The 144,179-nt window shown below is 44.8% G+C and overlaps 2 protein-coding genes and 1 long non-coding RNA gene across 7 annotated transcripts; 2 read left to right on the top strand and 1 right to left on the bottom strand.

The window, feature by feature from the left end:
• Positions 1 to 2,507: 2,507 nt before the first annotated feature.
• LOC140723418 (uncharacterized) lies at positions 2,508 to 18,822 on the bottom strand. Of its 2 annotated transcripts, none has more exons than XR_012097893.1 (3): positions 18,638 to 18,822; positions 15,917 to 16,084; positions 2,508 to 3,474 (listed from the first exon to the last, which is right to left on the bottom strand). It is a non-coding gene; the product is annotated as an uncharacterized lncRNA (long non-coding RNA). The 2 variants fall into 2 exon arrangements; XR_012097891.1 differs by lacking the exon at positions 2,508 to 3,474 and adding an exon at positions 6,725 to 7,318 and having other exon boundaries at positions 18,638 to 18,817.
• A 6,009-nt stretch (positions 18,823 to 24,831) lies between these two features.
• Positions 24,832 to 93,971, top strand: LOC140723441 (NACHT, LRR and PYD domains-containing protein 3-like). Of its 4 annotated transcripts, none has more exons than XM_073038016.1 (12): positions 24,832 to 24,977; positions 49,297 to 49,590; positions 68,112 to 68,204; positions 68,982 to 69,148; positions 70,072 to 70,243; positions 70,343 to 70,393; positions 89,050 to 90,787; positions 92,026 to 92,112; positions 92,268 to 92,438; positions 92,594 to 92,764; positions 92,920 to 93,087; positions 93,252 to 93,971. In XM_073038016.1, exons 3-12 carry the CDS (start codon positions 68,144 to 68,146, stop codon positions 93,337 to 93,339), a joined length of 2,874 nt encoding a protein of 957 aa, XP_072894117.1. In that variant the 5' UTR covers positions 24,832 to 24,977; positions 49,297 to 49,590; positions 68,112 to 68,143; the 3' UTR covers positions 93,340 to 93,971. The 4 variants fall into 4 exon arrangements, with proteins under 4 accessions (XP_072894117.1, XP_072894114.1, XP_072894116.1 ...); XM_073038013.1 differs by having other exon boundaries at positions 92,011 to 92,112; XM_073038014.1 differs by lacking the exon at positions 24,832 to 24,977 and adding an exon at positions 40,757 to 40,930 and having other exon boundaries at positions 92,011 to 92,112.
• Positions 93,972 to 141,710: 47,739 nt separating this feature from the next.
• LOC140723424 (N-acetyllactosaminide beta-1,3-N-acetylglucosaminyltransferase 3-like) lies at positions 141,711 to 142,868 on the top strand. The gene is made up of 2 exons (XM_073037991.1): positions 141,711 to 142,103; positions 142,311 to 142,868. The coding sequence occupies exons 1-2, from the start codon at positions 141,711 to 141,713 to the stop codon at positions 142,866 to 142,868; spliced, it is 951 nt and encodes a 316-aa protein (XP_072894092.1).
• The last annotated feature ends 1,311 nt before the right edge of the window (positions 142,869 to 144,179 follow it).

Genomic DNA, 144,179 nt, shown 5'->3' with positions numbered 1-144,179 from the left:
AGGCAAGGGGTTATAAATCTTACAAATTTGTCCCATAGCCTGAACCTCGGACAGGGCCCACGGCCGGATTACCGCGACGGGGCTATTCTTTTGTTTTGGATATTGTGAAACAGGATCTATTCTGATTCGCTTCCCGTTTCCTGGTTAAATACGCAAATTATTTCATGTCCCGTTTGATTTTTAGTCCCATCCGCCAGTGGACAAGCGACCCTGAAAATGGGCTCATCTATCCTTGGATAGTTCTTTGTCTTGCGGTTTATCCCCCTTCTGCTCGTCGGCTTCGGTTGCCTGGGCGTTATAAGGCGGGTCGGGGTGTTTGATTCTGTCGTACAGCTTCTGCGAACATTAAAACTTCGATCAGATCTGAATCCGGGGCGGGCTCGGGCTCTCTCAGACTCTCTAGGTGAGGATATAAGCCTTGAGACACTTCCCGGTTCTTCTGTTCGGACGTCTTCTGCAGAGTCGGTCTATTTATTGGTTTCGGAGACTGATGTCGCTGAGCTACCTCCAGCCTTTTCTCAAGTCAAGTCAAGATTATTGTCATTTAACGAAACAACGTTTCGTTTCCCCGACCCAGGGCACACACAACCCACAGATACTTAGGAAAACAAAGACAACATACTCCGTTGACCAGGCTCAAAATAACAAAGTAAATTGCATAAATCAAAACACTTTATTAAATCCCGCGTAGAGTCTCCGTCTCCTCTACCAGTATCTTGTTTAAAATATTTAATTTTCTTTATCTCAAAAGACTCCCATAGCGCAACCGTCCTTGTGTCCAACCACACAAGTCACTGGTAAAAGAAATCACATGTCTAGTATATCCACTTTCCAACTAGCCATCATCAGCAGTGGAGATTGGCGGCACCAGCGGCTCTCCCCGGGATTTCGTTACTCGTTCAATCTGCCGGCGCAACTTTCTCATTTTTTTTCTTTACCTTTACAGAGAAAACTCACCCCGCATTTCTGTCAGCAATCTTTACTATCATTACTTACCATCTTCCTTCAATATACTTACCTGGTTTTCATCATTATCTTTACAGGAAACTCTCTCCCCCGCATTCCTGATCAACTTTACTGTCACTGCTTCCCATCCGCCTTCAATCTACTTACCTGGTTTGCATCTTTGTCTTTACAGGAAACTCTCTCCCCCGCATTCCTGATCAACTTTACTGTCACTGCTTCCTATCCGCCTTCAATCTACTTACCTGCTCCTGCAAAGGAAAGACAATCAGTCGCAAGCACAAGCGTGAACGACATTTCGTTCCGTTCGCCTCTTGCAGACTTATTTATTGTTTACTAATCGGAAAACATCTTGGGTGGGACTAGGATCCGGATCCTCACGTCCTTACTTCCAACAATATTTCACATAATACTGCGGTCTTTCCTACTTGATCTTGCCGATGCCGTCCTTTCTACCCGGTCATGGGCCAGGAGGCTCAAAGCGGATCACCCAACGGGTAGCTAACTCGAAGTTGCCATTCCCACCCACAGTTACTCCATCGTTCGAAACCATTTTGTTGGCATCCTGCTTAACTAAGGCAAATTGTCAGAGATGTTAAAGAATCAAGTTCAGTTGGCAAATCTTTTATTTAACATGCTATCACGGAGAGTCCACATGCGTGGAACTCTAAGGTACAAGTATAATGCTTCTCTTTATATCTAGTAGCAGAGAGGTGTGTGAAATCTCAGCAGAACAATGGAGTTAGTTCACAATGTTTATTTTCATGATTTATTGTTAAACTCATCTCATTTGCGCAGCTGTATTATGGTTCTGAGGAACAGTAGTGACAGGCACGATATTATTTCGTGGAAAACGCAGAAGTCCACAATCTCACAAAGCTTAAGCAACATACAGCCCTGTAAACCTTATATTCGGAAATTTCATCCATAGGGATGGCGGTTGGATGTCAGAGAGACAGAGCGAGGGTGATGGTGGCGAATAATGTTCGGAGGGAGGGAGAGCTTGAATGCCTGTTAGAAGGAGTGGCGTCAAGGAAAGGAGCCACAAAGACGGGAAAACTTTGTCCAGACCCGATTCCTGCCTGGGCACAGGCTGTCTAGGTGAGGATATAGACTCTGACATTCCTCACCTTTCTTTGGTTTGGACATGGTTTGGACAGTCAGTCTATGTTTTTCTCGGAGGGTGGTGTGGCCTAGCTACCTCCAGTCGAGTTTGCTGTCATTTAATAACACACATGCACACCAACAAACTAGACAAGGTTTCTCCGAGCCGGGTTGTAAATAACAGCAGCACAAACAACACACAGAACACACAACTACTTATGAAAGAAAGGACAGCATCCTCCGATGAGCCACGCACAGATAAACAAAGTAAATCAAAACACGTTATTATATTCAGATTCAGTTTATTTGTCATTTAGAAACCACAAATGCAATGCAGTTAAAAAAAAATGAGACAACGTTCCTCCAGAATGATATCACAAAAGCACATGACAAAACAGACTACACCAGAAAATCCACATAACGTTTGGCAATCCCCAATTCAGTGTCCGGAGAGAATGCTGCGTATTAATATCGCGCTACTGTCTTAGCACGTTACCCAGAAAGGAGCTCCAAACCTACCAGACAAAACAAGACCAAAAACTAAAGCTACAAAACCTGCACGAAACCACGTAGTTACAACAGTGCAAACAATAGCATAATTCATTAAAAAAAACAGACCATGGGCACAGTAAAAATAGTCCAAAGATGTTAAAAGACTATAAGTTCAAAAGAAACCACCACACAGTTTCCACAAGTCCTCAGGGTCCCGATAGACTCGTCATCCCACGCAGGCAGCAGAAGGGAATACTCCCGCTATGGACTTCCACGGCGCCGCCCGACTCAGCCTCGCAGACACAACACACAGTGAAAGCGACCTGACCGCAGCGGACTCCATGTCCGGCGAACCTCCGCGCCTCCGACCATCCCCTCCGGCACAGCTTCTCCGAGCACCATCCTCTGCCGAGCGTATTAAGACGGCCCCGCCAACGCGACCCAGAGGAATGGGGGCCTGTTCTTCCCAGCTGAGTCCCGGATCTCACAGCAGCAGCAGTAACGAAGAAGGTCTTCCTGGAGATTTCCTGATGTTCCTCCGTGCTCCCACGTCCGTTTTTCATCCGATTCTGATTGCGCACGGCACCCCGCTTCACAAATAACAGATAATCAGCTCCGGAATGGCCGCTGCAAGCTCCGTCGCGCCGCCATCTTGGATTACAGTTGAATTTGAACACGATTCAGCACTCCATATGTGTACATGCAATTGTGAAAAGAAATACAGACCAGAAAACTTAAATGAGATGCTACCTCAGAAAAACAAATCATCACTGTGGAAGAAAACATTAACCAGTGGAATGAGAATGACCTTCCATGGGAGACATCCCAATGATCTGAGCAGAATAGATGTTGACAAGGAAGCACCGAGCACCTGGACTGAGAGTTGGAGACCTCTTCCCAGAAACAGAGGGGTTCCTTGCAGAAATACAGGACAAGGTGGTTAGCAAAAGGGGAAGAAAATCACAAATACATACAATACAAACAAGGCAATCAATGCAGAAAATGCTAAGAGATACCAGACACAATCCAACACATTCCAGGATCCTGCGGCAGTTGAACTCAATCTGATTGATTATGCAGCTGCAATCAAGTGGCAAATATCATTCACCAAAATCTTGCTTTAAAATACAAACGGATGAATGACCATGTTAACCTAATTAAGGTACAATAAATTCCAGCCTGATCCACTTAGTCAAAATCTCACAATTTATATGATAATTGATACATTATTACAGATAGGACAATCCATAATAACCATCCGGATATAATATTACAGGATAAACAAGCAAATCCCTCGATAGATATAACAATTCTGAACACACACGTTCCCTGACCAGTGGAGCACCTCACCACAGGTATTGTTTGTGTCATTAGTCAGTCAAACAAATGATTTTCTCTGTAAATCAGCTTCCAAATGTTGCTACTCTGTCATTCATTGCCACACCCCGCTGCTGATTTCCTTCTCCTCATCATACGTTCTTACCTCGACCGTCGTCCAGAGCCCCAAACTCTGCCCTGTGCAGACTCACCTCTGGTTTCTGACCCTGCTCCTTTGAACATCCAACCAATGTTTTCGCATTCTGCTTTCAGTCTTTAGAGGACAGTGGTGTTTTCTAACAACCCTTTAGAAGCAGGGAAAATGACCCATAATGTGGAAATGAGCCATGAATAAGGAGAGTAAATCCAAATGTCATTCTTCCTCAGCTCAGAGATTTCAGGGGCAAAGAACATCTCAGACAGAACTGCAGTCAGCACAACTTCTTCAGTCTGGAGAAAATTCAAGGGGAACCTTTTCACCCACAGAGTGGTGACTGTTTGGAACCCGTCCCACAGGGGGAACAAGAGGTGAACAACAGGGGAGGATTTAAAAGGACTGTCGTGGGACAGAATCACTGGCAGGGTCCAGCAGGCCTGAGTTGACTCTCTATTCAGTTTAAGATAGTACTTAGGGCCAATATGTCTAAAGATAAATTGGCGCATATATTTCCTAATATAAGCACTATTTGTGACAGATATAACGTAGAAGTAGCTGTTCTAAGAGATGTGTTTAGAATATTATCTAAAGTTATAGATGTGGATGTTCAACCCAATTTCTCTTACGGCAATTTTTGGGATTATTCCAGAGGAAATAGGGAGAGTATCTGCTTCTGCTCAACATGAAAAGGCAAATTCTGCCTTTTCAACTTTACTGACTAGGAGTACTATCTTGTTATATTGGAAAGAATCTAATCCTCTACTGTTTTCTATTGGCTCACCTCCATTATGTCATATCTAAGCTTGGAGAAAATTAGAAGCTGGACGTTTGATACATCTTTTAATTTTGAGCAAGTCTGGTGACCCTTTATTCAATATTTTCATATGATTTAATTTATTTGTTCTTTATTCTCTTTAGGAAAAATCCTTATCTGTGAAGGTTTGGAGGTGACTGGAAGGGTGCCTTTTCTCTTTGTTTTTCTTCTAATTTTATCCTCAATTGGATTGCCCAATCTCTTTTCTTATTCAGTTTAGTGTTTTTTTCCTGTATATAAATAAAATTTTCCAATCTTTTTTTAACGATTTATTAAGAGTTGTATTTTTTTGATTACACTGTATATATAACAGCATAACATTAAACCTATCTGATTTTGACAATATATACTTTTCTTCATTGCTGTTTATGTCTTTTGTATTATCTGTTTGCTAAACCTCTCCACTGATATGTATATTTTTCTTTACTGGAAATCAATAAAAACATTGAAAAAATGAAAATGACTGTCCTGGAACAGAATCACTGGCAGGGTCCAGCCGGCCTGAGTTGACTCTCTACTGTACGCTAGGTGTGTTATAAATTCACCAAGTACTGGAGACAGAGTTTAAAATAGAACTGACTTATTTCTCTGATCCAGAATATTAAACTCCAGTCCCATTAAAGATGAATGTGCAGCAGAAGAAACTCCTCCCATGCCCAGTGACCAGGGTGCAGAACTGGGTGTGGTGATCAGCAGCAATAATTTACAAGTCACTCTTCAAATTGCATTCAGCAATGGTGATGAACAAATATCCAGCATGCAGCTTATTTAAAGGTTCTCCCCAGTGTGAATCCAGTAGTGTGTCACAAGGTTAGATGACTGAGTGAATCCTTCCCCACATTCACAGCAGGTGAACGGCCTCTCCCCAGTGTGAACTCAATGATGCACATAAAGTTGAGATGACTGAGAGAATCTCCTCCCAGTGTCTAAGTAGGTGATCAGCCTCTCCCCAGTGTGAACTCGCTGATGTACCTTCAGATGGGATGACTGAGTGAATCCCTGCCCACATTCTGAGCAGGTGAATGGCCTCTCCCCAGTGTGAACTCGCTGATGTACCTTCAGATGGGATGACCGAGTGAATCCCTGCCCACATTCTGAGCAGGTGAATGGCCTCTCCCCAGTGTGAACTCGCTGATGCACCAGTAGGGCAGATGACCGAGTGAATCCATTCCCACATTCTGAACAGGTGAACGGCTTCTCCCCAGTGTGAACTCGCTGATGTACCAGTAGGTCAGATGACCGAGTAAATCCCTTCCCACATTCTGAGCAGGTGAATGGCCTCTCCCCAGTGTGAACTAACTGATGTACCTTCAGTTTAGATGACTGGGTGAATCCCTTCCCACAGTCTGAGCAGGTGAACGGCCTCTCCCCAGTATGAACTCGCTGATGTACCATCAGTTGAGATGACCAAGTGAATCCCTTCCCACAGTCTGAGCAGGTAAATGGCCTCTCCCCAGTGTGAACTCTCTGATGTTCCTTCAATTTAAACGACTGTGTGAATCCCTTCCCACATTCTGAGCAGATGAATGGACTCTCCCCAGTGTTAACTCGCTGATGTAACTTCAGTTTACATGACCGAGTGAATCCCTTCCCACAGTCTGAGCAGGTGAACTGCTTCTCCCCAGTGTGAACTCGCTGATGTACCTTCAGATGGGATGACCGAGTGAATCCCTTCCCACAGTCTGAGCAGGTGAATGGCCTCTCCCCAGTGTGAACTCGCTGATGTAATTTCAGTTTAGATGAGTAAGTGAATCCCTTCCCACAGTCCGAGCAGGTGAATGGCCTCTCCCCAGTGTGAACTAACTGATGTTCCTTCAGAGTGGATGACCGAGTGAATCCCTTCCCAGTTTGAGCAGGTGAATGGCCTCTCCCCAGTGTGAACTAACTGATGTACCTTCAGATGGGATGACCGAGTGAATCCCTTCCCACATTCTGAGCAGGTGAATGGCCTCTCTCCAGTGTGAACTCGCTGATGTACCAGTAGGGTGGATGAATGAGTGAATCCCTTCCCACAGTCTGAGCAGGTGAACGGCCGCTCCCCAGTGTGAACTCGCTGGTGAGCCATTAGATCAGATGACTGAGTGAATACTTTCCCACAAATTCAGCAGATGAGCAACCTTTGCCCAGTGTGATCTGACTGCTGTGTCCACAGGTGGGATGACCGACTGAACCCCTTCTCACACACAGAACAGGTGAGTGGCCTTGCCCAGTGTGAACTTGCTGATATACCTTCAGATGAGATGACCGAGTGAATGCACTCCCACTGTCTGAGCAGGTGAATGGCCTCTCCCCTGTGTAAAATGATCGGCGTGCCAGTTGGTCAGATGACCAAGTGAATCCCTCTCCACAGTCTGAGCAGGAAGGATGATCGAGTGAATCCCTTGCTCCACTTCTTAAATATCTAGACCGAGACAGCAAAACTGGTATGCTGTGTCTGAATTTCCATAGACAAATTCCTTGTCATTTTTAACCTGTAAAGAAGGACAACATTTCAGATGAGCTCACTTGAGTTGCCAAAGTGTGATCTGATATCACACTGTTACAGTGTAGTTCAACCTAAGTTGGAGAGAGTAATCACCTTCTAACTGGGCAAAGTGTTAGTATCTGGAATGACCATCAAACTCTGTGATGGTCGAGAAGTATGGGGCATTTCTGCCATCTCCAGTCTGTTACTTGGCTCAGTTTGACTCTCTCCATTGGCAATATTCCCCGTTCCCCCTGAGCTGCATGGGTGCCTGGCCCCACAGTAACTGAAACACTCTCACGCAAGTAGCTTTTGTTGACATACAGCTGGGATTTTCTTTTATGTACTATTAATTTAAAGTGCCATAGACTTAATGCCATGTTTAGTTCCACATTGGAGATAAATGGTTTGTAATTCTGAGAATTAGTTAAAATCCGAGCAGAAGGATATAAATAAAGTAATTTAAACCATTGAATAAAATCAGGCCCAAAATTAAATTTTCTGATGTTTTCAACCCAATCAAAGGCCTTCTCAGCATCTAAGGATGTCACACATTCCAATGTCTCTTTGGAAGGAGAATAAATGACATTTAATAAATGACGAATAGTGAAATGAGAATATTTATCTTTAATAAATCCAGTCTGGTCATTTGAGGTTGTCCTTTGAGTCCTTTGCTCTTTGATCTGGCCTTAGAACACTTAGCTATTGCCTTTAGAGAATCTCACTGTATCGCTGGGATATTAAGGAGAGGTATTATTCACAAAGTTTTGTTCTATGCCGATGACCTACTACTTTATATTTCTAATGTCGAAACTTCTGTGCTTTCTTTACTTTCTTGTTTCAGCCAATTTTCAGGATATAATCTAAATTTACATAAGACTGAACATCTTCCTTTGAATAATTTGGTACCCATTCATACTAACCTTCCTTTTAAAACTGTAAGAAATCAATTAACCTATTTTGGTGTAATAATTACTAAGATTTATAAGCTATTATTTAAAGGAAGTTTTTTCACTCTATTGGGTTACGTTAAAAGGACACTTTCAAAATGGTTGCCTCTTTCATTATCGTTGATTGGCCGAATCAATTCTATTAAAATGAATCTTACCTAAATTTAAATAGCTTTTTTAGGCCTTACCCGTCTTTATTCCGCAATCCTTTTTTGATTTTCTTGACTCTACCCTATCTTCCTATATATGGAAACATAAACTTTCTCGACTAAATAAATTTCATTTTCAAAAAGCAAGAAAGAATGGAGGTTTAGCATGACCAAATTTTATGTTTTATTACTGGGCAGGCAATATATGGAACCTCACATTTTGGTCATACTATATTAACCATGAGGACTGTCCTGTTTGGGTTTCTATGGAAGCTAATTCTGTTCATAAATTCTCTATTATTTCTCTTCTTGGATCTTCACTTCCTTTATTTTTAAGTAAACTAACTGACAGTTTCGTAGTTAAACATACTTTGAGGATTTGGATACAATTTAGAAAATATTTTGTTTTAATGAGACATTCTCTATCAAGTCCTATTTGTTCTAGCTATTTTTTAAACCTTTTTTGATCGATGTAGTTTTTAAAGAATGGGATAGACTGGGTATTAAATGCTTCCAGGATTTGTTAGTTGGAGGAAGTCTTTTCGCTTGAGCAATTGTCAGCTAAATATAGCTTACCAAAAACCTTTTTTTTATATCTGCAATTTAGGGAATTTCTGCAGTCTCAATTGCATACATTTCCAAAAAGTCCAGGTAAGAATTTATTAGATGTAATTTTTAATCTGAAAACTTTTCAGAATGGTTCAATATCCAATATTTATGGCATGCTGTTGAGAATGACAAATGTTCCTTTAGACAAAATTAAAAATCTCTGGGAACAAGATTTGCAGACTTCAATCTCTGAGGAACCTGGAATGAAATTTATAAATTGGTTAATACTTCATCGTTATATGCCTGCCATCCCTTCCTACAATTTAAAGTAGTCCGTAGGGCCCATATGACTAAGGATAAGCTCTCTCATTTTTATTTGGATATGTCTCCCTATTGTGACAGGTGCAACTATGGAGTAGCTTCATTGATTCTTATGTTTCGGATATGGCCGAGGCTTGAAAAATACTGAAAGGAAGTATTTCAAACCTTTTCTGCACTTTTTAAAGTTAATTTTAAGCCTAATCCTTTGACTGCCTTAGTTGGTATTGTTGGAGGGCAAGATATGATTTTGGAAATACCTGATCAGTGGCTACGTGATGTTACGTCATGCTTAAATTTAGAAAAGATTCGGTGTTCAATTTCAGAATCAAAAACTTTAAAACATAATGGGGACCATTTTTGAATTATTTTCAAAGCATTTGATTTGTTGTTACGTACGGATGTTGGCTCATATTATCATCTAGTTCTTTATAATGATAAGGACGTTTTTCATTTTTTTTCTTTTTTTTACCAAGCAGCTTTTTGTTGGTAGCGGATTAGATTTTTTTTGTATAATGATAAAATTAGAAGATTTCAATATTATGATTTAAGTCAATTTACATGAATATATTCATTAGGCTTTACAATTCAACCGCCAGGACTTAAGAACTTTTTAAAAGCTATTATTAATGCTTTTTGAGTAAGTGATTTAGATGCATATCATTTTTTTTTTACTGAGTTAAGTATTGTATGTAATTAGTTTTGCTACAACAAGTGTATGGGACATTGGAAAAAAGGTTGAATTTCCCCATGGGGATGAATAAAGTATCTATCTATCTATCTATGATTATAAGTGTGTTTCTAATATACAGTATTTGGTACCATTTTATCATTTTTTATAGTTTATTAAATATATATATATATATATATATATATATATATATATATATATATATATACACACACAATCAATAAAAATATTGAAAAAAATCTCCGGATCTGGCTGGTGGCACAGTGGCAACAGTGCCGGACTTCAGAATGAACCTGAATTTGAATCCAGCCGGCTCCCCTGCACACTTTCCATCCATGCCGGGTTACGGGCTGCTGATTTCTTTGGAACCACTGCTGTAACTTGCCTCGTACGCGGTTGCCCACGACGCCAGAGAGGCATGGAGGGAAATCGTCCGCTAACCGAAGAAACTCAGGTTGCAGCGTACGTTTCCTTAAATATCTCCCAAAACCATTGCCTCATTCAATTTACTATCTCATCTTGAATGCTAAGTGACTGAACCTTCTTGACCAACCTCCCATTTGTGACTTTGTCAAGTGCCCATGTAGAAAACATCAGCTGCCTTGCCTTCATCCACTTTCCTGATAGCTTTCTCCAGAGACTCTATAAGATTGGTTAGACATGACCTACCATGCACAAAACCATGCTGTCTATCCTTAATCAGTCCACATCGATCCAAATACTTACCGTAGATGTCGGATTATAAGCCACTACTTTTTTCCCACGCTTTGAACAGCTTTGACACTGCGGCCTTTACTACAGTGCGGCTAATGCATGGTTTTATTTCATGCCGCCAAAAACATTTTGCCTCGTAACAGTAGACCAATAAAATTGATGAGTAGTTCACAGAGGTCCAATGAAATTGTACGATAAATCAAGCGCACTTTCACAATTAAATTATTGTAAATCAGTCATTTGTACTCACCCTCATCAACATGGAAAACACTCGAAGAAAAGCATTGTGCTGCCTTTATGGCAGTTATTTAGTTTATAATATTTTCGCTTAGTTATTCATTTGTTAGTATTTTCTAGTTAAAGTTAAAAGTGTTAAGTATATTTGTTTTCTGTACATCCCGGGATACTATGACATCACATCCGGTTTCGCCGCGTCTTGTGGGAAATACCGGTTTGCGATAAATGGGAAGGTGGGTGCGAGCACATTAGCCTAGCGCATTAGACCCGAGCGCATTAGACCCGAACGAAAACGCTGCTTTTAAGTTAAAGGCGATCAATAACTTTTCCTGGTAGGCTGCAGTATATATTTTTTTACCAGTCGTTAGGAGATATTGGAATGTTGTTCGTGCACTGTTCAGTAAAAAAGTATACGCAACGTAATTTGTGTGTTACCGATACGTATGTATATTTAAAAGTAGCCGTGTTAGAGGCACGGTTCGAAAAAAAGCATTTGCAATATGTATTTGTTTATGTTACCATACGGATTTAATTAAAAGTTAAAAAATCCTCACGTGTAATATCTTTCTGTGTAAATATCTCATATTACAACGTGGGACACCTGCGGCCTAAAATCCGGTGCGGCTTGTACAAGTACAAAATTGATTTTCTTTCTAAAATTAGAGCCAGCGGCTTTTAATCAGGTGCGCTCTGTAGTGCGAAATCTACGGTATATATCCGGTTCCTGCTCATATGTTCTAATAACTTTCCCACTACTGATGTCAAGCTCACTAACATAAAGTTTTCTCATTTATCCTTAGAGCCTTTCTTGAACAGCGGATCAACCTTGGCTGTCCTCCAATCCTCCAGTACCTCACCTGTCACTAAGGATGATTTAAATATCTCTGCTTGGACCCCCACAATTTCTGCACTTGTCTTCCACAGGGTCCTAGGGAACAACTTGTCAGGCCCTGGGGATTTATCCATGCTAATTTGCCTTAAGACAGCAAACACCTCCACCTCTGTAATCTGCACAAGGTCCATGAAGTTGATGCTGCTTTGGCTCACTTCTATCGACTCTGTGTCCATCTCCTGAGCAAATACAGATGCAAAACTACTATTTAAAACCTCCCCCATCTATTTTGTCTCCTGTATAGGTCACCATTCTGTTCGTCCAGAGTGGGCATGTTTCTGTTCTGACCTTCTCCACGTTTCTGTGACAGAGAAGCTGGCCAAACTTATTTGGAAGGGAAAAGGTAGGAGTGACAACAGAGCAGCAATGGCTGGAGTTTCTGGGAGCAACTCGGGAGCTGAGTAATCAATACATCCCAAAGACATGGAAACATTGGAAAGGCAGGAGGACTCAACCGTGGCTGAAATGAGAACCCAAAACCAACATAAAAGCCAAAGCGAGGGCAAATAAGCTTTTAGAAACCAAGAGAAGACAACTAAAGAAAGTCAGATGAGCTCAGGGTGTGGGAGTATTATATTGTAGTCATTAATGTGTCTTGGTAGCACCCAACAGCCTGAGGAATTTAGAGGAACAAAATATCCGGGGCCTCGATATCAGTTGAAAACAAAGGTTCCCTGCACCAGTTAACTTTCAACTTTTATTTTGGCAGGCACATACAAACTCTACACCCTCAAAAATTCACTTCTGAAGAATCCCCACTTACCAAGTACTCCTTTGCCAGAAAACAGCCTGTTCCAATCCACACTTGTCAAATCCTTGCAAATACCATAAAAATTGATCTTTCTCCAATCTAGAATCTCAAGAGAGGTCCAGGCCTCTGGTTTTCGGTACTTACTTGGAATCTCATGGCATTATGATCACTATGCACAAAGTGTTCCCATACACTAATTTCTGTCACCAGCCCTGGATCGTTTCCCAACAGCTTATTGCACACTTCTACGCCGGATGTTTTACGTACTGATTAAGGCTCATTTGACAAACTCTACCCCATCTAGTCCTCTTACAGTATGGGAGTCCCAGTCAATATATGGAAAGTTAAAATCACTTACTATCTCAACTATTGCTTCTTGGTGTAGTCTGTGAACTCTCTACAAATTTGTTCCTCTACATCCCTCAGACTGTTGGGTGCAACCAATTCCCAGTAATGCCTACGATATCACAATTCCATGCCCTGGGCTCATCTGGCTTTCCTACGATGCTTCTTGCATTGTGATATACACAGCTCAACACATTCATCGCACCATGCTCAAGCATTTGATTGCTGACTCTATCTGAGCTCTGAACAACATCTGTCTGGTGTGAAGAAAACAACCTCTCCCTCAATGTCAGAAAAACCTCTGACGCTGAGTTTTGTGGTGAGGACGCAGGAAAGGTTTTCTTCTGATGACTCTTCCATGAAGGTCATGTTTGTGCAGGTGTTGCTGCACAGTAGAACAGTGCACCACCACTCCAGAGGCTGCTAAATATTCCTGAATGTTTTTTTACAGTCAAATGGGGGTTTCGATTTGCCTTTCTAGGAATCCTACGAGTAGTTCTCTCAGAAAGTTTTCTTGGTCTTCCAGACATCAACTTGACCTCCACTGTTCCTGTTAACTGCCATTTCTTAATTACATTGTGAACTGAGGAAACGGCTACCTGAAAACGCTTTGCTATCTTCTTATAGCCTTCTCCTGCTATTTGAGCATCATTTATTTTAACTTTTAGAGTGCTAGGCAGCTGCTTAGAGGAGCCCATGGCTGCTGATTGTTGGGACAAGGTTTGAAGAGTCAGGGTATTTATAAAGCTTTGCGATTTGCATAACCTGGCCTGTCCTAATGATGACTGTGAACAAGCCATTGTCCTAACAAGCTAATTCAGGTCTGAGACCGTGGTAAAATTTAACTGAGAGCTCAAATCTCTTGGGGTGCCCAAACTTTTCCATGGTGCTCCTTTCCTTTTTTTCCCCCCCCACTCTAAAATTGTACAAAACAGAAATAATACACTAAACTCCTCATGAAGGGTTTCAGCCTGAAACGTCGTCACTACCTCCTCCCATAGATGCTGTCTGGCCTGCTGTGCTCTGCCAGCATTTTGTGTTTTTAATAACACACTAATCTTACTTAAAATGTTGAAAGGAATGTTTTGTGTTTAACTTTATGACTTTTGGAGATCAGTTCACCTTCTACTCACTAAATTATTCACAGTAACAGAATGTTTGACCAGTGGTGCCCAGCTGTTTGCATACCACTGTATTCAATGAGGTGGTGAGCACGGGGTGTGATGGGGGGGGTGAGGAGGAGGACTGACAGGGAGCGAAGAGGGAGAACGTGTGGGGTGAGTGGTAGATTTAGAGAGTGATAAAGAGGGGAAGACAATGATGGATACGGGAGCCAGCAGGGAGAGTGTTTGAGAGAGGGGGGAGGGTGGGAGGTAGGGAGAGAGATAGAGAGGGTGAGAGCTGGAAATGGAGGTTACAGAGTGGTGGAGGTGACTGAGTGAGAGAGACAATTTTGATTGAAGTGAGAGGGTGCATGAGACAGGGGGAGATGGAGAGGGGAAGGCAGAAGGTGAAAGAGAGTGGGAGAATGGTCAAGTAGCAGTGTCACTGAGGCGGATAGAGAAGAGGGAAGGGGAGGGTAGAGGTGGGGAGGAAGCAAGAATGATTGAGAGGGGTGATGATATGGAAGGGGTGAGGGAGAGGTGAGATGGCGAGGGAGAGACTGAATAAAAAGGGAGGTCTGGAGTAGAGGGCAGGAGGATGAAGAGGGACTGAGGAGGGAGTGGTGAGGGAAACGGGGTATGTAGACAGGGATGAGGGAGAAATGTGAGAAGATGGTGTGTCTGATTAGAATTGTTAGACTAACTATTTATTCAGTCCCCAGTTGCAGGGTCGTTAATCACATATGTTCACAAGTCACCGAACAAATCCACCGTGGGATTACGGTTCCATGCCTTGAGATTTACTGTGTATGATTCTGGTCAACATATCCAACAGTGGGGAGCTCTAACACGTACGGTTCTGGTCAACATATCTGACAGTGGGGAGTTTCACAGCATACGGGGACCTGCTGCAAATCGCAGTGCAATGCCAACCCCAGCGGATGCTGGTGTTTCTCCTGTTCAGTTAGCGGTGAGGAAAGAGTTAATCTCGGGTTTGTGTAAATCGAGGGCCGGTTGCAGTGGGAATGGGCTGGGATCGATCCAGACAGCTGGAGGCACCGGGTTCTCCAGTCTTTTAGATTTGCGCCCGAGTCGGGATTGCGGGATCAGTTTGTTGTGTTTCCCCTCCAGCTTGGGAGGGTGGATGTAGGTGAAGGGGGCCTGTCTATGTGTCGGTGTGGGGTGAATGGTCAGAAGGGTGTGGGGCCACTGGTGGGACGGAGGGGGGTTTGGGTACTGTGGGTGATCGGATGTAACATGACCTGAGTGGATGTGCAAGGGGTAAATTACGTTGTCAACGAGGGTGGATCTGGTCCATTGAATCAGACAGCTCAGCTCACGTGTCCTGTCAGGAGCCACAATTCTCTCATCATCTTAATCACTGACTAATCTTTCTGTTAACATTGAGTTTGTTACAGAGCCCCAGGGTCTGCAAACAGATGATTGGTAAGAGGCAGAGTGTTATGGTGACTGCCTGTTTCTTGGACTCGAGTCCCGTGCTTAGTGACTTTCCCAGGGGTTACGCCCATTGCTATGTCAATAATTTAGTTGAGAAAGTACAGGGTATGGGGAGAGAGTTTGCAGCAAGTTCAAACAATTAATCTTTTTGAAAGACAGTCAGCATAAACACTCCCCTCTCTTTCCCTCCCCCACTCAGAACTGACCAAAAGCTACATCAGAGGATGCAAGATCTTGAACTGAGTAACCACTGTGAGGGAATGGGAGTGGTTTCAAAGGGCTGGGCTGCTGGAAGCACATTACCAGACCTGGAGTCATTGCAACTGGGTCTGACAGAGGCATAACTGGTTCTTCTGGACACATTCAGTCTCACTCCAACTATTTCCTACCTTCCTTTGTACAGGTATGTAATGTCTAAAGGACCAGTGTTTGAGTAAATGAGACCTACCAAACTTTCTCCTGACTGAATCACTGGAATCTCCGAGTCAGATGGGTTCTCTCCAGTTGATGCTCTCAATCCTCGGGCTGGTTCACTTGTTGCTGTTCCCTCGTCTTCAGTCGTGGTTTGCCTCCAGTTGGGGTTTTTCTTCAAATAAATCTCTCACCACAGGTCTAACTTTAACCAGAGAGACAATGAAGCACATTAATAATGAAAAGGAGAACCAAACATTTCTGCGTAATGTTACTAAGAACAAAACTCTCTGAAATTTAAACACTGAAGGCAGATTTAATGATCTCAGTGAACAATCTTTTATTGTCCCTCACATGTCACAGACGATATGGGATAAGAAGGAGCATTCATTCAGTCATGGTAAGACATAATACACAGGAACAGAATTAGGTGATTCAATCCATCTGGTCTGCCCACCATTCAACCACGGCTGATTATCATTCCAACACCATATTCCTGTCTTCCTCCTGTAACCCTGAAGCTACTCAGCAATCATGAATATATTAATCTCTGTCATAAATATACCCAAATGGCAGCCTCAATCAACTTCTGCGGCAACAAATTCCACAGATCAGACATCTTTTAGCCAAAAAATTCTTCTCATCTCAGTTTTAAAGGGAAGCATCTTTATTCTGAAACTGTGCTGTAAGATCACAGACTCTGCGTCTATTGGAAACATCCTCACCATGTCCACTGTATCTAGGCTTTTCAGCATTCAGTAGGTTTACTTAACCATACATCTCCCACCACCCCCACCGTCCCTCTGAACTCCATTGAGCACAGGTTCAGAACCATCAGAGACTTGCAGAGACTCCAACGGAGGCCTACAAACTATCACAGCCATTTTCATTTCCAGGTTAAAACAGGTCCAGTTCATGAAATGTAAACCAAGAAATAAAAAGAAACTGGAATTACCAGAAACACTCAGCAGGTAAGGGACAGCTTACAATACAACTCAATTAATAACATTTCATCAGAATGACTTCAAACATTTTTAGTTTTTAGTGTAGATCTCCAGCACAGCTACCTGATTTCCACTGTGTGACAGTGAGGGGGGGGGGTGGATTTCCAAACACAGTTTGAACACCAAACTCAGGGTCTATTTCTACTGTTTAAACATGGAACAGCCCATTTACTCACAGCCGAGACAAAGCACATTTCCAAACCTCCCAAATGGTTGCTCTCCTCCCGTTAACATTTATCACTTCCAAAATACAATATTTTCTATTCGTATAGATGTGATAATAATTTATGTAAAGATTCAAGCTTCTTTAAATTTTTATATATTTAAAGACTAAACAGGATCTGTAAAGGTCTAACCATGTAACACCCGACGTGTGAGGATATTGTGAGTATCGACACTCACAGGTACACTTCCTGGCCAACCATTTCTCCGAGAGAAACGGTACAAGGCAGAGTTGCCAACCTACAGCTTTTGAGACTAATATTCACCAATATTCATGGCTTTAGCAATAGTTCATCAGACGTTCTTTTTTCATACTTGATTACTTGGTTCCAATTTAGGGGCTAAAAGTGTAAAAAAATGAATTGTTTTATTTCTGTTATTTTTATACCTCTGAGTAACACTGCTAAGGTTACTGTCGATGCAATGCTCCTCAGACAGGATGAAGAGGTCAATACTCCCCAATGCCATTAGACTTTGCAATTCAACTGCCAGGACTTAAGAACTTCTTTAAAGCTATTATTAATGTTTTTTTTTGAGTTAGTGATTTAGATGCATATCATATTATTACTGAGTTAAGGATTGTATGTAATGAGTTTCTGCTACAACAAGTGTATGGGACATTGGAAAAAATGTTGAGTTTCCCCATGGGGATGAATAAAGTATCTATCTATCTATCTATCTATCTATCTAAGCGCTGCGGGCCCTGCCGTCTGCTCCGACTCAGTCGTATTAGTAAGGCTACATCTGTGGTGGTCCGTGGATTACTCGCTAAGACTAAAGTACATTTTTCTCACTAACAACCCTTTGACTTCTAAGCAAACAAAGTTATTTTACTTGCTTGATAATTATATTCTATGATAATCAGTTAAGTGCAACTGTGTAATACTTTGTCATATTATTAAATTAAGTATTCTATGTTTAATTGTACCAGTTATACACTGAAATGTAGTGAGAGGCTATAACCTTGTTAATGTCTTAGCTATCACTATATTTCTGTGGAGCTCTGGAATTCATATATTTCTTTCATCTTGGTTTACTGCTTGACATTATAAGAAGCCCTATATATGTCACACACAATTTGTGTACCTGCTCATTAAATGAATGGGGCAAGAAAGTTGCCCAGTACATGAAATGAGCATGTACACAATTTGGGTCTCACAAACTTGGGGTGATTAATAAGTTCGTGGCCTAAGGTGGAAGGATTGAATTTTACAAAACCTAGCAATTTTCAATTATCTGAAACAGAAATACCACAAAAGTTATTAACTTCAAACTTTCTGCATAATCACTCAAAGAGTTGAACTGCACGTGCAGGTACCGAGAGCTGTATAACTTCAAGCCTTCTAACTTAGGCCACGACCTTATCAATCATCGCCACCCGCCCGCCGCCACAACCCCCCCCCCATACAGCTCAGGCAAAAAAAAATTGCCACTGCACCCCTGCTCCAGCTGTCCGGCAGAGCTCGGGCCCGGCCCTTTCCCAATGCAACCGGCCCCCAAGTTACACAACACCGGGATCATTCCCTACTCACCCCTGCTCGAATCGGAGAATCGCCAACAGCGGCAGTCGGCACCACGCATGCGTTCAGCAGCGTTTCTCTACAGCGCCACCGGTGGCCGGAGGTCTGCACATCGTTGCCGATGGCTGGAGATCCATACAGCGCCACAAGTGGCCGGAGGCGGGAGGGACAACGGAGAGGTAAATCACAAACACGACAAAGTCTGCAGATCCTGGAAATCCAAAGCAACACAAACAAAATGCTGGCCAAACACAGCAGGCCGGGTAGCAACGGGAATGGAAACCGGAATGAAAATGTTTGGACACCGGGAAGTCCCGCTCGGAGCGGATAGTTCAAAGGTTAGTTTATTATTAAAGCAGGTATCCATAAATAACGATGTTTTTTTTTCTCTCCAGAGAACCACGAAACAAAGAAAGAGCATGAAAGTCGTTCACAGAGAAAAATCAAACTTCTACCCCACCCCCCGGATCAAGAAGAACGGGATCCCAATCATCAAACCCCAAAACCCATCCCTCCGCACAAAAGGGAACAATAATATCGACCCCCGATAAAAAAAAACACTCCTACCCCGCACAACTGCGGAGGAGCCGGTGTCACCAGTGTAGAGGCGGACGCATCGGGAGCAGCGGACAGAACGGGCGACCCCGGAAGATTCACAGGTGAAATGTCGCCTCACCTGAAAGGATGTTTGGACAACGGAGAGGGTTCGACCGTCTGGCCCTTTCACTGTGACACCCCGAACTCCACATCAAATCCGTCCAAACGAATCTGGGTGAACTTTAATGACCAATAAATATAATTCCTCTCAGCGATCAGCTGTCTGAATGATTCCCTGACTCTGAGAGGAAGGGGTATCTATGGTCCACACTGTCAGGGTGTTGAGTTTACCAGGAGACAAAGACTGCAGGGACAGGAGGAGGAGTATAGGAAACTGATACAGGACTTTGTGATATGGTGTAACTCAAACTACCTGCGTCTCAATATCACCAAGACCAAGGAGATGGTGGTGGACTTTAGGAGATCTAGGCCTCATATGGAGCCAGTGATCATTAATGGAGAATGTGTGGAGCAGGTTAAGACCTACATGTATCTGGGAGTACAGTTAGACGAGAAGCTAGACTGGACTGCCAACACAGATGCCTTGTGCAGGAAGGCACAGAGTCGACTGTACTTCCTTAGAAGGTTGGCGTCATTCAATGTCTGCAGTGAGATGCTGAAGATGTTCTATAGGTCAGTTGTTGAGAGCGCCCTCTTCTTTGTGGTGGCGTGTTGGGGAGGAAGCATTAAGAAGAAGGACGCCTCACGTCTTAATAAGCTGGTAAGGAAGGCGGGCTCTGTCGTGGGCAAAGTACTGGAGAGTTTAACATCGGTAGCTGAGCGAAGGGCGCTGAGTAGGCTACGGTCAATTATGGAAAACCCTGAACATCCTCTACATAGCACCATCCAGAGACAGAGAAGCAGCTTCAGCGACAGGTTACTATCGATGCAATGCTCCTCAGACAGGATGAAGAGGTCAATACTCCCCAATGCCATTAGACTTTACAATTCAACTGCCAGGACTTAAGAACTTTTTTTTTAAAGCTATTATTAATGCTTTTTTTGAGTTAGTGATTTAGATGCATAACATATTATTACTGAGTTAAGTATTGTATGTAATTAGTTTTTGCTACTACAAGTGTATGGGACATTGGAAAAAATGTTGAATTTCCCCATGGGGATGAATAAAGTATGTATCTATCTATCTATCTATCTATCTATCTATCTATCTATCTATCTATCTATCTATCTATCTATCTTTCTGTTGACTAATACACTGTGTGTGGACCCCACTGGCAATTCTGGTGTTGTGACCCGAATAGAGACAAACACCACGCTGCCCACTCCACCAACAACACGGCACAGCCGGACACATAACAGGGGACTTTACATCCCACAACACTGGATTCAGTGATGAAACCCGTGATTAATGTTGTTGTCCCACTGAAAAGTCCATTAAGGTGCTTTTAAATGCCAGCGCTCTCCCACAGGTGACGTCACACATGGGCTCCCCCACCGGGATCTGCCCTCACGTGCGCGTGGGTTTCGTCACCCACGCGCTGCTGTGCTCGAGCTTTATCGGTTGAACGGCTGGGCTACTAATCACGTGACCAGCCCCTTCCCCACCGCTGTCAACAGAGGATTCAGAAGCTGCGCTATTCTCATTGGTGCGAAGCGATGTCAATCACTGGTTACAACCAGTCGCGGAGGCGGACAGGCCGAGTGGACGTTACTCCGCTGAGTTCGTCTCCCGCTCAAGCGTCGACCGCCTCCTCAGAGCGGAGAAAACCTCAAAGTAAATTTTCGCTTTCTGATTTATTTCCATTTCCGTCCGAGTGAAGTTGGGGGCTTTTGTGAAGCGTCTCCTGTGGCCGGAGTCTGATGTATCGCTGAGAGGTAGGAGGAGACCGCTCGGCCCGTCGGTTTGATGCCGGTTCCCCGGGGAGGGAGGGAGAGGGGGGATTTTATTGAAAGGATGAAGATGTTGAGAGAGGGGGCGGACAGGATGTTTGTCCCGGTGGGGACAGGAGGGGCTCATCTGTGGAAATGTCTGAGCCCACTGTGGCGTCGAGCAGAGGGATTCTCCACATTAGGGGGCAAACACCGGCAGACTGTTGCCCTGCAAGCGGGGCCAATGGTCCGGGCAAAGTGACAATTATTTGTGCTTTGTTGAGATTGTACCTGGAATATGGTGTAAAATCCCGCTCCCCATATTAATACGGGTTATACAGACCAAAGAACAAACTGCCGGAGCAACTCAGTGGGTCGGACAGCATCTGTGGAGGGAAATGGACCGTCAACATTTCGGGCTGAGACCCTCCCTCTGGACTGAGAGTGGACGGGAAATAGTCAGAGAAAAGAGGTGAGGGGTGGGGATGGGGCAAAAGCTGGGGAGTGAGAGGTGGATCCAGGTGAGGGTGAGGTGGGAAGGTGGAAAAAGTGACAGGGGTGGGAGGTGAGTAGTTGGGGCAACACTGGGCTGCAGAAGATGGAAATTAATTCCATAGAGGATGAACAAAGAGGTTAGAGAGTATTTGTTACAGAGAGTGCAATGAAGATTCACCAGACTGATCCCTGGGGTGGTGGGGTCATCATATGAAGAAAGATCAAATGTGATAACCTTTCATTTAGAGAATCGAGGACTGAGTGGTGAACACATTGAAATGCACAACATCATTACCGGTTCAACCAGGGATCCCAGTCTCTGAAAAAGGGGTGGACTGTCCGGGACTCAGATGAGGGGAGATGTCTCCACTCCAAGGGTGGTGAATGTCTGTAAATGTCTGTAAAACGGCAGATGTGTGGAGACCGAAGGGATCAAGGAAATGAGGATCGGACTGAAACATGTGGCTGAGATGGGAGAGCAGCCGCCATCTTGTTGATAGTTAGAGGGGCCGAATGGCCACCTCCTGCAGTTTCTCTCTTGATGTTTCAGTGTTGCTGTCCAGTGAGGCCGGAGGAATGTGAATAGAAATTAGTGTTTATAAACATAGACTGATTTACATCAAACCTGCACAATTCTGGTTTGGATCTAAAATGTTTGTCGGACTGGCATGGGATTCGAACCCATAACCCCAACCCAGGGAGGTGGAGGGATGGGACGGGAATATATGGAGGGAAAATGTTAAAATTGTACCCGGTGTAAATATGGAATAATATGGGAAATGCGGTGGGGAGGTCGGGTAGAGTGTGAGGGGCGAGGAGCGGAGTCACCAGGTCACGTGGAAGACCCTCCAGTCGTCACGTGATCCCGTTTTACCGCGGATCTGCAGCATCTGCAGCACACACAAAATGCTGGTGGAACACAGTAGGCCAGGCAGCATCTATAGGGAGAAGCGCTGTCGACGTTTCAGGCCGAGACCCTTCGTCAGGACTAACTGAAAGGAAAGATAGTAAGAGATTTGAAAGTACGAGGGGAAAGGGAAAATGCGAAATGATAGAAGAAGACCGGAGGGGGTGGGGAGAAGCCAAGAGCTGGAAAGGTGATTGGTGAAAGTGATACAGAGCTGGAGAAGGGAAAGTATCATGGGGCGGGAGGCCTGGGGAGAAAGAAAGAGGGAGGGGGGCACCAGAGGGAGATGGAGAACAGGCAGAGTGACGGGCAGAAAGAGAGAAAAAAAGGAGGGTGGAAAAAAACTAAATATATCAGGGATGGGGTAAGAAGGGGAGGAGGGGCATTAACGGAAGTTAGAGAAGTGAATGATCATGCCATCAGGTTGGAGGCTACCCAGTCGGTAGATGTTATTGTTCCTCCAACCTGAGTGTGGATTCATCTTGACAGTAGAGGAGGCCATGGATAGACATATCAGAATGGGAATGGGACGTGGAATTAAAATGCGTGGCCACTGGGGAATCCTGCTTTCCTTGGCAGACAGAGCGTAGGTGTTCAGCGAAACGGTCTCCCAGTCTGCGTCGGGTCTCACCAATATATAAAAGGCCACACCGGGAGCACCGGACGCAGTATACCACACCAGCCGACTCACAGGTGAAGTGTCGCCTCACCTGGAAGGACTGTCTGGGGCCCTGAATGGTGGTGAGGGAGGAAGTGTAAGGGCAGGTGTAGCAGTTGTTCTGCTTACAAGGATAAGTGCCAGGAGGGAGATCGGTGGGGAGGGATGGGGGGACAAGGGAGTTGGATAGGGAGCGATCCCTGCGGAAAGCAGAAAGGGAATGTGGAGGGAAAGATGTGCTTCATCGTGGGATCCCATCGGAGGTGGTGGAAGTTACTGAGAATTATACGTTGGACCCAGAGGCTAGTGGGGTGGTAGGTGAGGACAAGGGGAACCCTATCCCGAGTCGGGTGGTGGGCAGATGGGGTGAGGGCAGATGTGCGGGAAATGGGAGAGATGCGTTTCAGAGCAGAAGTAATGACAGACAGACAGGTAGACATACTTTATTGATCCCGAGGGAAATTGGGTTTCGCTACAGACGCACCACCAAGAATAGTGAAGAAATATAGCAATATAAAACTATAAATAATTAAATAATAATAAGTTAATCATGCCAAGTGGAAATAAGTCCAGGACCAGCCTATTGTCTCAGGGTGTCTGACACTCCGGGGGAGGAGTTGTAAAGTTTGATGGCCACAGGCAGGAATGACGTCCTATGACGCTCAGTGTTGCATCTCGGTGGAATGGGTCTCTGGCTGAATGTACTTCTGTGCCTAACCAGTACATTATGGAGTGGATGGGAGTCATTGTCAAAGATGGCATGCAACTTGGACAGCATCCGCTTTTCATACACCACCGTCAGAGCCCCTTTGTTTAAAAAAGGAAGACATTTCCTTCGTCCTGGAATGAAAAGCCTCATCCTGAGAGCAGATGCGGCAGAGACGGAGGTATTGCGAGAAGGGGATAGCATTTTTGCAAGAGACAGGGTGGGAAGAGGAATAGTCCAGGTAGCTGTGAGAGTCTGTAGGCTTGTAGTAGATATCAGTAGATAGGCCGTCTCCAGAGATGGAGACAGAAAGATCAAGAAAGGGGAGGGAGGTGTCGGAAATAGACCAGGTAAATTTGAGGGCAGGGTGAAAGTTGGAGGCAAAGTTAATGAAGTCAACGAGCTCAGCATGCGTGCAGAAGGCAACGCCAATGCAGTCGTCGATGTAGCGAAGGAAAAGAGGGGGACGGATACCCGTATAGACTTGGAACATGGACTGTTCCACAAAGCCAACAAAAAGGCAGGCATAACTGGGACCCATGCGGGTGCCCATGGCTACACCCTTGGTTTGGAGGAAGTGGCAGGAGCCAAAAGAGAAATTATTGAGAGTAAGAACTAATTCCGCTGGACGGAGGAGAGTGGTGGTAGAGGGGAATTGTTTAGGTCTGGAATCCAAAAAGAAGCGGAGAGCTTTGAGACCGTCCAGGTGGGGGATGGAGGTATAGAGGGACTGGACGTCCATGGATAAAATAAGGCGGTGGAGGCGAGGGAACTTAAAATCATTGAAAAAATTCAAAGCGTGAGAAGTGTCACGAACATTGGTGGGAAGGGATTGAACAAGGGGGGATAAGACAGCGTCAAGGTATGCAGAAATGAGTTCGGTGTGGCAGGAGCAATCTGAGACAATGGGTCTACCTGGACAGGCGGGTTTGTGGATCTGCAGCTGCGTTCCGAGGCCCCGCCCACTTACCTGGTGACGGGCGGGCGACATCGCGCATGCTCAGTACGGGAAGGGCGGCGGTGTTTTTCGTTCTTTGTTGAAGCGGGTCGGCCGTGGGATCGAGATCGGGATCGGGAGGGGGTCCTCACCCTCGCCCCCTGGGCTGGGGAGCCGGGGACGGATTATTCTCTGCGGGGCGACGACAACAGTTTCATTTCGGTGAGTATTGAAGCAGGTCCGGAGCGGGGAGGTCCCGAATTCAAACAAGAGAACTGGAGAATAAAAGGTGGGGGTGGGGAAGGGAGAGAGAAACACAAGGTGATCGGTGAAACCTGAAGGGGGAGGGAATGAACTTTCCCGAACTGGCGGCCTCGCCTCGCTTCCTTCACAGAATCTGCCGGGGTCGGTCCGGGTTGTGAGACCTTCACACCGAACCGTCTGAGATGAGCCGCCGCTCAGCCCCTGGTCCTATTAGCAGGATGAAGTAAAACATATTTCGATATTGTTACTGACGGAGAATCGTATAACTTGTGTTCCGTGTGTTATCTGAATGTACTTGCCTGTGATGCTGCCACAAGTCAGTGTTTCTCTGTACCTGTACCTTCCCGTACTTGTGCACTTGGCAATAAATTCAACAGGACCTGAGAAATCTCAGTGAGATTTGATTAGTGATGATCACCTTGGCAGCTCGGTAGGTCGAATGTATGAGACAGTACACTGTTAAATGCAAAACCCTGAACAGTGTTGATGATCAGAGGGATCTTAGACTCCAAGTTCATCGCTCCCTGAAAGAGACTGCTCAGATTGATCGGGTGGTTAAGAAGGCAAATGGCATGGTTGTCTTTATTAGTTGAAGCATTGAGTTCAAAAGTCGGGAAGTTGTGCTGCAGCTTTATAAAACTAGTTAGACCACATCTGGAATGTTTCATACAGATCTGGTCGCCCCCATTCTCGGAAGGATGTCGGGGCTTTGGAGAGGGCGCAGAAGAGGTTTACCAGGACACTGCCTGGATTAGAGGGCATGAGCTATAACGAGAGGCTGGACAAACTTGTGTTGTTTTCTCCAGAGCGGCGCAGGCTGGGGTGAGACTGGATGGACATTTATATGATTATGAGAGGGATAGAGTGGATAGACGATATATTTTTCCCCAGGGTTGAAATTTCTAAGATAAGAGGCCAGCCATTTGAGGTGAGGGGGGTAGGTTAATGAAGATATGAGGGGCGTGTATGTTGTTCCTCACTGAGTCTGCTGGGTCGGTCACTGGAATTTGCTCCCTGGGGTGACCCTCCGCTCTGACGCAGTAATCACCCTGTGCATGCTGACAGTCGCCGCCCCCCCCCGTCCCCCGGATCGATGGTGGTTTTTCTCCCCGTTCGTTGTTGAAACGATATATATATACCTTCGGGCCGGGAGCCGGGGGAAAAATCAGATTCCCGTCGGTGAGTACTGAGGCCAGTGTCGAGTCGGCAGTGAGTCCCGGTAACTTCCCGAACTGTCGGCCATTTACTCATTTTCCAACTATCTGGTCGTGGAGTGGGGCTGAGGAGGGGGAAAAGGGTCACCCTGATTGAACGCCGGAGCAGAGTCGATGGGCCAAACGGCCTAATTCTGCTCCTATGTCCTGTGGAGCCGGTTTATTGTCGGGGAGACACGGCCACCGATCACGGTATCCTGTTTTCCGCTCTTATTCTGCCGCAGATCTGCAGCCTGCGGGTTTTTCCCGAGGCCCCCCCCCCCCCCCCCCCGGTCGATGTGAAAATCGCATTGCGCATACTCACAGTCGGCGGAATGCAGTGATTTTTTGCCGGCGGAGTGCAGTCACCGTTTTGTGCTGACGTGGATTTGTTGGAGAAATCTAATATTGGCCAATGAGTCCCGTTAACTTCCCGAACTGTCGACTTCGCCTCGCTTCCTGGAACTTCTCAAAACTTTTTTCACTTCAGATAAACCGCTTTTAAGCCTGGGGATATGTATCTTCTCCCTAATGGGGGTGGGTGAGAAAAGGGAATGCCCAGGTTCTGGGGATCTTTGATTTTACTGAGGGAGTGGGAAGTCCAGAAGGAGTTCACGTAGGGGAGACTAGTTTCTGTGATGAGCTGATCTGTGTCCGTAACTCTGCAGTTCCTTGCAGCCATGGGCAAAGCAGTCACCATACCAATGTGACTTCTGGTTTGTTCCAGCTTTGTTATTTTCAGATCTTTTATACAGTAGTATTGTGGTGAGCATTTGGTCCATAATGACAGATGAGGCAGTTCATTGAACTCAATAACAGTTTTATCGTGATAAACACAAAATAGACCAGCAGGCACGACCCCAAGAGTGAACCCAACCAGTCTCATACAGACAGGGGAGGCGACCATCACACACCCTGGTTACAGTTAGTGTGACCCAGAAATACACAAGCAAGTAACTGTATAATCCAAGCTAAATGGTAACAATAAATGAACTGGAACATCCCATCATAATCCCACAAAAGCATTTTAATACAAGAACAATAAACAGTGCTGTTCATTAGAAATGTAGGGGCGGGCTGTTGACCAACCCCTCCTCCTGAAGACCATCAGTGATCATCCTTGATCCCTTCTCCCAGCTGATCCCATCTGCTCATTCCCCGCCCATCCTGTTCAACCTCTGTCCAGTCTGTATCCCATCACCTCAATGATATATATCAATAATCTTGTTCAACCTCTGTCCAGTCTGTATCCCACCACCTCAATGATATATATCAACCATCTTGTTCAACCTCTGTCCAGTCTGTATCCCACCACCTCAATGATATATATCAACCATCTTGTTCAATCTCTGTCCAGTCTGTATCCCTCCAACTCAATGATATATATCAACCATCTTGTTCAACCTCTGTCCAGCCCCTATCCCACCAACTCAAATATATATATCAACCATCTTGTTCAACCTCTGTCCAGTCTGTATCCCACCACCACAATGATATATATCAACGATCTTGTTCAACCTGTCCAGTCTGTATCCCTCCACCTCAATGATATATATCAACCATCTTGTTCAATCTCTGTCCAGTCTGTGTCCCTCCACCTCAATGATATATATCAACCATCTTGTTCAAACTCTGTCCAGTCTGTATCCCACCACCTCAATGATATATATCAACCATCTTGTTCAACCTCTGTCCATTCTGTATTCCACCACCTCAATGATATATATCAACCATCTTGTTCAACCTCGGTCCAGCCTGTATCCCACCACCTCAATGATATATATCAACCATCTTGTTCAACCTCTGTCCATTCTGTATCCCACCACCTCAAATTTATATATCAACCATCTTGTTCAACCTCTGTCCAGTCTGTATGCCACCACCTCAATGATATATATCAACCATCTTGTTCAACCTCTGTCCAGCCTGTATCCCACCACCTCAATGATATATATCAACCATCATGTTCAACCTCTGTCCAGTCTGTATCCCTCCACATCAATGATATATATCCACCATCTTGTTCAACCTCTGTCCAGCCCCTATCCCACCACCTCAAATTTATATATCAACCATCTTGTTCAACCTCTGTCCAGTCTGTATTCCATCACCTCAATGATATAGATCAACCATCTTGTTCAACCTCTGTCCAGTCTGTATCCCTCCACCTCAATGATATATATCAAACATCTTGTTCAACCTCTGTCCAGTCTGTATCCCTCCACCTCAATGATATATATCAACCATCTTGTTCAACCTCTGTCCAGTCTGTATCCCTCGACCTCAATGATATATATCAAACATCTTGTTCAACCTCTGTCCAGTCTGTATCCCATCACCTCAATGATATATATCAACCATCTTGTTCAACCTCTGTCCATTCTGTATTCCACCACCTCAATGATATATATCAACCATCTTGTTCAACCTCTGTCCAGCCTGTATCCCACCACCTCAATGATATATATCAACCATCTTGTTCAACCTCTGTCCATTCTGTATCCCACCACCTCAAATTTATATATCAACCATCTTGTTCAACCTCTGTCCAGTCTGTATGCCACCACCTCCATGATATATATCAACCATCTTGTTCAACATCTGTCCAGCCTGTATCCCACCACCTCAATGATACATATCAACGATCTTGTTCAACCTCTGTCCAGTCTGTATCCCTCCACCTCAATGATATATATCAACCATCTTGTTCAATCTCTGTCCAGTCTGTATCCCTCCAACTCAATGATATATATCAACCATTTTGTTCAACCTCTGTCCAGCCCCTATCCCACCACCTCAAATATATATATCAACCATCTTGTTCAACCTCTGTCCAGTCTGTATCCCACCACCACAATGATATATATCAACCATCTTGTTCAACCTCTGTCCAGCCCCTATCCCACCACCTCAAATATATATATCAACCATCTTGTTCAACCTCTGTCCAGTCTGTATGCCACCACCTCAATGATATATATCAACCATCTTGTTCAACCTCTGTCCAGTCTGTATCCCACCACCTCAATGATATATATCAACCATCATGTTCAACGTCTGTCCAGTCTGTATCCCTCCACCTCAATGATATATATCAACCATCTTGTTCAACCTCTGTCCAGTCTGTATCCCATCACCTCAATGATATATATCAAACATCTTGTTCAATCTCTGTCCAGTCTGTATCCCTCCACCTCAATGATATATATCAACCATCTTGTTCAACCTCTGTCCAACCCCTATCCCACCACCTCAAATATATATATTAACCATCTTGTTCAACCTCTGTCCAGTCTGTATCCCACCACCTCAATGATATATATCAACCATCTTGTTCAACCTGTCCAGTCTGTATCCCTCCACCTCAATGATATATATCAACCATCTTGTTCAATCTCTGTTCAGTCTGTGTCCCTCCACCTCAATGATATATATCAACCATCTTGTTCAACCTCTGTCTATTCTGTATTCCACCACCTCAATGATATATATCAACCATCTTGTTCAACCTCTGTCCAGCCTGTATCTCACCACCTCAATGATATATATCAACCATCTTGTTCAACCTCTGTCCATTCTGTATCCCACCACCTCAAATTGATATATCAACCATCTTGTTCAACCTCTGTCCAGTCTGTATGCCACCACCTCCATGATATATATCAACCATCTTGTTCAACATCTCTCCAGCCTGTATCCCACCACCTCAATGATATATATCAACCATCTTGTTCAACGTCTGTCCAGTCTGTATCCCTCCACCTCAATGATATATATCAACCATCTTGTTCAATCTCTGTCCAGTCTGTATCCCTCCAACTCAATGATATATATCAACCATCTTGTTCAACCTCTGTCCAGCCCCTATCCCACCACCTCAAATATATATATCAACCATCTTGTTCAACCTCTGTCCAGTCTGTATCCCACCACCACAATGATATATATCAACCATCTTGTTCAACCTCTGTCCAGCCCCTATCCCACCACCTCAAATATATATATCAACCATCTTGTTCAACCTCTGTCCAGTCTGTATGCCACCACCTCAATGATATATATTAACCATCTTGTTCGACCTCTGTCCAGTTTGTATCCCTCCACCTCAATGATATATATCAACCTTCTTGTTCAACCTCTGTCCAGTCTGTATCCTATCATCTCAATGATGTATATCAACCATCTTGTTCAACCTCCATCCAGTCTCTGCTGCCTGGGGTGATGGTAGTGGCAGATACATTGGGACTTTTAACAGATATTTAGATCAGCACATGAATGTGAGGAAACTGGAAGGATATGGACATTGTTCTGGCAGATGGGGTTAGTTTAGTTGGCCACTTCATTAATTGAATAGACTGAGCACTGTGCTGTACTGTTCTGTGTCTCTTGTTGAGATGTTTTGTGGTAATGGAGGGAAAGGAGTGAGTGGGAACAACAGGTCACTGGAGCCCAGTGTGGGAAATGGCAAATCACCCACTTCTGTAGCAGAAACTGAAATCCTGAGTATGTTAAAATGGAGAGTTTGTGCAGTGGGTAGAGAGGGAGGTGAAAGGTATATTGTATTTATTGTAAGAGTTATTGGGTGTAAGAGTGAAATGACATTAACAATTACTTGCGTTTTGTTGAGATTGTACCTGGAATATGGTGTAAAATCCCGCTCCCCATACTAACATGGGTTATATGTTGAAGACACATGCTGTTGAAGAAAGGCTTAAAAAAATAAACCAGCAAACTATAGACCAGTGCTTCTGACATCACTATTAGAAGCACTGCATATGTAAGTATTTGAAAAGACAAGACTGACTTGGAACAGTCAGCATGACTTTGTTTGCTCCTGGCAACACACAGAATTTTTTTTTTGAAGAGGTTATGGGAAATGTTACCAGTAAAGTAGATTTCCTTGTTACCAATCAAGCAAATGTTGTTTACATGGTCTTTTGCAAGCATTTAACAATCCTGCGTGGGAGGTTGGTCAAGAAAATACATTTGCATCACGTTCAACGTAAGGAAGTAAATTGGAGTAGACAATGGCATTTTGGGAGAAGGTGGACTGTGATGATAGATGATTGTCTCCATTAGAAGGTGGACTGTGATGGTAGATGATTGTCTCCATTAATCATTGGGTCCGTTGCTGTTTGTCATCTATATCAATGAGTGGGATGGTAATGTTTTTAACTTGATAAGCACATTTACATGTGACACCAAGATTAGGGGTGTAGTTGACAGAGAGGCAAATTATCTATCATAGGTTACGGGGATCTGGAACAGCTGGAAATACTGACCTGAAAATGGCAGATGGAATTTAATGCAGGTAAGTGCGAAGTGTTGTGCTATGGTAGGTCTTACGCAGTAAACAGTAGAGCACTAACGTTGCGGTGGAACAAAAGAATCTGGGAATAGAGGTCCATAATTCATTGAAAGCAGCGCCACAGGTAGATAGGGTGGTTAATAAATGCTTTTGGCATAGTGACCTTCATCAATTAAATTATTGTCTGCAATTGATGGGATGTTATTTTGAAGTTGTATAAGACATCGGTTAGTTGGAATTTAGAGTATTGTGTGTAGTTTTGGTCACCTACCTACAGGAAAGATGTAAGTAAGTTTGAAAGTGTGTTGGGAGAAATTTCAAGGATGTTTCCGGAGGACCTGGGTGATAAGGAAAGGATGAATAGTTTCAGACTTTAATCATTGAAATGCTAAAAATTGAGAGGAGACTTGATAGAGCAGGACAACATGAAGATGGGTAGAAATAGGTAAATGCAAGCAGGCCTTTTCCAGTGAAGTCAGGTGGAACGACAACCAGAGATCATGCATTGTGGGTGAAAGATGAAAAGTTTTAGGGGGACATGAGTGGATAAGTCTTCAATCAGAGGGTTGAGAGAATGTTGAATGAGCTGCCAACAGGAGTGGTACATGCGAGCACGATTTCGCCTTTGAAAATATGGATGGGTGAATATGGCTACTGTGCAGGTGGGTGGGAACAGGTGGTTCAAATGACTGAGACAAAGCGCCTGTACTGTGTTCTGTTTTGATATGACTCTTTAACTATGACTCTGACTGCTTGATCACAGACAAAGGTTTGATTGAGTAAAAATCCAAAATTAATATCAGACTTGAATGATTTACACCTTAATTCCCCAAGAATATTCAACAGTATGGATATGTTTTGATATGATGTCAAACTGCCCACACGCTCCCAGTCGCGGATCTTTCGTAACTAGGGAAAGACAAAATGCTGGAGTAACGCAGCAGGTCCGGGCAGTGTGTATGGAACTGAATACAAAGGGAGCATTTTGGGCTGAGACCCTTCAGAGGAACTGGAAAGGAAGGGGGAAGAGGCAATATCATTGATTGATTTGGATTGTGCAGGTTGCTTTTCTATGAGACACAGAGCTCAGGGTTTGTGTTTAAACAGCACATTCCTCAGAACAGGGAGCGGCATTTCTGCTGAAACTAGTTCCACATTTCACTCTCAATCCCGTAAACAAAGTCACTTCAGTATTCTATTTAACTATTTCTCCATATGTAAATGTGCAAAGCTGTTAATAGTTTGCAATGAACCTGTAGCATGTCGTAAATGACACTGCTGATGGGCTCGAACCAGCTATGTTACCAATTACAGCTGTGAGTTTGCAGTATTTAATTATTTTTACTTCAGACTCACATTATCTGCAGTAATTTTTAAACTTTTTTTCCCAATACCTTTTTTTAAAAAATGGATCCATGACATTCCCAACTGTGACACTCCTTAATATAAAGACATTACACAGTGTATGAAACATGCATCTTTCTCAGTCAAAGTTGCCAATAACCCTTGAAATATTGTTGATGTAAGGGTGAAGGTGAGGGGTGGAATGAGGTTGAGCAGGGAGAAGGGAAACGGTCAGGGCCAGGGTCTGCAAGGTGGACAGGGAGCAGCTAAGATGAGGGTGAGTCAGTGGAGTAGGTAGATGGGGGGTAGACCTTGGGACAGAATGGGTAGACAGCGGGAGGAGATATAATTAGAGAGAAAGGGACAGAGAGGGCGGAGGGTGAGAGAGTGTGTGAGTGAGGGGTTTGAAAGATGGGTAGAAAGGGGAGAGAGATCTGGAGAAATGGAGTGAGAGGTGGGAAGGGAAAGAAGAGTGAGAAAGGTTAAGAGGGAGTAGAAGGTACAGGGTGAGAGAGGGAGGGACTGTGAGAAAGGGAGTGAGGGAGATAGTGAGAAGAGTAGAGTGTTGTTGGAATGGGACAGAAAGGTGGAGAGGTTGATGGACAGTGGAGTGAGTAATATGTAAAGAGGATGAGGGAGTAGAGCGGAAATGGTAGTGTGAGTGGGGTTTCGGGAGTGGAGGATGGAGATGAGGAAGGAGAGGTGTGGACGAGGGGGCGAGGAGGATGGGTGAGCGAGAGCAGCTGCAAGCAAGCAGGGGTGAGTGACGAGTGAGATAGGCCATGAGGAGGGACGGAGCTGGATGTTCAGTGAGGAGCGAGGGGTGACTGAGTTGTCGTGGCAGGTATATTTAAATTATACTTGCTGACATGTGAGGTAATGGAGGGTTGGAGGATAGCTAACGTTGTTCTGTTTAAGAAATGCTGAAAAATTAAACCAGAAAACTATAGGCCAGTGATTCTTCATACTTAATACTTTATTGTCACTGTTACGAACCCCGTAACTGGGTTACTTAACAGCAAAGACAGAGGCGTCCGTTGAAGCCTGATGGTACTATTTTTGACAGTATTTATTAGTAAAAATACACAAATAATATCAATGCAAATATACAGATAATATACGTCATCAATACGAAACCTAAAAGTGCGGGTATAATAATAATAAGAAATAAGCTCTATCGTTGTCTAGGGGATAATGCATTGTCCGATGGAAATATAAAGTTCGTTTCAGTTCACACAGGCTCCAGTGTTTGTTTGTCGCTGTGTTGCAATTGTTGGAGAGAGAGAGAGAGACAGACAGAAGAATGGGAACAGTTACCGCTATTGTATTTGCCAACCTTCCTTTATGATTTCGATCCGTCAGTGTCTCGTTGTTGTGGCTGTTCTCCTTTAGCTAAACCGTTCTTCCGTAATGAGCCCGCCACTCAGGCAAGGGAGGACGCACACGAGCTTTCACCGGCTTTCGCTATAAAATGCTGTCACTGGATTTCTAGCGTTTCTCCTGGTGCGTCTGAGGGGTGTTCCCCAGACCCTCTTATCCTCACTCACGGGGTCTCAGATGTCAATCAGGTTGGGATGATGCAATCCCTCAACCAGACCACTCTGGTTGTCCCTGAGGGGTTTCAATGAACAGTACAGTACTCAATACACAATTCCTTCTCCAAGACACAATAGCAGTAATCAGTGGTTCCGTTCCGCTTTTGTTAGGAGACATTCCACCTTGTTGTGTATTCTGCGTTGTCTATAACAACTGCCTTTGCTGCGATCCTGCGTCTCTCTCTCTCATTTCTGACATGCTGTGTATCTCTCTCATTTCCTGGATCTGAGATCCGAAATAATAGCGATCTTGCGATTCTCAAAAAGAAGGGGGGGGGGGCGACTTTGCTCCCTTCATTCGTAACATCACCAAACAATTAATACTAGAGCATACAATCGTTACAGCGATATTTGATTCTGTGCTTCGCACTCCCTAAAGTACAAATCGAATTAAGTATAATAAAAATTGAAATTATAAATCATAATTAGAAAATAGAAAAGGAAAAGTAAGGTAGTGCAAGTTAGGTTCGGTTATTTGGAAGGTACAGCCCAGATCCGGGTCAGGATCTGTTCAGCAGATTCTGACACCAGTAGTGTGAATGGTATTGAAAGCACCACATTATATAACTATTTGAAAAGACAGGACTGATTTGGCATGTTCAGCATGACTTCCTCTGTGCTTGGCAATGACAGAATTTTTTTCGATGAGGTGAGGGGGAATGTTACGAGGGAAGTAAGTAAAGTCAATGCAGTGGATGTTGGCAACATGAACTTTTGCAAGGCATTTAACTATCCCATGTGGGGGTTTGGTAAAGAATATTCATTTGCTCCAAGTTCAATGTAAGGAAATAAATTAGAGTAGACAGTGGTGTTTTGGGTGAAGGCCGACAGTGATGATAGATGGTTGTCTCCCTGATTGGGGGTTTATGACCGGTGGAGGGCCACAGAAATGGTAGTTGGGCCATTGCTGTTGGTCATCGATGATAACGTGTTTATCTTGATAATCACATTTGCATATGACAGCAATATCAGGGGTGTAGTTAGCAGAGAGGCAGGTTACAGTGGGATCTGGCACAGCTGCAAATTCTGAGCTGAAAATGGCAGATGGAATTTAATGTAGACAAGTGCAAAGTGTTGCACTATGTAGGTCTTACACAGTAAACGATTGTGCACTAAAGAGTGCAGTGGAATAAAGGGATCTGGGCATACAGGTCCATAATTCATTGGAAGTAGTGTCACAGGTAGATTGGGTCATAAAAAAGAGCCTTTTCCAGATTGCCTGTGTAAATTAATGTACTGAATCCTGGAGATGGGATGTTGTTTTGAGGTTGTAAAAGAGATTGGTGAGTTCGAATTTGGAGTATTGACTGCAGTTTTGGTCATCTATCTTTAGAAGACAAGTAAATAAATTTGAAAGAGTACTGGGAAAATGTTTTTCTGTGAGATTCTGAGATTGGGGTCTGATGTAAGCAACTGTCTGGCCCCGACCATTCCACAGAACTACAGGCAGTTCTTCTTAAAGCAGAACTTTAGGCCATTCTGCTAAAACCATATCCAACTCTCATTCAGGTGTTAAAACATTCACATTATTAGTCTGTTTGACTATTTCTGCTGCAGGGAGGGTCAATGAATGTGAAAACTGATAAAAAAAGAACACTACCGATGATTTCGAAACCACAACATTACCAATTACAGATGATGCTCTGCTTGCTGCGAGTTTCTGGATTTTTATAATTTTTTCCTTCAGACTCATATTGTCTATATTTGTTTCTAAAACATTCTTTTCATGATTCCATAAAAAATCAGTCTGTGACAGTCACCGGACCATGAAACACAGGAGCAGAATCGATTCAGCTCCGACATTCCATCATGGCTGATCCCCGATCCCACTCAACCCTGTACATCTGCCTTCTCACCATATCCTTTGATGTTCTGAATGATCAGGAGACAATCAACTTTTGCCTTAAATACGCCCACGGATTGTCCTCCACTACAGTCTGTGACAGATTCACTACTCTCTGGCTAAAACAAATCCTTCTTTAATCTTTTCTAAACGGTCGCCCCTCAATTTTAAGGCTGCAACCCCCAGATTTGGATACCTTCACCACAGGACCCATCCTCTCCACATTCACCCCAGCCTGTCCTTTTAACAGTCAGCAGGTGTCAATGAGATTCCCCAGCATTTTTCTTAATTCCAGTGAGTACAGACCCAAAGCTGCCACATGCTCCTCATATGTGAACCCCTTCATTGCTGGAATCATCCTCATGAACCTCCTGCGGTCACTCAACGATGACAACACGTGCTTTCTGAGATATTGGGCCCAAAACTGTTGATGACACTTGAAATATGGCCTGATTATTGTCTCATAAAGACTCAGAATTTTCTCCTTGCTTTTATATTCTATTCCCCTTGAAATAAATGACAACATTGCACTTGCCTTCTTTATCACAAACTCAACCTATAAATTAACCTTCCAGGAGTCAGACCTGAGTACACCTGATTCCCTCTGCACCTCTGATGTTTGAACATTCTCCCATTTAGATGACAGGAGAGGCATTAGCTGGGCAGGAAAAAGAAGGAGAGATGGAGAGGGATGAAGGCATGAGAGAGCGGGGAAGGGTGTGGGGAAAGAGGAAGGGGAGTTGAGCATGGGATGAGTGGAGCATGGGAAGGGAGGGAGAGAGAGCTCGGGGTAGGTGGGGAAGGAGAGGGTGGGAGGAAAAGTGGACAGGGCGTGGGAGAAGAGCGCAGCGGGGAGGGGGGCAAGTGGGAGGACAGCGCGGGAAGGATAGCGAGTGTTTTGTAATGAGCGACAGACACTATATAACCGAATAACCTCGGGTGTAGCGGCTCAGACTGACATCTCTGTGTATGGTGAGCACACCGCTCACCCGGCACCTCACTGAACTCCGTCCGGTTTCAACATCACAGTAAGTGTCGTCTCCGATTCTTCAGAACCAGGGAGCGTTTACAATGGGGTTTGGCTTTTGTCGGGCTTGGGAAGGAAGTCAGTGGGAGAAGGGAACTCTGAAATCTTCAAATTAACAAGTTAATTATTGACCAAATGGATTAAAAGAAACAATTACCTTCAACTACAAACATTCTCCAGTTGGTTTCTACTGAGACGCTGTAGAAAAACCTTTCTGCAGTGATATGCGAAATGTCCCCCCAGGTCAGTGAAAGAGTCTCTCTCCCTCTTCGCCCTCCCTGACACACACTCACTCACATACACAGGAAAAACTACTGAGAATACAGAGCTACTGTAAGATATTGGCATTCGGAACATCGTCGTGGACTATGCCACAGATCGATTCATTTAATTAAATCGCAAACATATATATATTAAAACTACAGATATTGGGTGTTTGAAGTAAAATAAACTACTGGAAACTCTCAAAGTCTGATAGCAATTGTAATAAGTAGACATTCAGATTGCAGACACTGGTGAACTTTCTTTTCTATATCATCGGTGTTTTAATGTTTTTTCCTGTTACAGAAATATTTAAATTCAGTGTTAAATTAGCTTTGTTCACAGTTGAAGGTGAGCGCGAAATGTCGAAGTAGTTAGTTCGTTTTCAGCAGAGAAGCCGCTCCCTGCTCCGAGGAATGCCTGCGTGTCAGAATTTGCCCAGCAGACAGGCAGCAGCTTGACACAGAAAATTGCACTGTGAGTCTCACAGAGCAGCAACACCGGCCCCTCCCCCATAGATACTAAATGACCCTCGTCTGATGGTGTGGTGTAAAACTAGAAGAAAACGACTTGAAAATATACCCACAGGGAGACTAAACGTTCTTAGTGAATTAATGTGAGAACAATTCAGCTTCTGATATTTATTTCTGATCTTTACTTCCAGTTGACATGTTTCCCATGTTTTGGATTAGTGATCAAGAAGATATTCGCAAACAAGAGAACATCTGTAGATGCTGGAGCAACACACACAAAATGTTGGAGAAATTCAGCAGGCCAGGCAGCATCTTGGGAAAGAGTGAACAGTCAACGTTTCGGGCTGAAATCCTTCGGCAGGACTCCTTTCCCAGATGCTGCCTGGCCTGCTGAGCTCATCCGGCATTTTGTGTGTGTTGCACGAAGTTACTCGCTCTATTTTGTCCCTTCTGTCGGTCGTGGTATTTGTGTTCTTGCATTATCCTGTCTGCACGGTTGAGATTCTCCACAATTCATGTCAAGGTTAAAAACAGTTCCCAAATCAGGGGTTAAGATTCCAAAGCAAGTGTGCCAAAAGATGTTTTGTCAACACAGCTTCTGTTTCCAAAACTTGTGACTTCAGATGAATACCTGTCGTTTTTCTCGTGACTGTGTTTATTGTTGGTGTTTCGAGCCGATTTCCTCAACGTCCTTTAAAAGAAAAGACGTTGATTCTGTTCAAGGTCTCGATACATAACAAACAGTGGGGGTGGGGTGACCAGTTACAGAAAGCGACAGGCGGCATTGCAGAGCGAACATCATGATTTCACAGTGTGGGGCAGCAGGCTCGATGGGCTGAGTGGCCAATTTCTGCCTGGTCTGTGCACAAGAAAAGCTCTGACTACAGAGTTACTGTAAACTAAGTTAATGTACGGACCACGGCAAATAACCTACTGTTGAACAAAAAACAACTATTGCAGTAATTAAATCATTCAGAACATTGACCGAGATGATAAGCAACAATGAACCTAGCACCGACCCCCACTGCACCCCACGAGTCACTGGTCTCCAGTCAGAGAGTCAAACCATCTTCCACCACTTACTGGCTTCTCCCGCAAAACCAATGTCCAAACCAATTTACCACCTCATTCAGAATGCCAAACCTTCTTGACTAATCTCCCAGGTGGGACTCTGCCAAATGTCTTGCTACATTGTACTGAACTATATATTTTTAATTCAGTAAATTAACTGTTCTCTCTCACAGAGCAGTAAGTGTCACGTTGTTCCAGTTTGATAACTGACCAACAACATTCTTGCACAGCATACTTTCACTGCTCTGGGGAGAAACTAACCATGAAAGTTATGGGGGAGACTTTGCAGAGCTCTGCTGTTGCCCAAAGCCCAGTGTCTGAGTCCAGGAGCTGATGACCCCAAGGCTGCTGCAGGACCGTCCACACTGCAAGTGTCCTCTCAGGGCAGTGGAGCGAGTCTGTTTCAAAAAGCCTCGGATATCCCTGTGAATACAGCCCCAAATCGGCAATGCTCAGAGTTTGGCTCTCTGGAAAGTGAAATGAGAAAGATGGTTTCCCATCACTGACAAGTGGAGTAGTGGCATTACTGCCCCACGACGGCTGTGATTGAGTCCCAGGGATGAGGATGTGATCCGTCTGTCTGCACAGTTTGTTATTGGGAAACAGAGAAGAACACAGGAAGTGGATCTTCAGCCTGATAGGCCCAATCGGGATTAATCCCCGTAGAGTCAACAGGAGGATGTGTCATATCACAGGCATACGTAGTGAATGTTGTTGGCTTTGTGGCAGCAGTACAATGCAATATATAATAGTAAAGAAAAAACTGTATTACAATAAGTATCTGTTACTGAAAGTTAAATAAATATTGCAACAATGAATTCAGTGAAGTAGGTTCGTGGGTTCCATGTCAATTCAGAAATGGGATGGCAGAGGGAAGGAAGTGGTTCCTGACTTCATGGGCAGTAGCCTCCGTAGCATCCAGGACATCGTCATGGAGCGATGCCTCAAAACGGCGGCATCAGTCATTAGGGATCTGCTTCACCAAGGAGATGCCCCCTTCTCATTGGTATCACCAGGAAGGTGGTACAGGAGATTGGGGGCACACCCTTGGTGAAGCAGATCCCTAATGACTGATGCCGCTGTTTTGAGGCATCGCTCCATGACGATGTCCTGGATGCTACGGAGGCTACCGCCCATGATGGAGCTGACTGAATTGACAACTTTGCTGAGAGTATTTCGATCCTGTGCAGTAGCTTCACCACTTCACCCACCCCATCATATCAAGCGATGTGCAGCCAGTTAGAACAGTCTTTACGGTACAGCTGTAGCAATCTGTGAGTCTTTGGTCACATCCATAATCTCGTCAAACTCCGAATGAAATATAGCTGCTGTCATGCATTCTTTGTAACTGCATCGATATGCTGGGCCCTGGATAGATCCTCAGAGATACTGACACACAGGAACATGAAGTTGCTCACTCTTTCCACTGCTGACTGATCAATGACGATTGGTGTGTGTGTGAGAACTCATCTTACCCGTTCAGAAGTCCACAGTTAGTTTGTTGATCATACCGATGTTGAGTGCAAGTTTGTTGCTGCAACAACACTCATCCAGGTGATATATCTCGCTCCTGTTTGCCTTCTCCTCACCATCTGATAATCTGCCAACAATAGCCGTGTCGCTGGTGATGTGCAGGCGTTATATCCAATCCGTACCAATTGTGGTTTTCCGGTGAGGAAATCAAGGATCCAGTTGCAGAGGAAGGTAGAAAGGCCCAGCGGTTCGAGCCTTTTGATCAGAACTGTAGGAATAATTGCATTACACGCTGAGCTCTGGTCGAGAAACAGCATTCTGATGTAAGTATTCGTATTGTCAAGGTAATCCAAAGCCATGTGATGAGCCGATGAGATTGCATTGTGACCTATTGTGGATATAGGCAAATTACAGTGGGCCCAGGTCCTTGCTGAGAGAAGAGCTTGGGCACTGGTATAATTGTTAGCCTTTTAAGGGATGTGGAAACTTCCAACTGCAGCAAATTGACCCCATCTCTGAAGCATTCACAGAATACAACTCCTGTTGTTCTGGGCTGGCTGAAATCCCTTGTAAATCTGTGTGACGACAGCACCCACCACTTCCTCACTCTCCCAAAATCGATAGAAACACAAACATTTTCCCACAATGCCCCAGGATTAGTCTCAGTAAGAATCTCTATTGATGCCATCAGTGTCCTAAGATGGGGTGCAGAATGGTGCAGTGTAATGCTATACAAAGACCCAAGTGGGACTCGGTCTCAGACACCAGTAATGCCATCAGTATCCCAGGATAGGGCGCAGAATGGGACCCCAGTAATCAGATTCATTATCTCAGGGGTGAGGTTATGTGGGGGGAAAACCCGTTTGGCTGTGTTATGAGGTCGGTGGAGCTGGACTGTTTACTCCTGTCCCTGTTGCAGCCTGTCTGTTTAATGTTGATTTGATAAATATCTCAGCAGTTGACTCTGGATCTGCAGACATGCTCGGACACGCTGCTGAACTGTAGTTTTATATCAATGCTGAATGATGGTGATAATTGCGGACAGTTTAACTCATTGTTGTTAATTTGTTAATGACGGTGGATTTATCATCTGGAAGAAAATGTCGAAGTCGAATGGGTCAAGGACAGTGGAAGTAGACAGATCAATTGTCTTTGCTCCTGCCACGTGCTTGGAGATGGAAGCTGCTATTTTGTGGAACTGTTTTACATCCTCCATTTTGTGAGACAAAGCTGCTTTGCTTTTTGTGTTTTAAAATAGACACAGTGGTGTTTAAGGTCATTTACTAAACTAGAGATCCTTTCCAAAGAAGTTATTTGTGAGGTGTTCTTTGATATAATATAACATGCAGTTTTGTGAATGCTGGGGATGGTGCCAACCTGATGTGGTTCTAGCTGATTACTGAAGAGAACGCATTAGGGTTCTCTTCCTAGTCATCCTCCTGCTCTTGATGAATGTATTGAATGCCTTTGGATTCACCTTAATCCGACTTGCCAAGAATTTTTCATGACCCCTCTTGCCTTTCGTAATTCCCTTTTTTAGTTATTTTCTGGTGTCTTTGTACTCCTCATGAGTTTTGTTTGATCCTAATTTCTGAAGCTTTACATACGTTTCCATTTCCTTCTTGACCAAATTTATCACCTTCCTGGCCGTCTAACGTCCTCGTGTCTTTTTATCCGTCCTTTCTTTTAAGGAACTTTTGTTAAATATCAAACGTTGAATAATTCACACAGTAATTCCCAAGAATAGTCCCACAGCGTTTTGATATCATTGTAAACTGAAGCGCCCACTTTCCTCAGAACTGCTGCAATCAAATGGAACCGGTTCGACAAATCACTCTCATTCGGGTGTGAACAAAGTCACTTTAGTATTGTATTTAACCATTTCTGCTGCAATGTAGTGATAGAGCCTTTAACATGACATAAAGAACATGACTTAGGGTCTCGAACCCGTAAGGTTACCAGTTTCATTTGCTGCCCTGTTTGCTGTGAGTTTACAAAATTTTATTTTTACCTCAACTCTCATCATCTGCAGTTTTTTTTTCATGATTCTTTCAAATGAACCAGTTCATGTCATTCCCAAATGTGACAATATTTAAATTAAAGAATATTACCCTAGGGTATGGAACCCACTAGACTTTTAACTGCTGTTGATGTCAGGGTGAGTGACTGAGGGTAAGAAGGGGAGTGTTGGGGTGAGCAGGGTCAGGGGAAGGGCAGGGTGAGTGTGTGGAAGGTGGAGAGGAGGAAGTAGAGAGAGTGGGGAGAGTGGGAGTGAGAGATGGGGAATGAGGGGAGAGGGCAAGATTGAGGGGAGGGAGAGGGAGTTTCAGAGAGGGGGGAGTAAGAGTGATACATGGGGAGGGAAAGAAGGGGAGAAGAACAAAGGGGGAGTGAGGTGGGGAGAGGAAAAGCAGTGTGAGAGAGGTCTAGAAAGAGGAGAGGGGGCTAGATGGGGAGAGGGTCAGAGAGAGAAAGAAGGGGCAGAGAGAGGGAGGAATAAAGGGGGAAAGTGTGGGGAGAGTGACTGACAGGCTGAGAGAAAGGGAGTGAGAGGGATGGATGGATTGTGAGAGGGTAATGGGAGGCATAGAGAGAGGGGAGTGGAATAGGAGAGAGGGTGAAGGAAAAGAGGCAGAGAAAGAGAGGAGCAAGAGCACCAAAAGATAAATGGTGGAGAGAGTGACAGGGAGTAGGAGATAGGGTTAGGGAGAGTAGGAGGGGAAGGTGGAATAAATAGTGTCAAGGAGGGATTGAATGAGTGGGTGGTTGAAGGAGGGGTGTGCAGGAGGCGGCGAGGAATGGGTAAGCAAGAGGGGCAAGTAGGTTGGCAAGGAGAGAGGGATAAGAGATGGGTGGTGAGGAGGGAGGGCGGGGTGGGATGTATAGTGAGCGGGAAGAGTGACCGAGTTGGGTGGCGAAGAATGATGGGCGAGTGAGAATGACATCAGTGGCAGAGCAGTGAGGGAAATAGGATTGAGGCAGAAGGAATGAAGGTGTGGGGTAGGAGGGTGAGGACTGGGGTGATGATGAGAAAAGAGTGGGAGGTTGACGGGTAGCGAATAGTGTGGTGTTAGTTGGGAAGAGTGAGGGAGAGGGATAGAGAAGAGAGCAGGGTGAAGAGCGTTGGTGAGGAGGCAAGGATGAGTGAGGGAGGCCAGAATTATTGGACAAAATATTTATTCATCCACAATGGCAAGGATGTTCGTCATGGCTGATCACAAGTCACTGAACAACTCCACCATGAGGTTATTGTTCCCGGTCTTGATATTCCACAGCGGGCGTGTTTACCATGCACGTTTCCTGGTCTGCAATTCCACATGAGAATTTCTCTGCAAACAATTCCCGGTCTTTGGATCGTATCGCCCATTCCCGGTCTCCATACCCCACACCGGCTGCTTTACTGCGAATGATTCCTCTTCTCCCTTTCCCACACCGGCAGTTTTATTGTGCATGGTTCCTGGTCTCCCTGTCGAACTGTTAATCCGACGTGACCTTTTGACCTGCCCTCCACCCCTCCCATCCATGTACCTATCCAAGTTTCTCAAACAGATGTTGTTAAGACCTCAGACAAAGTCAGGAATCGAAGGTTAACCATGGTGTGATTAATGTTCTGAGCTGCGTATATTTCAATGCAACAAGTATTAAAGGGAAGGCAGATGAGCTTAGGTCATGGATTAACACATGGCATTATGATATTGTCGCCATTATTGAGACTGGTTTGCAGAGAACTGGCAGCTCAATATTCTGGTGTTCTGTTGTTTTGGACAGGGCAGAGCGTGAGGGATTAAAGGGGTATGGGTGGTTTCACTACTCAGGGAAACGGTCACGGCAGTGTGCAATAAGGACAGATGGGAGAACTCATCTAGTGAGGCTTTATGGGTAGACCGGAGAAATTAATCAGTACACTGAAGTCCTAAAGACTCAAATGTGATACTTGATCTCCCATTAGGGACTGAGACAGGACAGACGTAACAGATGTCTGTGTGGGGAAACTGTTTGCAGCTGGAGATCACAATGACATCAGATTCAAAGGAAGTATGGAGAACAATAGCTCTGCTCTGTGGTATTGAGGCTCTGCTATAGAAGAAAAAAATAGATGTATAACAGGTGTAGGCAGGTAGAGAAAAAATTCAGGTACTTATGAAGTCAAGGAAATCAGGCTTCAGCGATAACAGGCAGATACGAGGTTTGAACGGGGCACAACTGCACAAGTGAGTGAAAGTCGGCCCGTGAGGCAGCGGGCGGATTTAAAAAGCGAACAGAGGCTGAGTACGAGCTTCACTCCAGGTGAGGTAAGGCCGGGTAAGCTCTTTCAATTAATCTAATTAGCTGAAGAGTAGGAAATGGAGGCAGCAGTTAGGGCAGTTGTGTGCTCTGTTTTCAGTATGTTGGAAGTCAGGGCGAGCTCAGCTGCAAAAGGTGCATTCAGCTGCAGATCCTGACAAACGGAGTTAGGGAACTGGAGCTGGAACTGGATGAACTTCGGATCATTCGGGAGGTAGAAATAGACAGGAGTTTCAGGGAGATTGTCACCCGTAGGAGTCAGGAGATAGGTAGTTGGGTGACTGTCAGGAGAGGGAAGGGGAACAGACAGGAAGAGCAGAGCACCCATGTGGCTGTACCCATCAACAATAAATATACCGTTTTGGATACGGTTGGTGGGGACAACCTACCAGAGACATGTTTCAGTGGTTGTGTCTCTGGCGAAGAGACTGGACCCTCAGCTCAGAAGGGAAGGAGGGAAAAGAGGAGAGCAGTAAGTGATAGAGGATTCGATAGTTAGGGGGACAGATAGGAGGTTCTGTGGAAGAGATCGAGAATCCCGGATGGTCTGTTGCCTCCTTGGTGCCAGGGTCTGCGTTATCTGGGATTGAGTTCTCAGTATTCTCAAGAGGGAGGGTGAGCAGCCGGATATTGTGGTCCATGTAGGGACTAATGACATGGGTAGGAAGAGTGAGGAGGTCCTGAAAGGTGAGTTTAGGGAGCTAGATGGCAAGTTAAAGGACAGGACCTCCAGGATAGCAATCACAGGATTGCTACCAGTGCCCACATGCAAGTGGGTTCAGAAATAGTAAGATAGTGCAGATCAACACGTGGCTGAAGACATGGTACAGGAGGGAGAGCTTCAGATTTATAGACAATTGGGCAGTTTTCCAGGGAAGGTGGGACCTCGTCCGGCGGGACTGTTTATATCTGAACTGGAGAGGGACAAATATTCTTGCAGGTAGGTTTGCTAGAGGCTCCAGTGAATTCAAACTGAACATTAGAGAGGAGGGGAGCCAGAGTGTAGAAACAGATGTATGGCAAGAAGGAAGAAAAAGAAGACAGTAAAGTTCTGTGTACTGTTAGAGATAAACAGAGAGGAAGAGGTGGAGAATTTCTTAGATGCATTTATTTTAATGTTAGGAGCATTGTAAGAAAGGTGGATGAGCTTGGAGCATGGATTGATACCTGGAAATATGATATTGTAGATATTAGTGAAACATGGTTGCAGGACGGGTTTGATTGGCAACTAAGTATTCCTGGATTTTGTTGCTTCAGGTGTGATAGTATTGGAGGGACAAGAGGGGGAGGTGTTGCTTTGCTTGTCAGAGAAAATATTACAGCGCTGCTCTGGCAGGATAGATTAGAGGTCTCATCTCGGGAGGTTATTTGGATGGAATTGAGGAATTGGAAAGGTGTAGTAATCCTAATAGGGGTGCATTATAGACCACCTAATGGGGAGCGAGTATTGGAGGAGCAAATTTGCAAGGAGATAGCAGATATTTGTAGTAAGCACGGGGTTGTGATTGTGGGAGATTTTAATTTTCCACACATAGACTGGGGAGCCCATACTGTAAAAGGGATGGATGGTTTGGAGATTGTAAAATGTGTGCAGGATAGTTTTTTGCAGCAATACATAGAGGTACCAACTAGAGAAGGGGCAGTGTTGGATTTTCTGTTAGGGAACGAAATATGTCAGGTGACGGAGGTATGTGTTGGGGAGCACTTTGGGTCCAGTGATCACAATGCCATTAGTTTCAATATAATTATGGAAAAGGATAGGACTGGAACCAGGATTGAGATTTATCTATATGGATTTCAGTAAGGCCTTTGAAGGTTAGTTAGGAAGGTTCAATCATTAGATATTAATATTGAAGTAGTAAAATGGATTCTACAGTGGCTGGATGGAAGATGCCACAGAGTCGTGTCAGGTTGGACCCCGGTGACTAGTGATGTGCCACAGAGATCAAAGGCCTTACTGAAGTCCATATAGATAACATCCACTGCTTTACCCTCATCAACTTTCGTCGTAACTTCTTCAAAAAATTCAATGATTTGTCAAACATGACCTTCCACGCACAAATCCATGTTGACTGTTCCTAATCAGACCCTGTCTATCCAGATAATTATATATACCATCTCTAAGAATACTTTCCATTAATTTACCCATCACTGGTACTGGGTCCAATGTTGTTTGTCATATACATTAATGATCTGGATGATGGGGTGGTAAATTGGATTAGTAAGTATGCAGATGATACTAAGGTAGGTGGCGTTGTGGATAATGAAGTTAGTTTTCAAAGCTTGCAGAGAGATTTAGGCCAGTTACAAGAGTTGGCTGAGTGATGGCAGTTGGAGTTTAATGCTGATAAGTGTGAGGTGCTATATTTTGGTAGGAATAATCCAAATAAGACATGCATGATAAATGGTAGGGCGTTGAAGAATGCAGTAGAACAGAGTGATCTAGGAATAATGGTGCATAGTTCCCTGAAGGTGGAATCTCATTTGGATAGGGTGGTGAAGAAAGCTTTTGGTATACTGAAGAAAGCTTTTGGCCTTTATAAATCAGAGCATTGAGTATAGGAGTTGGGATGTAATGTTAAAATTGTACAGGGCATTGTTACGGCCAAATTAGGAGTATTGTGTACAGTTCTGGTCACCGAATTATAGGAAAGATGTCAAAAAATGGAGTGAGGGCAGAGAAGATTTACTAGAACGTTACCTGTGTTTCAGCACCTAAATTATAGGGAAAGACTGAACAAGTTAGGTCTTTATTCTTAGGAGCGTAGAAGGTTGAGGGGTGACTTGATAGAGGTATTTAAAATTATGATGGGGATAGATAGATGACGTGGATAGGCTTTTTCCATTGAGAGTAGGGGAGATTCAAACAAGAGGACATGAGTTGAGAGTTGAGGGCAAAAGTTTAAGGGTAACACGAGGGGGAATTTCTTTACTCAGAGAGGGGTAGCTGTGTGGAATGAACTTCCAGTAGAAGTGGTAGGGGCAGGTTTGGTATTGTATTTTAAAGCAAAATTGGATAGGTATATGGACAGGAAAGGAATGTAGGGTTATGGGCTGAGTGCAGTTCAGTGGGACCAGGTGAGGGTAAGCGTTCGGCACGGACTAGAAGGGCTGAGATGGTCTGTTTCTGTGCTGTAATTGTTATATGATTATATGGAAATGCAAGATAACAGTGAGGAAAGAAACCCGGAAGGCTATAGGGTGGCATAATGTTGTCCTAACAGACAAGGTGAGGGATTATACAGATATTTTGAAAACAAAAGGATTGCAGGAGACATAATTGATTGTCTGGATTATCAGAATGACAATGTACGCATGGAGCCAAAACAGATAGAGGAGTTCTTAAGCGGATTTTTGCTTCTGTGTTCACTCGGGAAAATAATCTATTGAAGTGAGGCCATGGATGTTGTACAGATTAAGGATGAGTAAGTGTTATGGGCAAATTGGGCAACTTTGAGTGTATAAATCCCCAGTGACTGAGAAAGTCAGTCCTCGGACCTAGATGGAGGTGGATGCAGGAATTGCAGGGACATAACCTAATTTGGAGTATTGTGTGCAGTTTACGTCACCTAAATAGGAAAGATGTTAATAAGGTTGACAGAGTACAACGACAATGTACAAGGATGTTGCTGCAATTGGAGGACCTGAGTTATAAGGGAAGTTTGGATATGTTACGACTTTGTTCCTTGGAACGCAGAAGGTTTGGGGGAGATTTGATGGAGGTCTACAAAATCATGAGGGTTGTTGGGGTAGAGGGATGAGGATAGTGAGGGTTAGGTCAGGGGATAGAGGGGAGTGAGGCTCCCACTTTTAATTGGCACACAATTCCCCCTCCTCAATCAGTGCGTCATTCCCTCCCTGTCGGCCATTTTAACGAATATGACAATTTTCAGTGAGTGCGTTACTCCCTCCCTCGGTAAAAGTTCAGGCCATTTGGAATAAATGACTTTTAAAAGTAAATGATCTAACAAGTATTATGGCGGCGTGTCGATCAACAACCTCCGCTTGTGAAATGAAACTCGCTGTTAACCGGGGGCGAGGAGGGTTCTTGTGACAGTAGTTGTCCGGATGGAAATGCAATAATCGCTCCCAGTTTTTTTTTTCCAGTTAGTGGAAATATATTGTCGAACGTGTTTAGTTTAATTTCAGCAGAAATGCGGTTCCCTGGACCTGAACAGGCGAGGGAGGTTTGAGCTGAAACTCTATCCATGTCAGGCAGTATTTCTTAAACAGAGGGTGGAGCTCAGACCCTCCCAGAACCCGGACTGGATCAATTTTGCAGCCTGGGACTGGCTGAGTTAAACAGAGAAACTCCGTCCCACTGGTTACGATGAAAGAAAAAGGAGAGATCCACACAGAAATCCGGACGGAAAGGTTAACGCAGCCTGTTTGTTTTCCTCTTTAGGGTTGCTACATTGATCCCACTCCCGCCTCCTCTCGCTGTCAGACCTGTCCTGAGCCAATGAGAGTTAGTGTGACCCGGACTGCGGCAGTCCCGCTCTACCCCGCCTCACCCGGCCCTGTCCATCCGTACTGAGCGACGGACACATCACAGCCAAGTGGCCTCGGGTGCAGCAGCTCAGGACTCAACTCTCCGTACAGGGTGAGCACACTGGTGCAGGACCAGTGTCGGTCACCGGGAAGTCAGACTGTGATTTTCCGGGACCACACTGAACACCGTCTGGTTACAACATCAGAGGTAAGTGGTGTCTATGATTCTGCACAACTATTCAGCGTTTACAGCGAGGCTCGGCTTTTGGTCAGGGTCGGGAGTGAATTTAGTGGGAGAAGGGAGTTCTGACGTGTTCATGTTAATGAGTCAATTACTGTCCAAATGGATTAAGAGAAATGATGTCATTGCCGTCAACTACAAATACTCTCCAGGGTCGTTTTCTACTGAGTGCGAGCAGAAGGCATCTTTCACCTGTTATGTACCCCGTAACTGGGTGTCTATCCAGCAGAGAAAGAAGAATCCGTTGGAGTCTGGTGGTACCAAACTAAAGGTGTTTATTAATAAAAATAAGCAAAACCATATCAATAATGCAAATATACACATAAAACAAGTTAGCAGTAATAAACCTAAAAGTATAGGAATAATAATAATCTATAATAAACAAGCTCTATTGATGTCTAGGGGTAAATGAATTGCCATTGAAAAGTATAAAGTTCACTTCAGATCATGGGTGCTGATGTAGTTATGGTTGTATCGTAATCGTTGGAGAGAGAGAGAGAGAGAGAGGAGAGAGAGAGAGAGAGAGAGAGAGAGGAGAGAGAGAGAGAGAGGAGAGAGAGAGAGAGAGAGAGAGAGAGAGAGAGAGAGAGAGAGAGAGAGAGAGAGAGAGAGAGGAGAGAGAGAGAGGAGAGAGAGAGAGAGAGAGAGAGAGAGAGAGAGAGAGAGAGAGAGAGAGAGAGAGAGAGAGAGAGAGAGAGAGAGAGAGAGAGAGAGAGCTGAAACAGCTACAGCAGTCAAACCTTCTTTTCCTTTCTTAATCCGTCGTATCGTTGTTATGGTGGTCAATCAGTTATGACCCCTCTTTCCTTCAGCTAGACCGTTCTTCTATGGTGGACTCGTCACTCTGGCATGAGTGGACACGCACACAAGTCCCCACCGGCCATGCTTTTACACTGATAGCTTTACTGACCGACGTCCTGGTTCGGTCTTCGAAGCCCCCACCTTTCTTGTGGGTTCCAACACTCGATCAGTGTCCTCTGGTGTGTCTGAAGGGTGTCTCTCCAGACCTGTCTTTTATCCCTACGAACGAGGTCTCAGCTATCCATCAATTCTGAATGACTGTGTCCATCAAATAAGGCCACTCCTGCATTCCACTGAGGAATGTTATTAGCAAATATTGTCCTTGCAGCGAAACAGTAAATAATTTCAAAAAGGAGTCACAATACAGTTAATCAGCAACTTCCCCCTCTCTCTCATCAGTCGCTGATGTTCTTGCCTGTTTTTCTCTCTCTTTGTCATGGTCAGCATAACAACAGTAATAGTTTGTGGTTCTTGGGGGGGGGGTGTTAACTCTGTACACTATTGTTCATCATGGTCTGTTCATCACTCATAACACACCCCGGTAGTGACATGTGAAATATCCCACGGGGGGCAGTGACCCGCCACCGATCTCTCTCAAACAAGAGTAAATCAGCAGATGGATGCTGGGAATCCGAGCAACACACACAAAATGCTGGAGGAACTCTGCAGGCCAGGCAGCATCTATGGAAAAAGGAATAGTCGACCTTCGAGAGTCCAGCTAATGTACTTTACATCCCCTCATTGGTTCTATTGCTCCTCCTTGTAGCGCAAAGGGTTAAACTTTCTTCACACTTGAATGACAGTGTTTTGCCGAAACGGTTTGGATTTGATTTCAGCGGAACGGCCGCTCCCTGTTCTGAGGAATTTTCTGACAGGCAGCTGCTTGCACGCAGACCCTGAGCACCGAGTCTCACAGAACAACAAACCACACCTTCCAAGTTAGTCAATTATCTGCCCTCTTCCCCTTTCCAGTCCAGTCCTGCTGAAGGGACTCGGTCCATAACGTCGACTGCTTACACCCATCAGTAAATGCTGGCTAACCTGCTGAGTTCATCCAGCACCCTGTGTGTTGCCATGGTTACGTGTGATATGTGTGGGGTTGTGGGCATGATTATTTGTAAGAAATGGTACACAGTATTCACACTTTCAGAAAACTCTCACACTCTTGGGGAATTGACTTAAGAATAATTCAGCTTCTGATATTTATTTCGGATCTTTATTTCCAAGCAACAAGTTCTCTCTGTATTGAATCAGCGATCAAGGAGATATTTGTATATTGAGCCACTTCTAGCTGCTTTGCTTTTTCTGTTCCTCGTGTTAGAATTTTTTGAGGTTGTGACTAAACACATTTCTGAAGTAAGAGCAGTAGACGTAATGTATATCGATTTCAGCGAGGCATTTGATAAGGTACCACATGCAAGGCTTATTGAGAAAGTAAGGAGGCATGGGATCCAAGGGGACATTGCTTTGTGGATCCAGAGCTGGCTTGCCCACAGAAGGCAAAGAGTGGATGTAGCTGGGTCATATTCTGCATGGTGACCAGTGGTGTGTTTCAGGGATCTGTTCTGGGACCCTTACTCTTCGTAGTTTTTATAATTGACCTGGATGAGGAAGTGGAGGAATGGGTTAGTAAGTTTGCTGATGACACAAAGGTTGGGGGTGTTGTGAGTAGTGTGGAGGTCTGTCAGAGTTTACAGCTGGACACTGATAGGATGCAAAACTGGGCTGAGAAGTGGCAAATGGAGTCCAATCCAGATAAGCGTGAAATAGTTCATTTTGGTAGTTCTAATATGATGGCAGAATATAGTATTAACGGTATGATTTTTGGCCGTGTGGAGGATCAGAGTCCATAGGACGCTCAAAGTTGCTGCGCAGGTTGACTCCATGGATAAGAAGGCATTCGGAGTGTATTGGCCTTCATCAATCGTGGAAATGAATTTAGGAGCCGAGAAGTAATGTTGCAGCTATATAGGACCCCATGCTCAGTTCTGGTCTCCTCACTACAGGAAGGATGTGGAAACCATAGAAAGGGTGAAGAAGAGATTTTCAAGGATGTTGCCCGGATTGGGGAGCATGCCTTATCAAAACAGGTTGAGTGAACTTGGCCTTTTCCCCTTGGAGCGACGGAGGATGAGAGTTGACCTGATAGAGATGTATATGATGGTGAGAGGCATTGATCGTGCGGATAGTCAGAGGCTTTTTCTCAGGGCTGAAATGGCTGCCTCAAGAGGGTACATGTTTAAGGTGCTTGGGAGTAGGTAAGAAGAGATGTCAGGGGTGACTTTTTTTACACAGAGAGTGGTGAGTGGTGTAATGGGCTGCCGGCAACGGTGATGGAGGTGGATATGATAGGCTCTTTTAAGAGACTTTTGGACAGGTACATGGAGCTTAGAAAAATCGAGGGTTATGTGTAACCCTAGTACTATCTAAGATAGGGATACGTTCGGCACAACGTTGTTTACCGAAGGGCCTGTATTGTGCTGCAGGTTTTCTATGTTCCATGTTTTTCTATGTTAACTGTTTGCACAATTGACATTTTCCACAGGCTTAGTAAAGATTAAGAACAGCTCTAGAACAATGGCCACCTGCTTCAAAGCGAAGGTGCGGGATCTGTACAGCAAACGCCTGTTCCCTTTTCAGAATTTCTAATTTCAGACGGATACATCTATTGTTCATGTGTTGATTGAGGGTGTTTTGAACTCTTCTCCTCAATGGCCAGTGGGAGCAAAGCATGTGATTCTGTTGAAGGCTGAGATTCTTGATAAACAGTAGGTTACAGGGATGGACATGGGGGAATACGGAATGAAATTTCAGATCAGCTCAGCCATGATTTCATTATCTTCAGCATCAGTTTTGAGGGACGTGTGGTCCAGTTATGCGTACAGTATTGGTATGTTGAGGAAAACTCTGACAATTTAAATAATGTAAGCTGGTATAATGAGTGCATTCGAAGAGAGATATAATTTTATTTATATGGTTAGCTATAAACAAGCATTAAATAGATGAACTATTTACATCCAACTTTGTGCTTTAAGTATACGCCCTAGCTACGTCAGGGGATGGAATTTATGACTAACTCGGTGACCTGGGCAACACGGTGTTGGGCCGAGAGACAAGCTCCCGATTCCATGTTAATCCTGCTGCAGACTCCGTGTGACTTTCCACGACCCCCAACACAGACCCCTCAGCAACACTAGAGGTCAGGGGACCTCGGATGGCCACGAGTGGCCGGAGATCCCCGCGGACCTACCATTTGCCGGCAGCCGTATGGTCAATGGAGAAGGCTTGGCTGTCCAGCCCTTTCTCTGTGACACTCACGATCTCCACATCAACTCCATCGATCTGACCCTAGGGGAATTTTAACAATTAACAAACATAATTCCTCTCAGCGATCAGCTGTCTGAATGATCCCCTGACTCTGAGAGGAAGGGGTATCTATGGTCCACACTGTCAGGGTGTTGAGTTTACCGGGAGGCAAAGACTGCAGGGACGAGAAGTTTTCTGTTGACTTAATCACTGTGTGTGGACCACGCTGGCAATTCTGGTTTACATTTGTAAAACAGTTGTTTTTTTTGAAAATACTGAACAGCGAGACACTGCATTGATTAATCTGCTTGAAACCAGATCAGCCCAGATAGTTCTCCCAAAACAACTGGGATTTTGTTACCAAACTCGAGAAAAAAAGCATGCTGCCCACTCAAACAACAGCACAGTTGGGCGAATCCCATCATTGATTTTGTTGTCGCTTTGAAACCAGAATAAACGGCCATTCAGGTGTTTTAAAATACAAGTGCTCTCCAACACCAAGATCTGACGACACGTGCATGGTAGGTTACGTCACACGCACAGAAACATAGAAAGCCTACAGCATAATAGAGGCCCTTCGGCCCACAAAGCTGTTCCGAACGTGTCCTTACCTTAGAGTTACCTAGCTTTGCACATAATCCTCTTTTTTACTGAGCTCCATGTACCTGTCCAGGAGTGTCTTAAACAACCCTATCGTATCCGCCTCCACCACCGTCGTCGGCAGTCCATTCCACACAATCACCCTTCTATGTGCAAAACACCTACCCCTGACATTTTCTCTGTACCAACTTCCAAGTACCTTAAAACTTTGCCCTCTCGTTGTAGCCATTTCAGCCCTAGGAAAAAGCCTCTTACTATCCAATCCACACAATCAATACCTTTCATCATCTTATACACCTCTATCACATCACCTCTCATCCTCCGTCGCTCCAAGGAGAAAAGGCCGAGTTCACTCAATCGCGCTGCCAGGCTCGTATTGAGACGAGTTAACGGCTGAGGTACCAATCACGACATCCCCCCCCCCCCCCCACTCCACCACTGGCGCTGTCAACAGAGTATTCACAAGCTACGTTTTTCTCATTGATGCGAAGAGATGTCAATTACTGGTTACACCCAATAGTGGAGGCGGACCAGTCGAGAGGGTGGTACCACCACAGAACGGTCTCCCGCTCCCGTTCCGAACTCTCCATCAATGTGGAACAAACCTCAAAGTAAATGTCTTCCTTGTTTAGTTCTCTTCATTTCCCTCCGAGGGAAGTTTTGGGCGTTTGTGAACCGTCTTCTACAGCCGGTGTCTGATTTATGGCTGAAAAGCAGGAGGAGTCCGCTTGCTCATTGGCTTGATGCCGGCTCCCCGGGGTGGGAGAGATCCCGCCAGAAGAAGTGGGGGAAATTTTATTGAAAGGATAAAGATGGTGTAAGAGGGGTCGGACAGGATGTTTGTCCCGGTGTGGACAGCAGGGATTCCTGTAGAAATGTCTGAGGCCATTGTGGTGGTGAGCAGAGGGATTCACAACAATGGAGGGCAAACACCAGCAGACTGTGGACCTGCAAGCGGGGCCAATGGTCCGGGCAAAGTGACTATATGAGTGGTGTTGGTGGGGGGCAAGGATGGACAGGCCTGGGGTCTTATTGAATGACAGGAACGGCTGGAGAGGATGAGTGGCCTGCTCCTGTTCCTGTTGTCTGTGTGTTTAAAAAGAAGGAATAACCAGACTTGGGCCTACTCTTGGGCCTGCAGGATGCCCCAGTGTTGTAGGGACAGCTGCGTACAGCCCAGTTGTTCCCAAACTGTGTCATCAATTTGACTGACGGACCAGATTCAACATTTATAAATCTGTTATCGATACATACCGTATATTTATAAACTGGTCACGTCAGAAAACTCTATATATTGTTAACGACATGAAAATGTTATTTTATATTGTTACTGACAGAGATTTTGTATAATTTATGTTCGTGTCTCATCTGGATGTACTTGCCTGTGATGCTGCTAGAAGTCAATGTTTCTCTGTACCTGTACCTTCCTACAGTTGCTCACTTGGAAATAAATTCAACAGGACCTGAGAAAACTCAGGGAGATTTGATTAATGGTGATCATATTGGCACATCGGTAGGTGAAATGTAAAGATACAGTACGTTGTTAAATGCAAAACCCTGAACAGTGTCGATGAGCACAGGGATCTTGGAGTCCAAGTTCATCGCTCCCTGAAAGTAGCTACACAGACTGACAGGGTGGTTAAGAAGGCAAATGGCATGTTTGCCTTTATAAGTCAAGATATTGCATTCAAAATTCATAAAAATCGATTAGACCATATCTGGAGTGTTTCATACAGTTCTGGTCGCCCCCATTCTCGGAAGGATGTCGGGGCTTTGAAGAGGGCGCAGAAGAGGTTTACCAGGATACCACCTGGATTAGAGGGCATGAGCTATAACGAGACTTTGGAAAAACTTGGGTTATTCTCTCTGTAGCGACACAGGCTGGAGAGATTAGATGGACGTTTGTAAGATTATGAGAAGCATATATAGAGTAGACAGACGATATCTCTTTACAATGGTAGCAATGTCTAACACCAGAGGCCATACCTTCAAGGTGAGAGGGGGTAGTTTGAAACGACATGTCAGGGGCAAGTGTTCCTTACAGAGAGAGTTGTGGGTCGCTGGAATGTGCTGCCTGGGGTGGTGGTAGAGGTAAACACATTGGCGACTTTTCAGAGACGTTTCGATAGGTACACGAATGTGAGGAAAATAGAATTATGGCCATTTTGTAGGCAGAAGTGATTTGATTGGTTAACATTTTGATAACAATTTTAATTGATTGAGTACGATATTGTGGGCCGATGGGCCTGTTCCTGTGCTGTACGGCTCGAGAGATTTCATCATAACGGAGGCAAAAGGAGTGAGTGGGGACAACAGGTCAGCTGGAGACCAATGTGAGAAACACTGAGTGTGTGTAAATGGTGAGTTACTGAGGTGCAGTGGGTAGGGAGGGAGGTCAAAACTACATTGAATTTATTGCAAAAATTATTGGATATCAGAGCGAAATGACTTTAGCAATATGGTGTAAAATCCTGCCCCTCATACTAAAACGGATTAAACAGACCAAAGAACAAACTGCCAAAGTAACTCAGGGGGTCGGTCAGCATCAGTGGAGGGAAATGGACCGTCAAAATTTCGAGCCGAGACCCTCCCTCTCGACTGAGAGTGGAGGGAAATAGTCAGAAAAAAGAGGTGACGGTTGGGGATGTGGCGAGAGCTGGGGAGTGAGAGGTGGATCCAGGTGAGGGGGAGGTGGGAAAGTGGAAATAGTGACGGGGTGGGAGGTGAGTGGTTGGGGCAACACGGGGCTGCAGAAGATGGAAATTAATTCCATACAGGATTAACAAAGAGGTTAGAGAGCATTTGTTATAGAGAGTGCAATGAAGATTCACCAGACTGATCCCTGGAGTGGTGGGGTCATCATATGAAGAAAGATCAAATGTGATAACCCTTTCATTTAGAGAATCGAGGACTGAGAGGTGAACACATTGAAATGCACGACATCATTACCGGTTTAACCAGGGATCTCAGTCTCTAAAAAAGGGGGTGGACTGTCCGGGACTGAGATGAGGGAAAATTTCTCCACTCCGATTGTGGTGAAGGTTTGTAAATCCCCACCACAGAGGGCCGTGAAGACTCAGTGATCGTCCTCAGATGAAACAGAGGCTGGCAGATGTGTGGAGACTGAAGGGATCGAGGAAATGTGGATCGGGCAGAAACATCAGGCTGAGATGAGAGAGCAGCCGCCATCTTGTTGATGGTTTGAGGGGCTGAATGTGAACTGTTACATACCAGCAGCAATAGATCATAAATGAGTCAGGTTTTAATGTTAAAACCACTATCTTTATCAGCATCTCGTCGAGAATATAGAAAATTAAACAAAATGGACTGAAGTTAACAGTGTTATGCATGTGTGTGGCTCCCAAACTATCAAGCTTTGGAGAATTTACTAAAGTCTTAAGATAGCAGAGTAGAAAGGTTCAGTAATTCAAGGAATGAATTAGGGGAGAGATCACAAGGTGACAGTCACAGAATATTGCTTCGCACAAGTGGTTACAACATAGCACACCCGAATACAGGTAAAGGTTAACAAACGTGATTGCCACAGGGTACTCCAACAGAATCCACTTATGGATCATACGAGTGACAGTCTCACATCCGATGTATTATGTGCCGTTCATCAACCCAGTCCTTTGGGTATTGGAATGTTCTCTCCCTCCCTCTCTTTCTCTCTCTCTCTCTCTCTCTCTCTCTCTCCCCTCTTCCTCCCCCAACCCCTCCCCTCTCCCTCACTCTCCCCCCCTCTCTTTCTCCCCTCCCGCTCTCCCCCAGTCCCAGTCATCTGTACAGCTTGTTACACTGACATCATTGTCCCGCCTCCTCCAGGTGTTTTGAAAGTGACACTCACCATAAACGAAACAGTGGACATGTAACACCACCTCTTGCTGCTTCTCACTTGATGATACTTTAGTGTTCCTGTCCATTGAGACCGGAGAAATGTGAATAGAATTTAGTGTTGGTACACAAAGAAGTGAATTAAATGAAACTTGCACATTTCCCGTTTGCGTCTGAATTGTGTGTCGGACCGGGATCTGAAATGAACCCTTAACTCTGTGACCCGGTGGTGAAGTGAAGGGATCGGGGAAGATACGGAGGGAATAATTAAAAATGTAGCTGCTGTAAATATGAAATAATTTGGAAGATGCAGCGGTGGATAGGTAGTGTTTGTGTAGCGAGGAACAGAGTTACCGGTTCAGTTGGGAGAGCCTCCACCGGTCATGTGATCCAATTTCCAGCTCCCGTTTTGCCACAGATCTAGATCCTAATATCAAAGATTTTGACCCAGGTAAAATGGACCCGAGGTTTTTGAGGTGTTGAGCGAGTATTTCTGTTCTGGGGTCAGATATTTGTTTCTCAAGTTCTTTTGGAAGCAAAGACTGCTATTCTGAAGAGAGCATAAGCTCCTATTCCAAATGTTGAGATTAAATGGGCTGTTCCCTTCTTGCAATAGTAGGTATAGACCTGGTTCAGTGTTCCCACTGTGTTTGGAAATTTCCCCTCACTGTCACCTGTCAGGCAGAGGAAATCAAACAGAGAGTCAAGTTAACGCACACAAAATGCTGGTCGAGCTCAGCAGGCCAGGCAGAATCTACGGAGAAGAGTGAACAGTCGTTGTTTCGGGGCTGAGATGGCCCGCAAAGATCTTGCACTAGCTTGTGTGTGTTACGTTTGGATTTGATAAAGTCAGGATGCTGGAGATCTGCAATAAAAGTGGAAAATGTCTGAAGCCATTCTGAAGAAAGTTTGTGAACCTGAATTGTTACTTTGTTCCTCTCCACACAGCAGTTCCTTACCTGATGACCGTCTCAAATAATTCCAGTTAATTTTTTTTTATTACATTCATCCTGGAATGGTTTAATCTCCTGATAATCGACCTGTGCTAATGTTGTAATTTTGTAGAGCAATAAAATAATCACAATTTTTTCCCCCGTAAATTATCCTGATACCGATTTACCTGTTATTGCTGAAAATGTGTTCTGTACAGGTGTTGCTAACAACATTCACAGGAATGAGGAGAGTTTGATGTTTCTGAGCCTGTGCGCAGTGGAGTTCAGAGCAAAGGGATTGGGTGGGATCTTACTTAAACCTCTGAATGCTTAATAACCTGAATAGAGTGGGCATGGAGAGGATATTTCCATTGGTCAGAGAGTCTGAAATCCGAGCTTGCACCTTCAGAATAAAGAAACTTCCCTTTAAAACTGAAATGAGGGGAATTTCTTCAGCTATTGGTGAATGTGTGGAAATTGTTGCCACACAGGATGTTGGAGGCTGTCGGTGTGATACTGTTATGTTCTCGATTGTAAGGAGGTTGAGTGTCTAGGGTAGAACGCAGGAGAATAAGGTTGGATCGGACTGAATGGGCCAATTAGCCGTATTATACTGGTTTTACTAATGGTCTTACTGTGAACAGAAGGATATCACCTCCAGATGTTGCAGTGTGAGGGACGATTATATATTTGTTCACTGAGATCATTTTTTTGCATGCGGTGTTCAAATTTAATTGAGGTTTGATTTTAGAAACGGTAAGCCCTGGTGATTTTCGAGGTTCTTTTAGGAGTCTGGGAATGACTTTAAATCTTTTTGCTACGCGATCGTACATCAAAAGTTTAGAAATAGAAACGGGCACAGTGTCGTGTCCTAATAGTGTTCTAAAATCTCCTATTAGTGTTCACTATTAGTGCTCTCCTAATAGTGTTTTCATCAATGGCATGATGAGACATTTTAATGCGTGGCTGAGAAACTGGTGTAGGGGGCAGGACTTCGGATTCCTGGATCACTGGGGCCGCTTCTGGGGGAGGGACGACCAGCACAAAAAGGACAGCTACACCTGAAGCCAAAATATCCGAGTAGGCAGGGTTAATAGAGCTGTTAGGCAGGGTTTCAACTATTTGGCAGGGGGGTGGGAAACAGAGTGATTGGGCTGAGGTAGGAGAAAACAGAAATAAATCGAATATAACCTGCAACAGAGATGATAGAAAGGACAGGCCGGAGATAAGGCTTAATCACAGCCAGTAGGAGGAGTTAGAGGGTAATAGAGTCATGGTGCAATTAAAACAGAAAGCAACAAATACTGGACTGAGAGTGTTGTATCTGAATGCTCCCAGCATAATGAATAAAATGGACGATATTGAAATTGAGGTACAGATTGGCAACTATGACGTTTTGGCCATTTCTGAATCTTGGGTAAAGAATGGCTGTCATTGGGAACTGAACGTCCAAGGAGATACCGTGTATCGGAAAGATGGGTTAGTAGGCAGATATGAGGGTGATATGGCCTTGTCTATAAGAAATAATATTAAATCATTAGAAAGGGCTGACATACCATCGGAAGGTGTCGAGTCTATATGGTTTGAGTTAAGAAATGGAAAGTGTAAAAGGACCCGAATGGCAGTTGTATACAGGCCTCCAAACAGCAGTCAGGATGTGGATTACAAATTACAGCAGGAGATAGAAAAGGCGTGGTGGTAGGGCAATGTCATGATACTCACTAGGGATTTTAACATGAAAGTGGATTGGGAAATCTGGGTCAGTACTGGACCTCAAGAGAGAGAATTGGTAGAATGTCAAAGAGATGGTTTTTAAGAACAACTTGCTGTTGAGCCCACTAGAGAATCGGCTGTGCTGCATTGAATGTTGCACAATGCTCCGAAGGTGATAAGAGAGCTTAAGGTTAAAGAAACCTTAGGGAACAGTGATGACAATATGATCAAGTTCAAATTGAAATTTGAGTGCGTAAGCTGATTGGCAGAAAACGGGGAGTGAGAATAAAGTGATCCGATTCTGGCTGGATACTGGTTACCAATGGAGTTCCACTGTGGTCGATGTTGGGACTGCTGCTTTTTACGATGTATGTCAATGATTTGGACTATGGGATTAATGGATTTCTGGCTAAATTTGCCGATGAAACAAATGTAGGTGGAGGAGCAGGTAGTGTTGCGGAATACGAGAGCCTGCAGATAGACGTAGATAGTTTAGGGGAATAGGCAAAGAAGTGGCAAATGTAATACAATGTTGGAAAATGTATGTTCATGCACTTTGATGGAAGATATAAACGGAGTTATCAGGTAGATTACTATTTAGATGAGGAGAGACTTCAAAAATACAGAGATGCAAAGAGACTTGGGAGTCCTTATGCAGGATACCCTAAAGGTTAACCGCCAGGTTGATTGGTGGTGAAGAAGGAGAATGCAATGTTGGCATTCATTTCTAGGGTATAGAATATAAGAGCAGGATTGTGATGTTGAGGCTCTATAAGACACTCGAAAGATGACACTTGGAGTGCCACATTGGGCTCCTTATTTTAGAAACCCTATACTGACATTTGGCGAGGGTTCCGAGAATATTTACGATAATGATTCCCATGATAGGAGATTCTAGGAGAAGAGGGCCCAACTTCAGGATAGAAGGACGTCCATTTGGAACTGAGATGCGTAGAAATTACTTTAGTTGAAAGGCTGTAAATCTATTGAATTTATTTCCACGAGCGGCTGCGGATGCCAAGTCATCGGGTGTATTTAAGGCAGAGATAGATAGGCTGTTGATTAGTCAGGGCATCAAAGGGTTCGGGGGAGAAGGGAAAGGAGTGTGGATGACTGGAAGAATTAGATCAGTCTATGACTGAACGCAGAGCACACAGGATGGACCGAATGGACAACTTCTGTTCCTATACCTTATGGTCTTATATTTAAAATAATCGTCAGATTGAGAAACATTTGTTGAGAGTGTAGCCAAGCCAAATTGTCATTGTTGGCGACCCCCACGGATTTGTTATAGTTGTATGACGTGCTCCAATATTGATTGCAAAAGTTGGCAATTGTAAAGGTGGGTGTATTCGATCCTTTATTAGAAATCAGCAAACATACAATCTTGTAGCAATGAAACTGAAGTCTACTCAAGTGTAAGTTCAGTGTGTTTAAGTGGATAATAATAAAAGATATGATATCCGTCAGTCCCCAGCTGTGAACAAAGCACAAATATGTAACTGACTCCCTTCACTTTTACCACGCCCTACCCCATTCTGGATCATAAGAAAATCAGAAATGCGCAACACAGAATACAACGCTGACAGAGAGCAGATACATGGCTGCTACAGATAGGCTCAGCTTACATTACACGGTCTTCGATCTGAAGTGTCAACGTACTGTCTGTCTTGTTCAATGATTCCAGCATTTTGTTTTAGTTATTGTCAATCTGTTTTTGCCAGCTTGCTGTTCTTGACGTACGGTGGATCCACATTGTGTTTAACAAAGTGCCATGTAACTATCTGATAATAGCCGGATGAATGCGTAAATAAATCTTGAACAGAGATTAGTTGCTAATAATGATCTTAAAATCCTGCCAGAGAAAATGTCGTGGTTCTGGACAAGATGCTGCGATGCTATGGGTGGGACTGCATTGTTCAGGATGGCAGAGTGTTTCTATATAGACTCAAACCATATATTGCCAGAAGCGTCAATGACAGGCGATGCTGAAAGGGGACGGTGAGAATTACGTGTGACTGAGAAAACTATAACTCAGTGATGCGAGGAATAAATGTTTTTTGGTCAGCAGAAATGTTTCACCCCACACTGCTGTATCAGTGTATCAGCTATTATTAATGCTTTTTGAGATAGTGATTTAGATGCATATCTTATTTTTTACTGAGTTAAGTATTGTATGTAATTAGTTTTGCTACAACAAGTGTATGGGACATTGGAAAAAAAGTTGAATTTCCCCATGGGGATGAATAAAGTATCTATCTATCTTGTCCATTACTTACCATAGCGCCACCAGTGGTAGGAGGGCCAAAGCAGTGGGCACTGTCTGCTCAATCTGCCTCGCCTTTCCATTGACACATCACTCACGGTTCAGGACACAAGATTGTTTTTTTTTTAAAGGGTATTGTTTGCAATACAGCGAGTAGATACTCCAGGGAATCCCGGAAAGGTGAATAATCCAGGGACAGAGGGAAAATGGGTATTGTGTGACTGTGATTGGCAGGTCACGGGTATGTTAGCAATTGCCTTGACTCTGTCTCTGGGTTTAATGCATTGTCTGCACTTACAAAATGTTTGTGAAATCAGCAGAGAGATGAGAGAGAGAGAGAGTTAACATCTCTGGGGGAACAGTCACAAGCACAATCCCCTCTCCATCTCCCCCCCCTCCCATCCCATTCTCCTCTCCGTCTCTCCCCACTCCTCCCTTCCCCCTCTCCTCTCCTTCTCTCCACACCCCTCCCTTGAGTGCGTAGGCTTATCGGCAGAAAACAGAGAGTGAAAATAAAGTGATCCTATTCTGGTTGGATGCCGGTTACCTGTGGCGTTCCACAGGGGACGGTATTGGAACAGCTGCTTTTTACGATGTATGTCAATGATTTGGACTATGTAATTAATGGATTTCTGGCTAAATTTGCCGATGAAACAAATGTAGATGGAGGAGCGGGTAATGTTGAGGAATAAGAGAGACTGCAGAGAGACTTAGATAGTTAAGGGGAATGGGCAAAGAAGTAGCAGATGAAATACTATGTTGGATAGTGTATGTTCATGCACTTTGTGGAAGAAATAAATGGACAGACTATTATTTAGATGGGGAGAGAATTGAAAATGCAGAGATGCAAAAAGACTTGGTCCTTGTGCAGGATACCCTATAGGTTAACCTCCAGGTTCAGTCGGTGGTGAAGTAGGCGAATGCAATGTTGGCATTCATTTCTAGAGGTATAGAATATAAGAGCAGAGATGTGATGTTGAGGCTCTATAAGACATTTGTGAGACCACACGGAGTGCAGTTTTGTGCTCCTTATTTTAGAAATTATATACTGATATTGGACAGGGTTCAGGGAAGATTCACGAGAATGATTCCAGCAATGAAAGGTTTACCGTATGAGGACGCCTGGCAGCTCTTTGACTGGAGTTCAGGAGAATGATTCCAAATGTTAACATTCCAAATGTTAATAGGCCTGAGCAGATTAGATCCGGCAAAATTATTTCTCATGATAGGGGATTCTAGGAGAAGAGGGCTCGAATTCAGGATTGAAAGACTTTCGTTTAGAACTGAGATGAGGAGAAATTACTTTAATCAGCGAGTGGTAAATCGGTGGAATTTGTTGCCACGAGCGGCTGTGGAGGCCAGGCCATTGGGTATATTTAAGGCAGAGATAGATAGGTTGTTGATTAGCCGGGGCATCAAAGAGAATGGTGGAGAAGTCAAGGGAGTGGGGATGAGTGGAAGAATTAGATCAGTTTATGATTGAAAGGCGGATCAGACTGGATGAGCCGAATGGCCTATTTCTGCTCCTATATCTCATGGTCTTCTATTTTAAATAATCGCCAGATTGAGAAACATTGTTGAGAGCGTAGCCAAACAAATTGTTATATTTGTTACGGATTTGTTATAGTTGTATGACGTGCCCTCAGCTCCAATATTGATTATAAAAGTTGCTGATTGTAAAGGTTGGTGTATTCGTTCCTTTTTTAGAAATCCGGAAACATACAATCTTGTAGCGATGGAACTGAAGTCTACCCGTGTTAGTTCGGTGTATTTAAGTGGATAATAATAAAAGATAGGACATCCGTCAGTTCCCAGCTGTGAACAAAGCACAAATATGTAAATGATTCCCTTCATTTTTAACCCGCTCTACCCCACTCCGGAGCATAAGAAAATCATAAATACACAACACAGAATACAACGCTTCTAGAAATCAGATACGTCATTGCTACAGACAGGCTCAGCTTTCATTACACAGTCTTCGATTTGAAGTATCAAAGCACTGCCTGTCTTGTTCAATAATTAGAGCATCTTGTTTTAGTTATTGCCAATCTGTTTTTGATGTATGGTGGGTCTACATTGTGTTTAACAAGGTGCCATGTAACTATCTAATAATAGACAGATGAATGCGTTGTGATAAGGGGGGTGTTAGGAGTGGACCCAAAAGCAAGACACAGACACTGAACTACCAGAAACAGGACTAGGCATGAGAAGGAAGCAAGGGAAGTGCAGAAGAAAGGACGCTGGACATGACACACGCCCCAGACGAGACAAGGAAGCTGGATCTGGGCTAGGACATGACTAGGGCAGCAGAACCAGGACATGGAACTAGGAACTAGGAGCCTGGGCTTGGACTCCGAGCCAGAGACTGGACAAGGACCCAGAACCTGGGTCTTGACACGGGCTCGGACTCCAGAACCAGGCGAGGGCAAGACGTGGCTACAGGACGAGGGGAGGCAACAGGACTGGACGTGAGACTCCTGGACAGGACAAGGGAAACCCAGCACAGGACGAGGGAACCCCAGCACCGGGCTGGGCGAGGCACATGGACAAGATGAGAACACAGAGCCGTGGTTGAGGGAGAACAGGAGTGCAGAACACAAAGCCGGGACCCCTCCTTGGAACCAGAACGTAGGGCTGGGATTCATACACGGAATGCTGAACATAACGAGACAATTCCCAACGCTCGGTAGCAGCAAACGGCCGGACCTACCTGGCGAAGGCGTGGACACAGACAGTTCCCAACGCTAGGTAGTGGAAAACAGCCGGACCTACCTGGCGAAGGTGTGGACACAGAGAGACAGTTCCCAACGCTAGGTAGCGGATAACGGCCGGACCTACCTAGCAAAGGCGTGGACACAGAGAGACAGTTCCCAACGCTAGGTAGCGGCAAAAGGCCGGACCTACCTAGCGAAGGCGGGGACACAGAGACAGTTCAAAACAGCCAAAGAGAGTTCCTTATCTTGCTCTGGTAGTTGAACTTACAGCGGTAGAAGCGAAAGGTAGCAGGTGAGGCTCGAGGCGAGAGGTAGCAGACGAGGGTTCAGACACAGGCTGCAGGGCAGGGCTCCAGACAGAGGTTGCCGGCAAGGCTTCAGGCGTAGGTTGCCTGTAAGGCTTCAGACGTGGGTAGCCGGCAGGGCTTCAGGCGTATGTAGCCGGCAAGGCTTCAGGCGTAGGTAGCCGGCAGGGCTTCAGGCGTGGGTAGCCGGCAGGGCTTCAGGCGTGGGTAGCCGGCAAGGCTTCAGGCGTGGGTAGCCGGCAGGGCTTCAGGCGTGGGTAGCCGGCCAGTCTTCAGGCGTGGGTAGCCGGCAGGGCTTCAGGCGTGGGTAGCCGGCAAGGCTTCAGGCGTGGGTAGCCGGCAGGGCTTCAGGCGTGGGTAGCCTGCCAGTCTTCAGGCGTGGGTAGCCAGCAAGGCTTCAGGCGTGGGTAGCCGGCAGGGCTTCAGGCGTGGGTAGCCGGCAGGGCTTCAGGCGTGGGTAGCTGGCAGGGCTTCAGGCGTGGGTAGCCGGCCAGTCTTCAGGCGTGGGTAGCCGGCAGGGCTTCAGGCGTGGGTAGCCTGCCAGTCTTCAGGCGTGGGTAGCCAGCAAGGCTTCAGGCGTGGGTAGCCGGCAGGGCTTCAGGCGTGGGTAGCCGGCAGGGCTTCAGGCGTGGGTAGCTGGCAGGGCTTCAGGCGTGGGTAGCCGGCCAGTCTTCAGGCGTGGGTAGCCGGCAGGGCTTCAGGCGTGGGTAGCCGGCAAGGCTTCAGGCGTGGGTAGCCGGCAGGGCTTCAGGCGTGGGTAGCCTGCCAGTCTTCAGGCGTGGGTAGCCAGCAAGGCTTCAGGCGTGGGTAGCCGGCAGGGCTTCAGGCATAGGTAGCTGGCAAGGCTTCTGGCGTGGGTAGCCGGCAGGGCTTCAGGCGTAGGTAGCCGGCAAGGCTTCAGGCGTGGGTAGCCGGCAGGGCTTCAGGCGTGTGTAGCCGGCAAGGCTTCAGAGAGAAAGAAAGGAACTGTCCAGCCTCAGGGTAATGGCATGATGGCCTGAGTTACCCAATGGAGGCAAGGACCGGGAGGGACTGATCCCACTGTAGGGCAACAGCAAGGACGGCCTGACTTACCCCACGGAAGCAAGGATCGGGAGGGACAGATCCCACCGTAGGGCAATGGTAAGGATGGCCTGACTTACCCCACGGAGGAGAGGACAGGATACTGACGAGACGAACCGGCAACCACTCTCCGAACCCAGGGGCACTTGTATTCCAGCCCCAATATGAGGATCAGGTCCTGAGATTAAGCCCAACTGAAACAATGGACAGCCAGAAGACCCAGAGTCCGGAGTCCATGGGCTGTACCGTGAACCGGAATGCGGACGTCAAGGACCGCACCATGACATGCGTAATTAAATCTTGACCGGAGATTTGGTGCTAAAAATTATCTTAAAATCCTGCCGGAGAAAATGCCGTGGCTCTAGTCAAGATTCCGTGATGCTATGGGTGATTTTGCATTGTTCAGGATGTCAGAGTTTTTCTCTATGAACTCAAACCATATATTGCCATCGGTGTCAATGTCAGTGGATGTTAAACTGAAAGGAGACGGTGAGAATCAGGTGTGACTGAGGAGACTGTATAACTTAGTGATGGGGGTATAGATGTTCCATTGGTCAGTGAAATGTTTCAACCCACACTGCTGTAGCAATTGTCCATAGCGCCACCAGTGGTAGGAGGACCAACGCAGTGGGCACTGTCTGCTCAATTTGCCTCGCCATTCCATTGACACATCACTCCCAGTCCAGGACACAAGTTTGGTTCTTCAAATGGAATTGCTTGCAATACAGTAGATACTTCGGGGAGTCCCGGAAAGGTGTAAAATCCAGGGGTAGAGGGATAATGAGTATTGTGTGACTGTGGGTGGATGGGCGCAGGTAGATTTGGCCGTATCAAGTCTTCAGTGGATAGGCCCAAGATGTTTGGAAGTGAGTGTTTTTGTTTAAAAACAAAACAGTGTTCTCCTTCATACTTCAATTAATGCCTGGCACTCTACTGTTAACTTTGTTTGTTACAGAGCAGCAAAATCTCACCACAACTGTCCTCAACATGGCTGAATGGGCGGGCAGTGGAGGAGTTCCAGTGATGTCAATATCAGGAAAGATCACGGGTATGTCGGCAATTGCCTTGACTCTGTATCTGGATTTAATGCAGTGTTTGCATTTCACAAAATATTTGTGAAAGCAGCAGAGAGATGAGAGAGAGAGAGAGTTAACATCTCTGGGAGAACACAGTCACAAGTGGAATTAGTACAATTTCCTCCCCACCTCTCCCCGACCCTCCTTCTCCTGTTCGTCTCTCCCCACCTTCCCTTCCCAGTTCCTCTCCGTCTCTCTCGACCCCTCCCTTCACAATCTCCTCTCCGTCCCTTCCCCCTCTTCTCTCCAATCCCTCCCTACTCTCCTCCGTCTCTACCCACCCCTCCCTTTCCACTCTCCTCTGTCTCTCCCATCCCTCCTTCTCCCTCTCTACTCCGTCTCTCCCCACCCTTCCCCTCACCTCTCCTCTCCGTCTCGCCCTACCCCTCCCTTCCCCCTCTCCTATCTCTCTCTCCCATCCCTCCTTCTCCCTCTCCACTCCGTCTCTCCCCACCCTTCCCCTCACCTCTCCTCTGCGTCTCTCCCCATCCCTCCCTTCCCCCTCCATTACCTCTGTCTCTCTGCCTCCTTCTCTTTCTCTCCCACCTCCGACTCACCCCACCCCCCACACCACCACCGGATCTGTCACCCCTCTCTCCTTGACACCCTCTCCAGACCCGTCTCCCTCTACCATATATAACTCGCACTGTTTTCCTTGACGTGCTGCACCATCTTTATGTTCCAGAGAGAAAGTCACTGCCCAATACGGGGTTGGCAATTTCTTTAATTTTCCCCGTTTTTCTTCACAGGTCTGAGCTCAGGGATCACCGAGCTCCTGGCAAGCTGGAACGATTCCCAGCTGCTGCAGTTGACGGAATTCTACCGGGACAGGCTGGAGCAGGCGATGGAAGGAGGGGTGCACGGAGTGAGCCTGGCGTTAATGGCCGAGAATCAGTTCAGCAGAGAGGAACATCGTGTGAGTGGGAGTGGGAATGGGTTTGAATTTTCACACATCACAGGACTGATGGGTGTCGGAACTCTCACTCATCGGATATTAAATTAGATACAAAAGAACAGCTGGGAAATAAATACTGTGAATACAATCACAAAAATGTGAATCTGAACCAGTGGTAGAAAGGGGTGAAAAGACCCCGCGGTCTGGTGGGTAGCTGCTCAGTGTTCAGAGTGAGTTGAGCAGGTAACAGTTGTGTGGGCTTACAGTATTAAATGGAAATATGACTGGAAGTTTCGGTTTGGGATGAACGTGCAGCGTGACAGCAGGATGGCAGTGAGAATAGGGACATCATCTGTGGATGCCACAGGAGCTTGAATGTGTTCTGTTCTGGGTGGAGATGATTGTGTTACAATCTGTAACTGCAGACAGTGTGGATCGGGGAATACTGCCATATTGTAATGTGTAATCACTGAATCAACCTCCACTGGAAAAGGCAAAGGAAAGGCATCAGGTGTCAGCCGGTAATCCGCTGTCATGTTGGACACTGGCGGACTGAGGAGATGAATCACATCATCTTTTCTGCAACTTCTCCGAGACTGTTCATTCTGTTATAAAAACCCTCCTGACGTCTTTCTTCATCTGTGATCATTATTTTCAGATTTCTGTTTTACACCGTCAAATCCGGTGAGGAATTATTTATGCACTTGGAGCCACATCAATGAAACGGTCACAGACCAGCCAGGATCTCATTGACTGGTGGACCAGGTTCACGGTGAATGTCCCTCCGTGTGCTCTGCACTCAGAATGTACTGTCCATGTCCAGACAGGATCAGCACCCGTCCTGGTGACTGTTCAGTGTGATCCCGTTACAGAGCACGTCATTTACTTCTCATTCTCTGTGTGAATCTGTCAGTCCCCAATATGTTCACCGTTACTCTTCACAGAAAATCTCTGATCTCGCTGATAAGGAAGAGCGGGCGGACAGTTCTAAACTCCTCCTGAGCCTGGTGATGGAGAAAGGCTCCCACGCCCGGACGGTGATGTGGGAAACCTTTGTGAAAATGCGGAATTGTGTCCCAAAGTTGGACAAAATACTGAACGAAATTCAGGAGCATGGTGAGTTAATATCAGAGATTAATCTATTTTAAGATTCAAGCTCTACATATTTAATAATTCCTTGCATTTCAATTCCCCAAATTGTTTAAATCCGAACAGGTTGTGTACCGCTTCATCGACCTGTCCCGAAGTTTCCCAGTGAGCTGAAAGGTAAGTGAAGAAACCGCTGTTTACACCAAAGGTTGATATTGTGTAGGGACATATCGTTGTTGAGCCAGGGGGACTTGACCAGGTAAATGTTCCACCGTGACACAGGGAGACACAAGGAACACGTGTGCTGGAAGGTTGGTTTTCAGAGGACGTGTATTGTACCGGATGACTGGAAAATTGCAAATGTTACCCCGCTATTTAAGAAGGGTTGGAGGCAGCAGAAAGGAAACTATAGACCAGTTAGGCTGACATCAGTTCTTGGGAGGTTGTTGAAATCGATTGTTAGGGATGAAACTATGGAGTACCTGGAGACACATGAGCAGATAGACCAAAGCCAACATGGTTTCCCGAAAGGAAAATCCTGCCTCTGACAAACCAACTGCAATGATTTGTGGAAATTAGAAGCACGGCAGACAAAGGAGATGCAATAGACGTGGTGTACTTGGATTTTCCGAAGGCCTTTAACACGGTGCCGCACATGAGGCTGCTTAGGAAGATAAGACCCAATGGAATTACAGGGAAGTTACTAGCTTGGGTGGAACATTGGCTGATCGGCAGAAAACAAAGACTGGGAATATAGGGATCCTATTTTGGCTGGTTGTCGGTTACCAGTGGGGTTCCCCGGGGGTCGATGTTCAGACCGTTACTTTTTACGATGTATGTCTATGATTTGGACTATGGCATTAATGGATTTGTGGACTGTAGTGTTCTCATACAGATGTAGCAACTCTGAACTAAACACCCAGGTAAACCGTAGTCAATGAAGACAGGATCCCAGTGAGATTAACCATTTATTGTTCACTCTTCCACATTAACGTATGGTGAAAACTGTTGATAAAACAATACAAAATATATACAGTATTTGCTTCCTTCTGGGCATCACATTTACATCATAAAAACTTGTAAAAATAAAACTATAACAAACTATATTACATTAAAGTCTCATTAAAGTACAACATAGTCAGAATCTACCTACGCCATCAACTGCTTTAAATACACTTCAACACAAACTGTCCAGCAACGCTTTCAATAACACAGGAAAATAAACTTTATCAACCGTCATTACTTTTAACAGAATCAGTGTTAACATTTTTACTTCATGTATCGATTATCTTATAAACGTACGGCATTGTTTTTATGATGTTTCTTAGTGCGTAGAATGAAAACTTTTCTCGCCCCAATCCTGGAAATACAAGCCCCCTTCTTCCCGTTTCTCCAAACCGGTATTTTCCCACAAGACGCGGCAGAACCGTGTGACGTCATCGTATGCCGCGATACATCACAGACAACGAATTTACTTTCAACAACCTTAACTTTAACTGGAAAATAATTACAAACGAATTACTAAAGCGAAAATGTAATAGAGCTAAACAAATGCCTTAAGGCAACACAGTGACTAAATTTACCGATGATACAAAGATAGGTGGAGGAGCGGGTAGTGTTGAGGAAACAGAGAGCCTGCAGAGAGATTAGATAGTTTAGAGGAATGGGCAATGAGGTGGCAAATGCAATGCAATGTTGGAAAGTGTATGGCTATGCTGTTTGGTGGAAGAAATAAACGTCAGACTATTATTTAGATGGCGAGGAAATTCAAAATGCAGAGATGCAAAGGGACTTGGGAGTCCTTATGCAAGATACCATAAAGGTTAACCTCCAGGTTGAGTCGGTTCTGAAGAAGGCGAATGCAATGTTTGCATTCATTTCTAGAGGTATAGAATATCAGAGCAGGGATGTGATGTTGAGGTTCTACGAGGCACCAGTGAGACCACACTTGCAGTATTGAGTGCAGTTTTGGGCTCCGTATTTTAGAAAGGATGTACTGATGTTGGAGAGGGTTCAGAGAAGATTCACGAGAATGATTCCAGGAATGAAAGGGTTACCTTATGAGGAACGTCTGGCAGCTCTTGGGCTGTATTCCCTGGAGTTCAGGAGAATGAGGAGAGATCTCTTAGCAACGTTCCGAATGTTAAAAGGCCTGAACAGATTACATATGGCAAAGTTATTTCCCATGGCAGGGGATTCTAGGACAAGAGGGCATAACTTCAGGATTGAAGGACGCCCTTTAAGAACAAAGATTCGGAAAATTGCTATAGTCAGAGGGTGGTAAATCTGTGGAATTTGTTGTCACTAGCGGCTGTCATTGGGTGTATTTAAAGCAGAGATAGATAGGCTCTTGATTATCCAGGGCAACAAAGGGTATGGGATGAGAGCAGGGGAGTGGGGATAACTGGAAGAATTGGAGCAGCCCATGATTGAATGGCGGAGCAGACTCGATGGGCCGAATAGCCTACTTTTGCTCCAATATCTTATGTTCTTATGACATTAAGAGAAACAACACAGAACGTTGGATTGTTTGCTGAAAGGGAACATACCTCTCTGGGTTCTGCAATGACAGGTACCTCCACCAGAGTCAAAGTGGATAAGACGACAATCTGGAAGAGTGAAAATCAGATTTTCCTTCCTTTTTTTATTGCAAAAGGTGAAATCATTCCCCTACAGCCACCCAAAGCCTGGAACAGCCCTCATCCTAAATCACTTCTTAAAATTCCCTCAGATCCTGCAAGTCATTAATTCTAGAACTGGGAGTCCATTGAAGTTCTCGTTACAGAGAAAACAATGACAGCATTAATTTAATGTGAAAAGCAGTTAGCATCCCAAAATGGTCTGTTCAACCCCAAAGCAGCATATGAACCCCATTCTGTTCACATCTGCACTCCTTCGGTGCAAACACTGCTACAGTTATGCAGTCTAATTTCCAGCTCAAGAATCCTGGGACGTCCGTGTCAGTGAGGGTGAGATTGGGAACAAAATCCTCAGCTCAGTCAGAAGCTGAAATTCACATATGCCGGTTTGTGTGATGGACTCTGTGGAAGGGTGAGAGATGGGAATTAGGACAGAGAAACCGAGGGTTGTGGGATTGCAGCTGAGAAGGTGCAAAGGACTGAAAATATCTAGAAATAATATTGGAATTAATTGCATTGTGATCGGCTGGATTAGAAGCTCACTACATCCGGAAGCGCATCATGCCTGTGAAAATGGAGCCCGGGCAGTACATGGGCACAAAAGATTGTAAGGCTTCATAATCGCAGACTGAGTTGGATCACTGAACGCCACATTTATGAGGAGAGTGCAAAGGAAAGTCAGATATTGCAAAAGTTACTAATCTTAAAGTAGCCCAGGTTTTATTTGAATATTTGAAGCTCTTGAACAGAAACGTAATGAATCTCGACCAGAACACTGGGTCAATCTCTCTTATAGCCAAGTTCAAATTCCAAAGATGTTAATTTACGTATGACTCCAGGGAGAGATGAATCAAGGAATTTAGAATCTGCTCCTGCCTCTGTCAACATTGTTAATGCTTTTCCAGTCTACATTCAGACAGTAAAGCCCCCAGTTTCCCTGCACCATGGATATGGTACATAGAACTTAGAACATAGAAATTAACAGCACATTACAGGCTCTTCGGCCCACAGTGTTGTGCCGAACATGTAACCTACTCTAGAAACAGCCGAGAATTTCCCCAGCAGATGGACCTCTATTTTTCTAAGCTTCATGTGTCTATCCAAGAGGCTCTTATCTGCTTCCACCACTGACACTGGCAGTGCATTCCACACACACAATACTATCTATGTAAAAAAACACCTTACCACTGACATCCCCTCGGTATCTATTTCCAAGCACCTTAAAACTCCGCCCCTTGTGTTAGCCTTCTCAGCTCTGGGAAAAAAGCCTCTGACTATGCACGCGATCAACGCCCTTTATCATCTTATACACCTCTATTAAGTCACCTCTCATCCTCCATCTCTCCAAGGAGAAAAGGCCAAGTACACGCAACCTACTCTCATAAGGTCCGCCCTCCAATCCAGGCAACATCCTTGTCAATCTACTCTGCATCACTCTGTAGTATCCACATCCTTCCTGTCGTGAAGTGACAAAAACTGAGCACAGTACGCTGTGGTGTCTGACCAAGATCTTGTATAGCTGTAACATTAACGCACAACTCTTGAACTCATTCCCACGATTGATGAAAGGCAACACACCATACGCCTTCTTAACAACACTGTCAACCTACACAGCTGCCATGAGTGTCTTTTTGACACGGACCCCAAGATCTGTCAGATTCTCCACACTGCCATGATTCTTACCATTTACAGGTATATTATATTCTGTCTTCAAATTGGACCTACCAAAATGAACCACTTCACACCTATGTGGGTGGAAGTCCATCGGCCACTTCTCAGCCCTGTTCTGCATCCTATTAATGTCCCGCTGTCACTTCTGAATACCGTCCAGACTATCCACAACATCACCAACCTTTGTGTCATCATCAGTCTTACTAACCCCCCTCCCACCCCCCCACGTACTTCTTCAGCCAGGTCATTATGAAAATCAGAGTGCGAGGGGGGGGGGGGGGCGGTGCAAGTACGCTTTTCTGCAGAACACCACCAGTCGCCAACCTCCATGCGGAACACGAAGTATCTACGACTACCCTGTGCCTTCAGTGGGCAAGCCAATTCTGGATCCACAAAGCAAGGTTTCTTTGGATCCCATGCCGCATTACTTTCTGAATGGGGAACCATTGCATGGGGAACCTTATCAAATGCCTTACTGAAATCCATATACACTACATCCACAGCTCAACCTTCATCAATGTGTTTCGTTACATCCTCAAAGAATTCAATCAGGTTCGTAAAGCACGACAGGCCCTTGATAAAGCCATGCTGAATATCCCTAATCAGATTATGTCTCTCAAAACGCTCATAAATCCTGCCTCTCAGAATCTTCTCCAACAAGTTGCCCACCACTGATATAAGACTCACTGGTCTATAATTTCCTTGGTAGTCTCCACTGCCTTTCTTTTACAATGGAATGACGTTTGCAAATATCCAATCTTCCGGTACTTCTATATTGATGATACAAACACCATCGCCAAAGGCTCAGCAATCTCTTTTCTCACTTTCCACATCAGCCTGGGATATATCTCATCCAGTTCCCGTGACTTATCAAACTGAATATTTTTCAAAGCTCCAGCACATCCTGTTTCTTAATGTCTTTATGTTCAAGTCTTTCAGTCCACTGTAAGTCATTCCCACAATTGCCAAGGTCATTTTCCCTGGTGAATACTGAAGCAAAGTTTTCATTAAATACCTCCGCTACCTCCTCCGATTCCATGCACATGTTTCCACGATCGCACCTGATTGGTTCAATTCTCACAAGGCGCATCCTCTTGCTCTTCACATACTTGTAGAATCCTTTGGGGTTTCCGTTAATCCTGCTCAGCAAAGTCTTCTCATGGCCCCTTCTGGCTCTCCTAATTCCATTCTGAAGCTGCTTCCTAGCCACCTTGTAATTTTCTAGAGCTCTACCGGTACCTCGTTTCTTGAACCTTTCGTAAGGTTTCCTTTTCTTCTTAACTAGATTTTCTACATCTTTTATACACCATGGTTCCTTACCTCTACCATCCTTTCCCTGCTAAAATGGAACATACCTATGCAGAAATCCATGCAAATGTTTCCTGAAGATTTGCTGCTTTTCTGCCGTGCATTTCCCTGTGAACATTTGCTCTCAATTTATGCTGTCAAGTTCATACCTAATAGAATAATATATACCCCTACCCCAATTGAATATTTTCCCAAATTGTCAGCTTCTATCCCTCTGCAGCGCTCCGGTGAAGGAGATAGGAATTGTCACTACCTCCAAATGGCCCTTCCACTGAGAGATCTGACACCTGACCGGGTTCATTTTCCAATACCAGATCAAGTATAGACTATATTGTGTCAGGAAACATTTCTGAACACACCTAACAAACTTCACCTCATTTAAACCCCATATTCTAAAGAGATGACAATTTATATTAGGACAGTTAAAATCTCACATCACAACAGCCATATTATTATTGCACCGTTCCAGAATCTGCCTCCCTGTGTGCTCCTCGATATCCCTGTTACAACTGGGATAGTAGAGTTATTAGGACAGCAGAGTTATTTTCCCTTTTTCTGGCTTCCATCCAGAATGACTCAGTAGATCATCCCTCCATGACGTCATCCTTTTCTGCAGCCGTGACACTATCCGTAATTAGCAACGCACCACCCCCACCTCTTTTGCTTCCCTCTCCGTTCATTTTGAAACATTTAAATCCCGGCACATTCAGCAGCCATTCCTGCTCCTGAGACATCCAAGTTTCTGTAATGGCCAGAACGTCACGGTTCCGCGTGTTGATCCACGCTCTAGGTTAATCGGCCTTGTTTATGATACTGATTGTATTAAAATAGACACGTCTCAAACCATTAGGCTGAGTGCGTCTTTGCTCTAACATCTGCCTATCCTTCCTCAAAAACTCGCTACAAGCTGTCTCTACTTGCGCTCCAACTACCTGATCCTTTGCCTCTTCAATTCGGTTCCCACACCTCTGCAAATCTTGTTTAAACCCTCCCCAACAGAATTAACAAACCTCACAGCCAGGATATTGGTCCCCCTCATATTCAAGTAGAACCTGTTATTTTTGTACATGTCACACCGCTGCGGAAGAAGTCCCATTGATCCAAAAATCTGAATCCCTGCCCCCTTCTCCAATCCTTCAGCACGAATTTATCCTCCACCTCATTCTATTCCGATACTCACTGTCGCGTGTGCACAGACAGCAGTTCCGAGATTACTACCTTTGAGGTCCTGCTTCTTAGCTTCCTTCCTAACCCCCTCTATTCTGCTTTCAGGACACACCAATTTCAGAATCTTGAGGACAACCTCAGAAACACACGAACCCTGGCACCTGGGAGGCAAACTACCATCCTTGTTTGTGCCTTTCCACCACAGAATCACCTATCTGTCGCCCTAACTATAGATTTCCCTCTCGCCACTGACTTCCTCTTCCGTTCTTTACCTTCCCGTTCTGAGCACGGTCGCGGATGCATCCCCCAGTTAAGATGGAATACTTATTGTTTAAGGGGACAGCTACAGTGGTGCTCTCCACTATGTAACGCCCTCCCTTCCCTGTCCTGACAGTCACCCACTTATCTGTCTCTTGTGACACGGGTAACTACCTAACCTAAATTGATAAGGTCCCACAAGGAGATTGGTGGGTAAAATCAGAGCTCATGGCATTGGGGTGAAGATATTGACATGGATAGAAAACTGGTTGGCAGGTAGAAAGCAAAGGGTAACGGTGAATGGTGGTTTCTCGGAATTGCAGGTGGTGACTAGTTGGGTGCCACAGGGCTCGGTATTGGGACCACAGCTGTTTACGATTTACATCAATGATTTAGATGAAGGCATTGAGAATAACATCAGCAAGTTTGCTGATGATACTAAGCTGGGTGGCAGTGTGACATGTGATGAGGATGTTAGGAGAATTCAGGGTGACTTGGATAGGCTGAGTGAGTGGGCAGATACTTGGCAGATGACGTTTAATGTGAATAAGTGTGAGGTTATCCACTTTGGGAGTAAGAACAGGAAGGCAGATTATTATCTGAATGGTGTAGAGTTAGGTAAGGGAGAAATACAAAGAGATCTAGGAGTCCTTGTTCATCAGTCACTGAAGGTGAATGAGCAAGTGCAGCAGGCAGTGAAGAAGGCTAATGGAATGTTGGCCTTTATTACAAATGGAAATGAGTACAAGAGCAAGGAAATGCTTTTGCATTTGTACAGGGCCCTGGTGAGACCACACCTGGAGTATTGTGTACAGTTTTGGTCTCCAGGGTTAAGGAAGGACATCCTGGCTATAGAGGAAGTGCAGCGTAGATTCACGAGGTTAATTCCTGGGATGTCCGGACTGTCTTACGCAGAGATGTTAGAGAGACTGGGCTTGTACACGCTTGAATTAAGGGAGATTGAGAGGGGATCTGATTGCAATTTATAAGATTATTAAGGGATTGGACAAGATAGAGGCAGGAAATATGTTCCAGATGCTGGGAGAGTCCAGTACCAGAGGGCATGGTTTGAAAATAAAGGGTAGGTCATTTAGGACAGAGTTAAGGAAAAACTTCTTCTCCCAGAGAGTTGTGGGGGTCTGGAATGCACTGCCTCGGAAGGTAGTTGAGGCCAATTCTCTGGATGCTTTCAAGAAGGAGCTAGATAGGTATCTTATGGATAGGTGAATCAAGGGATATGGGGACAAGGCAGGAACCGGGTATTGATAGTAGATGATCAGCCATGATCTCAGAATGGCTGTGCAGGCTCAAAGGGCCAAATGGTCTACTTCTGCATCTATTGTCTATTGTCTATCTGTAGCTCCTGTCTAGCACCTTCTCACTCTCCCTGACAAGCTCGATGCACCCGGCACAGATGTGGCCATCAGGGAGGTTGGTAGTCTCTCGGACATTGCACATCTGACACCCAGAACAGAAAACTGGCCTCGCAATCAAACCCCCTATACTAATACTCTCCCTGCCTCATGCTCTCTATCTCTCTCTCTCACTCTCCCCCTCCCTCTATCTCTCTTCAAATCGACTAGTCCGTCGTTAATGACTCTACAATTTCTGCAATTCTACAATACGTCTCTACAAATAGCCTGCAAACTTCTTCCTCACTGTTCTTCAGGCTGTTTGCCGAGGAAACAGACGCGGTGGTGAAATTCCCACACCCATTTCTGAATACAATACAGATTCTCTCCCTGATTATTGAAGAACAAAATTTCTACCACTGTCGCATTCTCTAAAGTAACTATTTCAATAATCAGTGTTTTCCTAAGCTCCCTATTTCGCCCAAGTACATTGAATAGAGAGCCCCCGCACTCTCAGCAGGGTCCTGACAGACTGTGTGACCTCACACGCCCCTGACAGTGTCCTGACCCACTGCAAGACCCCCCACACACAGCTGGCAGTGCCTTCTTTACCACAGACTGAACCTGTTAATTAACCTTCCGGGAGTCTTGCATGAGAACTCCTAAGTTCCTCTTCACCTCTGATGTTTGAACCTTCTCCCCATTTTGATAATAGCTCTCACTTTTTTTTCTTTTTTATCAAAAATGGATTACCATAGATCTCCCAATACTGTATTCCATCTGCCGCTTTTGGACCATTCTGTCAGTTTTATCTTGTTCAGCTGCCTCGTTTTCTTATGTTCCCTATCAGCCATATGACACCTTATTAAACGCCTTCTGAAAATTCAAGTACAGTAAATGACATCCACTGTCCCTCTTTTGTTCTCACTGCTCGTTACTTCCTCTAAGAACTCCAAAAGATTGAGCAGGCAAGATTTCCCTTGACAGAAACCATGCTGGCTTTCACTTATTTTATATAAGTCTCCAAGTATTTTGAAACCTCATCCTTAATAATAGACTCCAATACTTTCCCAACAACTGAGGTTATGCTAACTGGCCTATAATTTCCTTTATTTTGCTTTCCTACATTCTTAAATCTTTTTAATAGATTCATTTTGTTGGATTTCAACATCTTCCCAATCATCCAACTTCCCACTTACATTTGCGACAACGTGTGCCCTTTCCTTGGCTTTTATGCAGTCCTGAACTTCCTTTGTCAGCCACGGATGCGTAGCTCTGCTATTTGAGAACTTATTTCTCTGTGTGACATATCTATCCTGTGCCTTGTGAAGTATTCCCAGAAACTCCAGCCATCTCTGTTCTGTTGCCAGTATCCTCCTCCAAGCCTCCGGTGAAAGCTTCTCTCTCATGCCTCAGTAATTCACTTACTCCATTGCAATACAGATACATATGAGACAGGCTTCTCCCTCTCAAACTGTAGTATAAATTCAATCATATTATGTTCACTGCCTCCTAAGGCTTCCTTTATGTTAAGCTCCCTAGAAACTATCTGTGTTATTACACAACACCCAGTCTGAGATAGCACAAGCACAGGCTGCTCTAAAACGCCATCTCATATGCGTTCAACAAATTCCTTCCCTTGCGATCTGACACCAGCCTCAGTTTCCCAAAGCCCTTGCAAATTGAACTTTGCATTACAATTGTGTTATTACCATTATAACACGCTTTTCCAGCTCCCTTTGCAAAATCAACCCCACATTGCTACTATTCGAAGACCTATATATCATGTACATAATGTTATTTTAAACATTGCAATTTCCTAACTCCACCAACACAAACTCAACATTCTCTAACCCTTTTTCACATCTTTCTAAAGATGTAATTCCAACTCTTACCAACAGAGACACACCACCGCCTTTGCCTTCCTGCCTGTTCTTTTGATACAAAGTATATCATTTGATGTTCAGGTCTCAACTATGGTCTTCTTTCAGCCACGACTCAGTGATGCCCACAATCTCATACCGACCGATCTCCAATTGCGCGATGAGTTCTTCCTCCTTATTCTGAAGGCTACCCACATTTAAATCCAGCATTTTCAGTTTTTGCATTTTTCGCTGTTTTGAATTTTGCCTCTTTGGGTCAATTTAACTCTTTGCTTTGTCTGCATTTGTTCCCAATCATGGGCTTGTCTTACCTTACGTTGTATTTTCACCCATCATTTACTTGTAAACCTGCTAGCTCATCCTCAGCTCTATCATACTGGTTCTCATCCTCCTGCCATATTTAAAACATTCCCGACAGCTCGAGTAAATCTTCCTGCAAGAATATTATCACCACTTGGATTCGAGTGCAACCTAACCTTTTATACAGGTCCCACCTGCACCAGAAGAGGTCCCAATTATCGAAAATATGAATCCCCGTTGCCAGCTCCAATTCTTCAGTCACACATTTATCTGCCACCTCATTGCATTGCTGCCCCGACTGTCAAGCGGTAAAAGCAACTATCTTGAGATTACTACCCCTGTGGTACTGTCTCACAGCTTTTTCACCCCATCTGAACTCCTTGTATTTATTTTTCAGGTCCTGACACGCTGTGAGGCCCTAGCCACTGCTGGCACGATCCAGCACACTCTGAAAAGCCACACATTCCTGATAGGGTTCCGACACGCTGAGAGACCCTGCACACTCTTGGCAGGGTCCTGACACACAGTAAGACCCCACACACCCCTGACAGGGACCGGACACACTGTGAGACCCCACACACCCCTGCCAAAATCCTGACACACTGTGAGAACCCGCACATCCCTGACAGTGGAGAGAGTGTTGTAGGTCAGGTAGTTGGACCTTGAGAGTGGAGCAGCACATGGAAGTGTGCTGCTGTGGCCTTTATGAAGACTTGATTGCGAGATAGAGAACTGTCAGCTCAGTATTCCAGACTCGTGATTTTTCCAATTAGAGAGGGCAGGTAATACAGTTGGAGTGGTTTATTTACTGATCTGGGGGATTTCACAGCTGCACTCAGGGAGGACATTCTGGGGAGTTAAAACACTGAGGCAATATGGGGAGAGCACAACAATAATATAGATACTGCAACTGATGGGTTTTAATAAACATCCCCTAGAAGTCATCAGGAACTGATTGGTAGGCAAATTTTGGAAAGGTGCAAAAGCAGAAAGTTTGTTGTAGTGGGTAATTTTCCCTGTGTTACTGATGACCTAATATATTTTACCCCGTGTTTCCTTACTGCAAGAATATTTTAGGAATCTCCGATGGAGGGATGTGTTCTTGGAAAAATGTGTGTAATGTCTGAAGTAGAGGAGAGGCCATACTGCTGCCGGTATTGGGATGTAAGCCTACAAGATGCTCGGTTTCAGTGGTTGAGACTTTGGGATCAGTGAACACAACTCCTGTTCTCAGATGGGTATCAGTAAGGAGAGGCATAAGATTATGCGGTATGGAGTGTGGGAAAGATAAATTGCGGGAAGGCAGATTAAATGGCAAAAGTTTAGACTGGTAGCAGCTGCTATTGGGCAAATCCACTACTGGCATGTGGGGTCCATTAAATATCAGCTGATTAGAATTTGGGACCGGAGTGTTCCACAGGGGATTAAAGTCAACGATGTGGAACTTGAAGAGAGATGTTGTAAATTTAATCTGAAAGGGAGAGATAAGGTTTATGTTGCTGAAATAGAAACATAGAAAACCTACAGCACAATACAGGTCCTTCGGCCCACAAAGCTGTGCAGAACATGTCTCTACTTTAGAACTACCTAAGCTTACCCACAGCCCTCTATTTTTCTAAGCAAGAAGCCATCAAGGAGTCTCTGAAAGACTCTACCATTTCCGCCTCCACCGCCACTGCCGGCAGCCCATTCTACGCACTCAACACTCTCTGTGCAAAGAACCTACCCCTGACATCTCCTCTGTACCTACTTTCAAGCTCCTTGAAACTATGCCGTCTCGTGGCAGCTGTATAAAACTTAGGTTTGGTTGCACTTGGAACATTGGTGCAATTGTCCCCCATTATAGGAAAGCTGTGAAGGCCTCAGGGGGAGCTCAAGAGAAATACAACTCACATCCTAGATTAGAGGGCATAAACTTTAAGGAGTGGGTAGATTAGCCTGGATTGTTTTATATGAAGTTTAAAGAGTTGAAAGGACACCATATGTTCGGTTATAAAATCGAGAGGTGAAGATAGTAAGAGTGTTTCTGGTGTAGATATGTAAGATAATAGAGGCTATTGATTTGGGATGAGATAAGGGGAAGATGTACAGTGCATTTTCTTTTACACAGAGTGGCGGGTGCATGCAATATGCTGCCAGGCGTGGTGATCCAAACGGATGTCAGCGATTTCAACAGGCACATCAACAGTTAGGGAATGGGGTGAATAATTACCCCCAGAGGCAGGTAGGATGAGATACCCCCCACACACCTCTGACAGAGTCCTGACTCACTGTGAAACCCCATACGTTTCTGACATGGTCCTGACACACTGAGATCTACACGTCCCTGACAGGGTCCTGACACACTGTGAGACCCCACACAATCCGGACAGTGTCCTGACACACTGTGAGACACCACACACCCCTGACAGGGTCCCGACATACTGCGAGACCCCACACAGCCCTGAAAGTGTCCTGACACAGTGTGAGACACCAATGGCAGGGTCTTGACACAGTGTGAGATCCCACACACGCCATACAGGGTCTTGACACAGTGTGATACCCCACACACCCTTGACAGGGCCATGACACGCTGTGAGACCCCACACATCCCGGACAGAGTCCTGACAGACTGTGAGACCCAACACGCCCCCGTTAGGGTCCTGACGCACTTGAAGATCCCACACGTCCCCGATAGGGTCCTCACACACTGTGAGACCCCCCCCCCCCCACACCCCTGGGAGGGTCTTGCCGCATTGTGAAACCTGACACTTACTTGAAAGTGTCCTGACACACTTTGAAACGCCTCATGTCCCTGACAGGTTCCTGACACACTATGAGACGGCACACACCCCTGACAGGTTCCTGACACACTGTGAGACGCCACACACCCCTGGCAGGATGCTGACACACTGTGAGACCCCACAAGCACCCGCATGGGACCTAATACACTGTTAGACACCACAAATGCCCGCCGGCGTCCTGATACACTGTGAGACACCACAAATGCCCGCCGGGGTCCTGATAGACTGTGAGACCCAACACGCTTCCGACATGGTCCTGAAATACTGTGAAACTCCAAACATCACTGACAGGGTCCTGATACACTCTGGGATTCCACACAATCCTGGAAAGGTCCAGACACACTATGAGACCCCACACGTCCGTAACAGCGTCCTGACACACTGGGAGACGCCAAACAACCCTGACAGGGTCTTGATAGACTGTGAGACCCCACACACGCCTGGCAGGTTCCGGACACACTAAGAGATCCCACACACCGCTGTCAGGTTCCTGGCACACTGCGAGACCCCACACACTGCCGGCAGGTTCCTGATACACTGTGAAACCCACACGTCCCTGATAAGAGTCCTGACACACTGTGAGATCAGATCTTATCAGGGAGATTAATGTAAATGAACCCTTAGATGGCAGCTGGGACTGCATGAATTGGGAAGTTTTTAAAATCTAACTAAAGACAAAACAAAAAAAAAGTAAAGAAGAGATGAGGGCAGAAGAATTGAAATTATCGGCTAACGCACAGAAAATGATGGGGAAACTCAGCATCTATGAAGAAAGTACAGTCAACGTTTTGGGCCGAGAACATTTGGTGGGACTGGAGAAAAAACGCTGTGGAGGAGGTTTGAAAGGTGGAGGGCGGGGGTGGGAGGGGAGAGAGAAAAGTCAGGCGACAGGTGAAACTTGGAGGGGGAGGGATGTGCAAAGATCTAGGAAGTTGTTTAGTGAAAGATTCAGAAGGCCATGGAAGAAAGGAGAAAGGAGGGTGGAGAGAGCACCAAAGGGAGGTGTAGATGATATCGGTGTGGCCTCTTGTATATCGGTGAGACCCGGCGTAGATAGGGAGACCGTTTTACCGAGCATCTACACTGTGTCCGCCAGAACAAGTGGGATCTCCCAGTGGCCACCTATTTTATTTCCACTTCCCATTCCCATTCTGATACGTCAGTCCATGGCCTCCTCCAAAGCCGGGATAAGGCCACACTCAGGTTGGAGGAACAATACCTAATGTTCTGTTTGATTAGCCTCCAACCTGATGGCATGAATATCGATTTCTCAAACTTCCAGTAATGTTTCCCCTCCACCTTCACCGTTCCCCATGCCCTCGTACTTCTCTCATGTCATCTCCTTGCCTGTCCATCGCCTCCCTCTGGTGCAAACCCCGCCCCCCCCCCCACACACACCTTTATCTTTCTTCCAGGGCCTTCTGTCTCTATCAAGAAACAACTTCCTAGCTCTTTGCTTCATCTCTTCCCCTCCAAGTTTCACCTATCGCCTGGCTTTTCTCTTTCCTTCCACCCCACTCCCAACCTTTCAAATCTACTCCTCAGCTTTTTGTCTCCCGTCTTGCCGAAGGATCTCGGCCCGAAACATCAACTGTTCCATAGGAACATCAATTGTTCCTGGCCTGCTGAGTTCCTCCAGAATTTGTGTGTGTTGCTTGGATTCCCAGCATCTGCAGATTTTCTCTTCTTTGTGGAATTATCGGCCAGTTAGCCTAATCTAAGTGATTCGGAAACTGTTGGAATCTATAAATTATTTTAAATTACTATGATTGCACATTGTACATTCAGGTGGAGTCGTAATGTAAGGATTTTCACTCGTGCATGTGAAGGATGCAAGAAATAAAGTCAATTCAATTCAATTATTAATTTTCAGGTTTCAAGGTATTTGGAGCTAGGAAGCCTAAGACTTTTGCACAGTACTGCAGTAATTTTAGGTATTGTACTGTACATAAAAAACATATTTCATGACATATGTGAGTGATGATAAACATGATTCTGATATGGGTCTCTATCGTGGACTGAGAGTGGGAAGGGGATAGGGAGAGACGAATCATGGTTGGGAAAAGGGGAAGGGAGAGGGGAGGGAGCAGGAAGTACCAGAGAGACATTCTGTAATTGTCTGGAATCAAATGACCTTGCTTGGTATTTCAGTGTCCATGCCGATACTCCGTGCCCATCACTCCATTTCTGCCACCTACCCACACCCGTCCCGTGACTGGGTTACTAAACTAAGTAATACGGTATCAAAAGTGCAAATATACATATAAAACAGGTTAGCAATGATCAATACAGAAGTATAGGAATCAGAATCAGAACCAAGCTCTGTCAAAGTTCAGGGGTAAATAAATTGTCCTGAGAGTAAACAGAGTTCGGTTCAGTTCAGTTCGTGTTGAGGAAGGGGCTGTTGCAATGTTCGAGAGGGAGAGAGAGAGAGAGAGAGAGAGAGAGCGAGAGAGAGAGAGAGAGAGAGAGAGAGAGAGAGAGAGAGAGAGAGAGAGAGAGAGAGAGAGAGAGAGAGAGAGAGATGAGCAGTTGCAGCAGGCAAACCTTCCGTCGGCTTCTTGTTCCGTTGTGCCGTTGCGGTCACCGGTTATGACCCTTCCGTTCCAGGTGAGACCTTTATTCAGTGGCAGACTTGTCACCCGGGCGGCGGTGGACACACACACAAGTCCCCACCTGCCTACCTTCATCCACGGTGAGCTTTGGACCGATTCCCCGGAACCGATCCCCCAGGCCCCCACCTTCCTGTGGGTGCACAACACTCGTGCAGTGTCTCGTGGCGTGTCTGCCGGTGCCTCGGCAGACCCGTCTTTTATCTCCCCTGATGGGATATCAGCCATCTATCATTCAACATGTCCATGTCCATCAAACTAAGCCACTCCCTGCTGTCTCCTCAGGAAGGTTAACGAGCAAAGCAGAGTGTCCTTGTACCAAAAGGTAAATAATCAGTGAAGAAGCCATAACACTAAATCATGCGTCTCTCTGTCTCTTATCTCTAGCAGATACCTCTCCCTCTGTTCTTCATCTCTCTCTGTCATTAGCAGCATAGTTCCCGGGGGGGGGGGGGGGTCAACTCTGGCCCCCATCTCCATCTGGTTTGCTTATCACACATAACAAGCCTCATGATACAATAAGTCAAAGTCAGTACAGTTTATATGAAGGGAATTCTTGCTTTACGAATTTGCTGGAGTTCATTGAGTAAATACCAAGCAGGGTGGACAAAGGAGAGGCAATGGATGTCGTTTACTTGGATTTTCAGCAGGCGTTTGATATGTTTGCATGCATGAAGCTGCTTAACAAGATAAAATCCGATACCGTTACAATAAAGATACTGGCATGGATAGCGGAATAGCTGACAGGCAGGAGGCAGTGAATGGGAATAAAATCGGCCTTTCCAGTTTGGCTGCCGCTGACTGGTGGTTTTCCTCAGGGATCAGTATTTAGGACGGCTATTTTTCACATTGTTTGTCAATTACTTAGATAATGGAACTGACGGCTTTGTGTCAAAGTTTACGGATGATACAAAGACAGATGGAGGGGTAGGTAGTGCTGAGGAAGCAATGCGATTGCAGCAAGACTTAGACAAATTGGAAGAGTGGGCAAAATATGGCAGATGGAATACAGTGTTGGAAAATGTATGGTAATGTATTTTGGTAAAAGAAACAATAGTACAGACTGTTATCTAAATGGGGAGAATGTTTAAACATCAGAGTTTAATGTGGCATCACGTTGTGGGCCGAAGGGCCTATTCCTGTGCTGTTCTGTGTTCTGTCCAGGTCCTGTGACAGCTGAAATCCTGAACCACCTGCTACAGAAATTCCTCGGTCTCTGCTCTCTTCACCACCCGACCTGTAATCGGCATGGTTTTCAAATTTGTATTTAAAGTCATAGACCAGTAGCATCTCCCCTTTCTCCCCTTTCCACAGACGTTGTCTGACCTGTACTCACATCTACACTCCCGTCCTTCTACAGCTGTGCTGCAGAGAACAGGCCAACATGCTGCATAACTGTGGCGGACTGGAAGGCTCTACAACGGGTAATCAAAACTGCCCAACGCATCATTGGCACCCCCAGCCTACCTTCCATCAGAGATGTATATACAGAAAGGCTCCGGAAAAGGGGCAGCAGTATCAGGAAGGATCACACCTATCCCACATATCAAAATGTCACAGTCCCTTCTTACAATTCCCCATTTGCTATTACGTCTTTAATTGGGCTTTAATCCCCTAGTCTGATTTCCAATCATTCCCAATACCACTAATTCTACCACACCTGGTTCCCATTAGCGAGCATAGGTTAAAATTCGAGCATCACAGCCAAGCTTTGCCAGTTCGTTGGTCGACTCCAGTGTGAGTAAACATCGTTTCGGGATTCCTTAGGACTGTCAGTTCTAACACTGCATCATTCCCTGGATACTCTACATAAACCTTGTCTCCGTGTAGAGACTCTCCTGGATACCGGTTCGCCATTCACGACGGTGCTAACGCCTCACGACTCGGCTTCCGTGCCTGTGTCCTGCTCTTGGGTTCATCCTTAACCACGACCTTGCAACACAAAATCAGTTACTTTCCTCAAGCATCAAAGACTGATCAACACCTCCAACGACTAAGCCACCCCTCCACAACCAACAACCCCCGACCCCATCACCAGCACGGTTTGAAAATTTTCTGTCTGAGCCACCTGAGGTCAGAGTGACTCCTGTGTCGAACGTGTTTATTTGTATTTTTCATTGCGTTCTTTATCTGAGTCTTTGTGCTGCATCAGATCCGGAATAACAATTATTTCCTTATTCTTTACACTTGTCTATCTTGAATCTGTTGAGTATTTACAACACATACTCTTTCAGAGACACGAGACTGCAGATCTGATGTCGCAAACCATTTTCTGGAGGAACTCGGTGAGCGGAGCAGCATCTGTGATGATGGGGTGGCGGAATTGTCTGTGTTTTGTGTCAAACTTCTGACTGTCGTAATTTCCTGAACAAGACAGTGACATTTCCTCTCCCAACCATCCACCCACAGTGCATGTACTGGTCAACAAAGCTACTTCTTTGTATTTTGAATCAGTGACAGTGAGAGGGGAGGTGGTGAGCTGTGATTCCCCGAACTGTTCCTTTGACAGAATGCTCACTATCCCTTTCTCTGACACCATACACCATATCAAACATTGGGCTTTCAAAGTCCTTCCACAGAAACAATGATTGCTCTGGAAGTAGTGGGAGGTTGTCCAGTACGGAACAGTCGGGGGTCAGTAAACTACCAGGGAAATACCCACTTTCACAGCACAGTTAATTGTGAAATGTGATGATCTGGTGTTTATCAAGTCAGGGCCTCCATGTCCAGTTCAGGGTCTGTTAATCGAATTAGATGAATCCAATTAATGCAATGGCTTTGAGCTAATTCTTAGGTACTTAAATACAGAGTTCGGAGTTGAGGCATCTAACAGTTTGTCCACTCTCTGTTCCCATGGAAGATGTTCAACAAAAACACAAGGAGACTCTGCGGTCACAAACTGAAACACTGAGAGTGAACACGATCCTGATGACGGAGAAGGTGAAGGTTTTCCAGCTGCTTGATCGATACGCTGAGCTCACGGTCATTTCTACTGTTCGAGATCGGAGACTGGTGGAACATGAGCTGCTGGCAAGAGGCAGAGACCATGAGGAGTGGAGAGAGAATCACCTCCGTGGAGAGCTGGAAAAAATCCGGACTGATCAGTTGTTCCAGAGCAGCTTTTCCCGGAGTAAATCCACATCTGGGAGTTTGGCAGCAGTGTCTGGAGTCCCAGGGATCGGGAAAACAACAATGGTTCAAAAGATTGTTTATGACTGGGCCACGGGGAAAATATACCAACAGTTCCAGTTTGTCTTCAGTTTCAAGTTCCGGGATTTAAACTCCATTAACTGCAGAATAAACCTGAGGGATCTGGTTCTGGATCAGTATCCTTACTTTGGTAAATTACTGAGAGAGGTCTGGAAGAACCCAGAGGGATTGCTGTTTATATTCGATGGTTTGGATGAATTCAAACACAGAATCGATTTTGCTGACATTCAGAGATACACAGAACCCAAGCACCAGTGCCCAGATCCCGAGTGGTGGTGTGAAGTGTCGGACATTGTGTACAGTTTAATCCAGGGCAAGCTGCTCCCAGGGTGTTCAGTGCTGGTGACCACCCGCCCCAGTGCGTTACGTTTATTGGAAAAGGCTGAGATCAGTGTCTGGGCTGAAATCCTGGGATTTTCTGGTGAAGAACGGAAGGAATATTTCATGAGGTATTTTGAAGATCAGACGGTGGCGGAAGCTGTTTTCAAACATGTGAAGGAGAATGAGATCCTGTACACCATGAGCTACAACCCCTCTTACTGCTGTATCCTCACTCTGACACTGGGCCCCTTCTTCACACAAAGAGTCAGGGACCCGCAGCGAGTTCCCAAGACCATCACCCAACTGTACTCCAACTATATTTACAACATCCTGAAAAACCACGGCCGTGAGATTGAGAACCCCCGTGATGTGTTACTCAGGGTTGGTCAGATGGCCTTCAGAGGAGTGTTTGAGAAGAAGATTGTGTTTACAGATGGAGATTTGATCAACTACAATCTGCAGCCTTCCCAGTTCCTGTCCGGGTTCCTGATGGAGCTTTTGGAGAGAGAGGATTCTGCCCGGAGCGTGGTGTACACATTCCCACACCTCATTATCCAAGAGTTTGTAGCTGCAGTCGCACAATTCCTGAATCCACATCCCGGGGATATCCTGAAATTCCTCACTGGAGCCCACAACGCGACAGATGGACGATTTGAGGTATTTCTCCAGTTTGTTGCTGGTCTCTCCTCCCCAATGACAGCTCGGGCCCTGGAGGAGTTTCTGGGTCCATTTCCAGATGAAACAAACAGCCGGGTGATTGACTGGGTGAAGGAGGAGGTTAAACGCCAGATTGCTAGCACGGTGAGTGAATCTGGTAAAAGGAGCCTCCTGAACACATTACACTACCTGGTTGAGTCTCAGAATCGTGGACTGGCTCAGGCCACACTGGAATCTATGAGAACACTTTCATTCAGTGGAATGACACTGACCCCGATTTACAGCGCAGTCCTGTCTCATGCCATCGGACTCTGTGATACAATTAAACACCTCGACCTGGGGAACTGCCACATTCAATGTGAAGAAATCCAGCGGCTGGGACCCGGGCTGCACAAGTGCCAGGAGTTGAGGTAACTTGGTTTATCTCTCACTCTGAACTGTGAAACTGTCCCATTGTGTTGTTTCAATGTAAATGAATTTGGGTAAACCTTCAGTTAATGAGATTGAGAAGATTTGTGACAAATGCCCAGGGGATCGGTCAGTAAATCCCCAAAGACGGGAGGGTTCCATGGCTCCTTGTGAAGGGATGTTGGAAACTTCATCAGATCAGTGAACAATGGCCATTGGCTTAATGGTAGTAAATCACAGGAATGGCCATGTTTCTCGCTGCCTGTGACATGTCCATTGACAATGTCCCTTCTCACTGTTACTGACACCCAGACCAACGCTGACTGCAGCAGGTGGGTCAGAGATTCACACCCCCTTCCTGGTGAGGGACAAGAGGCCGTCAGCAGACTGTCCCAGTGAGAAGGAAAGAAATACCATTGTGAGATTGTCCTCCCCTGCCCTTCCCCGTTTGTGACTTTACTCACTTCCAGATACCCTTGGCCTCTATTCAGAACCTCTCCACCCGTACAATCTCTCTTCCCCATCCCCCTTCCTCTTGTGGGATCTCTCTTCCCCATCCCCTTTCCTCCTGTCGGATCTCTCTTCCCCATCCTGTTTCCTCCTGTGGGATCTCTGTTTCCCATCCATTCCTTCTGTTGGATCTCAGTTTCCCATTCACCTTCCTCCTGTCGGATCACTCTTCCCCATCTCCCATCCTTCTATTGCATCTCTCATCCCCATCCACCACACTCTTGTCGGATCTCTCTTCCCCATCGCCCTTCCTGCTGTCGGATCTCTCTTCCCCATCCCTCTTGCTACTGTGGGACCCCTCCTCCTTCCTCCTCTGGGATCGCTCTTCCTCAATCACCATCCTCCTGCAGGTTCTGTCTTCCAATCCCTTTTCCTCAGGTGGGTGCCCTTCCACCATCTCCCATCGACAATTTCACATTCACAAATCTTCCTCACTGTGGGACTTTCTCCCATCCTTCATCCCTTCGCCTTCCGACCCTCTTACGTCAGGAACACTTTTCTAACCATCGGGGAATGAACCGGAATATGACAAAGTCACACCGACAAAATGAATTACTGATATTCGGTGAATTTCCTGGAGCTGGTCAATGTGGGACATTAATAGTGATGGGAACTCCAATCAGTGATTTATTGAAGGGATTAATGTTTCCTGAAATATCCAAGTGAGAGAAATTCCTTTAGACACACTGTTTGAATCACTTTCTTCATCAATTAGTCTGCTTTTGTTTAGACTTTGGGGAAATGACCTGGGAGATTCAGGAGTGAAACTGGTGTCTGCGGCTCTAAGGAACCCGGAGTGTAAAATGCAGAAACTTTGGTAAGTACCAGACTGTGGGAGATTGTGTTTACAGTCACTAGGTGTCTGACACTGAACATTAATGTGATCAGTAATTGTGTTACTGATAAACACTGGGGATTTGTACCGTCTCCTGTCTCTCTGTGTCCTTCACCCTCGCTCTCTCTCATCTCCAGGCTGAACAATGTCAGTCTCACAGATTCTGGTGCCGAGGATTTCGTCTCCGCTCTCAGTACAAACCCATCACTAACGGTGCTGAGTCTGAATAACAATGGTCTGGGTGATTCAGGAGTGAAACTGGTGTCTGTGGCTCTGGGGAACCCCAAGTGTAAAATACAGAAACTGTGGTAAGTACCAGACTGTGGGAGATTGTGTTTACAGTCACTGGGTGTCTGACACTGAACATTAATGTGATCAGTAGTTGTGTTACTGATAGATACTGGGGACTTTTATTGGCTCCTTTGTCTCTGTGTCCTTCACCCTCACTCTCTCTCATCTTCAGGCTGGACAATGTCGGTCTCACAGATTCTGGTGCCGAGGATCTCGCCTCCGCTCTCGGTACAAATCGATCCCTGACGGGACTCAGCCTGGGATATAATAAGCTGGGAGATTCCGGTGTTAAAATGGTGCCTGCGGGTCTGAGGAACCCAGAGTGTAAAATTCGGAATCTGTGGTAGGTACCAGACTGTGGGAGATTGTGTTTACAGTCACTGGGTGTCTGACATTGAATATTAATGTGATCAGTAATTGTGTTACTGATAAACACTGGGGATTTGTACCGTCTCCTGTCTCACTGCGTCCTTCACCTTCATTCTCTCTCATCTCCAGGCTGTACAAAGTCGGTCTCACAGATTATGGTGCCGAGGATCTCGCCTCCGCTCTCAGTACAATCCCATCACTGACATGGCTCGACCTGGGATCAAACTCGCTCACAGACCGATCTGTCCCCGCTCTCCGCCGTCTCGTACTGAACCACCCGAGTCTAGAGTGGATCGGGTGAGTGTTTGTGTTAATGTTCAATGTGATAAAATATCACTGGATCCGCGGGTTTTCTGGTGCTATTTGTCTGTGAGTGTTGTTGAATCATTAACCCCAGTCCCCTATTACTGACACTGTTGTGTAATCTGTTAACATCATCTTTATTCTTTCATCTGTTTCAGGCTGCGGGGAAATCAGTTCAGTGAGACTGGGGGAAAGGAACTGAGATCTATGCAGGAACCCAGACCCGGACTGACAGTGACCGTGTGAACATCTGAATGTGTGAACATGCCCGCCCGCGGGATGGGGATATTTTGGCCGATTCCCGCCTTCCCCTATAAAGTCCGCCCAATGTTTTCCGAACCGTTGATTCCCAACGATCTTTATGGAACAGGCTCCAGTCTCACGCCCGCGACTACGGAAGTGATCGCGATCCCGCAGTGACGTATTTCCGCCTTCTGTCTGCCGGCCCTGGTTCCGCTGGATCTGCTGTTTAGAGACCCCGCCCATGTGAGACCCTGGGAAATTACTCAGACCGAAAGAGCCCATGGATGTGATTCCCCGGGGTGTGATTATCCTGAGGGAGAATCATTTTGTTCCCTTTGCTGAGGATGGTGCATTCGGCGGTCTGTTAAATTGACAAATACCTCGGCAGTGACCCTGGATCTGCAGTGATCTCCGGCACGGCCCTGAAGTGTGATTTTATAATCATCGGTTCCCCGTTGCAGAGTGACGGTGAGAAACGGGACTGATTATTCAACCGGTCACTCGTTGTCGCCGGTCAGTTAATTGTGTGTGACTGTGAGTGAGTCGGGAGCAGCTTATTTATTCCCGCACGTCAGCAGCTCACACATTGTTTAATTTACATTTGTCATGATGAAATCAATAAACCGCTGTAACTTCCTGTCCTGGTGTCGGACTCGAGTTTTATTTGAGGTTTCTGCTGCCCCCCGCACCCTGTGCACTGCAACAGTGGGTCGGAGCTCCTCACACTGACACAGTAACATCTCAGGACCAGGCTGAGGGAGGTCGGACTTCACACCCGGGGTCAGACACAGTGTGAATCTCCCTCCACACCATCCCATCACACACTCCCGGAGTCAGGCAGTTAACGGTTAACAATCACATTTGGCTTCTAGGGTGGAATCGAAGTTGAGGATAAGTTTGAAAAGCGGGACCTAACACTTCCCGTCCTCTCACACGGACCGCGATCCCAATCAAATGCCATTCTTTCCCATTCATTCCCACCATCCGCACTCACAATGGACCCAGTCTCTTCCCATTCACTCCACCCATCCGCATTCCTAACGGGACGTACCCCTACCCATTCGCTTGCATCTTCCAAACTTCCAATGGGCTCCACCCATTCCCCGTTACTCCCACTGTTTGCCAGCCAAGGGGCCCTCACCTTCCGAATTATCCCCACCGTCTGCACCGCTTCCCATTCACTCCTATCGTCCGAACTCCCAATGCGCCCCATCCGTTCCCGTTCACTTCCAATGGGACCCATATCTTCAAATTCACTCCCCCCTCTGCCTCCCAACGGGACACCTTCCAGTTGATTTCCAACGGGTCTGCAAACCTGGAAACTGGTGGGACGCCCGAATTCCATGTTTGACAGAACGCAGGGCGGCGTTTAGGGACACGAATGCGGGTGGGTTGATTAGTTACAGGCAAAGTCCAGTCGTCTGCATGTTGACGGCTTTGCAAAGCTGACGATGCTCATCTCCCGGCGGAGAAGGTGGATACGATCGGACTTCAGGGCCTTCCTGAAGATGGCGAGGTCGGGTGGGGGAGTGATGATAGAGGTTAATGGTTTCCGTGTCCCCACGGCGGATGATTCATTGCGCCCGGTTTCGGGTGCCAGCATTGCACGCAGGAGTTTATACAGGGCACCATGTCCCAAACTGGGAATTCTGCCACGCACGATTCCCGATCTCTGTCTCCACACCGAGAGTTTTACCGCGCACGGTGTCGGGTCTCTGTATCGACACCGAGAATATTACCGCACACGTTTCCTGGCAAGGAGGAAGCGACGCCTTGGTTAAAGTGAGCGGCAGAGAAGGAGTGAAGGACACGTTGAATTCAAATGGCCGACGCTTCACTGGAAATGGCCGCTGGGGAGGGAGTGGCGGCTTTGGTAGAAGTGATCACTAGAGAGGGAGTGTCGCGCTAATTTAAAATGTGCGAATCCTTGATTAATGTGGCCGCCAGGGATGGAGTGAGACACTGACTTACAATGGCCACTGTCACACACAGAATCTATGGCGAAGGAACATGCGGTGCCCATGGATACAATCCCGGGATCGAGTGTGTTACTGATTGTAATAACAGTATTTTAATATGTTTTTATATAGTCCTGGGCATTGTATATATGTTTAAGTCCAATAATTTTGTCATTGAATAAACTAATGTATATATCTCAGATATTCACACATACACATATACATGTGGGTTTTGGGGAGGAGGGGTGAGGGGTTTGGGAGGAAGAGGAGTGATGGGACGAGGAGTGGACTGATGAGACGGTGAGCGTGGCAAAGTCACTGACTCAATAGAGGACGGAGAGGGAAGGGGCGAAAGTTCCTGTCACAAACTGGTGGCCGACATGGAGAAGATAAAGACGGGGTGAGGAGGAGTGAAACGACATGAAGGGAGCGGGAGTGATGGGACGGGGAGGGAGGGGAAGTGACGGGACGGGGAGGGAGGAAGAATAATGGGACAGGGTGGGGAGGAACAGGATGGGAAGTGTGGGGGAGGGACTTACTCAATAGAGGAGGAAGGGTGGGTGGTGACATTTCCTTCGTAAATAAGACGGACGGCAAGAAAGGGGAGGGGTGTGCTTACACTGTCACAAAATGGCTGTCGGCAGAGGGTTAAATGGAGAGTTTGGAGAGCGAGGAGGGAGAGAAAGGAGAGGAGAGATGAGGAGTTGAGATTGAATAAACAGGGAGGGAAGTGAATGGTAGGTGAGGAAATGGGTGTGCCTCATTCTACGATGCTGGGACAGCGGTTGTCAATGGTAATCATCACAAAAATGGCCGCCAGCCAGGGTGAGATGGGCGGTGATAGAGGGGACAGAGATCGGAATGTTTCAGGAGTGATGGGAGCCGAGGGTGGGACAGAGCGTCTCATAACATGGGTGCTGGAACTGGGGGGTTCCCACGACAGAAAGGGAGCGGGAGTGATAGGACGGGGAGGGAGGGGGAGTAATGGGACGGTAAGGGAAGGGGAGTGATGGGACGGGGAGGGAGGGGTTGGAATGGGATGGGAGGGTTTGGTCTGATAGGACAGGGTGGGGAGGAACAGGTTGGAAAGTGTGGGGGAGTGAGTTTTTGAGAGGATGAGTGGTGACATTCCCTTCGCAAGTAAGACGAGCTGCAAGAAAGGGGGGGGCGTGAGTGAGGGAAAGGGGGAGCACTCACTCAACGACGGAGGGAAGGGATTGGTTGGGGGTGCGAAATTTCCCATCAGAAATTGTTCATCAACTTTGGTAGTTGGTCACGGGTTGACTTTTTTATATAAAATAAATCTTTTATGTTGTATGACGTATCTTTAAATTTTTGATTACGGAGTGATATACCTTTATGTGATATGCTATAACATTTTGATCAATCTTATTACAATATATGAATGTACACAATTTATGTTGAGATGTATGTATGTGTTGTACTCTGTAAATCTTGTTTTTTCTTCTGAATAAAAATACTGTAAAAGGAAATATTCACCACCCAGGATGTCGTGATGTCGGAAGAAAGGCCAAGGGGACAGAGAGGGGAGTGTGTCAGGAGTGATGAGGTGAGTATGGGATTGCCTCACTGGGTAACAGAGAGAGAAAGCGCGATGAGGAGAGGCGAAGATTGGCATCGCAAAATGGCCGCCAACCAGCATACGATGCAGAGAATCGAGGTGGTGGGGAGAGGAAAGCGAGGGGAGGAAGGGAAGGGTTTTGCGAGTGATGGAATGGGAAGGAGGGTGACAAGATGGTGAAGGGGTGACACACTTCTTGGTGGGGGAAGTGGGAGGAAGTGTCTCACGCTGTCACAAAATGGCTGCCGGCAGAAGGTTAAATGGAGAGTTGAGAGAGCGAGGAAGGAGGGAAAGGAGAGGAGGGATGAGGAGTTGAGATTGAATAAACAGGGAGCGAAGTGAGTGGAAGGTGAGGAAAAGGGTGTGACTCATTCTATGATGCTGGGACAGCGGTTGTCAATGGTAATATTGTGGAGTCTTAAATTAGTATCGCAATCAGTCTTAAGAAGATACGGAACGCATGCAAACCGTTCATTAAATGACGGTTCGTTCAGCCACACAGCCCCATCCACTAAAGGGGAATTTCGCCCTGGACAAGCTATTTCTACATCTATCCCCCTTCCCAGTCCGAGATGTCAATCAACGGCCTCCTCTTATATTCCGCCAAGGTAACCCCCAATTATGAGGCATGAACATGGATATCTCTATCTACCGGTAGTTTTCCTCAACCCTTTCCCTCTTCATTATTTTCCCACTCTGGACTCCAAACCTTATCCTCATCTGCCTATGACCTCCCCCTGGAGCCCCTCCTCTCTCCTCCTTTACTCTGCTTTCCTATCAGATACCTTCTTCTCCAACCCTTTGTATTTTCCACTTATTTTGTCCCAGCAGCCGTCACCTGTCTCCTTCTAGCATGTCCTTCTTCCCCTCGCCCAACCTTCTTATTTTGGCACCCTCCAGACGCCTTACGAGCCCTGTTGAAGGGTCGTGGCCCGAAACGTCGACTGATCATTTATTTCCAGAGATGCTGCCTACCTGATATTGATACACATGCAGTTCGTCACAGAGGCTGAATAAATCTCCATGTCGTCGTTTCCCTTTCACTGCCCCGCAATGTCCATGTTGGAAATTGACACCCCTGCACCCTTGACACGGACCCTAGGGCGAGAGTTAGCAGGCTTCACTTTCTACTAGATGAGTTATGCTAGTCTATGTTTCTGTTTCAGTCTTTAGAACAAATTCTGTCACGCTGGAAAAAATAATGGGTCACAAATTGCTTGAAGTCCATGGCCGAAACAGGCCGATTTCTGGAAGCCAATAAAGTGGAAGCATCCGGTGACGTGGGGTAATGGCAGGTGAATGACATCTGATGAATACGCGAGTTCTCCTAGTATAATATGCACATCGTCAAAAAGCTGCCGTGCAACAAATGGAAAATGTCGAACAAGAGCAAATCTGCAGGTGCTGTAAATCTGAGCAACACACACCAAATGCTGCAGGAACTCTGCAGACCGGCGAACATCTGTGGACAAAAAAAAAATGTACAGTCAACATTTCGGCCGAGGCACCTGTGTTGAAAAAATATGATCAGGAGTAGATTGAAAAGGTGGAGGAGAGGATAGAGAATCACAAGGTGATACGTGAAACCGGTCGCGGGTGGGGAAGGGGGCAGGGGGAAATATGGAGAATACAGGACAAAATAACACAAAATAACCATCACAAACGTGCTTTAAAAGACCAAATTTGACGAGATAAATGCAGAAAATGCCAAGAGAAACAATCGAAGAGATTACAGGATCATGCGGCAGTGTAACTTCTATAGACACATTCAGATGGTAAACATCTTTTATCAAAATCCTACTTGATAATACAACCTCTTGATCCAGTTTTAGCTTTTGAGAACTACAAATTATATTACGACCAATCTGTAATTACAGACAGGATGATCAATAGTAAAACGTCCAGAAATACTGTAATAATACGGGATCAAAAAGCAGGAGCAACTGACGTGAAAGATGTAGCAGTTCCAAACGTACATAACATGCGGAAATTAGTAAGCGACAAACACCAGAAACATGCTGCATGAAGAGGAATTTGAAAGGCTGTGGACCATGAACAGGGTGTACATTGATCCAATAGCAACATCCACAACTGGTATCATCCCACCTTCACCTCACAATAACATTCAACAATTCGACCCACAGAGCAATATTTCCGCAAATCTCCGGAAAGCCGCAAGAGTCTCCACCAACTGAGTAGTCTGAAAGTTCCCGGCAATTGAGAAATTACTGTGCTTGGCTTTCCCTGTCCCTCATGTTTCACACGGTTGAGCCGAGGAAAAAAATAAATATAATATTAATATGCGTACCCACTTGGCGGATAACGGAACGGTCTGCAGATATGAAGGACAGGTGGGAAATAAAATATCACTTTGGCTTTGGTCAGCATTCATTCTCAAGTTAAAGGACATCTAAAGCCAAAGTATGGCTGTAGGGAACAACCCTTCACTTCAGAAATGGGAAAATGTCTACGGAATAGATCATAAGACCGTAAGATAGGAACAGAATTGGGCAACTTGGCCCATCAATGGCGCTCCGTCATTTCATAATTACTGATCCATCTCTTGCCTACCCTCCCACCCACCCCCACTCCCGTATTCCTTCATGCCCCGACCAATGGATAATCTGTCACACTTGATCTTAAATATACATGAAGACGGCATCCACAGCTGCCTGTGGCAATGAATTCCACAGATTCACCACTCTCTGGCTGAATAAATTCCTCCTCTTCTCCGTTCTAAAAGGACATCCCTCTATTCTGAAGTTGTTTTCTCTGCTCTTATACTCTCCCACCAAAGGCAACATCCTCTTCACATCCACCAACGTCTTTTAACATTCGACAGGTTTCATTGAGTTCACCCTTCATCCTTCTTCATTCCCGTCAATACAGGCCCAGAGCCATCAACCGCTCTTCATAAGACAAACTGATAAGTACTGGAATCATTTTCGTAACTGTCCTTTGAATCCTCTCCAGTTTCAGCGCATCCTTTCTGAGATAAGTGCCCCAAAAGTGCTCACAGCAGTCAAAGTGAGCTCTCACACTTGTTTTATAAAATCTCAACATCACACACTTGCTTTTATATTTTAGTCCTCTTGAGCACTGTGAGCATCACACTTTAACTTTAACTTTATACTTTATTCTCACCAAACAATTGATACTAGAGCGTACAATCATCACAGTGATATTTGTTTCTGCGCTTCGCGCTCCCTGAAGTACAAATCGAAATAAATATAATAACAAATTTAAATTATAAATCATAATTAGAAAATAGAAAAGGGAAAGTAAGGTACTGCAAGTCAGGTCCGGATATTTGGAAGGTACGGCCCAGATCCGGGTGAGGATATGTTTGGCAGTCTTATCACAGTTGGAAAGAAGCTGTTCCCAAATCTGGCCGTACGAATCTTCATGCTCCTGAACCTTCTCCCAGAGGGAAGAGGGACAAAAAGTGTGTTGGCTGCGTGGGTCGTGTCCTTGATTATCCTGGCAGCACTGCTCCAACAGCGTATGATGTAAAGTGAGTCCAAGGATGGAAGACTGGTTTGTGTGATGTGCTGGACTATGTTCACTATCTTCTGCAGCTTCTTCCGGTCTTGGACAGGACAACTTCCATACCCGGTTGTGATGCACCCTAGAAGAATGCTTTCTACGGTGCATCTATAAAAAATAGTGAGGGTTTTAGGGGACAGGCCAAATTACTTCAACTTTCTCAGGAAGTAAAGGCGCCGGTGGGCCTTCTTAGCGGTGGACTCTGCTTGGCTAGACCAAGTCATGTCTTTTGTGATATTCACCCCGAGTAACTTAAAGCTTTTGACCTGTTCCACCTGTGCACCGCCGATGTAGATATGGTTGTGTAGTTGGCTTCCTCAGCATAGGCTCCACCTACAAAACAATCTCTAGGGAATCCTGCACAAGACCCCCAAATCACTTTGCATCTGTGTTTTCTTTTCTGTATTTTCTGTCCGTTTAGAAAATAGTTAACTCTTTAATTTCTTCTACCGAAGTGCATGACCATACAGCACCCGACACTGTAATGAACAGAGCATTAGGACAGCGGCACAGAGGTTTGCCAGGACATGGCTGGAACTGGCGCTGGGCGTGACAGTCGGCAAACAGATAGGTCTGCGCTGCTGAATGGGCGGCCTGTCACCGGGACACCCGAGAATGATAGAGCCTGCCTTCAATGTAGGCCACGAACACTGCAGAATACAACTGCAGCTGTTGTTTCTCAGACGAGTAGTCCACTGACAACTGAGAACACACGAGTCGTTCCGAAAAGGCAGACACGATTGAAGTGGGCATTTTAAATGTGTTTGGTTGTTTGCCTTTTGCGTCGTTTCATTTCAAGTACACACATTTATAATCTCCATTCATTACTGAGTAACGATACTTGAGACTGACATGACAGTACACAAGGCAAACTTCATCAACAGTCTACTTCGCAATCTCCCTTCATACAAATAAATGCATAAGGAATAGCAGATCCGCGAATAGTGAAAATTAAAAAAAAAACACTATAATATAATCCCTATAGACATGTTAAACCAGAAACAACATGAAATTGCACAAGAGCTGGAAAGAAACCAACTTGAAGAACAGAACAATGCTGTACAAAAAACATTGAAGATGCCAACCCAACCCGTGAAGAGCTGATACAAATAGGTTCACTTCAACAACGGTTGCACAACGTTCCGTTAATTGCAACATCATCGATGTGGAGACTCCACAGAATGCCAATGACCAAGCTGAGAGTACAGACAAAATTATCCTATCTGTTACCGGCAGCCAATAACGTACTGCACAGTGCTGACAGCCGTATCCTCTGACAGAGGAGGTTGAGGATTAATAGGCATAAAAATTCACATATCAGTGATCTAAAACTTCTAATAATATATTTTCAACAACGAAATCGGATTCAGCACTCCGCGGGACGATGCGCATTTCTGATAAAAAGTACACGCCACTGAATTTAAATGGAAGCACAACCCAAGAAAATGACAAATAATTCAACCTGAGTAAAATCTAACCAATGGAAAAGCAAGACCCCCCATGGAAGACATCCCACGATCTGAGCCTTCTGGATGTCGGTCTGGCAGAGGCGAACGCTTTGCTTAGAGTTGCAGACCCGTCCATGAAACAGACAGGCTCCTTGTTGCAATCCCGGCCCAGCAGGTTAACTCAAAAATATTATCAAATATAAGTAAAAAAGACCAATACATGCAAGATGGTAAATGCATAAAATGCCAAAAGAAACCAAAGTCCTTGTTTTGTCAGAATCCGACAAATTATATTAGAAATGATCCGGTATTACAGATAGGCCAATCTATACTTTTAGTCGGTATATAACATTGCAGTATAAACAAGCAAAAACAACGTACTTTAGAAATATAGCCATTCCAAACACATAAAACATACAGAAATCACTAAGTGAAAAATACCGAAGACATGGGAAATTGAAAGAAAATATTGAAGAATATGGAACGGGAAGAGGGCATACATTTTCCTAATAATAATATCTACAGCAATCACCACACAATAGAATTAAAAACTATGCCAACACCACAACAATTATGTAAATCTTCAGCAAGCCAAGAGCAAACACCACTAGAATAATCCAACAGTTCCTAACAGTTGAGAAGTGAGTGTGCTAGCGGATGCCCGCACCTCAGGTTTTGAACTGAGAGATAACAAAAAAAAACAATACATTTCAATGACATTGAACAAACAGTTCTTGAAAGTTAGTCCGTAGATTCTCGGAACAATTCAGAGATGGGGCGAGGGACGTTGACTGAAGATACCTTCTGTACTTCACAGCCTGATGGTTGAAAGTGGTATTGCTGTTCCTTAACAGTTGGGAGGATCCTGAGGCTCCTATACCTTCTTCCTGATGGTTGATAGGGGTAATCACTGTCCCTGACCTGTTGGCGAGGGTCCTGAGACTCCTGTACCTTCTTCCTGATGGTTGATAGGGGTAATCACTGTCCCTGACCTGTTGGCGAGTGTCCTGAGACTCCTGTACCATCTTCGTGATGGGGGTGCAGCTAGCAGAGTGCATTGCATTGATGGAGTGTTTTCTTAATGATGGACACTGCTTTCCTGCGACAGCGCTCCGTGTAGATTTGTTCAATGGTGGGGAAGGGTTTACCCGCAATGCACTGCACCATATCCACTATTGATGTAGGATGTTATGTTCAAAAGCATCAGTGTGATACTTCGAGTCAGTACACTATGTAGTACACATCTATGGAAGTTTGACAAAGTTTCAGGTATTCTTCGATAACTTTTGAGGAAATAGAGGCACTGCGGTTCTTTCCCCTAAACTGCCTTTACGTGCTGGACTCAGAACAGATCCTCCTAAATGATAGTAGGACATTAAATCTGATGTCCCTCTCCACCTCTAATCCTCCGAAGAATACGAACTCATGGATCTCCGGTTTCCTGTTCCTGAAGTCACTGATCAGCCCCACCTTCTTGCTGACAATGAGTGAAGAGTTGTGGCACTCCTCTGATAGATTTTCAATCTTTCTCCTATACACTGATTTATCAAGGCCTGTGATTCGTTAAACGGCAGTGGCGTATACAGTAGAATTAAACATAGCATTGAAGCTGTGCTTCGCCTCAGTCATCAATATAACGTAGGTAGAGCAGGGACAAGCACACAACCCTGCGGCACACCTGTGATTCGTTAAACGGCAGTGGTGTATACTGTAGAATTAAACATAGCATTGAAGCTGTGCTTCGCCTCAGTCATCGACATAACGTAGGTAGAGCAGGGAGAAGCACACAACCCTGCGACACACCTGTGATTCGTTAAACGGCAGTGGTGTATACAGTAGAATTAAACATAGCATTGAAGCTGTGCTTCGCCTCAGTCATCAATATAACGTAGGTAGAGCAGGGAGAAGCACACAACCCTGCGGCACACCTGTGTCGATGCAATTTGTGGAAGAGATGTTTTAGCGAATCTGAGCTGACCGGGGACAGCAGAATAGGAACTCGAAGATCCAATTGCACAAGGAGGTATTAAGGATAAGGTCCTGAATCTTATTGACTAGATCTGTGGGATGACAGCATTGGATGCCGAGCTGTAGTCGATGAAGAACATCCTGATGTATGCGTCCTCCCGGTCCCGATGTTCCAGGGTTGAGTGAAGAGCCAATGAAATCGCGTCTGCCGTGGACCAGTTGCGACAGCAGGTAAACTGGAGAAGTCACTTCTCCTGCAGAAGTTGATATACTTCATCACCGATCTCTCAAAATCTTTCATCTCTGTGGAAGTAAGAGCCGCTGGACGATAGTCCCTGAGGCGGATGACTACATTCTCTTTCAGCGCCAGTACAATTAAAGCCTGCTTGAACCAGGTAATTGATAAACGAGACGATAAAGATATCGGTGAAAACCCCAGACCGTTGATCAGCTCAGGTCATTAGTACTCAGTCTGGGCCCGATGCTTACCGTCCGTTCACCCTTCTGAACGATGCTGTCATGTCGGCCATGAGACAGGAATCACAGGGTCATCGGGGGCTTTGGGAGTTCTGGAAGGTTCCTCCATGTCTTGACGGTCAAAGAGAGATCAGAGGCCATTGGAATCACCTGGAGGCAATGCCTTGTTTACACCTGAGTCGCTTGTCTTCACTGTGTAGGAAGTGACAGCATGCAACCCCTGCCACAGCTGTCGAGCATTTGTCAGTGATTCAGGTTGGGCCCTCAGCATATTGCGGAACTCATGGGTCAGCCAGCGATTCCGACTGGAGAAGACTCTGACTGACTTCACTGTGTAGGAAGTGACAGCATGCAACCCCTGCCACAGCTGCCGAGCATTGGACAGTGATTCAGGTTGGGCCCTCAGCAGATGGCGGAACTCATGGGTCAGCCAGCGATTCCTACTGGAGAAGACTCTGACTGTCTTCACTGTGTAGGAAGTGACAGCATGCAACCCCTGCCACAGCTGCCGAGCATTGGTCAGTGATTCAGGTTGGGCCCTCAGCATATTGCGGAACTCATGGGTCAGCCAGCGATTCCTACTGGAGAAGACTCTGACTGTCTTCACTGTGTAGGAAGTGACAGCATGCAACCCCTGCCACAGCTGTCGAGCATTGGTCAGTGATTCAGGTTCGGCCCTCAGCAGATGGCGGAACTCATGGGTCAGCCAGCGATTCCGACTGGAGAAGACTCTGACTGACTTAATGGGGAAACGTTCGTCTCGGACTGTTTTTATAAAGTCCGTGACAACCACGGCGATGATCATTCAGACCTTCTGATGAGTCCCCAGCAGGGCCAGGTTCGCCGTCTGGACACAATCCTATAGCCGCCCCCTACCTCCCACGACCACCTTTTGTTGTCTAATCTCTGAAGCCCTGCTATTTAGCTTCTTCCTGAGCACAGGGAGGAGATGTACACCCTAGTGATCCGATGTCCCGAAATGTGGTCTAGGAAAATTCGACATCCCTAATGGTAGTGTAGCAATGGCCGAGTGCGTTGTGACACTTGGAGCTGCAGGTTACATTGCGAAGATAATTGGGCAGAGATTTCTTCAATCAAGCCTGATTGAAGTTTGCATCAATGATTTTAAAGACTGATTGAAGTCACCAAAATTGTTTGGAAGAAGTCGGGCTGGACGGTTTCTTGTTTGCTGATGACACCATTCAATATCTCCAGTGCCTGCTCAAAGTCGGCATTTAGCGGCTTGTAAACACCGGTCAGGATAACGAGGAATCTCCTGTATTTAGTCATTAGAGGATTGGGAAAACAAGAGTGCGACAAGAGAGCTGTGTCCTAGCAACTCAGAGAGTTTATTCTGAAACACAAATTTCCAGCTTTTGCCGGAGTGAGGGAGAGCAAAGTGCCACGGGATAGGGAGGTGCTTCGGAAGAGTTCGATTACACAGTCATGTCTGTGATATGACAGGATGTTTGCTTCTCTACCACTACAGGCGAGAGCAAAGTTAGGATAATCCCGTGCAGGTTTGGTGAGAGCCAAGGTCCCACCCGTTTCTACCAGTTTATGGGGTTACATCAACTGAGGTTGCAGGCCGGTAGTGCAGCAACTGGGCCTCCAACTCCACAGTGCAGCGGACGACCAGGCGAAGGGACAGCCTTGAGTGTGGAGCCAGGAGGAACACAAAGTGAAAGGAATGGAATGGACTCGTGGTGCAGAAGCCGTGTGGGCGTCCGCCTGGCTCTCACAGTTCCCAAGGGTGGTTCGTCAATGGCCGTTCTGTCGATGGCGTGAGAGAAAGTTTCGGCTCGGCGTCCAAGCTGCATGGGACACACAGTCCCATCCAGAAAGTAATCTGCTGAGCCGGAAACCAGCAGAGCCTCCTTCGCGTGTAGAGCCGACAGATTGTGGAGGAGGACAGAGGGAGTGAGACGGACTATGGTAATGGAACAAGGGGCTAGGGAGAGCCGACTCGACTGCTGTTTGATGCGTTGGTGGTCGGCTCCACCGTATTAAATAATTTTCCCTTAACTGCGTGGATTCTGAAGCCATCGGTTCATGATTCCATAAGATCTTTGTCAATACGGTGAGCCAAACTGGCGAGGTGTTAGAGGTCGGGGGGCAACTCCCAGGTAAACAGCTCATCTTTCAATTGCTCCAAAGGCCGTGATGGAAATGGACAAGCGTCTCATCCATCACTCTAGCCGAACCCCGGAGCGGTAGTCCTGGATTCCACGGCACAATCCTTGTCGCAGGTTAAGTATCAGATCCGATGTTGAGGCTCGGCGCTTGTCAGCGGTGAAATCCTCATATGTGTTGCAAATGCTTGTTTTATTAGCGGTTTCCCAGGTCAAATCTCGTCCAGTCAATAAATAGATTAAGAAGACGATCTTGTCACGGTGTGTAGAATACAGAGAGCGCTGGCGCTCGAAGTGTAAGACGCTCTGGGACAGGAAGTTGCAATACCGGGTTAGAGATTAATCGATTCCGTTTGTACGGCACGGAGGTGATCCACCGAGGCAGAGAGTTGGATAAGAACGGCGGAAAGTAGTTATTGACTTTCTGCTGCTTCTGGATCGTGTGTTCGTGTCGGCGGACGATCTCCTTCTTGCAAATATACTCTTGGGTCAATCGACGTTTCACTCATCGAGTCAGGAAAGGTTGAGGAGTTTTGACCTAAAAGCAGAACAGCGGAGACGACTCAGCGGTGATCGATAAGATTAATCAGAATCCGCAACATAACGAGCTACGAAGGGCCACAAAGCAAGAGAGAGGGTTTTCATACCCGCACGCCAGTTTAGGGTAGCACAGCTTCCATTGTAATATCCCACTGAAACATCCATTCAGTCCTTTCCGTCTCGGACTGACCCTTCCCTCCCTGTCACACTGATCTCCCTCTCCTCCCCATCTCGTCATCTCCTACTCTTTGCGAGGACCCGCACTTCCTTACCCTTATGTTATACTCTCCAGTACTTTGCCCACGACAGAGCCCGCCTTCCTTACCAGCTTATTAAGACGTGAGGCGTCCCTCTTCTTAATGCTGCCTCCCCAACACGCCACCACAAAGAAGAGGGCGCTCTCCACAACTGACCTATAGAGCATCTCACTACAGACATTGAATGACGCCAACCTTCTAAGGAAGTACAGTCGACTCTGTGCCTCTATCACCAAGACCAAGGAGATGGTGGTGGACTTTAGGAGATCTAGGCCTCATATAGTGATGATCTAGTGATCATTAATGGAGAATGTGTGGAGCAGGTTAAGACCTACAAGTATCTGGGAGTACAGTTAGACGAGAAGCTAGACTGGACTGCCAACACAGATGCCTTGTGCAGGAAGGCACAGAGTCGACTGTACTTCATAAGAAGGTTGGCGTCATTCAATATCTGTAGTGAGATGCTGAAGATGTTCTATAGGTCAGTTGTGGAGAGCGCCCTCTTCTTTGTGGTGGCGTGTTGGGGAGGAAGCATTAAGAAGAGGGACGCCTGACGTCTTAATAAGCTGGTAAGGAAGGCGGGCTCTGTCGTGGGCAAAGTACTGGAGAGTTTAACATCGGTAGCTGAGCGAAGGGCGCTGAGTAGGCTACGGTCAATTATGGAAAACCCTGAACATCCTCTACATAGCACCATCCAGAGACAGAGAAGCAGTTTCAGCGACAGGTTACTATCGATGCAATGCTCCTCAGACAGGATGAAGAGGTCAATACTCCCCAATGCCGTTAGGCTTTACAATTCTACCGCCAGGACTTAAGAACTTTATAATAGCTATTATTAATGCTTTTTGAGATAGTGATTTAGATGCATATCATATTTTTTTACTGAGTTAAGTATTGTATGTAATTAGTTTTGCTACAACAAGTGTATGGGACATTGGAAAAAAAGTTGAATTTCCCCATGGGTATGAATAAAGTATCTATCTATTTATCTATCTATCTATCTATCTATCTATCTATCTATCTATCTATCTATCTATCTATCTATCTATCTATCTATCTATCTATCTATCTATCTATCTATCTATCTATCTATTTATCTATTTGAAACGGTTAACCATGGTAGGACCGTTCATAGCGTCAGAAGGCTTGGTATCCAGGGAGAGTTGGCTGGTGGATTCAGGACTAATGCCCACAGAAGGCAGACTGTAGTTGTGGATGGAGCGTTTTCTCCCTGGATGTTGGTGACCAGTGGAGTCCTGCAGTGATCAGTTTGAGACTCCCGGCTTATGTGTTTCTATGAATGATTTTTAAGAGGAGGTGGAGGGGTGGGTTATTGTATTTGCGGTGATGTGGAGGTTGGTGGAATTATGGATAATATAGAATGTTGTCGCAGATTACAAGAGGACAGTGACAGGACGCAGAGCAGCGCTGAGAAGTTACAGATGGAGTTCAACCCGGAAGCTACGAAGTGATTCCCTTTGGGAGAGTGGATTTGAAGGCAGAGGCATTACTTGCTTTAGTCAACCGGGGGCCGCACATTAGTGCGAGTTCCACAATGGAAACAGAGTTTTGAGACTCTCTCCAATAAGCCGAGGCCCGCTCATCGGAACGAGTACCACAATCGGCACGGAGCGGTGCACTGCAGGAGCAGAAGGAAGTGTTGTTGACAGGTGAGCTCGAACACATCCGCTGTTCTGCACATACACATAGTGACGATTGTCTTATGAAAACAGTAGAGTGAACTCGGCCTTTTCTCCTTGGAGCGACGGAGAATGAGAGGTGACCTGATAGACGTGTATAACCCGATAAGAGGCATTGATCGTGTGGACAGGCAGAGGCTTTTTCCCAGGGCGGAAATGGTTGTCACAAGTGGACACAGGATTGAGGTGTGGGGATTAGGTACAGATGAGATGTCAGGGGTAATTTTTTTTTTACGCAAAGAGTGGTGAGTGCGTGGAATGGGCTGCCAGCAACGATGGTGGAGGCGGATAAGATAGGGTCTTTTAAGACACTTTTGGATAGGTACATGGAGCTCATGTTACGTATTCAGGCAACAATAAATATAGATGAGATAGGCAAGGGTTTAACAACAAATAACACGTTTATTAAACACTGAACCAAACCCCCTCAAAAGTAAACAAACCCAAACGTAACCGGAAAACAGCTGCTGTGCGACACATTCACAGTTCTTAATAGCTTTGCAGTCCCAAACAGTCTTTAAAGCGGTATTGGGAAAAAACAGTTCTTTAGAACGATATGCCGAAAGTTCAAAAGCTCACAGTACTTTTAAAAGGAGAGACTTTTTTAAAGCGATGTAAATTCTCTTCCACGTCGATGTCCTTCGATTCCCCGGCGTCGAACTTTCCCACGAAGAATTTAATTAAATATAACGGCTTAAAAGGTACTGACCTTCCTTCCACACTATTCTCAATCTCCCGCTATTTCCAGCGGAGACTAACACGAGAATAGTAAACGAAATCCTTCCGAATGAGGATCAAACAAGGTCGAACTTTTCCACCTTCGAAAATCGATTCTCCTCGATCTTTACCTTCCAAACTTTTGTTGACTCTCCATCAGCAAAGAAACCGTTGGCAGTGACCTTTTAAACTTTAGGCATTATATAAAACTTCATTTTTAACTAAACTGCGTCATCACATTAAATCACGCAGTGACATGAAGTCATCTTAGCAAATTCCGCCACGAACTGCCCCACCTGACAGGGTGGGTCTTCCTTTTATACCCTGTAGAAAAAAAACTGTCACATGACCTCTACTGGCGGGAAAATGATATCACTCCACCATCACAAAACCATTACCTCATGTCCAGTATAACTTCAACCCCAGTCACGTGACAAGGGTACCACTGTCACGTGTCACGGGTACGTAACACTCAGAAAAGTAGAGGGCTATGGGCAATCCTAGAAATTTCTAAGGTAGGGACATGTTCGGCACAGCGTTGTGGGCAGAAGAACCTGTATTGTGCTGTACTTTTCTATGTTTCTATGTTTGTATGAAAGACAATATACCTGAAAGCAAATCTGGAGAAAAACAGACAACTTCGTGGCAAATAATAGATCAGCCTGAAAACCTGCGGAATGGTCACAGATTTTACTTGTTACTTTTGTTCAAACAGAGAAAGCATGGCGAAATACTGGTAGAATTGTCGCTGGTTTGAGAATATCTTTAAAGTTAAATCGACTGCTTCGCAGGTCACGGGTATGAGGTGGTCAGGTCATTCACTGGAAGAGGTCAGGGTCCTGCCAAACACCCCATGTGTGCGCTGGAAAACATTGTTCTTCAAACTGTCCACAGCCCTCGCTAATCACCCGAGGACACGTTCCCTTTTTGATCACAGGCCTCTGGAATATCGCTGTGGATCTTTTACAGTGTTTGGAGGAATATGTGCAGTGTATCTTATTATAACACATGTCAGCTGTCATTGCCTGATCCATCACTCACACCGCCCAGAATGACTGGAACAAACGAAAGAAAATAATGAACGAATGTTGCCCTTTAATAAAGAAGTGTTCTCCATTCCCCCTGCCAGAACAAACTCCTTCCCTCAATTTCAGAAGCGAATGTGCACGGTCAAATATTACAAAATAAATCGACTTCAATATGAATGCCTGTTTTAAAGCAACAATAATATAAAAATATGCTATTTATATGCTGAAGCCAGGTATCATGGAAAATAACATGGAAGAAGACACATCATATTTTGTTTTAAAGTAAATAGATTGCAAAATCCCTTGATGAGTCAAATTCACGACACGGGGACAGAGTGAGTAAAAATATTTTAACGTAAGTGTTTGTGCAGTTGGTTGTCACTAATGTCCCTGACGTGATAGCCACGCTAATTGCCTCAGTGGAATTGCTCTCTCCTCAATAAAAGTCTGCTAAACCGATCACCAGTCCATCTCAGCAGCTGAAACGTTCCGTACAACTGAACGCTGCTTCTGACGGAACATGGGATATGCGGCGATTTACTACATCGCGGGCATTTTCTATCCCACACTTGTAGCGGTTGGTGTCCCCGGTAAGATGCCGGAGCTGGTTACTTTATGTATGGTGCCGTCGTTACTCTGCTGCGGTATCCGCACTGTTACTGAGCACAGATGTTACCGTCGGCTGAAACGTGTTTCCGGAATGGAGGATTCAGGCATCTAATGGTTTTATTTCCATTTTCCATATCTCGATCGCAGCGTTTTCTTCTTTTGTCAATTAAGTTGGTGCCAATATCGTCACTGTTTCATAATTTCACCTCGCTCGGCTTTCTGAAGTCATGCTGGTCTCCGCTTTTCCAAGCCCGAGTCTCTATCAGTGCCGACACTTCGAACTTCTAACAACGTGGCAGCTTATTTAAATGACGGTCCGGTCTATTTCCGACACGCAGGTCCGTTCATCTGCAAGTCAGTAAATGAGATCTCGTGCTTTATATCTCCTTGACTCCACTTTCTCGCCGCTACATACAATCCCGTCAGCTATTTCACCTCTAATAATGGAAATGGTGTTGTTAACAGGGGCGGTCGGGTGCCCACCGGTCCGTGAGTCGTGGAACTCGGATGCCTCGCTCTAAACTGTGGGAAGGTCGCCAATCCACTGACACTCACATCAGTCATTGTCCTCCAGCCGGAGTGCAGCGACGGAGACCGCACACACTGGATTCCCGCTTTCCACTTCCAAACAGACCATACCTGGGGGCATTCAGAGAGTTGCTGCTGACCATATTTTGTTTTCATATTTTTGTAGTTACCTGTTTGGAATGGAAACAAGGGATCAGATGGTGGTTATCGTTGTTGATTTATGGAACAGACTAACAATATCTTCATTTACTCTGATTATATTTCTTTTTTTTCCCAATTTGTTGCAGTTAATTTAACGGCGATTGTGATATTATCTCGGGGAAAATGCGGACTCTCCAAATGCATCACCCGTTACCTGGTTGGAATGGCAACAGCGGATCTGATGGTGGTTATCGTATTCGCTTTAGTGGACCAGACCAACAATATCTACATTTATTCCAGATCCCTGCTCATCACTCCAGTATGCGCTCTAACAGTTGTGTTTCGGGTCGTAACGACGGACTGTTCTGTTTGGTTCACGGTCAGTTTTACCTTCGATCGTTTCATCGCAATATGTTGTCGAAAGCTGCGGGTGCGATACTGCACCGAGAGAACAGCAACGGTGGTTATCGTGACCGTGGTTATAGTGAGCTGTGGGAGATGTGTCCCGATTTACTTTGCCATTGAACCTTACGTCATCATTGACAACACGCCGTGGCGGTGCATCGGCACATATGAATACGTTACTTCACCCGTGTGGAGAGCATACACATTACTGCAGAGCATTTTAACACCATTGCTACCAATCGGCTTAATCCTGGTGTTTAACGGGTTAACCGTAAGACATATCGTTCTGGCAAATAGAGTCCGCAGAAGGCTTCGGCACAGCAGCGACAATCAGAAAGATGCCGAGGTGGAAAAACGCAGAAAATCGATGATTTTGTTGTTTTCTATATCAGCTAATTTCATATTATTTTGGATGCCCTCTGTAGCCCATTCCCTGAATTGGCAAGTGCAAAACTATTTTTACGAGGACAGATATTTGAGTTCCCCGGTCTACATCCTCCAGCAATTTGGGTACATGTTGCAAGTACTCAGCATGTGTACCAATACTTGTATCTATACACTGACACAGAGGAAATTCAGAGAGGAGCTGAGGAAAGGAATGAAGTATGTGTTTAGATTAAATGGCCATCAGTGTAGATAACGCCCGTGTCTAATGCGAATTCAGCGAAGTTTTCAAATAAAGCCGTTTTACAATGAACAGCTTTGGCAAATATGTCTTAAATACATACAATCATATGCCTGGTCAACCGTAAATTGCAGAATTGGCGGAAAATTGCTGACTTCATACAGTTCAGGTCGGTAGCAATACAAACGCTCAATGCTCCTGGAGTGTTTGTTACATTGGTTCAAGTATGTTCCAAACTATCACAGACACTCGGCTGTCACAATGGGCAGGAATGGCTTCAGGACCTTCCGGGTTTCAGATGTTGAAAAATGTACAGAGTCGAGTAACGGAGTGTAAAGGGAGTGCGATGGGAAACCAGGGATAGTATCGCTGCTGCAGAAAGGGAGGACAACGTGGAGCGTTCGTTTGTTAATAGACTGTGAGACGAACACAGAAACATGAAGCGAGAGAGCACCCTATCTGGAGTATTCTATACTGCCGCCCAACAAATTACACCAAAAACAAAACGCAACGGGAACAGTGAGGAACCGATCGGGAAACGGATCTTTGACATGCGCCAGGTTATTAACACGGGCAGCTGAGACTTACACAATATTACGTATGTATTATATATTACACAACATACGACCAGGCATTTGGCATAAATCCTCAGTTGTGTCCAGGAAGGATTCATGTCACTATAAGAAGAAACGCGGACTAGCGAACAGTCCATACGGTATCTAATATTAGAAAAGGAAACGGATCAGGTGACAGATCTCTCCGCGGGTCAGCATTTCAGAACGATAGGGCAGAACTCCCCTCCATTTACCTTGCCCAGGGGTAGGACGGAGAGTATGGAATTTGGGGTCTGCAATGTATGGTGCTACCCTGCAGGAACTTGGGAACGGACATTGGGAAATGATGCACTCAGAGAAATACACAACAGATATATGGGGATTGCTTAGGGAGCACTGACATTCGGTACAGTAAGAGTCTGTCTCATTGATGCAGGGAAAGGATGATAGCATAAAGTAACCCTGCCTGACAAGAAAGTTGGAACAGCTCGCCAGGAGGAAGAAAGAAAGATACGTAAGGTTTAGGAAGAAAAGATCGGGTAGGGTTGTGGCGAGTCACAATTGAGAGAAGAAATAATTTAACAATGGACTTAGAAGAGGTAGAAAGGAACTTGAGAGCCCTTGGCGAGTTGCACTGTGAAGAACAGGAGTAGACTGGAGAGAGTGTGGGGAGATCAGAGGAAAACTTGTGTCTGGAGTCCAAGGAGGCGGTGACGCTCCTCACCGAATACATTCATGAATATGAACACAGCGTAAAAAGGCAGATATGCTCGAACATGCCGAGGCTCAGAAAAAAGATGCGCTGGAAGTTTGGAAAACATGATGATAGATAATTCCCCGATACCGGAAGGGATATAGTCCAGATAATTTTGGAAGGCCAGCGAAGATATTGGTGCACTTTTTGACAAGATATTTGTGTCTTCGCTGGCCCTGGAAGTAGACTTTGAAGATTTGGGGACGGCAAATGTAATCCCTGTGTTGACGAAAAATAATAGGTACGCTCTTTCGAATTAGAGACCACTGAATATTATGTCAGTAGTGGGTAAACTGTTGCAGAAAGGCTATTGTGGAGGGAATTTATGGGCACTTGGAGAAACGTAGTTCAGCTGCGGAGAGTCAACATGGCTTTTTGAGGGGCATATTGCCCTTTATGAACCAGATTGAATTACTTGTAACAGTGAAAAACAAATAGATGGATCAGAACAGTCGATGTGGATGTATTAATTTTGATAAGCGTTCGATCCGTTCCCAATAGTAGAATCATTCAGGAAGTCAAGAAACATGGGATCCAGAGAAACCTGGCTGCTTTGATTCCGAATTGGATGATGTAGTAGATAGAGTGAATTCTGGCTGGAAGACAGCGGGCACCCGTGTTCCGCAAGGAGGGCTGAAATTTCGGTACAATTTATAGCTATATTTGGACTCTGTAGTTATAGAGGGAAATAATCGATTTAAACTGACCACCCAGCTGCAGCTGGATAATTTATGGAATTAGGGCTGACGACGTAAGCAAATCGCTGAGCAATTGACTGCACCACCACGTTGTCTAAACTGACCTGTAATTTACATATTACAGGGCAAGTGCGACAATGACTTCAACACGTTTTCCAATGGAACCCTACAACTTAAAAATACCAATTCCAAATTCCTAATTCAAGTACACACCATTTTATCCTAATGCTAATTTACCTCTGAATCGTGGTTTTATCGTATAATCATATAAATATATAACAATTACAGCACGGAAACAGGTCATCTCTGTCCGTCTAGTCCATATATGTCAAACTCAAGGCCCGCGGGCCAAATCCGGCCCGCGGTGGAATTATCTTTGGCCGGCGAGATAATATCTAATCACTATTAAAGCTGGCCCCAGTAATCGAAGCGCCTATGGCGAATTATATGGCTAATGCTGAGTTTATTCAGGTACCAGGTTTTCAGGGTTTTTAGTGTTTATTCGGCAGTCTTCTTCATAAGAAACGGAATTTGTAAAGTGAAACACTTTGTAGTTATGGCAGAGACTGAGACACATGAGAGCAGGCTGAAAAAACGGAGGCAACGAAAGCTGCGTTCGCACGCGTCCGACTGATCCGGCCCGCATGAAGCTGCATTTTGCTCAATCCGGCCCGTGACCTAAAATGAGTTTGACACCCCTGGTCTAGTCCATGCCGAAGGCTTACTCTCTCCTAATCCCACCGACCTGCATTCAGTCCATAACTCGCCATTCCTTTCCTGTCCATATACCTATCCAATTTTACTTTAAATGACAATATCGAACCTGCCTCTACCACTTCTACTGGAAGCTCGTTCCACACAGCTACCACTCTCTCAGTAAAAAAGTTCCCCCTCGTGTCACCCTTAAACTTCTGCCCCCTAACTCTCAACTCATGTCCTCTTGTTTGATTCTTCCCTGATCTCAATGGAAAAAAATCTATCCACGTCAACTCTATCTGTCCCCCTCATAATTTTAAATACCTCTATCAAGTTCCCACTCAATCTTCTACGCTCCAAAGAAAAAAAGACCTAACTTGTTCAACCTTTCTCTATAATTTGTGCTGAAACTAAGGTAACATTATAGTAAATCTCCTCTGTACTCTCTCTATTTTGTTGACATCTTTCCTATAATTCGGTGATCAGAACTGTACACAATACTCCAAATGTGGCCTTACCAATGCCTTGTCCAATTTTAACATTACATCCCAACTCCTATACTCAATGCTCTGATTTATAAAGACAAGCATACCAAATGCTTTCCACCCTATCCACTTGAGATTCCACCTTCAGGGAAATATGCACCATTTTCCCTAGATCACACTGTTCTACTGCATTCCTCAATGCCCTACCATTTACCATGAATGTCCTATTTGGATTATTCCTACCAAAATGTAGCGTCTCAAACTTATCAGCATTAAACTCCATCTACCATCTTTCAGCCCACTGTTCAAACTGGCCTAAATCTGTCTGCAAGCTTTGAAAACCTACTTCATTATCGACAACGCCACCTATCTTAGTATCATCTGCATATTTACTAATCCAATTTACCACCCCATCATCCAGATCATTAATGTATATGACAAACAACATTGGACCCAGTACAGATCCCTGAGGCACACCGCTAGTCACCGGCCTCCAACCTGACAAACAGTTATCCACCACTACTCTCTGGCATCTTTCATCCACCCACTGGTGAATCCATTTTACTACTCCAATATTAATACCTAACGATTGAACCTTCCTAACTAACTTCCGTGTGGAACCTTTTCAAATGCTTTGTGATTAACCTGTCTTGATGCACAGACGTATCAGTTCTGTGTCTTTCCTGTCCACTTGAACTAGAACACCTATCAGTCAAATGCAATCCATTTTATCAGCTGAGGAAGTTTTTTTCTAGTAGTGTTGTACATTTGAACTCAAGCGAGCATTAGCCAGGCACTGAAGGAGCTAAGCTTTGTTATCCGCAGGTTCGAAACTGCACAACCTAATGCTTTACCTCTCAATGTGTGTGTGTGTGTGTGTGTGTGTGTGTGTGTGTGGGGGGGGGGGGGGGGGGGGGGTGGGAGGTTGGTGTGTGCAGCCAGGCCAGCTTGATGAAGTCTCTGATCAGTTACCAACAAAGTTTCGCTCGTGAACCCAGAGGAGGCAACGCACGTGAACATTGTTGTCCCATATTCAAGAACGCCTGCAGTACCATCTAGACCCACACTTTTGAAAGTCTGCTCACTTGGCTGGACTTCTATTCCCGGCATATGGGCAGAGACTAAGGACCACAGCACCAGTGGTGAGGACCAAGAAGGCCACAATTGTTACCGACTACACGAAGACCTGTGTAGATTAGTGTCTGCCTTGGAGAACTTGCCGGCTACTGACCAAATCAAATGCCGTGGATGAACCAGGACATCGGCCGTCTGCTGAGGGCTAGACCTGTGGCCTTCAAGACCAGTAATCCGGAGCTTTCCAATAAATCCAGGTATGGCCCCTGGAAAACAATTTTAAGTGTGTATAAACAATTCCGATTAAAGTTAGAGGCCGAATCGGATAAACAGAATCGGATTCCCCCTCTGGGGAAGTTGGGGGCGTTTGAGAATGGGGTTCCCCACTGACCGGTGAATCAGCTTCATTCGGTTGCAGCAGATAAGCTGACAGAATTAATGGTGAGAAGCTGAAGGAGGCAACTTGTCCCATGAACTTCCTGACATCTCAGGGTACGGATCCCAGTTGCCCAGTCCCCCTCCTCATCTCTCTTGGCCCCGCCACTGCTTCTCGCCAAATGTTTCCCTACTCTTCGGAAGCATCTCCCCCCGTCCTCCCCCTCCCCCACTTAGCCCCGTATAAAGCACCGAGTTCAACCCCACCGCCCGTCCTTGGATGAATGAGAGGCACCGGAGTCACTTACAGTCTCTATCTGAGGGTCACAAGTTCCCGTCAGTGTCTGCCTGTCTGTCATTCTCCTACTATCCCTTTCTATTTGTATATTTCCCCCTCTCCGTCTGTCTCTCTGTCAGTTTCTGTGCCTGTTTGCGTGCGTGCGTGCGTGCGTGCGTGCGTGCGTGTGTGTGTGTGTGTGTGTATTTCTGCCTGGTTGTTTCTCTCTGTCGCTCTCTGTCTCTGTCTCTCTTTTCTTTTCTCTTTGTGCCTTTCACTGTCTTTTCCAGAAGCGAATGAAATCTATCCCTTAGAATTCCCACCCTCCACAATTTAAATGCCATGGTGGAAAGTGCATTGTAATCCTGACTTGCCTGAACTTCCTTCCGAAACATGAGACAGACATTGTCTATTCTGACATGCATAATGCCACATGCAACTGAACCTGCGACCTCGTAACTCACTGAGCTGCAGGTCACGGCGTTTGTTCTGTTGCGCTGATGAGAGGGTTAATGGCGACAGTCTCGTTTATTACTGGCAGCAACGTAACATCGGTAAATTGTCCGAACTGTCCTGTTTGTAAAACAAAAAGGGCGTGTGACTCAGAACAAGCACTGTACCAAGGAACAGGTCACGGAGAGATCCACTGATAACATCGCGGGTCGACTTAATGATTTTCACTAGGAGCAGATTAATCTTTAATCGGGGTTTGTTCATTTATCTGCAGAGCCATTAGCTCAGTCTCGCATTGGTCAGTGTGAGAAGAGGATCAGGGGCCGCTGTGAAAGGTAGGAACCAGGATATACTGATCAAAAATCACCAAAAAGGCATAATCGGCACGAGCTGTTTGAATTAGTATTTCTGTGGTTCAATACAAGCGCTGGGGAGTAGGGTGTGGAGATACGCGCCTTTATTTCTGCTGTCTCTGTTCAATATAACCACAGCCAACTTTGTTCTGAGTTGTCGCTGGAGTTTATAATCCAACAATGAACCGGTCGCAAGGTTAATAACAAATCAAAGCGACAGCACCGACCGGACCGAACCAGGTTGTGAGTTGTGATTCCTCGCTGGAGCAGATTAAACATTTGGAGAGAAATGTTATCATCGGCCCCGGGCACTGAAGCGGTAAATCTGGCTCAAACATTTGGAAATTCTGGAAATAGTTGCTTCAATGTGCTTTGTGTTGGACATTAGAAGCGCTGTGAGAACAGGGTGTGGCGTGACTTGCTGATTAATGTGAAGCCCAGGTTTATCGGTGCATTATCAGGTGAACATTGTGTTCACTTACTGTTTGGAACCATAAACCTCAGGTGTTCGGACTCGCTTGAAACGGAATCAAGCTCAGCACAAGGTAAGGATAGAATGGGCAATGTGATGCTGTTTTAATACGTGTGTGTGTGTGTGTGTGTGTGTGTGTGTGTGTGTGTGTGTGTGTGTGTGTGTGTGTGTGTGTGTGTGTGTGTGTGTGTGTGTGTGTGTGTGTGTGTGTGTGTGTGTGTGTGTTTTTTAATCAAAGACTGGGTACAGCTGGCAGGGATATTTAAAATAACACTTCCTGAATCTCACTGGCTGTTTAAATGACCGAAGTCGACACAGTGGGCACTTTACTGTGTATCTCCTGTACCGACTAACGTGGCCACAGAATTTATGTTCTGCTGTTGTATCCCATCGACGTCAATGGTCAATGTTCGACAGGTTACCCGTTCAGTGGTGCTCTTCTGCACATTACTGTTGTATCCTGTGGTTATTTGAGTTACTGTCGCCTTCTTTTCAGATTCAATCAGTCTGCCCATCCTCCTCTGGTCTCTCTCATTATCGAGGCATTGTCTCCTACAGAACTGCCATCGCTGGATGCTTCATTTTTTCGCTCCATTCTCTTTAAACTGAGACTGTTGTGTGTGAAAATCTCTGGAGTTCAGCAGTTTCAGACTACACTATCTGACACCAGCAATCATTCCATGCTTAATGCCACTGAGATCACATCTGTTCCCAGTTCTGCGTCTGATCTGAACAATATCTGAACCTCTTGACCATGTCTTCATTCCTTTATTAAACTAACAGAGCCGCTGCCCCACGATTGGCCGATTTGCATTCACCTGGTGTACAATCACCACACAAATTAGAGTTCTACCATTGCTTTGGAGAAGAAAGATACTGGACTTTGCCGAGGAGTAATGAGTTGGAGCTGGGCAAATTACGCAATTATTAGACAGGAATTAGGGAAAGTTAATAGGAAATGGCTGTTTTGAATGTTGGAAATTGCAAATGTGGAGGGCATTTAAGGACTAACTGCACGGAATGCTGGGCAAGTACATTCCAGGAGGAAGAAAGGAGATGGATGGCAAGGGAAGGGAACCTTGGATGTCGAAAGAGGTGACAAATTTAGCCAAGACATAAATGCAAAGCTTAGGAAGCTCGAATGAAACGGTCCCCTTGATGATTATAAAGGGCTGAAGGTGGATTTAGGAAAGCATTGAAAATTCCTCGGAAAATAGGATTACAGTGAATCTCAGGGCATTCTATCTACACATCTGCAATGAGGAGATTTCAAGCCTTTATCTAAGCAAGGATGTTCTGACACTGTAGAGGATTCAGAGGAAGTTCACAACAATGATTACAGGATTGAACGACTTGTTTGATGGGTCTGAGCCTGCACTCACTGTAATTCAGAAGATTTGTCTTTGCAGATTAGACGTGTGTGGTGAGTTTCCTCTGATGAGTCTGGGCCTGCACTCACTGTCATTCAGAAGATTGGTCTTGACAGATTAGGCGTGTGTGGTGCGTTTCCTTTGATGGGTCTGAGCCTGCACTCACTGTCATTCAGAAGATTGGCTTTGACAGATTAGACGTGTGTGGTGAGTTTCCTTTGATGGGTCTGAGCCTGCACTCACTGTAATTCAGAAGATTGGTCTTGACAGATTAGACGTGTGTGGTGAGTTTCCTTTGATGGGTCTGGGTCTGCACTCACTGTCATTCAGAAGATTGGTCTTGACAGATTAGACGTGTGTGGTGAGTTTCCTTTGATGGGTCTGGGCCTGCACTCACTGTCATTCAGAAGATTGGTCTTGTCAGTTTAGACGTGTGTGGTGAGTTTCCTTTGATGGGTCTGGGCCTGCACTCACTGTCATTCAGAAGATTGGTCTTGTCAGTTTAGAAGTGTGTGGTGAGTTTCCTTTGATGGGTCTGGGCCTGCACTCACGTCATTCAGAAGATTGGTCTTGTCAGTTTAGACGTGTGTGGTGAGTTTCCTTTGACGGGTCTGGGCCTGCATTCACTGTCATTCAGAAGATTGGTCTTGACAGATTAGACGTGTGTGGTGAGTTTCCTTTGATGGGTCTGGGCCTGCACTCACTGTCATTTAGAAGATTGGTCTTGATAGATTAGACGTGTGTGGTGAGTTTCCTTTGATGGGTCTGGGCGTCATTCAGAAGATTGGTCTTGACAGATTAGACGTGTTGGTGAGTTTCCTTTGTGGGTCTGGGCCTGCACTCACTGTCATTCAGAAGATTGGTCTTGAGTTTGATATATTCTTGATTGATAACTAGCTTTGCTGTTACAGTAGGAAGGCAGAAAGAAATGGAGCATTGCGGGGGTGTGGGAGGGGTGTAATCTTCAACCTTGATGAATGGTGGTGCAGACAAGATGGAGCGAATGGACTAATTCTGCTCCTGTATCTTATATCTTACAATGACTGAATTATGACTCCTTCTTGCCCACATCAGGTTTTCTGATGTGTGAGGGACAATTACAGATATGTTCACTGAGATTGTGATATTTTTATTCAACATTTAAATTTCTGTGAGTTTATGTCTTTAGGAACATGGAACAGAAATGTTGTGTTTTCCTTTGTATTGTGAACTTACTTCGTTATCTTTCATGTTAAAGTTAGACCTGCAGTGAGACATTTATTGGAAGAAAAGCACACAACTGGAAGCAGAGCGCGACTGATGACGAGGGAACAGCAGCAAGTGAACCAGCCCGAGGATTGAGAGCATCAACTGGAGCGAACCCTTCTGACTCGAAGATTCCAGTGATTCAGTCAGGAGAAAGTTTGGTGAGTCTCATTTACTCAAACTCTGGTCCTTTAGACATTATATATCTTCACAAAGGAAGGTAGGAAGTATTTGTAGCGAACGTGAATGTGCCCAGAGTACCAGTTCAGCCTCTGTCAGACCCAGTCGCAATCACTCCAGGTCTGGTAATTTGCTTTCAGCAGCTCAGCTCTTCAAAGCCACTCACATTCCGTCATAGTTTACTCATTTCATGGTCTCGTATCTTCTGAAGTAACTTTTGGTCTGATCTTCGTGATGTAGTGATTGCAGAAATGTGGAACTACCATGAACTGCAGTAACAGGTCATTGACTTCTCTTTCTATTGCAAGCTGCAATGGTGTACTTACCCTCGAGTATATTTTCGTGCAGCCCGTTGCGGAGAACAAACCCCTTTGAAGCATTTCTCGCATCACTTCATTTCCTTCAGTCCTAGAATGACGTCCATTGGGAGCATAAATAAGGAGGAATCTAATTAACCAGAGTGGCGCATGTGTACAATTCGTTGCCGCAGGTGGCTGTGAAGATCAAGTATTTGGGTGTATTTAGATAGATAGATAGATAGATAGATAGATAGATAGATAGATAGATAGATAGATAGATAGATAGATAGATAGATACTTTATTCATCCCCATGGGGAAATTCAACATTTTTTTTCCAATGTCCCATACACTTGTTGTAGCAAAACTATTACATACAATACTTAACTCAGTAAAAATATGATATGCATCTAAATCACTCTCTCAAAAAGCATTAATAATAGCTTTTAAAAAGTTCTTTAAGTCCTGGCGGTTGAATTGTAAAGCCTAATGGCATTGGGGAGTATTGACCTCTTCATCCTGTCTGAGGAGCATTGCATCGATAGCAACCTGTCGCTGAAACTGCTTCTCTGTCTCTGGATGGTGCTATGTAGAGGATGTTCAGGGTTTTCCATAATTGACCGTAGCCTACTCAGCGCCCTTCGCTCAGATACCGATGTTAAACTCTCCAGTACTTTGCCCACGACAGAGCCCGCCTTCCTTACCAGCTTATTAAGACGTGAGGCGTCCCTCTTCTTAATGCTGCCTCCCCAACACGCCACCACAAAGAAGAGGGCGCTCTCCACAACTGACCTATAGAACATCTTCAGCATCTCACTACAGACATTGAATGACGCCAACCTTCTAAGGAAGTACAGTCGACTCTGTGCCTTCCTGCACAAGGCATCTGTGTTGGCAATCCAGTCTAGCTTCTCGTCTAACTGCACTCCCAGAAGAGGTTGGTAGATTTTCTATTAGTCAAGACATGAAGGGATACTGGCCCTGTCGAGGGAAGCGGCCCTATCGAGGGGAGCGGCCCTGTCGAGGGAAGCGGCCTTGTCGAGGGAAGTGGCCCTGTCGAGGGAAGTGGCCCTGTCGAAGGAAGCGGTCCTATCGAGGGGAGCGGCCCTGTCGAGGGAAGCGGCCTTGTCGAGGGAAGTGGCCCTGTCGAGGGAAGTGGCCCTTTCGAGCGGACCGGCTCTATCGAGGGGAGCGACCCTGTCGAGGGAAGTGCGAGTCTTTGGCTCGAGAGCCTTCGGCGAGGAGACTGAGGGAGGAGACTACACCACAGTTGGAGAGGGTAAGAGGCGGTGAAGAGATGACAGGTAAACTGATTCAGTGTGATGTTTGCCTGATGTGGGAGGTCAGGGACAATTATGGTGCAACTGGCTGCTACAACTGTGGTAAGTTTGTCCAGGTTCAGCTCCAGAAGGACAGTGTTGGAGCACTGGAGAGGCAACTGGATGACCTCAGGATCATCCGGGAAAACGCGAGTTTTCTGGACAGGACCTACAGTGAGATTGTTACACCGAAAATACCGGAGGAGAGAACGGGGGCTACGATGAGGAAGGGATGGATGCTTGAAGTACTGGAGACCCCGGAGGATGTGTCTCTTGAAAGCAGGTTCACCCTCTTGGAAGCTGTCGGGACAGAAGATACTGCCATTCTGAGAGGCGGACAGGTCTGCGAGTCGCAAACTGGCACTGAAGCAAAGCAGATGAGACAGACGACAGGCAGAGCCGTGGTAGTAGGGGACTCCATAGTGAGAGGTACAGAAAGGGGTTTCTGCGGCAACAGGCGGGATTTAAGGATGGTATGTTGCCTCCCTGGAGCCAGGATCCAGGAGATCACGGACCGATTGCAGGGAATCCTCAAGGGTGAAAGTGAACAGCCAGATGTGGTAGTGCATGTCGGCACAAATTACATCGGGAAGCAGAGGAAAGAAATTCTGCAGCGTGACTTCAGAGAACTCGGAAGAAGGCTGAAAAGCAGGACCTCCAGGGAGGTTATCTCCGGTTTGCTGCCAGTTCCTCGTGCTGCTGAGGGCAGGAGCAGGGAGATAAGGGATCTGAATGTGTGGCTGAGGAGCTGCTGCGGTCAGCAGGGTTTTAGATTCTTAGACCACTGGGATCTGTTTTGGGGTAGGGATGAATTGTACAAAAGGGACGGGTTGCACTTTAACAGGCGGGGGACCAGCATTTTCGCAGGCAGGTTTGCCACTGCTACACGGGTGTGTTTGAACTAATAAATGGGGGGCGTGGAGGAGACGAACTGGAAATATAAGGATGGAGCCAAAGGGAACGATAGAACAAGAAAAGTTAAGAAAGACAACAGATTTAAAGGGGCAGAAAGCTCAAGAAGGGATCGTATGAAGAAAGCTCAGTATGGCCAAGTGCAATAGGGACTGATGTGAGAAGCGAGGGGGGTAATGGATTGAAAGTATTATATATGAATGCACGAAGTATAAGAAATAAAGTGGATGAGCTTGAAGCTCAGTTGGAAGTTGGTAAGTATGATGTTGTAGGAATAACAGACATAGCTGCAAAATGACCAGCGCTGGGAAATGAATATTCAAGGTTATATGCCCTATCGGAAGGGCAGACAGGTGGGTAGAGGGGCTTTGCTGGTGTGGAATGAAATTCAGTCCCTTGCGAGGGGTGACATAGAATCAAGAGATGTAGCGTCAGTATGGATAGAACTGAGGAATTGTAAGAACAAAAAGACCCTAATGGGAGTTATCTACAGGTCCACAAATAGAAACCTAGATATAGGGTGCAAGTTGAATCAAGAGTTAAAATTAGCATGTTGCAAAGGTAATACTACGGTTGTAATGGGGGATTTCAATATGAAGGTAGACTGGAAAAATCAGGTTGGTACTGGACCCCAAGAAAGGGAGTGCCCCAGAGATGGATTCTTAGAGCAGCTTGTACTGCAGCCTACTAGGGAGAAGGCAATTCTGGATCTAGTATTGTGTAATGAACTGGATTTGATAAGGGAACTCGAGGTAAAGGAACCATTAGGAGGTAGTGACCATAATATGATAAGTTTTAATCTACAATTTGAGAGGGAGAACTGAAAATCGGAAGTGTCAGTATTGCAATTGAACAAAGGGGACTATGGAACCATGAGGGAGGCGCTAGCCAAAGTTGACTGGAAGGATACCCTCGCAGAGATGAAAGTGGAACAACAACGGCAGGTATTTCTGGGAATAGTAAAGAAGGTGCAGGATCAGTTCATTCCAAAGAGGAAGAAAGATTTTCAGGGGAGTAGGGGCGACTGTGGCTGACAAGGGAAGTCAAGGACAGTATAGAAATAAAGGAGAAGAAGTATAACATAGCAAAGATGAGCGGGAAGACAGAGGATTGGGGAACTTTTAAAGAGCAACCGAAGATTACTAAAACGGCAATAGGGGGAGAAAAGATGAGGTACGAAGGTAAGCTAGCCAAGAATATAAATGAGGATAGTAAAAGCTTCTTTAGGTGTGTGAAGAGGGAAAAAAAACATATTTAAGAACAAACTTGGGCCCTTCAAGGCAGAAACGGGTGAATTTATTTTGGGGAACAAGGAAATGGCAGACGAGTTGAACAGGTGCTTTGGATCTGTCTTCACTAGGGAGGACATAGACAATCTCCCAAATGCAATAGTGGCCAGAGGACCTAGGGTAACGGAGGAACTGAAGACAATTCACATTCGGCAGAAAATGGTGATGGTAGGCTGATAGGATTGAAGTCTGATAAATTTCCAGGGCCTGATGGTCTGCATTCCAGGGTAGTTACGGAGGTGGCACTAGAAATCGTGAACGCAATGATAATCATTTTCCAATGCTCTGTAGATTCAGGATCAGTTCCTGAGGATTGGAGGATAGTTAATATTATACCACTTTTTAAGAAAGGAGGGAGAAAACAGGGAATTATAGACCAGTTAGACTGACATCAGTGGTGGCGAAGATGCTGGAGTCAATTATAAAAGATGAAATAACGGTACATTTGTATAGAAGTAACAGGATTGGTCCGAGTCAGCATGGATTTACGAAAGGGAAATCATGCTTGACTAATCTTCTGCAATTTTTTGAGAATGTAACTATTAAAATGGACAAGAGAGAGCCAGTGGATGTAGTGTAGCTGGACATTCAGAAAGCCTTTAATAAGGTCCAACATAGGAGATTAGTGGGTAAAATTAGAGCACATGGTATTGGGGGTAGGGTACTGACATAAATAGTAAATTGGTTGGCAGACAGGCAACAAAGAGTAGGGATTAACGGGTCCTTTTCAGAAATGAAGGGATTAAAAGTAGCATTAGCAAATTTGCAGATGACACAAAGCTGGGTGGCAATGTGAGATATGAGGAGGATGTTAGGATAATTGGGCAGGTTGGGTGAGTGGGCAGATGCATGGCAGATGCAGTTTAATGTGGATAAATGTGAGGTTATCCACTTTGGCGGCAAGAACAGGAAGTCAGATAACTGTATGAATGCTGTCAAGTTAGGAAAACGGGAAGTACAACGGGATCTAGGTGTCCTTGTTCATCAGTCACTGAAAGTAAACATGCAGGTACAACAGGCATTGAAGAAAGCTAATGGCATGTTGGCCTTCTTAACAAAGGGAGCTGAGTATAGGAGTAAAGAGGTCCTTCTGAAGTTGTACAGGGCCCTCGTGAGACCACACCTAGAGTATTGTGTTCAACTTTGGTCTCCAAATTTGAGGAAGGACATTCTTGCTCCTGAGGGAGTGCAGCATAAGTTCAATAGGTTGATTCCCGGGTTGGGAGGGACTGTCATATGTTGAAAGATTGCAACGACTGGGCTTGTATACACTGGAATTTAGAAGGACGAGAGGGGATCTGACTGAAACATATAAGATTATTAAGGGTTTGGACACGCTAGAGGCAAGAAACATGTTACCGATGTTGGGGAAGCCCAGAACCAGAGGCCACAGTTTAAGAATAAGGGGTAGACCATTTATAACAGAGTTGAGGAAAAACTTTTTCACTCAGAGAGTTGTGCATCTGTGGAATGCTCTGCCTCAGAAGGCAGTGGAGGCCAATTCTCTGGATGCTTTCAAGCAAGAGTTAGATAGAGCTCTTAAAGATAGCGGAGTCAAGGAATATGGGTGAAAGCAGGATCAGGGTAATGATTGTGGATGATCAGCCACGATCATATTGAACGGCAGTGCTGGCTCGAAGGGCCGAACGGCCTACTCTTGCACCTATTGTCTATTGTCTATTGTCTATAAAACTGTACCGTCAAGCACCAGCAAACATTCCACTCTCAAAATCACTAAGATTACATTTCATCTCCATGGTGAAGTTTGTTGGAGACAGAATGTACCCTTTACTAAGGAACAGGATAGGGAGAGAACCGCTAATAAATCTGTAGGTTTAGTTAATGATTATTACCAGGAGCTGACTGAATATTAATCAGGGCGTGTTCATTACCGACAGAACCCGTAGCACAGCCTCACTGGGACAGAGTGGTAACGGAACCTAGAGCCGCGGTAGAAGGTAAGACGTTCTATATACTGAAATATAAACATCATAAAGACAGTTAGCCTCTTTTATGAACACTTGAATGAGATCGATAACGTATTGTGTTGATCGATATTAGAACTGTAGAGAATCGCTTTTGAAAGAATTAATAACTCTCTTCATCTCGTTGAATGCATCGACTTCCTGTGCATGTCCCGGGGGGAACCGGTGCAGTTGACAAGTGTTATTGGAATCGCCGCACTTTCAACCCGGCTACGAATCATCAGCAAAGGCTCGGGAGGTGCGAGCTCCCGCATCTCGGAACTGTCCCCGGGCTACTGCTTGCAGTAACAGGAAGCCGATCCGTCCACACTCGGGGCTTTACCGATCCCCGACCGAGGGAACTGAGGATTCGTTTTCTTATTTCCTCACTGGCGGGATCGACACTATCTGTCCATCCTAGACGGCATTTTGGTTGGTGGTCAAAAGCATGGAACCACCCACACTGGAGATTACAGCCGGGGCGGGGGGTGGTCGTGGGGGGAGGCGGTGTAAGGAGTTGATGGTTCCATTATATAGTCGGTTGGTGAGAACTGTTGTGGATCACCGCATGCAGTGTTGTTTCCCTTCTGTCAGATAAGAGTGGGTAGGTGGGAAACCAAAAGAAGGTTCAGCAGACAGATATCTGCCCCCATGAGTTTTTCTCTGATTTCGATCCGTCAGAGTCTCGTTAGTGTGGCCGTTCACTTGTGGCCTCTCCTTTAGCTAAGCCGTTCTTCCGTGGTGAGCCCGCCAATCCCAGGCAAGGGAAATGACGCACGCGAGCCCCACCGGCTGTCGCTATTAAACGCTGTCACGGGATTCCTAGCGTTTCTCCTGGTGCGTCTAAAGGGGTTGTCCCCCAGACCCTCTTTTATCCTTACTCACGGGGTCTCAGATGTCAATCAGGTTGGGATGATGCAATCCCTCAACCAGACCACTCTGGTCGTCCCCTGAGGGCTTCAATGAATAGTACAGTACTCAATACACAATTCCGTCTCCAAGAGACAATGGCCGTTATCCGTGGCTTTGTCTCGCTGAGGCCAGGACACATTCCAAAACCTTGTGGATTCTCTCTCATTTCCTGGGTCCCAGACCCGAATTAATAGCGATCTTGCGATTCTCAAAAAGGAAGGGGCGACTTTGTACTCTTCGGCCCCTCAGAGTTGTGGCACATTCGTAACAGTGTAGATCCCGCCAGCGAAGGAATAAACAAAGCGAATCCTCGGTTCCTTCGGTCAGCGATCAGTAAAGCCCCGGGTGTGGAGAGGCCGGCCTCCTGCTGGAAACAGTAGCCCGCGGACAGTTCTGAACATCTGGAAGCTAGCTCCTTCCTAGCCTTTGCTGTTCATTCGCAACTGTATTGAAAGTGCGACGTTTCCATTAACACTTCCAACTACACCAGTTTACCGCAGGGCATGCACAGGAAGTTGATCTAATTAGTCGAAAGGAATTATTATTTCTTTCAAAAGCGATTCACCTACAGTTCTACTGTTGAATACACCAATACGTTCTCAGTCTCATTTAAGTGTTCACAGAAGTGGCTAACTGCCTTTGTGATGTTTATATTTCAGTATATAGAGCTTCTTACTGTGTACCGCGGCTCCAGGTTCTGTTACCACCCTGTCCCAGTGAGGCTGTGTTACGGGTTCTGTAAGTAATGAACACACCCTGGTTAATGTTCAGTCAGCTCCTGGTGATAATCATTAACTAAACCCACAGCTTTATCAGCGGGTCTCTCCGACTCCTAGTCCTTGGAACAGGGTACGTTCGGTCTCTCAGAAACATCAGAATGGGGATGAAATGTGATCTCAGTGACTTAGAACGTGGAATGTTTGTTAATGCTAGACGGCGCAGTTTGTAATATCGCAGAAACTGCTGATTTCCTGGGATTATCACCTTCAACAGTCTCAGTTTGCGGAGAACACAACAGAAAAAAAGTAAGGCTGCGGCAGTTCCGTGAGCAAAAACTCCTTATGAATGAGAGAGATGGAAGGGAAAAGGCCAGACTGATTCAATATGTCAGGAAGACGACAGTATCTCAAATAACCACGCTACAACAATAGCGTGCAGAGAGGCATCACTGAACGTGTAACATGTCGAAGACTGGACTGGGCGGGTTACAGCTGTAGAAGACCACGGACATACACTCAGCGGCCACACTATTAGGTACAGGAGGTGACAGTGAGATGTACTTCAGGAAGTTTTATTTCAGATAGTCTTAAGATACACTCTATCTTTGCGCAAGGTAGCACAAAAACCATACAGAGAGAAAAAAAGAAACAAGTGCCGAGCTCTTGATTCCGTTTCCAGTGAATCTGAGAACTGAATTCTCTGGGTCCAAACAGTGAGTGAGTACCCCCTGCGGAACATTCAGTTGAGATCACGCTCAGCAACCCGGACCTCACACTAATCAGGATGTAACTCCACACCCCGCTCCCCAGTGCTTGAACTGAAGGACACGAAACCTCAGTCAGGCAAACGGTTGTATTGTGTTGTTCGGTACCGGCTTACGATTGTACTTCGGTGCACAATGACAAGGATTACATGCAAGATCTCTTTCCAATTCAGTCTGTTCCAGGGATCCTGTTTCCTTTCGGTTGGTCTGATCGAATTAATTTATTGTTTAGTTCCGGATCAATTTATTCTCCGACTGAAAAATCCCGTGACAGCCGAGGGCAAAGTTCAATATGGGTTTATTGGAGAGACACACCAGCAGGACGGACTCTATCAACTCTGGTTGGGAATACTTTCCTTGTAAACAGTGAACAGTCGCTTTCGCCAGATGTGACTGTACCCCATCTGCTGCAGCTGCACTGATATCAGAGTCGGTCCGTTTATAAAGCAATCTTCAATATTTGTCCACAATGGGGCCACTATAATAATGGGCAAGGCAGCAACGGTCTGGAGATAACCACGCCCTAAAGAGTACAGCAAGATAAGAATATATTTCCACATTCAGATCAGTGTTCACTTACTGGAAATAAATAAAATTATTAATCAGATAAAAATATGACGAATGGGTCTGTTTACTTTCCTCCAGCTGGTGTGCTTCCCCGACCTCACATTTACAGATACCGGAGATGTTTCTCCTTACTGTGTGATGAATATTCTGTCTCCTGAATATTGAGGACGGTCATTCCCATGACACACTAGACCCACAGAGAGAGGGAAAACATCTCAACTGTCTTCAACTGGCGGTGCTTGGTTTCAGATCCTCACACAACAGGAACTATTTTGTCCACGTCCCTGTCAAACTCTGCGGGATACTTTATGTCCCATCGAAGTCCCCACTCATTATACCAAATTACCGCGGATACAATCAAGTATATTGTTGTTTTAAACAAAAACTGTAATGTATACAAGCCCCTGTTTTATGTCACACCACAAATCAAGATCACAACAGATTCCTCATACAAAAACTCTCAGGGGCAAATATCTGTCTGGTAAACCTTCTTTTGATTTCCCACCTACCCACTCTTATCTGACAGAAGCGAAACAGCACTGCAGACGGTGATCCTTAACAGGTCTCACCAGCCGACTATATAATGGAAGCATCAACTCCTTACACCGACTTTCCCCGCGACCACCCCCCGCCCCGGCTGTAATCTCCAATGTGGGTGGTTCCATGCTTTTGAGCACCAACAGAAATGCCGTCTAGGATGGACAGATAGTGTCAATCCCGCCAGTGAAGGAATAAACAAAGCGAATCTTCAGTTCCCTCGGTCAGGGATCGGTTGAGCCCGAGTGTGGACGGATCGGTCTTCTGTTACTGCGAGCTGTAGCCCGGGGACAGTTCCGAGATGCGGGAAGCTCGCACCTCCCGAGCCTTTGCTGATGATTCGGAGCTGGGCTGAAATCGCGGCGATTACAATAACACTGTCAACTGCCCCGTCATCCCCCGGGACATGCACATGAAGTCGATGCATTCAATTAGATGAAGGGAATTATTAAGTCATTTAAAAGCGATTCGCTACAGTTCTAATGTCGATCAACACAATACGTTATCAATCCCATTCGTGTTCATAAAAGTGTCTAAATATTTTTATGATGTTTATAATTCAGTATATAGAGCTTCTTACCGTGTACCGCGGCTCCAGGTTCTGTTACCACCCTGTCCCAGTAAGGCTGTGTTACGGGTTCTGTAAGTAATGAACAGACCCTGGTTAATATTCAGTCAGTTCCTGGTGATAATCATTAACTAAACACACAGCTTTAACAGCGGGCCTCTCCCTATCCTGTTCTTTAGTAAACGGTACGTTCTGTCTCCAGCAAACGTCACAATGGAGATGAAATGTGATCTGGATGACTTTTAGGGTGGAATGTTTGTCCGTGCTAGACGGTTCAGTTTGAATATCGCAGGAACTGCTGAAATCCTGGGATTGTCAGGTTCAACAGTCTCAGTTTTGCGGAGAATGGTGCTGGAAAATAAATCAGGTTGCGGCAATTCTGAGAGCAAAAACGTCTTAGTAATGAGAGAGGTCGGTGGAGAAAGGCGGGATTGATTCAATCTGCCAGGAAGATGACAGTAACTCAAATAATCACGTTACTACTGCATTGTGCAGAGAGGCATCGCTGGACGCGTAACGTGTTGAACATTGAACTGAAAGGGCTACGGCAGTAGAAGATCACGGACATAGAGTCAGTGGCCGTATTACTAGGTATCGGAGGAGCACAATACAGTGCACACAGACATTTGTTATCAACAACCAATGAGATTTAAATCAGCAAGTTTTATTTTAAATATCACTGACAGATACTTGCTGTCTTTGCTGGAATAGCACACTCACTCCTGCAGAAAAATCAGGCGGATCCGCAAAGCCACACAATTTTAAAGACAGAAATGAAATGGTAGAAAAACTAGAATTCCTGCCATCACAAGTGGACGCATTAACCCATCGTAACGTTGCCCACCCAGTACAGTCTCCGTGTTTCCTCTGTGCTGAGCTGCTGATTCTGTTTCCAGCGAATCCGAGCACCTGTATCTCACGACAAATCGATCAGCTCCAGGGAGCAACCGCGACCCGCATCCTGGTTCAGATCGGGTGCTGTCATATCGCATTAATTTATTGTTTACTTTGGGACCAATTTACTGTCTGACTATAAACTTCAGTGACAGCTGAGGGCAGAAATCGTTGTGGGCTTATAGGAAAGACACAGCAGCAGGATGGGCCATGTGAACTCTGGTAAAAAGTAATGATTTTGGAACAATCTTTTCTTTTGAACACTGGACATTCCCTTTCACCAGATTTAACCGTGTCCCGGCAACCTGCCGCAGCACCGATCTCAGTCAACAACTTTATAAAGCAAACTTAAATATTTGTCCACAATGGGGCCATTACAATGATGGGCAAGGCAGCAGCTATGTGGAGATTGCAAACTGGACATAGCCACAGCGAAAAGAGTACAACATATTTCACCATCAGATTAGTGTTCACTTACTGGAAATAAATAACCTTATAAATCAGATGACTTTCATGACTACCGGGTCTATTTACATTACTCCCGTCGGTGTGTTACTCCGCTATCACCATTACTTTACAAATACCTGAGCTGTTTAAAGAAGAGGAAGTGCTGGCGCTATTAAGGATAGTGGACAAGTCTCCGGGACCTGACAGGATATTTCCTCGGACTTCGAGGGAAGTTAGTTTAGAAATAGCAGGGGCTCTGACGGAAATATTTCAAATGTCATTAGAAACGGGGATGGTGCTGGAGGAATTGCGTATTGCTCGTGTGGTTCCATTGTTTAAAAAGGGTTCTAAGAGTAAACCTAGCAATTCTAGGCCTGTAATTATGACGGCAATAATGGGTAAATTAATGGAATGTATTCTTAGAGATGGTATATATAATTATCTGGAGAGACAGGGTCTGGTTAGGAACAGTCAACATGGATTGGTGCGTAGAAGGCCATGTTTGACAGATCTTATTGAATATTTTTTATTTTTTTATTACATTTTTAGAAATTTACAAAGACTAAATGTGGTGATAAAATAGTAAGAAAAAGAAAAATAATATTAACCCTCCCCCCTCCCCTTAACCCTCCCCCCTTAACCCTTGTCTAAAGAAAGAAGAGAAAGATTGCCTGGATACCGGAGGATCCCCACATGCTCCATGAAGTTCAAAATAATTTTAATATTTATTTTTACCTTCCCCAATTACTTTATAATTTTATCTTCAAAGGACCTATGTATTTAACCCTATCTTTTGTAGGTATGGGAGCCAAATTTTCAAAAATATATCATATTCATTTCTTAGATTGTATGTAATTTTTTCAAGTGGAATTCAACTATGTATTTCATTATTCCAACGATCCATAGTTAAATATAAATCAGATTTCCAAGTAACTGCGATAACTATTTTGGCTACTGCCAATGCAATTTTTATAATTTTGTTCTGATACTTATTCAATTTAAGTTTCGGTATTGTCCCTTCAATGTCTCCTAATAAAAATAATACTGGACTATGTGGAAGTTGTACTCCAATAATTTGTTCCAATAAAAGTCTCAGATTTGTCCAAAATGGTTGAATTTTAAAACAAGACCAAATAGAATGTAAAAAAGCACCAATTTCTTGATTACACCAAAAACGTTGGTCAGACATATTTGAATTTAATCTATTTATTTTCTGTGGTGTTATATATAATTGATGTAAAAATTATATTGCATTAATCTAAGTTGAACATTTACTGTATTTATCATATTATCAGAACATAATCTTGACCAGCTTTTCCCATCAATTTTAACATCCAAATCAGATTCCCATTTTTGTCTTGATTTATGAATTCCTGATTTAATTGTCTGTTTTTGATTCAAATTGTACATACAGGATGTAATTTTTTAAATTTTTACTTTTTGAATTAATATTTCTATTTCACTAGGTTTTGGCATCAATATTGTTTGACCCAGCTTTTCTCGTAAATAAGCCTTTAATTGAAAATAACAGAAAAGAGTGTTCTTTGATAACTTATATTTATTTTTTTAATTGATCAAACGACATCAATATACCTCCTTCAAAACAACCACCTATATATTTAATCCCCTTTTGGAACCAATTATATAAATGTTTATTATCCATTGTAAAAGGAATAAGCCTATTTTGAATTAAAGTTCTTTTTGCTAATAAAGATTTCTTTATCTCAACGTCCATATTTACCTTATTCCATAAATCAATCAAGTGTCTTAATATAGGATATTCTTTTTTTCCCATATCCATTTGGATTCCCATTTATATATAAAATCTTCTGGTATGTTTTCTCCTATCTTATCTAATTCTATTCTAAACCATGCTGGTTTTTCTTCATCAAAAAAAGACGCAATAAATCTAAGTTGATTTGCTTTATAATAATTCTTAAAATTTGGAAGTTGTAACCCTCCTAATTCAAATTTACATGTCAATTTTTCCAATGATATTCTTGACATCTTTCCTTTCCAAAGAAATTTCCTTACATATTTATTCAGTTGTTGAAAAACTTCTGAGGTAATTGTATTGGTAAAGTTTAGAATAAATATTGCAATCTAGGAAATATATTCATTTTTACAGCATTAACTCTACCTATTAATGTTATTGGTAACATCACCCATTTATCAAGATCCTCTTTTTTTTAATAATGGCAAATAATTTTGTTTATATAATTTTTTTACATCATTATCAACTCTAATACCTAAATATTTTACCCCGTTTATTGACCATTGAAATTGAGTTACTAATCGACATTGATTATAATTTCCTTTGGTACGGAGTAAAATTTCACTTTTATCCCAATTTACTTTATACCCTGATACTTTCCCATATTCTTCCAATCTAAAAGATAATCTTTGCAAAGATTGCAATGGGTTTGTGAAATAAATCAAAACATCATCAGCAAATAAATTAATCTTATATTCTTCTTGATTAACTCTAAAGCCCTCAATGTCTGAATCTGTTCTAATTAATTCAGCTAATGGTTCTATTGGCAATACAAATAAAGCAGGTGATAATGGGCAGCCTTGTCCAGTTGACCTCGTTAAGCAAAATAGTGTTGAAATCTGACCATTTGTAACGACTTTAGCTTGAGGATTAGTATTTAATGTTTTAATCCATTGTATAAAAGATTTTCCTAACTCATATTTTTCCAATACCTTAAATAAAAAATCCCATTCCAATCTATCAAATGCTTTTTCTGCATCCAAAGCAACTGCCACACTCATTTCCTCTCTTTTTTGTGCCAAATGAATTATACTAAGTAACCGGCTTATATTATCAATTGATTGTCTGTTTTTAATAAAATCTGTTTGATCCATATGTATTAATTTTGGTAAATATTTAGATATTCTATTAGATAAAATTTTTGCTATTATTTTATAATCTGTATTCAACAAAGAAATAGGCCTATATGATGTTGGCTTTAAAGGATCTCTATCGTTTTTTGGCAAAACAGTTATAATCGCTTTTAAAAAAGATTGTGGGAGTTTATGCATTCTTTCCACTTGATATATTTCTTCCATAAAAGGAGGAATTAATCAATCTTTAAGTTTTTTTAATAAAATTCAAGAGAAAAACCATCTTCTCCTGGGGATCTATTACTCTGAAGTGATCCTAAAGCTTCTTCAACGTCTTTTAATGTAAAGGGCATATCTAATCCTTTCTGTTCTTCCAAATTTAATTTTGGAAGGGTTATTTGTGATAAAAATGTATCTATCTCAGCAATCTTATTTTGTGATTCTGATTGATATAGTTCAGTATAAAAATGTTTAAAAGTTTCATTAATTTCTAAAGGTTTATAAGTAACCTTAATTACACTTGCTCTAATTGCATTTATTGTTTTAGAAGCCTGTTCTGTTTTCAACTGCCAAGCAAGAATCTTATGTGATCTTTCACCTAATTCGTAATATTTCTGTTTAGTTCTCATAATTACTTTTTCTGTACGATATTTCTGAAGTGTATTATATTGTAGTTTTTTATTAACAAGTTGTCTTCGTTTTTCTTCTGTCATATATCTTTGAGATTCTTTTTCTAACTTTATGATACCTTTTTCTAATTGATCTATTTCTGCCAAATATTCCTTCTTAATTTTAGATGTATAACTTATAATCTGACCACTTAAATATGCTTTCATCGCTTCCCATAATCCAATTTTATCCTCAACTGAATGTAAATTTGTGTTAAAAAATTTAATTTGTTTTTTCATAAAATCACAAAAATCTTGACATTTTATTAAAATTGAATTAAATCTCCATCTATAGATCGATTTCTTATCCATCATTATGATTGTCATTATCAAGGGGGAATGATCTAACAGTATTCTTCCTTTATATTCCAAACTTTTCACTCTATCTTGAATATTTTTTGATAATAAAAAAATCAATCCTTGAGTAAGTTTTATGTCTATTTGAATAAAATGAATAATCTCTTTCTCTTGGATTAATTTTTCTCCATATATCAATCAGGTTTAAATCTTTCATTAATGATAAAGTTAGTTTTATTACTTTTGATTTTGTAGCAACTTTAGTTGACCTATCCAAAACTGGATTTAAACAAAAATTAAAATGTCCACCTATTAATATTTTATCATGTGCATCAGCCAAGTTCAAAAAACTTCTCTTTTTAGCACCTTGAGTAGCTGCCTTCAAGATCATTTCTTTATCTTGGTACCTCAAGCATTTTATCAACATTGATCTTGGATTTTGATCTTGCTGAGGTCTTGGTCATAAAGCTCTGTGTGCTCTTTCAATTTCAATTACTTGGCTTGTTTCTTTCATTTCAAAAATTTTCGGAATCCATTCTTGAAATAATTTTATTGGATTTTCTCCCTCTGTACCTTCCTTAAGACCAACAATTTTGATATTATTTCGTCTACTTGAGTCTTCAAGCGCATCTATTTTTTCCAACATCCGTTTTCTTTTTATTGTCCAGGCAAGATTATTGTCTTCCATCTTATCTATTCTTTCAGTATTTTCTTCCACTTTTACTTCCATTTCTTTAACTTTATTATCCATCTTCTTTTGTTTTTCCACCATATTATCGAGTGTATTCTGCATCCTTCTTATAGCTTTTAATTCATTCATAATATATATCAGGATAACTTTTATGACTCCTTTAATCTCCATTTTCTTTTCCTCTTCTTCTTCCTCTGAATTTCCCAAAGAGTCTGACTCCACTTCCGATATACTTTCAGTTTCACTTCTAGCCGTAGTTGGGATTTGTAGTTCTGTTACTTTTGCTGATATCTGTTCATGCATACTTGATTCTTCGTGCATGCATTGTTCTTGCCGTTTCTTTTAGAGACCGCCGACATTGCTGCAACTTCCTGTCCCGCATCATTAGAAGTGCCATGCACTTCGCCGGGAGGAGATCCAACTTGAGTCCAAGGCTTCGCCGATACGGTTAGGCCTTTTTCCGCGCCGATTTGCGCAGTCTTCGAGTGTAGTAGCTTTCTTCTGTTTCGGTTTAGGAGCCATATCAAAAGATAATCCTGAGCTATTTATAAATAGTTTCTAGTAGATATTTGTTAACTCTTCTTCACTTAAACCTTATTTTCTTACTTTTTACGAGGGAGCTGGATTCCCAACGTCTTGACCCTACGTCATCACGCGACGTCACCAGATCTTATTGAATTTTTGAAGCGGTTAGGAGGAAAGTTGACGAGGGTAAAGCAGTGGATGTTGTCTATATGGAGTTCACTAAGGCCTTTGACAAGGTTCTACACGGATGGTTAGTTAGGAAGGTTCAATCGTTCGGTATTAATATTGAAGTAGTAAAATGGATTCAACAGTGGCTGGATGGGAGATGCCAGAAAGTAGTGGTGGATAACTGTTTGTCAGTTTGGGGGCCGGTGACTAGTGGTGTGCCGCAGGGATCTGTACTGGGTCCAGTGTTGTTTGTCATATACATTAATGATCTGGATGATGGGGTAGTAAATTAGATTAGTAAGTATGCTGATGATACTATGATAGGTGGCGTTGTGGATAATGAAGTAGGTTTTCAAAGCTTACAGAGAGATTTAGGCCAGTTAGAAGAGTAGACTGAAAGATGGCAGATGGAATTTAATACTGATAAGTGTGAGGTGCTTATCATTTTGGTAGGACTATTCAAAATAGGACAATCATGTTAAATGGTAGGGCATTGAGGAATGCAGTAGAACAGGGTGATCTAGGAATAATGGTGCATAGTTCCCTGAAGGTGGAATCTCGTGGATCGGGTGGTGAAGAAAGCTTCTGGTATGCTGGCTTTTATAAATAAGAGCACTGGGTATACGACTTGGGGTGTAATGTTAAAATTGTACAAGGCATTGCTGAGGCCAAATTTGGAGTATTTTGTACTGTTCTGGTCACCGAATTATAGGAAACAGGTCAACAAAATAGAGTACAGAGTAGATTTACTAGCATGTTACCTGGGTTTCAGCACCTAAGTTACAGAGAAAGTTTGAACAAGTTAGATCTTTATTCTTTGAAGCGTAGAAGGTTGAATGAGGACTTGATAGAGGTATTTAAAATTATGAGGGCGATAGACAGAGTTGACGTGGATAGGCTTTTTTTCCATTGAGAGTAGTGGAGATTCAAACATCTCAAGATGAGTTGAGAGTTAGGGGGTAAAAGTTTAGGGATAACACGAGGGGGAACTTCTTTACTCGGGGAGCGGTAGCTGTGTAGAACAAGGTTGCAGTAGAAGTGGTAGAGGCAGGTTCAATATTGTCATTTAAAAAAAATTAGATAGGAACATGGACAGGAAAGGAATGGGGGGTTATGGGCTGAGAGCAGGTTGGTGGGACTACGTGAGTGTAAGCATTCGACACGGAATCGAAGGGCTGAGATAGACTGTTTCCGTGCTGTAATTGTTATATGTGAGGTGATGGATATTCAGATGAAGTAGAACTTGTACAGTAAATGGCAAGACACTGACAAGTGCATAGTTCACTGAAAGGCAGGATGGTGAGAAAAAAAAAGCGTTTAGCATGCTTGCCTTCATCAGGTATGGTGTAGAGTTTAGGAGCGGGGGATTATTTGCAGTTATGTAATTTGTTGTTGAGACCACTTTTGGAATATTACCTACAATTTTGCTTACCCTGTTATAGGAAGGACGCTGTCAAGCTGGAGAGGGTGCAGACGAAATTTACGAGGATGCTCTTTGGACTAGAGGGCCTGGGTTACAGAGAGGTTGGCCATGCTGGACCTTTATGCCTTGGAGAATGGGAGGTGACCTCAGAAGTTTAAAATCATAAGGGGTATTGATAAGGTGGGTTGTCATTATTGGAGAGTTGGAGAGCACAAAATGAAAGGTCACAGATAGAGGAGAGGAGGGGAAAAATTGAAAAGAGTCCTTGGGGATAACCTCTGTATACGGAGGACAGTGAGTACCCGGAAGAAGCTACCAGATGAAGTGGTTGAAGTGGGTTCAACTGCAACATTTAACAGGCATTTGGACAGGTACATGGAAGGGAGAGGCTTGGAGAGTTATGGGCCAAACTAGACAACTGGGACTATCAGGGAGGATGCTGTGGTTGGTATGGACCAGTTGAGCCGAAGGGCCTGTTTAGATCGCATTACTCTAGGATTACATAATTCTAAAGTGACACAAGTTGCATCCCAGTGCAAATAGTTTTACTTGTACACATCGTTCTGCTATCAGTCACTGGTGTCTTTTCAGGGCTCCTGGCATCCAAGGTTTTACTCAAACACATTGTGGATCATGCTAACTATCTGCCCTCTTCTGCTATCAGTTATCTGTGCTTTCTGTGGGCTCCTGGAGTCCAAGGTTCACTGCTCTTCATGAAGCGTAAATTCCTGCCGTAGGTGATGCTGATGCCGTTTTCCTTCAATAGATGTTGGCCTGCGATGGCTTCGCTGTCTTGTCACAATTGCATACTGCTGAATGTCTGCGTGGAATCAGCCTTGCCTTTGGGACTAGTTATGCCTTAGTTGCAGCCTTTCATAAAGTGGCTTGACCAATGGATGGCAGGGTGGGTGGGCCACTGCTAATTTAACTTTGAATACAATTCTCTGGTTAAAATAGAAGCAAAAAGCCAAGGTCCTTGAGTATACTTCTCTTTGTTTCTCCTATTATAGGCATACATAGACCAGGTTGAAATACCATGAAAATCAGATGCCTTCAGTAGCTATGCCAGCACGTTACCTTCCCTGCACTGCCATATATTCAGTTACTAATCAATGGTCAATAATGCATCATCTTCCATAGTATTAGTAACCTGTGAACTCAACCTGAATGGTGAACGAGCTGGGATTTTACTCTTTAGAGCAAAGGTGGGGTGGGGGGGGTGGGGAGTGGTGATTTGATAGAGGTGTATATGTTGATAAGAGGTATCGATAGAATGGAGAGCCAACAACATTTTCCCAGGGCAGAAATGACTAATATGAGGGGGCATAATGTTAAGGTGATTAGAGAAAAGTGTAGGGGTTTGTCAGAAGTAGTATTTTTTAACAAAAAGAAAATGGTGGCTGTATGGAATGCACAGCTTGGGTAGTGATAAGGGTAGATGCATCAGTGAGATTTAAGAGGCTTTTAGATAGACACATGGATGAAAGAAAAATGGAGAGCTATTTGAGAGAGTAGGTATCAATTGATCTTGGAGCAGATTAAAAGTTCTGTGCAACATCATGGACCAAAATGTCTGCATTGTGCTATATTGCTCTAGGTCTGGCCCAGCTCAGATTAAGCCCCGAGAGGAGTGATGAGAGCTGTGAAGCGAGGTGGAATAAAGCCTTTGGAATCATATATCTTTAAGGCCCAGAAAAAAACTATGCGATTTTCAGTTTAATGACAGAGATGGTATCCTATAGGTAGATTTGTTTTTCTGCTGGGATGGAATGCTTCAGGTCAATTACACTTTCAACAGTGTGTAGGCCCTGCCTATTCCTTACCTCACCACCATTTTGAGGTCAATATTTCTCAAGCATCATGTAAATGTAAAGTTTTCTTTGAATTAATCCATATTTTTTCTCTATTTCAGGTGAAAGATGAGAAGACATCAGCAATTCTATGTGAAAGTAGTGCTGGGTGTTTTGATTACTCTGGGATTGTTCTTCATGTTCTGGGATAATGACCAACGTCGAGAGACTGATGATATTGCAGAAACCTTTCATCGCAAAGATCTGCCCAAGGTTGTTACTGCTGATGCAACTAAATCAGTGCTCAAGCCAAAGTGCCACGCGAACACGACATTGTTGCACCTGTCCTCATTTCATCAAGAGAAAGAGCACATAAAAAACTTCTTGATGTATAAACACTGTCGAGAATTTGACATGATTCAAAATGTCCCAGACAAATGTGGTGGTCGAGAAGGATCTCAGAATGTCTTCCTGCTCCTGGTGATCAAATCTCACCCTTTCCACCAGGATCGGCGGGAAATGGTAAGGAAGACCTGGGGCAAAGAACGCGAATTCAATGGGGTCCTAATTAAGAGAGTCTTTATCTCTGGTGTCTCTCCTGATCAAAACGAAAGGAGGAAATTGAATCAGCTTTTAGCCATGGAAAACAGAGAACACAGAGATGTCCTACAATGGGATTTCTTGGATACCTTTTTCAACCTCACCCTCAAACAATACAAGTTGCTGCAGTGGGTCAGTGAATTTTGCCCCAGAGCTAAATTCATCTTCAATGGAGATGATGATGTCTTTGCCAACACCGATAACATGGTTCATTACTTGCTAGGCATGAATGTTCACCAACACCTGTTTGTGGGCCATCTCGTTTATGGGTTTGGGCCCAAACGCCAGAAGTCGAGCAAGTATTATGTGCCAGAAATAGTGATCACCATCAAGTCGTACCCACCATACGTTAGTGGAGCGGGCATACTTATGTCTGTGTATACAGCTCACATCATTTACCACATAGCCCAAGACCTTGAACTATACCCCATTGATGATGTATTTTGGGGGATGTGTCTGGCCAAGACTGGACTAGCCCCACGCTCCCATAGTGGATTCAGGACAGCTGGAGTCAGGGTTCTTTCAACCCAAGATGACTCTTTCAATCCTTGCTATTACCGTGAGTTGCTGCTAGTGCACCGTTTTCGGCCTTTCGAACTGCTATTGATGTGGGATGCGGTGCATGATGCCAATCTGAAATGTGCTCATGCTGCCCAGAAGTCTGCATCCACGAAAAGGACCGCATGAGTCATGAGAGAATGTAGCAACTGTTGGAATGTAATGCAGTTTGTAAACATGTGTTAATCAGTTGTTTATGCAATGTAAGAAGCTCAATTCCTAAATTATATTGGAGTATACATTAATTCATAGAGTTGGTGCCTTTCTACATTCTACAAATGTTTGTAAAGCTGTCAGGTGTCATCACTCAGCCTAATTCTTACTGCACCCATAATGACATTACAATATTGACAGGAGCACCACAATTTAAGTCAATTGTAAAGTTATTCCAAGTGAGCAGTCCTTGTTGCATTGCGTGCAGATAGGTACAGCATCTTCACTTGGGGCATTTGTATAATAAGCCACCAATAAAATTTTTAGTTACAGTTATATCTGTGTATTTTTTTCTTGCCGTTTCTCACATGACCCTTGCAAAATGTGAAAGAGACAAATGCATTTCTTGGACTGGAACTGTGAGAACAACAAAGAATCTAGATCTAAAATTGTCTCAGGGTTGGAGGAATAGAGAAACTGATGGTCATCACTTCTGTACTCAAATGTCAGCCTGCATTGTGTCTCTGTAACTACATATCAAATAGAAGTACACACGCAGGAGATGGCTTTAACTGGAGTATTCACATTGCAGAGAGGGAAAGAGATCAATGAACATGTGGGGACAACAGATCAATATGCATACAGTGTCAGCAGTCCATATGTAGTGCGAAGGGGAGTGGCATTAGATTTGGCAGGTGTCTTGTCTAAGACAATGTACTCGGTTGCCAGTGTCATGTTCCTGTCATTGACATGGCCATCACTGAGAGGTAAGTCCGGTAGCTTTGACTAGTGGCCAACCTGGACATCGGGAATCTGGAGAGGGACTTCAATAAGGCTCATTGTCCGAGGGGCAGCTCACGGCACTGCAATAGAGCAATCGGTGACCAATCAACTAGTGGCCAATCGGCATTTGGGATTGATTAGTAAGAGCAAATTAAAGGAAGGTGGGGCAAACCCAGTGGCCGTCGTCTGAGTAGAAACATAGAAAACCTACAGCATAATATGGGCCCCTCGGCCCACAGAGCTGTGCCGAACATGTCCCTACCTTAGACCTACCTCGGCTTTACCCATAGCACTCTTTTTCTAAGCTCCATGTAACCATCCAGGAGTCTCTTAAAAGACCGTATCGTTTCAGCCACCACCACCGCCGCCGGCAGCCCATTCCACGCACTCACCTCTCTCTGTGTAAAAAAAAACTTACTCCAGACATCTCCTCTGTACCTACTTCCAAGCACCTTAAACTATGCCCTCTCATGCTAGCTATTTCAGCCCTGGGGAAAGCCTCTG

This window comes from Hemitrygon akajei, unplaced genomic scaffold, assembly GCF_048418815.1.
Source record: "Hemitrygon akajei unplaced genomic scaffold, sHemAka1.3 Scf000113, whole genome shotgun sequence".
In the NCBI taxonomy this organism is placed as follows: domain Eukaryota; kingdom Metazoa; phylum Chordata; class Chondrichthyes; order Myliobatiformes; family Dasyatidae; genus Hemitrygon; species Hemitrygon akajei.
Note: the sequence above shows the minus strand (reverse complement) of the source record. Positions and strands in the feature narration are given on the sequence as shown.

Bases quoted from the DNA above. Each gene is read 5' to 3' on its own strand.
- LOC140723424 (XM_073037991.1), top strand. From the start codon at position 141,711: ATGAGAAGACATCAGCAATTCTATGTGAAAGTAGTGCTGGGTGTTTTG. The intron at 142,104-142,310 runs GTAAGGAAGACC...AAGTTGCTGCAG, and splicing joins ACCAGGATCGGCGGGAAATG to TGGGTCAGTGAATTTTGCCC.
- LOC140723441 (XM_073038015.1), top strand. From the start codon at position 68,144: ATGGCTGAATGGGCGGGCAGTGGAGGAGTTCCAGTGATGTCAATATCA. The intron at 92,113-92,267 runs GTAAGTACCAGA...TCTCATCTCCAG, and splicing joins TGTAAAATGCAGAAACTTTG to GCTGAACAATGTCAGTCTCA. The intron at 92,765-92,919 runs GTAGGTACCAGA...TCTCATCTCCAG, and splicing joins TGTAAAATTCGGAATCTGTG to GCTGTACAAAGTCGGTCTCA.